Source organism: Hordeum vulgare, chromosome 3H (genome assembly GCF_904849725.1).
Source record: "Hordeum vulgare subsp. vulgare chromosome 3H, MorexV3_pseudomolecules_assembly, whole genome shotgun sequence".
Lineage (NCBI taxonomy): Eukaryota > Viridiplantae > Streptophyta > Magnoliopsida > Poales > Poaceae > Hordeum > Hordeum vulgare.
The window spans coordinates 611,640,051-611,761,946 of record NC_058520.1 but is presented as its reverse complement, the minus strand read 5'-3'; the positions used below and the strand labels follow the sequence as shown (position 1 = coordinate 611,761,946).

The following is a 121,896-nucleotide window of genomic DNA, read 5'->3' as shown; positions in this document are numbered from 1 at the left end:
AATTTGTTTTGATGAACCGTGTTGGAGGGGTCCTAAGTCTTCTCCCCATCCTGCAAAAAAGTACATGTACAAGATCAGTGTAATCTGACTCCAGAGAGTTCCCATCGTCTGTGTTTCTCCATTGAGGAAAAAAATCTAGGTAATCGTTCAATCAGTAGAAAAAGAAGAGAAGTAAATTGATAATGGTCTTTTAATCAATAGATTTTCTTTAGCATGATAAGGAAGTATTGATAAAATCCATTGCACAATCAAAATTTACTTACATTATGAGTTTTTTCGAGGTTTTCCTGGGTGTATGTGATGATCTCAACCGCATGATCAATAATCATTATTGGGGTGCTTAGGAAGGAAAAAACAAAAACACATTGGTATGCGTGGAATAAATGACAAGGCCAAAACCTTGGGGCGGACTTGGATTAGGGACTTCCGTCTGTCAACCAAGCTTTGCTGGCCACACAAGTGTGGCCTTAATAGTTTTTCCTAACAGTTTGTGTGCTCGACTCTTGAAGGCCAAATATTACCCGAGTGGTAGATTGGAGGACACTATATTCTCTACTAACCCATCTCCTACGTTACAATTTATTAGTTTGGTCTGGACTTGCTGAAAAAAGGATCTGTATGATGGATTGCCAATGGACAAAGTGTGCATATTTGGCATGACCGTTGGTTAGTACGGGAACCTACTGGCGGCCTTATCACCCAGAAAGGGCGTTGTAGATACAAGTGGGTTTCTGAACTTTTGGATCACAATGGTGCATGGGACCTCACCAAACTTCAAGAGTTCTTTCTTTGATATTTGTGAGATAACAAAAAAATTCTATGACCTAGGCTGGAAAAATACTTTATTGCTTGGGCTTGGAAGAAGGCATGTGTGTTTACTGTAAAAAGCGCATACAAAATTGCTGCGGACGAATACCAAAATTTTTGATTGCTTCGACTAGTTCTCGGGTGGATGGATCACCGGATAGGTGGAATGTGGTGTCGTCTAGTCCTGCCTCGCTCAAAGTGCTGAACCTTGCTTGGCAATTGGCCACTAATTGTTTACCTACATGGTGCAACCAGCAGAGAAGAAACGTAGAGGTGGTGGCAACTTGTCATGTTTGTTGTTATGCTGATGAGGACACATCTTTCATGCGTTTTGCTCGTGTATTAATGCTTGAAGACTTTGGCATGCAATGGCGGAAACATGGGTTCTCCCTGACAATACTTTGATCCTCTCGTTCAGCGACGAATGGTTTATTCAGCTGGTCGACTATCTTGAGGAGTCTATGTGAGTCGGGCTCATGATGTCGTTCTGGCGTATTTGGTATGTTTGTAGCGAGATCATACATGCAAAACCAGCACCACATGTGGATGTTTCATGAAGATTCTTAGCTAGTTGTCCATCGCAATCTATCCTAATACAGACATGCACACAAGAAAGTACATGGTCTCAACTTGCTATCATTTAATGGCTACCACATGCAATAATATTATTCCAGTCAGTATTCCATGGTCCCACCCGCCGGCTGGCTATGTTAAGGTTGGATACTGATGGGTTCGTCCATAGTGGAATTGATGGAGCAGGGATCATGCTGGGGTTATTATAGTCAGTTCATGTCGGCATCTTTTTTCCTATGATAATGTTTTAGAAACTGAGATACTAGCTATTAAAGAAGGCTCAATGTTGGCGTCACAGTGGAGCAATCTACCAATTCAAGTTGAATCCGATAGTCTGGAATCCATAAGATCACGTCCGTTCTGCACTGAAAACAGCTTCTCCATCGCCATCTTGGACTTCCAGTTGTTGTTATGCATGTTAGGCTGGATGGAGATCATCAAATGGGTTACATGCGGCCCAAAATGAAAGGACAGACACGTTGTTTGTGTTTCCACGAAGAAAAACAGGAGAAGAAAGATGAAACGGAACATTTTTCTTCACTTGGGGGTGATAACCCTTGTAATTTTGGCCAACTCCATGCTTAAGTTGATTTGTGAAGCTGCAGTTCCCCAAATTCGCAAACTCCTTTAGATTTACACCAGGATCGACCATGGCTTCTCGAAGCTAGCTTAATGAGGCTTCGGATCGTCTCTGCACACGGAGGTTGTGAAACGTGGAGCTGGAGGACTTCATAATAGGCCCTAAATATGCTTTTTCTAGTTATAAGGAGATCAAGGATGATCTAGAGCAACGTGGTTCTTGTATAATTCATATTCGACGTATTCAAAATCTAGTTAGTCATTTTATGGCAAACTTTGGGAAGACACAAGTTCCTACTGCGTTATGGCTTGGGTCGAGACCCGAGGAAGTCCTTGACATTGTACATCATAATTTGTAGCTCGATTTCTGAGTAATACAATATATTATCACAAAAAAATGATTTGTAGCTCCTAATTTCTGAGTACTATAATATTTTTTCGCAAAAATAGGGGAAATTATTTCCTTCATCAGGTCGGTCTACGTGGGAGCATCCGTCGCCTCCAGGTTCATTACACGGGCTTTTAATCGGATGGCCGGGAGCCAATCTGTCCAACTTTTGTAATCGGTCCATTGTTTCAGAAAAGGTCATGCAACTAACCCCTTGTTACAAACCGACATGATGCCAATTTCTATAGTGGCCCATATTATAAAAATACATATTCTCAAAAAAAAAAATTATAACATGACTCATGTTGCAAAATTAAATCACGCAACACAACCTATGTTACAAAAAATACGCAACATAATTTGTGTTGCAAATGTTTCCGCAACAAGACCAATATTACAAAGTAGAAAAAACATCGAGCTGATCAATTATATTACATCCGACGACTGGCGAGGCGACCGATCTTTTAAAAAGATCCGCCGACGGCCACAAAGAATAGAAGGAACAAAAAGGAAAAAACGTAGAGTGCTGGCTGTGGGGTTCGAACCCACGCGCAGCTTGACTGCAGAAGATCTTAAGTCTTCCCCCTTAACCACTCGGGCAAACCAGCAACTGTTGATTGATTTCACATACCCAGGCTACATGTAACGTAATGTTTCAGCAGCATTCCAGCGCTGACACGCATATACCCGTGTTCCCTTTTCTTTTCCATAAAAGGGCATGGTTGTCGTCTACATACATGATGGCAAACCTTAGCTAACATGCTTCTAGGTCACGGTATCCGTAAAACACCGTGCCATTCACATTATTAGAACTTCAAAACATGTTTCGTTTAACAATGTCGTGCTGCATTTTCCCGGTTCCTCCGTCAAAAAAATTCGGTGATTCCATCCTCCTTGTATAACAAATTTGCAGACCACCTCTCTACCTGGACATTCCCCAGAAAAATAATGCAAAGGAAAAAAAATAAACTGTTACTCCTTCAAGACATGTTGCAGTTTTCCTCTCGAAACAAAGAAACAAGTTCAGCTACATGACTATATCCTTTCTTCCACGACGGTGGTCGTTAGTTGCCGGCTGCTCCACTCCAGCACGATGGTCTCCCTGTGCTGCACCGCCTTCGAGTTCGAGTTCGAGCTCGAGCTCGAGGGGGAAGCCTCTCCGAAGCACGACCTCGCCGCGGCCGACTTCTTGCACCTGCTCATCCTCACGCTCCGCATCATCTTCCCCTCTGGGTACTTCAAAAAATAACGACGGCAAAGTGTGTCAGCAGATAGAACCTAACCGAGAGCTTTCTTCGGGAAAGCATTTGGGGTGCAGTAGTGCTCACGTTCGGGGTGTCGAAGCCCCCCTCGGACGCGTCACAGAGGTCCAGCGCCAACTTCCTCAGGAGCGGTAACTGTGATGGGGGGCGAATTAACAGGGTTGTAGTTATGGGTTGCAATGGTGCAAAGGATGAATGTATTGTAGGTACCTCTCTGATAGCATCTGTTATGATGGTTCTTCCGATACCTCTACCCTGCAGTTTCCAAGATTCAGAAAAAAAAAACATATAACTCTTTCGAGACTGAATGAACTATATTAATTAAACTATTTGGGAGCAGGTGTGTATAATTGTTCATACTCACCGTGTGCCTTAGTAACACATCTTCCAAAGCTTTACAGTGTAAAATAGAAGAAATCCCATCAACTGTTATCTGACCACATTCCTGCATATCAAACAAACATGAGGTCCATAAGAGATGATGGGACTTGGATGATGTTTACAATTTCAGCCATACATTAGAATTCAAAATTCACAAAGTACACATTGCAGCATTGAAAAATTATAGTAAGAAAAGTAAGCTCCAATACTTATGCAACATAAGAAGGCTTTTTACATCACCACTAATAGCAAATCCTGCCATGTATAAACATTTTAGCACTGAATCCACAGTTTTGATTTTCAGATAAAATCTATAACTGCAACCCAAATACAAATATAAGTTTACCAACACATGCCATGGAATATTCACGGTTAGTTCGTGCATATACCTCAAGGTGTAAGCATGTCAAGTTTGGCCACCCAGACGAGATTATCTCTTGAGAGCCTGTGGGATAAGAATAACTCAGATAAACAAAACTACAAATGGATTCACATATTGGACTTGAAAGTAAACTTACTGGAGTCTAGGAGTTTGCAACCAGAGAGAGCAAGTTCAACTAAATTACAATTCCGTGTAAGAATGGTCATATCATCATTTGTCATCCATGGAGTAACCCACTGGAGCCGTAATATTCTTAATGCTGGTGCCATTGTTTGAAAGCTAAATGAAGTCAAACTGCCGAGGCAATAGTGCAGGCAGAGCACCTGAAGCTTTGTTGATGATTGCAATAGATTTCTTACAACCCCATCAGAGATTACCTGGATGCAGCTCATATAATCAATTATACAGTGAAAGGCACCGCTAGTTCTATATATTATTCAATACTCCCTCTGTAAACTAATATAAGAGTGTTTAGATTACTAAAGTAGTGTTCTAAATGCTCTTATATTTGTTTACGGAGAGAGTAGTATAGAGTAGGGACAGACCTGAAACCTAAGAACCAAAGACTCGAGAAATGGGCAAATCTCAGGAAGAGCTTGCAGAATATTCTCTGGTAATGTTGTGCCAAGTCCAACTGTCATCCTCCTTACTTTACTAAAAGAAGGAATAAGCTCATCTATTCGAATAGGGCAAAATGCCCAGCCCATTTCGACATCCTCCAAATAGAGAGTACTGGTTATCTCCTGAAGAAACCTGCCATACTTGTTACCACTCATGGATTGTACCTCACCCTGTTCAAAAAGCAGGTTACGACATCCAGCTGTTTTCAAGCAGCTCAAATTACAGTTTCTTCGTATAAGTGGTGCTAATGACACCATAGAAACCTGTAATTTTCGTGGCCAGGAAAAAAACCATAAGAATTAGATATAAATATGAGCACAGTGATGGTTCTGTTGTGGCATAACAATAACAGAACTGAATAATAATGAACTAGCACTGCACTTGAAAAGTTTGCATTGCAGCCACCGGACTAACAAACATTATATCCTCTCATTCAAATTATCAAATATAAAAGCAGAAAAGTTTAACATCAAAATCATACGTTCAAAGGGTCTACAGTTCATTATGTGTTCTTGGTAAAAAATTATTGGGAAAATCTGTCATATTGTTAATCGTAGTTCCAAGCTTCATACTTTTTGAAACAACTAAACATAGTGTTTCCTTCATAACTGAAGACTACAATATTAGGACAACGATATTCTTTCAAAAGAAGATTCCAGGAGAAGAGTAACATATATAGCATGACATGCACATTGAACATAAATATAATTGAAACAAATAATCATACCACAGTCTCCGAAATATCAAGACACTCGAGTGAAGAGCCAACAAAGTTGCACAGAGCGCCATCTCCAAGTGATGTCTCCCTTAAGCATAAGGACTTCACAATATTCATATTACTCACTAGCTGAGACATAGCAGCGCAAGTAATACCTGCAAATAGAAGAACTCACATTACCCAGATTAATCATGATAAGTTATTGCTCAGTTGCAACAGAACCTTGGATAAGGAACAAAAAGTACTATGATATCTAATTACCTCCGCAACCTTCCAGATGCAATTCTTGCAACCTAAATGCCATAACATGAGCATGTTCATCCTTATGGTAAGGAAAGCTATCTGAAGGATCCGATGAGCATAGTGCTTGAATTGAATGATTTCCAAACGATGTATAAGAAAGAACCATCGAGTGCATTTTTCTGCAATTCAACAGTAGTGCAGATATACCATCGTCTGTCAACTGGGTGCAATGTTTAATGTTTATATAACATAGAGAACGTTTAAGCATGGATATCTTCCACAAGTTCATATCTGTACACAAAGATAGACACAAAATAAGAAGAAAGCCAGTTACAAGGTCGCAAACAAAATATGCATACTTCTAAATCACAGAACGTTTTCCATACCGGTAATATCATTTCGGCCTTCCAGTATCAATTTTGATATATTTGAGAAAACTGGGTTTACTGGGGTCCCATATAATCCACTTTGCATGTAATAGCTAGACAGGTTTTGATTTACGTCACGCCGTGCTTCAGATCTAGAAGATATAATTGAGTGCTTGGATAGTATAACGCTCGTATCAATACTTAAATCGATTTCATTAATCCATGGACATCTCAGTAACAAATACTGCAAATCTTCAAACCGAACGAGTACACAATAGGAAGCTATGAACGTTCTCAATTCTGGAAATGCAAACTTCATCCATAAAGTTGCTGCATCAAAATGTACATTTGGACATTTGGAGAGATCCATGATGCGTACATTTCCAAATGACAAGGTTTTAGCCTTTGTCATCAGCCCATCACTCACTATAGTTCTCTTAAATGCAGCATCCAGATCAGCGGGGAGCGTCGATATGTATAGGAATTGGGTGGTTAATTGGGGGCATCCCGAAAGTACTATTTTCTGCAAAACAAAGCCCTCGTCTTTCAAAATTAGTGTATAATGTCTGGACAAGGGAGAACCAAAGTAAAATCAAAACAAACACCAGAAAAATTCAAAAAATTCCAAAAAAAATTTGGGTGATAGATAATTTGATGCATGAGGTCCACTCCAATTTTTGTATCATTTGAACATCTGAGAAGCTCTCAGAAAAAAAAATTGGTCAAAACAGTGCATGAACAGTAAACTTTTTTAGAGATCCTGAATTTGTCTTTTTTGCCGAGAGCTGCTCAGATGTCCAAATGATTCAAAAATTGGAGCGGACCTCACGCATCAAATTGTCTACCACCCAAAAAATATTTGGATTTTTTTTATTTTTTTATTATTTGTTTTGATTTTTGTATTCAGCACGGGTGCAGATGAGCTCGGGCTCAGAAATGGATTTTCGTCAGAATGAGTGCAGCGTTTCGGTGCCCAGGCTCATCTGTACCCGGTCAGAAAAAAAAATCTAAACAAATACTAGAAAATTTCAAAAAATTCTAAAAATATTTTGGGTGATAGATAATTTGATGCGCGAGGTACGCTCCAATTTTTGTATCATTTGAACATCTGAGCAGCTCTCAGCAGATTATTCCAACTGTCATATCGAATCAGATGAAGCATCTACGAAGATTTGTTCAACATAAAGCTTTTTAAAAGTGCCATGTGATGGATAATACATATAGAGCAGTCATTCAAAAATGGAAATTTATGAAGAGATCGTAGCCAGTTTTGTCGTAAAGAGAGATCTGAAGGAATGGAACATCACCAAAGATTTTGCCATGGACAGAGGTGCGTGGAAGGCAGCTATCCATGTGCCAGAACCTTGACTTGGTTTTTGATATCTTATCGGTTTCAACTCTAGCCTACCCCAATTTGTTTGGGACTGAAGGGCTTTGTTGGTGTTGTTGCTGTGTTATTGTAGCCACTTTGGGTATGGTTAATCAGTTTGGAAGGAAGTATTCCCTCCGATCCATATTAATTGTCGCTGATTTAGTACAAAGTTGTACTAAATCAGCGACAATTAATATGGATCGGAGGGAGTATTATAATTTTGCGAAGCAAGAAGAGGAAAAGAATCATTTTTAAAGACCACGCTTTCTAGATGTTTCAAATGTAAAACGGCAACAACACAGAAGTGGGTATGACGAAAACCTTGGAATATTCTGTTAATCGAATACGGTAACTATCCAAGTTGTCGTCGGTAACTGTATACAGTAGAGTTTGCAAACTGTCCTTGAGCAGATTAAGAATCGTACATACAGCATTGTTTCCAAATTCAAAGCAGTTTCTCTTTGTACCTAAAGTAGGATTGAAGAGTCAGGACATAATGCAAAAAAGAGAAGTGTGGGTAGTGTAATAGAGAAAGATAACATATGATAAATGCATAAAACAAATGCTCCAAACCAAGGAGGTATACCTGCCGCGAATCCTAAAGGTAAAAGGCATACCCTAACCTGCAAAAAAAAATGATATACGTCAATGAACATGGCCAGGCGTCTGCAAGCTAATTGTACTACAAATGTGTGTACATAGTCAATAAACATGCCAATGTGGTAGCAAGTTTTGATGCCACAAGTCAGGTAATACTCATGTTGCAGAAAGGTGTACCTTGCTAAGAAGGAATAGTTGGTTATCTGCTGAGTTGGAGACTGATTCTTCACAGGGTTGCCTGATTGCGGAACCCCAAGATAAAATTGCTTCACACAATTGTTTTTCACTGGAAATGGTCAGGGAATCCATTTTTCAGCACATAGAGGAAAGCATAGCAATCTGGCCACAGAAAACATTGAAAATACATAAAAAACAGACCTATCCACAGTCAGGTGTGGGGATTCAATGGTGGAGCACAGCAGATCATAAGGTATATGAGCAAATGATCTACTGGAGATAACCTGTACCTGCATGAGATTCGCACAACAGTTAATAACAAATGAGTGACATCTGATGCCAGAGCGATAACCATTGAACAACATGATGGGTCTATTTTGACAAAGAATTCCCATATGCACTTCTAATCAACTATTAATCTACACTTATAATCAATACTCCCTCCGGTCTGGTGTATAGGGCTTATTAGGAATCGCAGCAGGATCAAGGTGGATTTTTACTGGCTACGGTCCATCTCCTCTTCACGTACATCTCCACCTATCAGCAATGTTTCAGTCAATTCCTGCTGTTATGCATGCACGTACTTCTCCCTCCTAATTAAGTTTGCATGCAACCCAAGAGAAAAGGAGCTGCGTGCAGCCAATAAAAAGGAGCTGCGAGCACGCGGTACGGCCAAGAGTAATTCTTGCAGTGGGAGAGAGAGAGCCAGCTATTGCGATTAATTAGCCTAATTAATTCTAGCAGGCCTTATTCCTGTGGTGTTTCGGAGCGAATAGAAATTGCTAGTGAGCCCTATACACCGGACCGGAGGGGGTAAGTAAGTTGGCCTCTCATTAATTAAGCAACATAATTTCTGACAAACTGGAAAGTCTTGAAAAAACATAATCGAATAAAACAAGACATGGTAGGTCAAGTAAAACAAATGCTAGATGTTAACAACGAATAGCTTATTTTTTTCCGACAAGAGGAGTGTATGGCTTATTTAACTATGCATAATGCAAAGGATGTTTTATTTATGTCAAAATCATGTAGAATCATAAGCACAGATGCAATGCTACAATTAAGAAAGACGCCATCAAGTGTGACCTAAAGAATCCCTTGCCCAGCTGCCCCCTGCCTAAAAGTAGATGGAACTGCATATAGACAGATATGTGCATCTTATCCATAACTGGTTCAATTTGGTGAGCTTTAGCATCTAAAAAACGGGACAATCTTTTCTTCAGAACTCAACTAGAAATAATGAGTCATCAACACTGAAACCCACAACGGTTCATCAATCTTCAACAGCTAGCGGAAGCAATAATGTATGAGCACGTAAAACCGGAAAAACACTGAAAACAGAAAGACCGAGCAAAATTGAAAACAGAGTATAGTTGTACCTACAAAATTCTGAGCTAGATATCCTGGACATACGTCTTCAACAAAAGTAACCCCTGCAGCCACATGGAAAGTAGAAAATCCTATGAGAACAAAATAGATGTCCGAGAAAACAATTCCGAAAACAGTACACTCACCGTGCCGTCGAGCGAAGCACCAGGCCTCGATTATGAAATCCAAAGGTACCACCATGGAGGAATTCCGAGATCTCACGGTTCTGAACCACCTCTTGCAGTCCACTAGAAGGCTCTCGACAGAGAGAAACAGAGCTCCCTGAGAGGACAAAACGCCATCGCACTCCCACATTAGAAGCCGAGCAGCACAGCAGGACCATACCATACATAACTGAAGCCGAAACTAGGCAAAATGCATCTCATCTTCCAAATGACTGCAGAGCTCAAGCGCCCCAGCTAATTGGTAACATTGGTACATGAAAAAACTGTATTCAAGGCTCAAAGATAATAATTTTGAACATGCTGATTTCACTAGGATAAGTTGCTGATTTCACTAGGATTAGACGGCGCCCACGCAGAAGAGGATGGAGGGATACCTCCAGCAGCGGCAGGAAGCTGTGGTGGGAGATCGCGAAGCTGGCGGGGGGCTCGAAGAGGTACCGCAGGACCTGCACGGCGGCGGCGAGGTCGCAGCTGATCCGCACGTAGCCGCGACCCGATTCGCTGCAGCCACCATTAATTCAGGGAAGTCGAGCTCGGTTAGCCGCTTCCTTGCTTGACTCGTTAGCGCAGGAGGCTGGGTGTTCGCTGACCTGAAGCTTCCGCCGAGGAGGGCGCGGAAGTAGGAGGAGCTCTCGATGAGCCTGCTCCGGTCGGCGCGGACCGCGAGGACGGTCGGGGACGGGAGGGGGCCGGCGAGGGCGGATACGGGGATGGGGGGAGGCGGGGGCGCGGAGGATGGGGATGCTGCTGCGTCGGCGATCTCCAGGACCACCGTGTCGTCGGCGGCGGCGGCGGCATCGCCGGCGGCGGACATGCGTGGCTGGATACGGGCCGCTTGTTTCGAGTACGGCGGATTTCAGTGGTGAGAGAAAAGTCCCCACACACATACGACGCACCTTGGTAAATACGGGCCGGGCCGCAATGAGGCCCAAACCCAAGTACGATCAATGATTGCCAAAGGTCCCTGTTTTCATCTTCTTCTTACTAGCAAAATGGCCTGTGCGTTGCCACGGAAGATAAAAACATAATCTTCAATGATGGTAATCACATTATGTTCATATATCATCGTTTGATTTTAAAATTTTATGCACAAATGCAAGAAATGTTTCTTATTTTAAATTTATTCACAAGTTGAAGCAATCTTTACATTTTCAAAAAATATATATCATGGTTGTTAAAAATTATGGTAACTCAAAGATTTATTCTGAATTTCAATATTTTTTTAAAACATAAAATAATAATTTGATCCATCCAACAGTTAATTCTTCAAAATTCACATAGGTATATTGTCACAAAGACTTAGAAGTATTAATGTTTAACTACATACATTAGATCTTTCTTGAAGAGTTTTAAAAATATGGAAACAATTTTAAAATCGAGAACATTTTTTACAATTTACAAACATTTACTAAAAATCGTGAATATTTTTTATATTTCGAACGGGTTTAAATATTTTCTTTTGAATTGGCGACCAGTTCAAGAAAAGACGAACATAATTTTTTATGTTGGAGGATTTTATTTTAAATTCAAAAACATTTTTTGAAACACATGAAGTTTTTCTGAATACACAAACATTTTTATAAATCAGTAATATATTTATTAAATTCATGGACATTGTTTTGGAATTTGCAAAAAAAATATAAAAATCCGGAGCTTTTTTCGAATCCACAAACATTTCATGTTTTCGTCAGCATTTAATTCAAAATTCCTCTTTTTTAATATGCAAAAGTTTTTGTAATTCTAAAATATTTAAATTAGAAATAAACAAAAATGGAACGGAAAATTTTAAATAAAAAAAAGAAACTACCAAAACAGGCACTATCTATTTTTAAAATTTTAGGACATTTTTTAAATGCATTAACATATTTTGAATTAGAAAGCATTTTGTTAAATGCCTTTAATAATTTTTAATACATGGAATTTTATTTGAAATCATGGACTTTTCTTATTGTACAAACATTTTATTGTATATGCGATAATTTTTTACAAAACTCCGAGCAGTTTTTGAAGTCACAAACATTTTATTTTTAAAATATGTTGATTAATAATTTTCAGTTTATTTAATTTTTAAAGATTATTTGAAGTTCTAAATTATTTAAAATAAAATAAATAAAACGGAACTGAAAATAAATAAATAAACGGAACTAAAAGCAGGCGCTTGTGCATGGGCCGGCCCATACGGTGTGCTGGATATTCTCCCAACGTGCAGAGCGTAATATAGGAGGTTTTACATGGGCGGCCCAGTCCAAGATTTTTTTGCTTTCTGAAACATTTTTTATTACTTATCGGTGGCATGGTGGGTAATAAATGCAAACTTTAAGGATAATCTCCACGACGGATGACCAGAAACTGAATTTGCTTTATTATTAGGGATAGATATTGTCTCTCAAATTAAAAAAGCGTTTTTCATCTGTAGATTCAACTCAACACTTCCTGTAAACCAGTCTGTGGTTGGATGGTTAGAGGGACCGTGGTATCTTCAGTCCATCAGGATTCAAGTCCTGGTGCTTACATTATTTCTGGATTTCCGGGGATACGTTTTCAGTGGGAGGGGACATTTTCGTCGACGACGAGGCGCCTAAGATGACTTCACAAATTTCAAGATGATATGCCGTCTAAGTTTCTCGAGGGTGCTAATAGAAATAGGGTGTGCGTATGTGCGTTCATAGAAGTGAGTGTATGCGCGTGTATATGAACACTTGTATCTGTATTGTGTTAAAGAAAACTCAATATTTCCCTGATTAGTATAGGCAACCTCCTCTTATTCACTTGTGACCCGAGTTACATCCAGAGGAAGCAAAGCATAATAAGTGCTGGAGAAATTCTAATTTAGTCTATTGTAGACAATGGTGGTGTCAAGTGACATCACGCCATCACAAAGATATTATTGTCACATCTTTACGGAACATCACACCATCACAAAGATAATGACATCTTTCATGTGCCGAGTGGTTGACTCAGACAACATTTATGAAGAATCTTTACCTATTAATAAAGCAATTAATGTTTCTGTCGTCCGTCATTAACATTGCCCATAAAGTTGATGAAAATTAACCACAATTGCCACTTATAAGTCATAGAAAACGTTTCAAACAAAAAAATCTCCGGACTGGGCCGGCCCATGAAGGCACCTCCTATATTACGCTCTGGGCATTGAAAAAAGATGTAGCACACCTATTTGGGTCGGCCCATGCGTGGCCGCCTGTCTTTTAGTTTAGTTTTTTTATTTTACTTTTCAGTTTCATTTTTTTCTACTTTAAATAATTTAGAACTTCAAATAACTTTTCTTAAATTTAATAAATTGAGAGTTTTGAAATAAAATATTCAAAAAAACATATTTTTTTTGAGAATTCAAAAACTACTCAGTTTTGAAAAATGTTTGCATATACAAAAAAATGTTTACATTTTTAGAAAATGTCAGTAAAATGAAAAAAGTCAATAATTTTAAACAAAAGTCCGTCTAAAAATCTTAAAAACAGTTCGTGCCTCTGTTTTGGTCTCATTTTTTATTTTCATTTTCTGTTCCATTTTTTTTAAATTTAAATAATATCGACTTTTGAAAAAAAATGCAACTTATAAAACTGAGAATTTTGAAATAAAAATTTCAAGAAAACATAAAATGTTTGTGAATTCAAAAAATGCTCGGGATATTTGTAAAAGTATTCGCATATTGAGAAAAGTGTTCATAATTTTGAGAACAATGTTGGTGAAAACAATAAAAGTCCATGATTTTGAGAACAAGGTTTGTGTATTATTTTTTAAGTGCAATTGAAAGAAATGTTTGTTAATTCAAAAAATGTTCATGCATTTTAAGAAATGTCCTAAAATTTTAAGGACGTAATATGATCAGCATCCTTGAAGATTATAATTATTTTTCACCCATTGTAACACACGGACCCTTTTGCTAGTTTTAATTTAAGCGTAGAAAAGAGGATATTGTATTTTCTCATAGGCTACTCTCCCCCCATTCCTAAATAGGTGTCATTGATCTAGTATAAAATTTATATTAACTTGATATAAAATCTACGACATTTATTTTGAAACGGAGGGAGCAATATATACTAAGATCCAAAACCTTATTCCTTGAGAACTAGTCAATTACTCAAACATGTATGTGAAGAACATAGAGCGGAGAGATAAGTTATAAGCCAACATGAAGTTGGGGAAGGAGGAGAATATGAAGGCGCTGGTGAAGATGGCACCGACCCTCCAGTCGATGGGAAGGCATTGATGGAGCCTTCGCCCTCCTTATTTTGTATGTTCAGGCATACAATTTTAACCTTCAGGAATCGACTGCAGCATTTTTCAAGCATGGAATCAAAGAGAAAAAGAAGAAGAAGAAGAAAAGGAGCACAAGGTAATACATGATGAATGGATGTTAAGAGACAAGAAAGATGGGCAGTTGAATGAGTAGATGCCAGCTACGTATACATCTTCAAAACGGGCTTGCTCTCATTCTTCGCGAGCTCGCCTCGTAAATACTCCACGAACTCGGTATAGCGCCAGTCCAAACTATTCAGCCGAAATTCCTTGAGGCTTGGAAGGTGATGTAACCCAGAGAACATCCCAACCCTGGGACTTTCCCAAACGTAATACTGCAGCAACTCAAGCTTAGGGGCTGCAGCTTCCTCAAACCCCACCATCCTGAGCACGAACTCGATGTCCCTCATCATTACAACGATGCCCTCCGTGACTTTATACCCGAGCCAGCGGGCACGCACCCACGCCTGCACTCGCTCGCGCTGGATCCGCCCGTCTCGCGCGTCCAGGACGCGCTCTCGCGCGCGCACGAAGTCCCGGATCAGCCCGCGATCACCGCGCCCGCTCGCCAACAGCTTCTTCCTACATTCACGCCTACGGTGCGCGTGTGCCCGGTCATTCCCGTGCAACATACACGCCTGCACACGCACACCTACACCGTCAACCCGATGCACCCGACGTGCCCGGCGTGCGCCCACACACGAGCCTGACGCGCCAGGTTCATCGACACGGTTTATTGCCTAACATTCACCCCCAAAACCGTGGCCTAGAGAAGCCCGGCGTCCTCGACGTCGATCTCCCCCAGCAGAGCTTGCTCCGGCACCGCTGCTTTCCTCCGCCTCGGACACTCCCTCTTGAAGTGGCCGCGTTCGTTGCAGTGGTAGCAATGCCCACGTCGATTCCCTCGAGCGCTCGACGCCACGCTCCTGTCGTCGTCATCGTCCCTCCCACCGCCGCGCGTCCGCCGCTCCTGCGCTCGCCATTGTTTCGCCGTGAGCAGCAACTGGCCATCCTCCATCGTACCGCCTGCCTGACTGCTGTTAGAATAAATCCGAGGCTCTCCATCGATCATCCGAGGACCAAGCAATCACACGAGCACGACACGAGATTTGTTAACGAGGTTCACCAATATGGCTACATCCCCGGGGCATGACTACGGGCACTCCTTTCCGTGACACCGTCACAATACCGCACCCTGGCCGCCTTAGGCGCCGGCACACGCCGCCGGCTCTTCCTGCACACCTGTGCTATTATGTTGGCATAGGTTACATCGTGTGTCTACCCCCGCTATATATGAGAGGCCTAGGATACAAGTGTCCTGCTTGGACACGACTCCATATCCTATCTAAACATAATACAACTACAAGTCCAACTGTAACCTACCTTGTACACAATATTCGACACAACTCTAACAAACTCCACCTTGGCGAATATTCTCCACCACCTTGAATTCGTCCATGCATCAAACTTCCATGTACATTGAACTTGAGCTTATCCCATGAGCACCACTGCCAATCCAAAGACTCCATGTGACTCCACCTGCAACTTGTAGTTCTTTCTTTTTCTGACCATAGTCAACGCTCGAATGAAATTAAGCTCCACATTACTCTAGTTGAGCTTCCAACTTCCAGAGTATCCAACACCATCACACACCGATCACTGACCTGCGTGAAAGTGAACAACTCATATTGGGTGTCGCACATAAGAGTTACCTGAACTCAACATCATCGCTCTTCCTTGACCGTCCGTCTGAAACTTGAAGGAATTTCGCCGTCGCCTTGTGTCACCCTGAGTCAAATTCGCAGTTATCTCACCACATGTATGACCACCAAAGCCCTAGTCCGTCTCCATGCCCGTGCATACCGCACGCCTCGTCGCAATTATTGCATCGAGCCTCCGCTGTCCCGGTCAAGCCTCAAGGGTCGCGAACCCACACCACTCAAACCCCACTGCAGAGTACGACCGATTATCATCCGACCGATGACGAGTTTCACGCTTCCATCGGACCACTGGGCTCCGGTCTGAATTGCGTGTCACTCGCTTTTTCCCCGCTGAATAGGCTGCGATTCTCCGGATCCTTACACCGTAGCCCCTCAATACAGCTCCACTCTCAACATGACTCCATGGTAGATGACCAGTCCACCCCACGCCCCGTTGACTTCAAGCTCCGTGTGTACACCACCTTGAATCAACCCCGTGCTATAGTCTTGTCAAACCCACACAAGCCCTAGAGCCTGTGCCGCGTGTTTCCACACCCAGAAGTCGGTCACCATCAGCATCACGCTCCGATGTCGTCGTCGCCGATCTTACCACCGTCTTCTGTACCAACCGACTCGCGTCGATCCATCAAACTAACTAGTCTGACCAAGCCGACCTTGTCCGGCTAAACGACCCGCTCCAGGCTTCCAGATCATATTCCACGAATTTTCACCCATCACATGATAATTCCATCTTAGCTGACATGACTTTCCGCAGCACCTTCAAGCATCCCTATTGTGCCACTTGAACTTCTCACGATGCAATAGTACATGAAGCAAACCGCGTGGTCACCTCCTAGTACTAATAGCAATTTAACCAAACAATTTTTGCTTTCACGTGGTGCAACTTCTAGGCTCAACTCACCGATGCTCGTTAGTATTTGCCTTGTCCCGTCCCTGCCTTCCAACGAATGTACATCAATCGATGGATTTGTTTTCTTCTGCTGAATCGATCTGCTGCCTGTCCCACATCGATTGTGGGAGGAGACATAACACGATTTATAAGGGTGAGGGTGTCCCCTCCTAACAGGCTAGTCTTTTGGGGGGAGAGGGCCCAAGGCCTGTCATAAGTCGGTGTTGCTCTCCGGTTGGGCCTGTTGACGCATGTGGGTCGGAAACGCTGGTGTTAGCGGACCGGGGATTGCGTAACATCCGCGTCGACGCATTCGTTCGTTGAAGGCCTTCAGACGCCCCAGCGCTTCCTCGAAGCCCATGGCGGAGACGTCGCAGAACCGTTCGATTCCGGCCACCGCCGCGTACAGGTGGTCCGGCACAGAATCAAGCAGCTTCTTCACCAGCACGTCGTCCTCTAGCGTTGAACCGAGCCCTGCGAACCACGCCGTCATGCCATCGAGCTTTCCCACGAACTGATCCAGCGTCTCGCCCTCCTCCATGCGCAAGAGCTTGAATTCTCCCCGGAGAGTGCCTAGCCGCGCCGTCCGGACTCGATCTGCACCCACAAATCGAGCCTTCAGGCTAGCCCAGACCTCCGCCGCCATTTTCTTGGACGAGACCTGCAACAAGAGATCCTCCGCCAGCGCCCCGAGCAGATACGCCCGCGCCGGCTTGTCCTATTTTGCGATCACCGCCGCTGTCGCGTCCTCCGGCAGCACGATCGCCTCCCACAGCCCAGCCGCGTCGAGGTTTTCCTCGACCTTTATCGCCCAGGTGGTGTAGTTCCCACCGGTGAGCATTGAGACCGGCGTTGACAGCGAAGAACCCGACCCACCGCCGTAGGGGACGAGCGCCATCGTCGGCAAGCTCCACGCGCTCCTCCCGAACCTGTCGCTCTGATACCAATTGTAGGTGCCTACCCTAGCCGGCTCAAGCTCTCGTGCACACTCGCCCTCTCTATCGCTCGAACCAGCAAGCAAAAGAAGGAAGAAGGGGGGTAGACGGGGTAGACCTAGGGTTTCCGGCGCACGAACGCCTCTTTGTCTATTCCCTCGAGCACGAACTCGATGTCCCTCACCATTACAACGATGCCCTCCGCGGCTTTATACCCAAGCCAGCGCACTGGGCACGCACCCATGCCTCCACTCGCTCGCACTGGATCCGCCCGTCTCGCGCGCCCAGGACGCGCTCTCGCGCCCCCAGTCCACGCACGAAGTCCCGGATCAGCCTGCGATCACCGCGCCCGCTCGCCAACAGCTTCTTCCTACATTCATGCCTACGGTGCGCGCGTGCCCGGTCACCCCGTGCAACACACACGCCTGCACACGCACAACTACACCGTGAACCCGATGCACCCGACGTGCCCGGCGCGCGCCCACACACGAGCTCGACGCGCCAGGTTCATCGACACGGTTTATTGCCTAACAGTGGCCAGGTTTGGTAGGTTCCCGAGGACCCGTATCGCCTCATCATGCTCCGATATCCTTGACCCCACTAGCTCCATCTTCACGAGATTTTTCAGGCCTTTGATCCACCCTGGCACTTTAACTAGGTTCCCATGCAACTTGAGGCTCTGCAGGTTTTCTGGAGGCGATGACAGGCCATCCAAGCAGCCTGATAAACCTGCATCACTATCTGAGCACAGGGATAATGACTCCAGGCTGCTGAGACGAGCAATTGCTGAACACAACTCTTGATCGTTTCTCTTGCTGATGCCTATCAATCCTAACCTGCGCAGCCTGGTCAACCTTTTCATGTCTTCCAGAGCAGTACACCCACCTGCGATTTCCACGACGCGTAGTGCGTGAAGGGCCTTCAGTTTCCACATCCCTCTTGGAACTTCAACACCACCTCGATTTCGTCCTGCCGCATAATGAGGTAATATGCTGCAACAGAACGCGGTGTATACATCACGTCTGTTAAATTGTGCACCATCGTCAAGCGCAAGAGCTTTTACCAGACAACTGGGTGCGCAACATGACACACAACAAACTGCTGACAATAAGGGCAAAGCTATTGCTGAAGGCTCCCTTGAATATATATATATTGTGTACTTCCTATGTTGCTAGCAAGAATGCGTTGCATTTTCACAAGCTTGATGATGGTCCTTGGTAGCTTTATTATGTTTGTACCTGAAATATCTAGCGTCTGGAGTTCTCTCAGGTTCCCCAACGAATTTGGCAGGTGAAATATTAGTACCATGTCCCTTCAGAGAAAGATATCTAAGATGTACGAGCTTCCCTATGTGCCGAAGGTGATGATCAACTAGACCACTTGTGCCTTCCAAATCCAGCACTCGCACCAACCTCATCTTGTCAGATATGAAAAATGGCTTCCACTTACCAAGAACTGTCAGTGACCGTACACGGGACAAGTCTACTATATTCTCAAACTCACATCGATCCCCCTTCCAATTGCTGCTTACAGCAAGATGACGCACTGTGCCTTGGTTGCTTAAACTGCACCCTTCCTCTAACGTGAAAACAAGACTTTCCTCCATAGACTTTGTGATGGCAATTTCACGAATGAGATCATGGACATGGCAGGAGTCAATTCCTTTCCTACTATAAGTTGGCAGTTGAGATGGCAGGATCATGCTCCTGCTTAGGAATTCCATGAAGTAACAATCCAATACTTCCTCCACAGACTTGCCACGCATCTCCCTTGAGTAACCCTCCGCAATCCACCTAAGTACTAAGCGTCTCCGTGCAATCTGCTGGTCTTCAGGAAAGATGGCCAGATACAAGAAACAAGCCTTGAGGTGATAGAGTAAACCATCATAGCTTTTCATAATGACTGCTTTTATAGTCTCCAGTTCTGGATTCGTCTCCAACTCAGCACTGATATGATCATTCAATTTTCTCCATTCAGAAGCAGTTTTTGGTTGGTTTGCCAAGAAGCCACCTATGGTGACTAATGCAAGAGGAAGCCCTCTGCACTTCTTCATTATCAAATTTGCTTGTTCAAACAACTCTGGATATTGCTCTTCCAAATTTACATTCTTGTTAAATACCTGAAATCCATATCAATCAAGTCATTTAGTACTTCAAGAATCATATATGCAGTATTGTCCATTAGATTTTTTTACCTTACACCATTGAATATTTAGGAAAGTAAAACTGAACCACTTCCCAGCCCTCTCACGTCATGTACGTTTTTGGTCGTTGATTTCTGTTCTTGACCGTCCTTGGCCGTTAGATCTAAGCTGCAGTCCCGCCTGGGCCACCACTGCGGTTTCATGGACCGAATGTCCTAAAGGGCCGCTACTCCCAAGGAAAAATCGGAGCCCTGTGATTAATTGGGCCGCAACCAGTCCATTTAGTTCCACCGCTCTCTGCTCGGTCCGGTGAGCAGCATCGAAAAGAAAAGAAAACACAAAAGGCGACCTATCCTCTTCCCACCTCTCCTCTCTCGCGACGGCGATCGGCGAACGATGATGCCAGCCTCCCCCAGCAGCTCCTTTTGCCCATCGCCATCCTCTATGCCGGTTGGATCCTGCATCTCCCCATAAACCAGCCACGGCCCTTCACTTTGCGGCCTCGGTTCACCTTACTGTGCCGCCAGAACACCAGTCGCCTCCAGGTTGCCGCCTCTCTGGACCAGATCCTCCTACACACGCTCAGGTGATCATATTGTTAGCCCAGCGACCAGTTCGTCGGTGCCAACACACGCGCTACTTATTTCTGGTTCTCAATTGTCAACCAATACATCGGTGGTTCCTCAATAATCTGGCTCCCTTTCAATACATCCATAGATCCTTAATCATCAATCTGACTCCCTTTCTCCTGCACCGAGGTCTATGTTCAAGTCCTAATTACTACACTGAGGTGCTTCCAGATTTTAATTTCTAAATCCATGCTTCTTATAGTTGTTATTTCTAGACTGTACCAGCCGGCGTTGAACTGCATACCACGTCAATAGTTGTGCATTCACAGGATGTCAATGGTGCCAGGCTACCAGCGAGGTTTACTTCATATGATTCAATCAATTTCTTTTGTTCTAAAGATCTGGTTGACTAACTTAAGCGTAATGATGATCTGTGCGTTATGCAGACAGTTGATGAGGTATGTGCTCACAATGTCAACCATGGTTGTTTTTTGTTTACTGCTTTGCCCACCATTTTATTCCAGGTTGGAAGTAACATAACGTAAATTAATGAAAGAATACACACTGTCATCTGGCCTTTTACATCCACTATTAATGGCAGCCGATCGAGACGCACCACTTGCTGGTGCCTGATAATGGAAGGTGTGCTACCAATTAATTCATGCGTCTATTTATGCTTCCTTATGTCCTGCTGTCTCCTCTCTTCTTTCTGTAGCAATACTACTTCTCTGATCAACTAGATTGCCCCTCCTCCATCTTTAACCTAGCTGCAGATGTTTCCTCCCCATCACATAATCCCTACTCTACCCAATGGTTCAACTCAGGCTCAGTACAATTTCGTGACGCTGTTTTTATCTTTGTAGTTGCAGGCCATGTCAGTCTATGTGCTTGGTGTTTGTTCTGCTATATTGGTTTGGGGAAATTTTCAGCTCACGAGTGGCAATGGCTATCCGCCCTGCTCTACCGATGCCGGCGAACAACATGCGATAGAAAATCAGCATGCCGTAAACTCAGATCAGATGGATTATATCAACCATTTAATTCTCCCTTGACTTCATGATGAATAATTGCCCGTACATGTCCACTTTATGCAGAAGCAGATGGAATGGAATTGTTCAGTTCATGTTCAATCCCTGAATTAATGCACATGAATGGCACCGTTCGATTGATTCGGTCATCAGGTAATTATTCTGATCATTTGACACTTTGAATATCAATTTTAGCAAATATTTTTTATGCAAGAGCATGGATTTATTGCAGTTTATGGCGCTTGTCAATCGTTCTATAGCTTATATATGTGACTAGATCCAACGACCTCCGATGGAGCCTACACCATCTCATTTTTTGATACCTTCCTCGGTGATATATCATATTTCTCTCACTTTCTTCGCAAATCCAAGGGTGTCAAAATATTTTGTATCGGTGGTTGTAAAATCTATGTACAAGTATGTCACTGATCTCTAGATATAGGTATGTTATCTTGATTCTGAATGTTAATCATTTTTGTTCCTCCCTAAATATGCATCGGTCAGTCTATGAAATTAGATATAAACTTTGACCAAGTAGAAGTTTGATAAAATATATATTGAGGGACAATTCAATTTTTCTCATGTTTGTACCGTTAGAGTTTACAGATATTTATATATATAGTTTCCAATAGATGGGCGCCGCAACGCGCGCCATCAACGATATAGTATGGGAGTATATGTACTACAGACATGTGGAAGTTGGACATTACTACTTATTAATTGTTGGCTGATAAATTTCTCAATTTGATGTCAATTTGCTAACAACTTAATAATAAAAAGTATAGGGAATAGCTATCCGAGGAATTTAATCAACAACCCGGGCCAGTGCTCCTCATGAGTGTTGGTTCAAAACGGGCAGACTATGGGGCCACCATGGGGAAACTTGAGGTTTGGTTTAACTCGTAGCGTGACTCATCCGTCGTGTCCTGAGAGTGAGATACGCGGCTCTTATCGGGTTCATCGACACATCGGGCGGTCTTGCTGGACTTGTCTTACCTTAACGATATATCTTGCGCATCGGGATTCCGTTGAGACTTTGGGTCTTCTCAAAGTTGAGGTTTTCCACTAAGGGATCCGACGAGATCGCTAATTTTGTGATAGAGGATTTCTATACAGCATGTGGTAATTTGTGATGGATTAGTTGGAGCACCCCTGCAAGGTTAAATCTTTCGGAAATCCGTGCCTGCGGTTATGTGGCAAACTTGGATACTTTGTTAACATCCGGTTCTAGACAACTTAAAGTAATTTAATTAATAACCCGCCAACTGTGTGCGTAACCGTGACTGTTTCTTTCAGAGCTCCTTCTCTGATCGGGAACACGGTGGGGTTATGAATGACGTAAGTAGGTGTTCAGGATCACTTAGTGATCATTCTAGACTTTGACCGTCTTACGTAGTCCACATATGTTAATTTTGTTCTTCGTAAGATAGCCATCATATATGCTTAGGTTGCTGCAAACTCAAACACTTATCCCTACCTTACCTAATAACTTAATTAGACTCGAAACCAAGGTCATGAGATTGCTGGGTCCTTGTGACTCACCAGATACTACAACCACCCACAGGTACAGGTGATGTAGAGACAGCTCAGATCGATCCTTATGAGCTCAAGTGGGAGTTCGATGAGGACAGTGGTAGGGTGTATGTGACCTATCCGGAGGACTAGAGGCCGTAGTCGTGATCGTGGGACTAGCATGCGGGATATCATAGCTTTTGCCGTTTATCTTGTCCGTAGTTGGACCCTTCCATGTTCTGAATAATGTATGACTGTATGACTATGTACTTTATCAGATGGCAAGTACTGGACGGACGACACCTCCGCGATCCGCCTCGATGAAGTACCGAACGGACGACACCTCCGCGTTCAGCACACGTACAGCTCGATGACGATCTCCACCTTCTTGATCCAGCAAGAGAGACGGGGAAGTAGATGAGTTCTTCGGCAGCGTGACGGCGCGCCGGTGGTGGTGGTGATCTGTTCCTGCAGGGCTTCTCCTAAGCACCGCAGAAATCCGATATAGAGGAAGAACTACAAACTAGAGGAGAGGGTTTCACGTGGCTAAAATTGTGTCTCAAAAACCCTCAAACCTCTAGTATATATAGGAGGAAGGAGGGCCTAGCCTTGAGCACCAAGGAGAACCTCCTTGGGCTCGGCCGAAGCTAGAGAGGAGGAGTCCTCCTCCAATCCTACATGGAGTAGGACTCCTCCCCAAGTTGTCCACCTCTTTTGTTTTTTTCCACTTTTACCTCATGCACTTTCTTTGGTTGACTAGACAGCCCACTAAGAGCTATTGCACCACCATCAAGTCCATGTTTCCCTCTTGGGGAGTGGTGGGCCCACTAGGTGGGCCCCCGGAACCCATTCGTCACTCCCGGTACACTGCCGGTAATGCCCGAAAATCTTCTGGAATCCAAATACCAACTTCCTATGTGTCAATCTTCGTCTTCGGACCATTCCGGAACTCCTCGTGATGTCCGGGATCTCATCCGGGACTCTGAAAAAACTTCGGTCACCAGCACACATAACTCAACTATACAAAAACGTCACCGAACCTTAAGTGTGCAGACCATGCGGGTTCGAGAACTATGTAGACATGACCTGAGACACTCTCTGGTCAATATCCAATAGCGGGATCTGGATGCCCTTATTGGATCCTACATATTCTACGATAATCTTATCGGTTGAACCTCTATGTCAAGGATTCATATAATCCCGTATACCATTCCCTTTGTCCTTCGGTATGTTTCTTGTCCGAGATTCGATTGTCGGTATCCAATACCTATTTTAATCTCGTTACCAGCAAGTCTCTTTACTCATTCCGTAATACAAGATCCCGCGGCTAACTCTTTAGTCACATTGCTTGCAAGGCTTGTTTATGATGTTGTATTACCGAGTGGGCCCGGAGATACCTCTCCATCATACGGAGTGACAAATCCCAGTCTTGATCCATGCTAACTCAACGGACACTTTCGGAGATACTTGTAGAGCACCTTTGTTGTCGCCCAGTAACGTTGCGACGTTTGATACACACAAGGCATTCCTCCGGTGTCAGTGAGTTACATGATCTCATTGTCATAGGAATATATACTTGACATACAGAAAACAATAGCAACAAAATGACACGATCTCATGTTACGTTTATAGTTTGAGTTTAGTCCGTCACATCATTCTTCTAATGATGTGATCCTCTTATCAAGTGACAACACTTGCCCATGGCTAGGAAACCTTGGCCATCCTTGATCAACGAGCTAGTCAACTAGAGGCTCACTAGGGACATTGTTTTGTCTATACATCCACACATGCATTTATGTTTACATTCAATACAATTATAGCATGGATAATAAACGATTATCTTGTAACAGGAAATATAATAATAACTATTTTATTATTACCTCTAGGGCATATTTCCAACAAAAACAACATACAAACTCTTTAGCTAAAGTATTTAAATGCAACAACAAATGTGATCAAGATCGCAACCAAGGTAACAATTGATCCAACAGCATTATGATACGAAGCCTCATTATCAGTGACATATTTTCTAATCTTTCTGATCTTCAAGCGCAGTTTCTCCATCTTGATCTTGTGATCATCGACGACATCGGCAACATACAACATCAGTTTCATCTTCTCTTCTTCAATTCTTTTCAATTTTTCTTTCAAATACTTGTTTTTTTTTCAACTAAATTTAACCTCTCGATAAGAGGGTCGGTTGGAATTTCCGGTTCACATACCTCCTAGATAAAAATATATATGCCAACTTGATGAGCATAATTTGTCATAAACACAAAATGCAACAAATAGTTATAAAAGAGAATATACCACGTCCGAATCATAAACCGGACAAGGGCCGACGGTGACAAATTATACAAGTACACAAACCATGCCACTATGTATAACAAACCATGCCACTATGTATAACAAACAACGTACGAGTAAGAAAATTATACAAGTAACTATATATCTAAATCACACAAACATGACTTTTTATATAAAAACATAATAAGAACAAGAGGCTCATCAAGGTGATGGACGGTGCGGGCGATCGACGGTGGGACGGAAAAGTACTAAGTAAACCACACCTACATATGCAAACTAAGAGTTAATTTAAGCTCAAATTGCATATGAATCAAATAAACTACCACATATAATTACTCCCAAAGTAAAACCCACAAATCGCTATACTTATAGAGCATTGCAAGAGCTAATCTAGCAATGAGAGATAAAAGGACAAAGTTGCTAACCTTTACGATCACTTAAATGGATGGGGGGGGGGTCTTCAAATCTTGATAAATTTTGGGCAAAATGAAGGATGACCTCGAGCTTTGGGGAAGAACAGAGAGGAGAGGAAATGGAAAGAACAGAGAGCTCGACAGCGGGCTGGACGAAGGGTTTATATAGGGAAACCTTTAGTCACGGTTCATGACACAAACCGATACTAAATGTGAGCTTCTAGTACCGGTTCGTGCCACGAACCGGGACTAAAGGTGCTAGTGGGGCCCCAGCTTGACACTAACCTGCCACTACCCCTTTAGTCCCGGTTCGTGTCATGAACCCGTACTAGAGGTTCAACACGAACCGGGATTAATGATGCCCCCCCCAGCCGTTGGACCATCGGTGCCGGTCCGTTTACAAACCGGGACTAAAGTATCTCACGCAAAGTAGTTTTTCTACTAGTGTATGTAGTTACATGAGATTGTATGAATTTAAGATATGCTAATTGAGATGTCTGAGAAGAAATTTAAGGCATGATCAGTCGTAATTGTAAGGGTTAGATGATGAAGTAAGAGACCGGGAATGCACCCGGTGCACCCGCACTTGTTATGCTACCGGTGCACCGGGTGTCATAGAATTTATTAAAAAATCTGAAAAAAATCTAGCATGTTAGCGCAACATCAATGTATGATGTCACAAAATTTTGAAATAATTTTTAAGATATAAAAATTATAAATTTGACATCAGTGTGATAATGAACCAAATCTAAAGTCCGAGTTATGTTGTGTACTATTCAGTGTTGAATTTGTCATTTTTGTTTGTCAAGTTATGTTACGAATTTTGATTCGAAATTTTATGACAACCTACATTAATTTTCTGTGAGTGTGCTAGTTTTTTTTTTAATTTTTTGAAACATTTTAAAAATACAATGTAAGTTCGGTGCAACGGTAGCACCACAAGCTTGCATTTTCCTGTACGAATATCTCTTTGGTGTGGTTGCAAATCTTTGACTACCCACTCAGTACACTGCTGTCTGGAGGATGGCTGGGATTTAATAGGATCAATGACAGCAACATCTCTCTTGTTTGGAAACATCGCTTTGTCTTGAAGATAGAGGGTTTACTGTGCAGGATACCTGCCCCTCCAATGTAAATTATTCTGATGCTTTTCCCAGCTGGATGGACATTCGTGCGGTTCTTTTTCCGTTGTTCAATTATGCACATTTGTTGATACAATTGCATGATGATGGCACTGTCAGTGCTACTAAGCTAGGGGACTGTGTTCCAAAACTGAGGGCTCACACTGCAATCTGTAATAACGTGTTGGAAAACCGTAATGCCTGAGAGCTAAACTGCTTAACTGCAATGTCTAGGTGGCCTGATTGCCAAATATCCTAAACAAGAGCGCTATAACGAAATTTACGTCGATTTATCGGCATTTGCGTAGAACCCGAGGGCTGAATGAACAAATGCGAGAGGATAAGGTTTCTTTTTGAGGGTGAAACGATAAGGTTCCTCCAATTCTTATCCCGTGCGTGCGTGGTGCGCCGCTGTTTCCTGCTTAGCTTAGCGACAACGCTCGCCGCCGTGTTGCCGTGCTCTCCTGCCGCCGCCGGGGAAGGAGAGCCACCGCGACACCTTGGGCATCGCTAGCGGAAGGCTGAAGGCCGCCGTTATTTCTGCCGCGGAAGGGGGCGGCGTCAGGAGGACGCCGTGGCCGGGCTGCGCGGCGGCTGTGCTCTCCGAGTGGTGGAGGACGCCGTCGTCGCCAAACGCCGAGGTACGAGACGACGGTTGGGTTGGACCATTGAAAAAAATAGTGCCCTATAGCGCTGTTAATAGCACGCCATAACGCGTAAGAAGTTATCTCGTCAAATAATCAGTATATAATGTCTTGTTAATATAGCAATTTTTTTGGATTGGACACACCCATTGGCATAATAATGACTGTTCACTAATGATGGTTTGTAATTAGTGTAAAATTACATGTCATAATTCTAATCCTAACAGATTAATCTTCCCACGTAATAATGGACTTCTTAATTGTTTTGAGGATGCTCTGGAACATATATCCAGATGCATGTTTCATCGTGGCAGCTCTATTCTTACTGAATTTTTTCTAACAACTTGTTATATGGTTGATCTGTTTTTAGTACTCCTTCAGATAGTGTTGAATAATTAGAGCATAGTTACGGATGTTTCTTTCTTACCGAAATGAAGTATTCTATACGATATTTGTGGAGTATCATACAAGGTACATACTATTGCTAGAGTTGTTTTCAAAAATAAAATATAATTGGTAGACTTGTCTTCAAAACTTATTATTTTATTTATCCAGCACCTACCTGAGAACGAGGAGAGAAGAGGAAACGTTTGCCTTAGGGTATATGCAGAGATTGTATGTACATGCTACCACCGGAGGCCTTGGCAGAGCCTATTTGACACATCAACACGACCAATAACGTGTACTCGCAGTGGCGAATCTTGAAAGAAAATGAAGGGGGTGTATGTATAAAAAAGTCAAAAACTCTCAATTCTTTGGTCCAAATAAGGTCATTTTTTATAGAATAGCAGTAATTTTTCTTCTCCAATTTTTGAGAGGGGGCTCAAGCCTATCGAAGCCCCCTGCTAGATTTGCCACTGTGTACTTGTGCTTACCGCTGTTAGCTATGGCGGTAGCCCGCTGTCAGGAAAGATGATGGTAGCAAAAGGGTTAGATTCTAATATTTTTAAAACGGGGTTAAATCATGCTAAACTTTGATCAAAGAGTCAAAACCGTGAATTTGGTTGTGTGGTGGCTGTGGTGTGCCGTGCATGGAGGCACTATGGTGTGCATGCCTATGGCTGACTGCAGCGATGGATAGCTCGGTAACTAGTGAAAGAAATAGGTTGCCACTGCCAGAATGACAAGTGGATCCCACGCGAGAAGGAAAGCGATTCTGACTTTGCCTACTAGCTTTCGAGACTCGATCTTTTTTTGGGAGTGCATTCCATATAGGTTTTGAATACTCAAAATTTGGCAACTCTGCTAAAGTGGCCCTCACATATATACAACTGCTTTTATTTCTTATTTATCTCCTGTCACTAGTATATCATAATGTGCTGAGTTGGCATGAGCTATTCGATGATGTTATGTATTTATTGAGGATTCCTTATGTAGGGGTTACTGAAAAGTGATGTCTCTTCTAATTTCCTCCTGAATAAATAATGTGCCTGCTCTCTTTCTCAAGCGGATTGTGGTGCGATAATTGCAAATGGATATTCAGATGATTCCTTCTACAGTTGAGGACTTGGAGTCCATGGTCATCGATGAAAGTGCAGAACCGAAGGCACTACCATTATCACTTTTGGATGAAATCACATGTGGTTTCTCTGAAAAGCAGGAAATTGGCCGCGGTGGATTTGCGGTAGTTTATGAGGTACGACGACTCTCAATAGCTAATTGGCAGCTTAGCTGAAAATTCAAGTTGATGTTTTCTTTTTTACTTGAAAGTTTTTTTTGAAAAGAACTTCAAGTTGATGTTAAGGACACACATTTTGACGACAGGGAAGCCTTCTGAATGTGACGGTGGCGGTGAAGAAGTTGACCAACCTGCATATGCGTGATGCGCCTGAGGTGGAGTACAACCGAGAGGTTGAATGCTTGATGAGGGTGAAGCACAAAAATATAGTGCGATTTCTTGGATATTGTGCTGACACACAAGGGAGTATTGCAAGGTTTAATGAAAGAATAGTCATGGCAGATGTACAAAACCGTTTGCTCTGTTTCGAGTATGTACCAAATAGAAGCCTCCGTGATTATATAACCGGTAAGACTAAAATTTCCTTCACTAAAGTTCATTTCACACAAATTACTTTGACGTATACACATCCTATGTACAATTTGAATATTAATGTCCTGCTTGGATGATGGATATTTTTTTGGATAAACTTTGTAGTTACTGAATACAAAAAGCACACCAAAAAAATACCCATCATCAAAATAGACCCTAGGATCTTCAAATATACAAAATGCTAAGCCCTTTTTTCTCTTGTTATCTTTAAAGATGCATCTCATGGACTCGAATGGAGAAGGCGTTACCTAATAATTAAAGGGGTTTGTGACGGTTTAAATTATCTACATGAAAATAATATTGTTCACCTGGATCTTAAGCCGGAGAACATACTGATGGATGAAAATATGAATCCAAAAATAACCGACTTTGGACTTTCAAGGTGTTTTGATGTAGATCAAAGCAAGGCTCCAGCTACAAAAGTAGTTGGAACAATGTAAGCTAGTTTAACCTCTAGAAATGATTCTTGTTTTTCAACTCCCATTGTGCATTAATTGATCAAACTGTATATTTTCACGCAGGGGATACATGCCACCGGAGTTCTACAGCAGCCGCGTGATCACACGCACACATGACATATATAGTCTCGGTATAATTATCAGCGAGATACTAACTGGCGAGAAGGGGTATCATCAAACGGAGGATGTATGGGCAATTTATGTCATGTTTGAAGATAAAAATGCATGATTGATGGAAAAATTATCTTATACTTTCGTTGACACTATCATTTTTCTGGATGCACGATATATTTTGTGCACGAACTTTAGTAGTGCAAAGTAGAGATTATTAGTCCCTTAAAAATATAACCTAGAAGCAGTACACAAATGCCCAAGTGATGGAGGATCAGGAATGAATGTAGTCCATCACGAAGCCTAACAATACTTTAAAATGCACACAAACAGCAATAATAGATGCAAAAAAGTATATATAGCCATATAACTTGCCATATTCAGCATGTAGTTTACCTTTTCATTTCTGCTTTGCTTTTATCAAATGTCAAAGTGAATTTTACTAGATCTGATTAATTATGCAAGCGTACTTGAACTTTTGGAGAATTTTCCTTTTTAGTTTGAGACTCATGAGTTGAAATGGGTTTTCATATAGCCCCCCCTCCTAATCCATGTAAAAATCCTTACAATATGTAGCATAGCTCTTAAAATTTTTGTGCATGTGTCTACTATGGATGAAAATACCGTGAAATCACTGTCCTTTATTTCTTTTGTAAATTGTATATTTTATTTCTATATCTCAACGTCATCATTAATTTATTTATTGCTTTTTCCGAGAAACACAATACAAACGCATAGTCGCCCCTATGAACACAAGTACACACACCCTGCCTCAATGAGCACTTCTAGAGCTTGAAATTAATCCAGAAAAATGCGGGCACCTTTGCCAAGTCTATGATTTGAACACAGGTGTGCTATTTTCACAACCAGGAACCTAACCATTCTATGCTTAATTTTGCTTCTCTAAATGGTGTTTTTCTTTTCTTTAGATGATGCAAGATAGAACTCTCCTGGTCTCTACCACGTAAAAATGTAAAATGCAACCAATATTTTATACATCAATGTGCTCTATGACACTTGAAGAAAATAACCATAAGGCTAGTAGGATCTCAAAGTTAAATTTGAGATAATGCATTGAATATCTCTAAGTCTAGTGCGCGGAAGCCACATCTGATTGGCTCGTTGGTGTATAACTCCCTGATAACATCTTCCAGCAATATGCACGACAACACAAAAAGGTGTTGCTAGTTTATCTGTTTCATCCATTATGGCTTTGATTAACATTTTTGCAGGTAGTTGATAGTTGGAGGAAAAGGTTGGAGGTATCAAACGAAGCTTGCGTGTTGGAACAGATACGGTTGTGCGCTAACATAGGGATAGAGTGCACCGAATATAACCCAGCGAAGAGACCATGTAGTGTACAAGATATAATAGACAGGCTTGAGGAAACGGAAAGTGCGGACGAGTCATCAGCCGAACAGGTATGTTAATAGCAAGATCAAGTAAGTTTATGTTTGTTTTAAAAAAACAAGTTTATGTTTTTTTTTACGGAAGATAAGGTGACTTACAATTGGTTGTTCAAACGAATAAATCTTGTGTGCTCAAATCTGTTACGTGGCTAACCATATCCAATATAAGGTTGTATCCTAAAAATGACCACAAACAAATTAATGTTAATTTTATGCACATGGACACAAGAGGTACTGCCTTGCCACAAAATTTCTGAATTCTGTTTATTCTAAAACAAAAATACAAGGTAATATATAAAAACTCAAAAGAAGATTTTTCCGGTGTCTCTGTCCTGCAATATAAAGCTTGTTTTACAATTTGTTGTGAAATGTATGCTTGATTCCCTGCAAAAAAGAAAAGAAATGCATGGTTAATAATCTGGTGCCTTTATCTAACCAGATTATTAAATAATTTTTTTGCGGGTGCGATTATTTAAGAATTTTTAAACACTATCTGGTGATCTTTGGATGAGGATAATGATGTAGGGGCACCTAGAATAGTATGGGATACACTGGATGAACAACTTCACACACCTGAGTTATGTAGTTATGCTTTGCTAACACCAGTTAATTTACCATGTTGGTTCTTCCTGCATGCAGATGAGTTCACCCATGCCCACTGTGCGCGGGTTGCTGCATGTCCCTCAGGACCAGCTTCGCTTCCCCTTGTTCGATCCAGACAAGGATGTCTTCTCCCCAATGCGCCTAACTAACAATACAAATGATCATATTGCCTTTAGGTGTTTTCCAAAATTCCCGGGGAGTTTCATCGGCAAACTCTCGAAGCTTTCTGGCATTGTGCCTCCAAGGTCCACTCGCACTTTCCTTGTATGGATGGAAAAGCAGCCGCCAGAGAACATAGAAAAAATTGACATGGTCCTAGAGAGTTGTGTAGCGCACAAGGCCATAGAGAACATGGAGGACAACTTTTTGCAGGAAATCAGAGAACAAGTTGGAGGTAAGGTGCATCAGGTACCTCTAGTGGCAGTTTGCAACCCAGCGGGAGAGGTCAGTAGTTTATGATTATAATATTTTAGGTTATGTATCATTTGGATGTCACAACCTTGAAGTTGGTCTTGTTCGGTATTTATTCCCTGTTTTAACATTTTGTTTTTGATTTGATGATGTGTGTTTGTTATCGGGCAGACGATCCAGTCACAAATAAAGGTGATTTAAAAACTTCATCTTTCCGTATTATATATTATCATTTGGGATGACTACATTGTCTTACCAAGTATGATTTCTTCAGATCATATGCCGCATGGATTTCTTGGTTGCAATGGATGTACACCCTACAGAACCATGGTAAGTCGTTGCTTCTAGTGATATCATGTATAGTATGAAATATAGTAAATGCCCCTAAAATTATTGTTGTTACACTAGTTACCAATTTAAAAATCTTGTCACACTTTATCTCTTTCTTTGATCTCATTTGTGACAATACTAGTTATCCCCTTTTTGGATTATTCCCCAAAATTTGTTGCCACCCAGCCACGGATGCAGTGCCTATGACATTTTTTGGTAAAGATTAGTAGCTTTAGTTGTTGAAGGCGTGGTAGGATTTTTTGGTTTGTTTTACTAAGCACCTCCCCTAAACACCTTAAATTGTACAACACATTAGGTGCTATCGGTGGTCTTCTACACATTGGCTTCTATTTCCAGCCACTCTGCTGCAGCCAATGTGGTGTTGTGCATGTGCTGGTGGTCCAGTGTGGTCCTTGGGCATGGTGGATGTGCTGGTTGCTGCACCCCGTACGGCTTCACCTTCCTCTATGATAGGGGGCATCGACGGACCTCTAGTCAGGACATTGTAGACTTGGATGACATCTAGAGGCAAGGACAACCTCCCAGCAGAATAGGGAGGAGTGCTACTGCCAGCGTTTGTAGAAACTAGGAGAGGGAGAGGGAGAGGGAGAGAGAGTATTGTTTTATATTCGCCGGACAACCTCCCTCTTATCCCCTATTTTTACACGTGAGGTAAGAAGGTAAGAGTTAATCAGGCCACTAATTAATGAAATCAACGATTAAGATCTATTACATACTCTTACCTCTCATGTGAAAAGTGGGGGTAAGAAGGAGCATGTTAGAACTGCTCTATTCGCCGAGGATCGACCGCATTGGCAACAGCAAATACCTCAACAATTTCATGCCTGAGGCCGACTCCCATAGTTTATAAAATTAGCTAAGGCCGATTTTACAAGTTTTATGGCCACCCTTGATTTGTTTCTACGTTAGAGACGCCCTTATGCTACATGAGAGCTGAAAACCAATAAAACAAAATAATGGGTATTGTATATGTGAAGTATCACTAATAAGAGCTGAAAATCATGAAATATTCTCCTACATTATTTAATTAACTATCTTGTGTCACCCAGGGTTTTGGTGGGTCAGTACGATGGGCTTGTCTCCATATGGAACTATGAAACCCAGGTAGGTATGCATATAGTGGTGGCCGCTTCCCACTTGCATCGTGTATGCACTAAATTGAACACATGTTGTAGTATATTTGCTGATCTATTTTTTGGATGATAGAAAAAACTGACGGAGGTGAAGATCGTTGAAGGTCCCCTTGTTCGTTCGTCCATATTCATAGCGCGAGAGGACTGGATTGTGGCCGGTGATGGTCATGGGGTCATCCACGTGCGATCGTGCAAGACACTGGGGTTGGAGGAGGTCAAGAAATTCAAAGCTCACGATGGTTGGATCCAAGCACTGGCGGTTCACCCCAGCCTCCCACTTATGGTGTCAGGAGGATGCTATGAAGGCTTGGTCAAGCTTTGGGACTGGGGGAAAGACTGGACGTGCCTTCGAACGTTCAAAGCGCACAGAGACAAAGTTGAGGCACTCCAGTTTAACCCACAGAATGATACCCCTGACTGCGTCACTTTTGCCAGTGGCGCCCCGGATGGCAAAGCAATGGTTGGTATACACTCCTTTCCTTTTTTAAATATAAGTCTTTTTAAAGATTCCACTACGAACTACATACGAATGTATATAGACATATTTTAGAGTGTATTCACTCATTTTACTTCTTATATAGTCTCTAACAAAATCTTTAAAAAGTCATATATTTAAGAACAGCGGGAGTAAATATTTATATTGTACTCCCTCCGTAAACTAATATAAAAACGTTTAGCTTACTAGTTTAGTGTTCTTAACGCTTTTATATTAGTTTACAGAGAAAGTATATAGCAACACAAATTTCTTCTCTGTCCGTTTATTTCATTTTCGGACTGGGGGCTTTAGTTAATGCGTGAACTTTGCAGATCTGGGATATCAAATTAACCCCTCCAATCGCCATGTTAGACTGCCAGATGGAACAAGTGATGGATCTCGATTATTTCCTTCCGGGTGGTAATGAGCAATACATTATTACAGGATGTATAGCTGGGAATACTCGGGTACGTGCGACGAGGTTACTAGCTAGCTACTTCCTCCCGTAAAGAAATATAAGACTTTTTAGATCACTACAGAGGAACTACTCTACTTCAATCATAATATAATGCACTGCTTGGAGCACACCGTAAATTAAGTGGTTTCTCACTTTTTTCTTACAGATCTGGGATTTGCGGACACACAAATGTGTTCGAGTAATCAAAGGAACCAGCATAGGTTCTGCCGGCTGCCGTGCTCGTGTGGTATATCGTCACCCGGACCCTCAACTGCTGATTAGAACTTTCCAGGACGAGAGCCTTGGTTTGTGCAACACCACTACCTTTAGGTATGGAAGTACTTAAATTACCATGATTTTACGATTTTCATACGATATGAAAATGACATAATCTTCTTAATTAGTTCTAGCCCAACATGCATGATGTGTTTTGATGTAATGTAGTATCATCCCACAAAAAAACTACTATATAGTATCACGGTGTCGTACCGAAAAAAGTCGCATATCAAAAAGCGATCGTACAACATTGATCATACCCTTTCCTCAGCTGAAATCAATTCTCACACCTCCTACTTTGCATTGCTCCTAAAACTTCACTTAACTTTGGGTTCATGAGCCACCAGCTTACGACCGGCCCATCATAACGAACGAAGCAAACTGCCTCTGACTAGAAAAACAAGACATACACATATGGGAAGATTCAAACCATGAACTAAAAAACTAAAATGTGTGTTATGTGTCACAAACATTATGCCGTTAAATTCATATCCGAAATAAATCTGGGTTATGACTTATTGGCCTAACCGATGGTGAAAATTAAATCTCAAAAAACTTGCACACACTTTTTATGTAGTTAGAGGGAGTAACGAACGAAGCAAACTGCCTGTCCAAGATTTCCAACATCACATTTGAGAACCCCCCCCCCCCTGCGTGTGCGTTAAATATATACTCTCTCCGTTCCTAAATATAAGTCTTTAAAGAGGTTTCACTAGTGGACCACATACAGATGTATATAGACATACTTTAGAGTGTAGATTCATTCATTTTGTTTCATATGTAGACCCTTAATGAAATCTCTTAAAAGACTTATATTTAGAAACGGAGGGAGTAGAAAAGAAAAATAAGACGGCCATTACGAATGGATGCCCTTGATTGCATGATATGAAGAACAAATGGTCAAGACTGCTCTGCACAGTGAGGCTATGAGACCTCACAGATGGCTAGAAGTTCTTAGGGCATGTACTTATTTTAGGAGTGCCACATAGGATAAATGATGAGGTGGAGGAGAGAGAACTTGAAAAAAAGTCTTTGTCTTCTCTTAAGCACAATATGTCTCACCATATTTTTAGGTATAACTAATTATAGAAGATAAGACTATGAGATGACCTATTGTAGACTTTCTTTTTTATCATCTCTAAATTACATGCAAGATTTAAGATAAAACTATCTTATCAATCATTGTACATTGCCCTTAGAGATTTGACGGATCCCAAAATCACTAATACAAGGTATTATGGTAGCTTTTCTTTGATTAACAACTAGCACACTACGTACCTATTTTTGCAAACAATAGATGCACTTGGAAATAGCAAAAGGATGTACGTGCGTCAAAAGGAAATACCATCAGCTAAGAGTTTGAAATAACTGATTCATTCCAAATAAAAAAGAAATGCACAAATTACACTATGAGGAGGATTGTAGGTGTTAGCTAGTACTGTGTACATGTTAGTACATGACTCAGTCATTGCTTCGGTATTGTCATTGAAGAGGGCAGCGATGAAAAGTTCGCCTACGAACTGGTCAAAATATAGATGTTTACAAAAATGGCAGCCATCCAGTCCATCTTCCGCATCCTATTTGTAGATTTTGTGTCTTGGAGTCACCGTTGTGAATTTGACACGGCTAATCTCTATAGTAAATGGAAGTAAATTATTTTATAAGACGCTCTTGTATTACTCATATATTGGGTTCTCAAAATAATGCTAGAGATAGGTTGGCAAATTATGCTAGAGTTGAGAACATGACCATGACTTGGCTTGGCTCAGGTCCCCTGAAGTCTTAGAGATTGCGAAGCAAGATTGGAATGAACCTATGATTGAATAATACAAGGTCGTTTATTGCAAAGAAAAAAAGAGAGGAGGAAGACGAAGGAAAAATACCAGTACTACCATTAATAGAATTGTAGAGGTGAGCTGCTTTGAAAATTGTAAACTTTTCTAAGGTGGGTCTACCAAGAAGAGGAGTAATATTTCTATTGGGTCTTATAAAATAATTGAAGAACCAAACCTTTCAACACTTTGTTTCCTTCTGTTTGACATTCCCTTTCCTCCTAGTAAGTAGTTGGAAAACTCTTATCGAAAAAATGGTAACAACCATCTAAACATACTTTTGTTGGTTTTTTCAAACAGAATTAATCCCATGTTTTACCCCCAAAGTTTGCCAAATTGACAAGTTACCTTTTTGAGTCAATTCTCAATTTATACCCCTAATTTAGACATTTGTACCACATTTACACCCCGCCAACATAGCATAGCCCCCTCCCCCCCCCAAATTGGTGCTGATTTGGCACGCCACACGGGTGTTATCATCATTATCATCATCATTATTATTAGTATTATTCTTTTATTTATTTCTTTCTCTTAGTTTTCGTGAGATCTAGTTTGCTCGGAATGAACCAAACCATGTCCGCGCCACACCGATGGGACACGACCGACCTGGTCGAACCATGTCACACCCACGCCCGACTCATTCAAATGAACGAAGATGCTATTTGGTAGCATGACTACGAGCTGCTTGGGCGCACTCTCCTTCGAGGTCGTCTGCTCGTCAAGGCAGAAACGGGTATCTCGTTAGCGATGAGTCCACTTGTCACCGAGCAGCATGAGGCGGCACACAATGTCGCTATTGGTCATGCTGTGCTCGACATTCTTTCGGTGGAGGATGACAAACTCGTTGACGGTCGGGAAAGGACTCACGCCCTCGACGATAGCATGTCGGGCTAAGGCGGCGAGGGGCATCTCGTGCTGCAGCGGTGGTACAGGGATGAGAAGGCGTTGCGGTGCGTCTCAACCATCGGGTCAGGTATGGTGTGATCGTGTCCAGTGCGATCGATCGATCAGGCAGCGGCAGCAACACCAACATTTAGGCCTCCTTTGATTTATAGGATAGAAATTTCATAGGAATAGAAAAAACACAGGAAGTGAGATGACATGCATCTCAATTCCCATAGAAAAAGAAATGTCATTTGATGCATAGGATAGGAAATTTTCTATTGACTCTAGGGTCATGCTTTTTCTTTTCTTTGAAATGTGAAGGATCGATTCCTATCCTACATAGGAATAGGAATAGGAATAGGAATAGATTCCTATCCTACATATGAATAGGAATCCATTCCTACAAACCAAAGAGATCCACAGGAATTTTTCCTTTACAAATCATATCCTTTTACATTCCTACACATCAAAGGAGGCCTTACTGTTTTTGTTCTTAGAGCAACTCCAATGTGCCGACCCATTTCGTCCGCGCTTGTCCGGTTGGGTCGTGGCAGACAGAAAAGTCGACCCAACGCGCCGACCCAAACGGACGCGCGTTCGCTTGTTGTCCGCCTGCCGACCCATTGCCGGCCCATTTTTTAGCCTGATTTGTGCCGACACCGACACGAGACGGACGCGCGGCGGTCGCCTACTCCTCCCCTAGCCCGCGAGTCGGTGGCGCATTGGTTATCCTCTCACACCCATATCGAGAGCAAATCCTCGCCCGCCAAAACCGCGTCATCGTCCCCACCCATTTGTCAGTGCCGGCACACCTCCCCCAAATGTCGCCACCTCATCGCCAGCACGGTCGCGCGGCCGGGACTTCTCCAGGCCAGCCACCTCGTCCAAGGGAGGCACGCGTCTCTTCGTCGGCCAGCTCATTCGACGTCGCCTGCAAGTTGTTCGACAGTTTGTGAAGGTACAAAATGGACTCCGTCGACGAGTTCTTTTCCACAGTTTTCTTTGCGACTCTGATGATTCCTCGTCCGATGATGAGGAGGAGATCTTAGCTGCCGTGTTGGTCCATCACCACCTTAATAGCCAGCTGCCATTGTTCCATTGATTGAGAGAGCGATAATTTCCTTCTTTGGAAGCACTACTTTGACACAACCAATCCGTTGTTCAAACATCAGAAATTCCGGCGGCGTTTTCGTATGGCTAGGCATGTTTTCAACCGTATTAAAGAGGGGGTGATCGGATACGATAACTATTTCGAGTGCAAAGGGGACGCCCTTGGAAAGATTGGCTTCTCATCTTTTCAGAAATGCCCTGCACCATTGAGATGCTAGCATACGGCGTGCCCGGTGATCTCGTTGATGAGTATGTCCGTATGAGCGAGTCTACATGCCTAGAGTCCATATACAGGTTTCACAAGGCTGTGACTACTGTGTTTGGTCCTGAGTACTTGAGAGAGCCTACTCCTCAAGGTACATCCCACTTGTTGGCGATGAATGCCATCAGGGGCTTCCTAGGGATGTTTGACAGCATAGACTGCATGCACTGGGTGTAGAAGAACTGCCCAAGGGCAGTATAAGGGCTATGTCAGGGCTTGCACTGTCATACTTGAGGCCGTGGCCTCACAAGATCTTTGGATTTGCCACTCTTTTTTCGGCATGGCCAGATCACATAATGATATCAACGTGCTTCAACGCTCGTCGGTGTTTGCAAGGCTTGCGGAAGGCAACAACCCACCGGTGAATGTTATCTTCAACGATCACAATTACGACAAAGGATACTACCTGGGTGACAGTATCTATCCTCAGTGGACCACTATTGTGAAGACAATCTCCGACCCTGTTGGAGAGAAGAGGAAAATTTTTGTCCAAGAACAAGAGAGTGCTAGGAAGGACGTCGAGCATGCCTTTGTTATTTTGCAATCTCGATGGGGCATCGTTCGGTACCCTGCTAGGACTTGGAGCACCAAGAAGCTGTGGGAGGTGATAACAACTTGTGTGATTATGCACAATATGATCGTAGAAGATGAGCGCCGGAATGTATCTACGATTAAGGTTTTCAATTTTAGGATGAGAATGTTGTGCCTGAGCATGAAGGAGCGGCGAAGCGACAATGTTTGAACAGTTCGTTCAATTTCATTATGAAATGCGTGATTGGGAAACTCACATGCTGCTGCAAAATAATTTATTCTATTTTTCAAATTCAAATTCAAATTCCTAAAAGATTCATGTACAATGGATGTAATTATTCTATTTTTCTGTCCATTTGCAAATCTAGCCCGTGCAGCTGCACGGGTTAATGACTAGTATCCTGTAATTAGGTTGCTTCTCTACTAAAACTATATGTGATGAACCCTCTTATATTAGATTTTACATAGTAATGAACATACTCTTATCCAAGTAATAAGATAACAATTGCCATTATATTGAGTCATAAACATATAAAAAAATCATCGTCTCCAATTTTGCAACTTACTGTATCATCAGCATTAAGAACAACATCACGGGCTTCACTTGAGGACATAGGTTTTTAGTCTATCAAATGCTTTTTAGAAGTTACAACTGACTTCATAACTTTGCAGGTATGCAGAATCAATTAATTTTGGACTGGAGAAGTGTCGGAATATAGTATATGTTAAGAGCATAAGAAGGTAAATGAAAAATACAATTTCCTCTAGTGTTTTCGACATTCATTTTAATTTGTACCACATTTATCATGTGGGAATGAACATGGAACACATATAAGATTAAGGGACTATATACAATGTATATAAGTGTGTGTGTGTGTGCGCGCGCGCACGTGCGCGCTTGTGCGTGTGGGTGTATGTGTGCCCCAAAAAAAAGGTAAGGTTCTGTTTTACGTTTCTTTTTTCATCCACCCTTTCCCTCCTCCACTCCACGTCCTCCATTTCTATTTTACTGATTTTCTCAATCAATTATCCTTCAGAACTGTCTCACCTACACTACGTTTGTTTGGCTTATAACAAACAAAGTCATATTTTGTTTGGTATGCCAATAAGTACATATTCGACCATTCACTAAAGTTTAATTTTTATATGTAACAATATTATTAATAAAATGGTAGGTAAATCATAATGATTGCGCATACAGAGGTAGTGGTACAGATCACAACATTCTATTTACCATATATGATATATAAGATAAGAGGAAGATTAAATTGATGGTACCAAAGCATGATTTGATTAATTAATTATTGTGTATTCTTTGGAATATAAATTGAGAACTAGGTAAAAATATAATAACGTGATTGTATCGTTATTGTGGTTCCCAAACACATTATAAAACCAGTTTTGCACATATTATATTTTAAGTGGAACATCAACTAGTAAATTAGTAAAAGCTGGTTGGGCAGTCGGGATTATGATAATCCACCGTGAGGCCAAACAAACGACTTTTGCTCCTTGCAGACGTGCCTTTCGTTTACGTGTTGATGCAATTGTGATGTGAAAGCAATCTAGTGACAAATATTGTATAACGAACGATAGGTAGAATCTTTAGGATATTTGAACTGAATACATGCTTTTATCACTTACCTTTGAAATCAAGCACAGTTAAATTCTTTGGTGATCAATAGCTTCTTTGGCACTGCAAAAGAAGCATCATCTATCCATGCTAGTCCCCATATGCTTGTGGACAACATTAGTCTCCGTACCTTGAATGACATCTTTAAAAAGTTTTCTGCAAGCCCTCAAAACATTTGTAACGTTGTATATTTGTACCATATTTTTTTGTTACATCAATCTGTAGCAAGCAGACAAGAGTGGTTGTTTTTTTTGCCTAACAATATATATGCCTTGTAGTGGAATTCAGAAAATATATGTGGTGTCATTTTCAATCCTTCGAACTTTTGAGCAATTCTTTATATCTTGTAGTGTTGTGATTGGATTTACAAAGGGGCTGGCAATCTTGGAAATCAACTAAATTTCCATGTTGGGGCAAAGAGGATGGGAGTATCGAACTGCAAGTGGAAACAACTGATATCTACTCACTTGCTTCATAAACTATTGTCTTCAATAATTTCAAACCTTTCTATCACGTTGGTTGATGCTGAACAGTTGGTGATGCTTTTGGTACAATTCAGACTGATGTAATGCACATATGAAACCTTTCTGTCATGTTGTTGATGTACTGCTGGCATTGTTGCTATGCTGATATCGTGTTTTTAGGACGATGAAGATGTTGTGTTCTTATATATGGCGCTATCAACATGGATATGATGTTGTTATGATTGATATGATGCTATGAAAATTGATGATATGATGTCTACATATGATGTTGATTGATATGATGCTTTTACGATTGTTAATACACTACTACATAAAACGTTAGCGGTGGCGTGCCAAAAACCACCAATATGGTACCACTATTACCAAAATACCGATGGCGTGTGGGGCCCTTACTTTATCGGTGTTTGACATACTCGTGGTGTGACACTATTCACTCACCATCAATATGCAAAATAGCAATGGCATACATGCCACATCACCATTATTCACTAGTAGTAGCAATGTTAACATAGCCTCCCACGACACCACTAATTATTTATTTAAAAATAATCATTTATATAGTTCATCCATGCATCCAAATATTTATGCATTCATCCATATATTCAAATCAGTTGTACAATTCATACATTGATTCATATTTGTTAGATCTAAAATTTGGCTATCATTGTCGTTACCATAGCCACATGTTGATGTCATGTGATGTGATCATTCCTATGAGAGTGTAACATAAGCACACCCAGATGTACAACTTCGTATATAACCATCAAAACGAGGAAAGAGAGAATCATACATAACCTATATTTTAGAAGAAAATCTATACCTAATGTACACTCCCTCCTTTTTGGTTTAAAGGGCTCGTATCAAAATTTTCAGATTTCTATTATATTAGGCTCACTTTAGCCCAGTTGAGTTCAAAATCTTTGAGTCTCACACCATATTTAATGAGAGTGAGGGAATTAGTAGTCATGCATGCATCTTATTGTACATGCAAAATGCATGCGAATCCAATGAGAGGGAGGGTGCTCCACTTATTGGCTCGAGAGTTGACTACGCGGGGAATATTTTATTGGACAGTTTTGTATCCACAAAACTCATGCCATCCACTAATAATCTATCTTAGTTGATGAGATTTTAAATTTGAGCCCTCTAAATCGAAGGACAGGAAGATTTCTGATTTGAGCAACTCACGGCCGTTTGAGGAACCTAGTTGTCCAGGCTCCTTGTCTTTCGATCACTAGATTGCATTTAGATGTATGCAGTCATAATGGGTATGTTTGTTAATGGGTTATTCAATTATAAACCCCTAATTAAAATAACGATGACATACTCACTAATTGAATGTCATAAATATGCCCCCCACACCATGCATGGCAACGTTCCATGTTGATAGATATAATACTCCCCTAGTTCCTAAATATAAGGTGTATTATTTTTTATGAAGTCAAAGTTCTCTAGCTTTGATCAAGTTTATAGAGAAAAATATCAATGTGTAGAATACCAAATCATTATCACTAGATTCACAATGCAATACATTTATACTAGTAGAGTGCCCGTACATTGTCACTAGCTTTTAAAATATTTTGTTGGAGTTATATAAACATGATGCATGTTAAATTTCACATAAAGAAAAGATAATACATGCATAATTGATTAATAATTGAAGCCTACTTCACTTGGAGTGTAAATTGATTAAAAAATGTCAATTTGATCATGTAAACATATAGAGTGACGATCTAGCTAAAATTTGTTACAAATTAAAATCTATTTCACGCGCTTAAAAAATTCTCGCACAATATAAAAATGTTCTTAAACTACATCAACATGAAATTTGAGTATGTATAATAAAAATTTCTTCCTTAACTCATATACTTATCGTACACAAGCCATATATGTATTTAGTATGAATACTTTATTGGAAGGTCTTAAGTTGTGTAACACCCATGTGTTGACATGGACAAAAAACATATAAAAATTGATTAGTGAGCAAAGAGGATTTGCTCAAAGGATCGTTAGTTCTACTTCACATATTGCGACCATGATACATTTCAAATTTCATATATTTTTTGTTCAAAGAATGTTCAGCTAAGTCGAACATGGATAAAATACCGACACCTTCATCTCTATTGTTAAAGCATGGTCGTATGGTACCCACGTCTCCACCCCTTTCATAACATCCCCACCCCATCAATTGTTTTCCAACCAAACCCATCTTTCGACGCATGAACAAGAAGTCATAGAAAACTGACCACCCATCATGTCGTTGCTTCTCCCTGGTTCGACACCCACACAGACAATTGCTCCTCCAGCGTCGCTCTTGACCACACCTCCCATATGATGATGCCTCATCTCGCTCCCTCTACCATCGAGACGAATTGACCCACCATGTCTTGGTCTCAAGGTCCATCACTAGTAGAAAAGAATCCATTTGTCCCGGTTTCAGATGCCCATTAACCCCGGTTCTTGAACCGGGACTGAAGGATCGGGACTAAAACTTCAAATCTTTAGTACCGATCTGCTTACCAACCGAGACCGAAGGGTCTCCATGTGGCCGCTGCGGGTAGCCCGGGCAGGAGGTCCTTTAGTCCCGGTTGGTCACATCAACCGGGACAACATGACATCCACGCGTTAGCATCTGGCCGGAGCTGGGGTTGGTGGGTTAATTTAGTGGTTTAACTTTTAGTGTATTTATACGCCGTTATACAAATTTTGATACAGTACCAATTAAGAGGTTGTTATATCATTATGTTCATAATAAATTATTATATCATTGTGAGGAAGAAACATGGATTTTGTTCATCCAAATGAATCAAAAGTGATCAAAAGTTGAATTAGTAGGAGGACGATCCTACTAATTCAACTTTTGGTCACTTTTGATCCATCCACATGAATCTAATACACTTTCCTTCCCCCAATGATATAATAACCAATCATGATCATAATAACAAATCATCATGATAATCATGATCAACATCATCATCATATTAATATAAAAACTCTTGCATCATATCATCACCAACAACACTATAGCTAATAATATCATAGTTATTATCATCAACACTATTTAATCATCATTTTCTTCAATGAGACATCAGATAACAAGTTGGTCACTAGTCATAATCACAACTCCTCCTCCTCATCATCATCAACTATAACACATTGTAGCACATAATAACACATTGTATCTAGGACCTACTCCTCTCTCATAGGACCTACTCTACCCTCTCTTAGGTAGAATATCATAAAACAAGATAGGCCCTGGCTGTCCATTATGGAGAATGGAGACCATCGTGTCTCCAATTCTTGACATACGCACAATGTTGCTTCCAAGTAGCTCTCTACGATTGACCATACATTTTTTCCAATCTTTGATTGTCATTTCATCGGTTTTAGAAATCCGATATGGACATGAGTGATGCAAATACATAGGTTGACCTGACCGTGCTGGCCGTACGTTCATAACATCAAAGCGACCTTTTGGAAACATTAGATTAGGCACACAATCATTCGGCATTTTCTGTTGAAAAACATAGTAATAACTTTATAGTTAGCAATGTAGTTTAGTTTTACAAGAATTTATGCAAAAGATGCACGGATGTCGCAATAGTAGAAAATCTTACCATGCAATCTCCATGCATGTTACCGTAGTTCACCACGTGCACTAGTGGCACGTATTAACCATAATGTGGAGGAGTTTGATTATAGCTATTGTAATTGTCAAGATCATCAATAAATGCGACAAGAAGATTTTTCTCCTTATAAGTTAATTCTGCTTCATCATTGTAGTAGTAGGTTCTGTCTACCATCTCCCGTACATTTTTTGAAGAATGAAAATAAGCTCTCAATGGAAATAAGTTGTCAACTATTTTTAAATAAACAATATAAATTACTTAATAAATATGGTTGAGAAACTCACATAATGGTAGAACTGGAGGCGTCTGCACATCGACCCAGATGTCGATATTACCTTTAATTTCATCTTCCGAAAGAATATCAAAGGTGATAAGCATATTAGGCTCAAATGCATAAGCCTTGCATAGTGCTACCCAATTTTTGCATTTAAAAAAGGAGTAGGTGTCTGCATTGTAAAACTTTACGGCAAAAGTATAACCATGCTCGGTCCTCAAGTGAACTCTCTTTACCTCCATAGTTTTTTCAGTACTGAAACCAAGCTTATCCAAGACATAAATTCTTGCATGGCAGGGGATACGCTAGTAGAATAGAAAAAAATAAAAATTATAAGTTGAAGGAAAATAAGTTATGCTTAATTCCGAAAAAAGACTTGTCGTTGTGGCTTACTGTATCCACTTCGAAGTCCTCATCCAGGATGATGCTGAAGCGCCTATCAACAACTAGGTGAGGCGTGTCGCACAGGCCACGCTCGTCTTGGCAGTATTCACACATAGCGAATTTCCTTCTGTCGTCATACATTTCCTATGTTCATAGTCGAAACATTTAAAATTGATCGAGCACTAGGAGGTGTTCCGTGCAATAACATACACACATCAAATAAATGACATATAACTCATTATCATCTTACTCATTTAACAACTCATGAAAGTCATACAAGGAGCAACGACAAACCGAAAGATAACCGACATTATCACTAATAGATCTCGAATATTATCATACAATATCACAAATAAAAATCCAGTTGACGTCTCACGGTGCAGGCGGTGGCAACCCAAAGATAAGGAACCATCACCATCACTTAATTTGTAACTTAATCTAATCTAAATATTCTTATAATTTCTATAACTTTATTTTCTATTGTAACTTAATCTAATCTAAATACTTTTATAATTTTTATAACTTGTGTCACATTTGGGAGTTCAAAAATGTACCCAACATATTCTAATAAGACTGAAATACACACATGTATTCGCAATTAGACTACGTCTCCTCACACATGGATTCGCAAATAGGGAGATGGAGATGGACGTGCTACCGGTGCGTCGACGGGAGGCGACGGTGGGCTTCGGAATGACGACGGGCGACGGGCGACAACGATGACGACAATGGGCTCGGGGGCTACGGCGACGACGGCGACGGCGACGACGGGCGGTAACGGGCGACGACGACGACAGTGATGGCCTCGGGGGCGATGACGACGACGATGAGCTCAGGGACGACGACACGCGATGGGCTCGGTGCGACGACGGGCTCGGGGACGACGGCGCGCGATGGGCTCGGGAGCGACGGCGACGATGATGGGATCGGGGCGACCACGGGCTCGGGAGCGACGTCGACGGCAATGACGGGCTCGTGGAGGAGGCGCGGGCCGGCGGCGACGGGCTCGGGTGTGACGACGACGACGAAGAGAGAACGAGGGGAAGTGGAAGTTGGTGGAAATTTCGACAACTCCCGCAATATACGAATACCTTTGTTTCCGGTTGGTGGCTCAAATCGGGACCAAAGCAACACTTTAGTCCCGGTTTGGTACATGAACCGGGACTAAAGGTCAATTTCGACAACTCCCGCAATATATACGAAAACCTTTGGTTCAGGTTGGTGGCACCAACCGGGACCAAAGCCACACTTTCGTCGGCCCAAAAGGGCAGGAAGAAGAGACCTTTCGTAACGGTTGGTGGCTACAACCGGGACCAAAGGTCCGTATTGGTCCCGGTTGGAGCCACCAACCGGGACCAAAGTGTGGTGCTGCCCGGGGCCAAACGTTTAGTCCCACATCGCTAGCCGAGAGAGGTAGTGATGACCCACAAGTATAGGAGATTTATCTTAGTCCTTTCGATAAGTAAGAGTGTCGAACCCAACGAGGAGCAGAAGGATCTCACAAGTGGTTTTCAGCAAGGTAATATCTGCAAGCACTGAAATTATCGGTAACAAGTAGTTGTGTGACAAGATGATTCGTAGCAAGTAGCAAGTAACAATAGTAACAAAGGTGTAGCAAAGTGGCCCAATCCCTTTTGTAGCAAGGGACAAGCCTGGACAAACTCTTATAGGAGGTAAAACGCTCCCAAGGACACATGCGAATTTCTGTCAAGCTACTTTTCATCATGTTCATATGATTCGCGTTCGTTACTTTGATAGTTTGATATGTGGGTGGACCGGCGCTTGGGTACTGCCCTTACTTGGACAAGCATCCCACTTATGATTAACCCCTCTCGCAAGCATCCGCAACTACGAAAGAAGAATTAAGACAAAGTCTAACCATAGCATTAAACTAGTGGATCCAAATCAGCCCCTTACGAAGCAATGCATAAACTAGGGTTTAAGCTTCTGTCACTCTAGCAACCCATCATCTACTTACTACTTCCCAATGCCTTCCTCTAGGCCCAAATAATGGTGAAGTGTTATGTAGTCAACGTTCACATAACACCACTAGAGGAAAAACAAGATACAACACATCAAATTATCGAACGAATACCAAATTCACATGACTACTTATAGCATGACTTATCCCATGTCCTCAGGAACAAAAGTAACTACTCACAAAGCATAATCATGTTCATGACCAGAGAGGTAATGAGTAGAATCAAAGATCTGAACATAAACTCTTCCACCAAGTAATCCAACTAGCATCAACTGCGAAGAGTAATTAACACTACTAGCAACCTTAGAAGTACCAATCGGAGTCGCAAGACGGAGATTGGTTACAAGAGATGAACTAGGGTTTGGAGATGAGATGGTGCCGATGAAGTTGTTGATGGTGACGAGACCCCTCCGATGAGAGGAGTGTTGGTGATGACGATGGCGACGATTTCCCCCTCCGGGAGGGAAGTTTCCCCAGCAGGATCGTCCTGCCGGTGCTCTAGATTGGTTCTGCTCAAGTTCCGCCTCGTGGCGGCGGAGAATCCTCCAAAAATCCTCCTCTTGATTTTTCCAGACCAAAACCCTTCTTGTAGAAAAAGGGGGGAGCCAGAGGGCCAAGTGGGAGCCCACAAGCCCCCTAGGCGCGACCACGGGGGGCCCGCGCCTAGCAGGCTTGTGGCCTCCTGCTGGCGCCCCTCTGGTGCTTCTCCAGCCCAGTATTTTTTATAACTCCCAAAAAAATCCTCGTTGATTTTCACGGCTTTTGGAGTTGCGCAGAATAGGCATCTCAAACTTGCTCCTTTTTCAGGCCCGAATTCCAGCTGCCGGCATTCTCCCTCTTCATGTAAACCTTGCAAAATAAGAGAGAAAAGGCATAAGTATTGTACTGTGAAGTGTAATAATGGCCCAAAAAGCGATAAATATGAACATGAAAGCATGATGCAAAATGGACGTATCAACTCCCCCAAGCTTAGACCTCGCTTGTCGTCAAGCGAAAGCTGAGCTCAATATGCCCACATGTTTAGAGAGAGAGAGGTGTCGACAAAACAAGATACGAACATGCATGCATCATGATCATGATCAAAACAACAATACCATCATATCATCTCTTATGCTAAAGTGACAATTCCTTCACAAAGTAAAGCATGGATCAAGAACCTTACCGAGAATTAACAACCGATAGCTTTTAGTCATTGAAGCAATTGCAATTTATCACAACATCACAAAGAGTCAAATAAGAGCTTGTAAAGCAAATCCACATACTCAATCATCTTTTCGTTCTCTACAATTGCTACAACTCACGTGGTACTCATGAGATCAAAGTTTCAGCTGGACACAGAGAAAGATAGGGGCTTATAGTTTCGCCTCCCAACCATTTACCCCAAGGGTAATGTCAACAATAATAATTCATGAATACTTACTTCCAAGTTGACATATGAATATAGATCTTTCCCAAGCATATGACATTAGCCAAGATAAAGGCGAAACAAGGAATTGGTGAAGATCACCATGACTCTTTCAAGGGAAAAAAGTAAAGGTACAAGAAAGGCCCTTCGCAGAGGGAAGCAGAGGTTGTCATGCGCTTTTGAGGTTTGGATGTGTGTCCTCTTAGTGTGGAGGAACGTCACTTTATATTGCCTCCTGTGATAAAGAACTTTATTATGCAGTCTGTCGCTTTTATGTCTTCCTCATCACAGGTTCATACAAAGCTTATTTTCCACACACTAATAGATCATACATATTAGGGAGCAATTTTCATTGCTTGCACCGATGACAACTTACTTGAGGGGTCTTATTCAATCCATAGGTAGGTATGGTGGACTCTCATGGCAAAATTGGGTTGAAGGTTTATGGATGCACAAGTAGTATCTCTAGTTGGTGTGGGAGTTTTGGCTAATATGAGGTGGAAGCAATCGTCACATGCTAAGGGATCTCTAGTCATATAACATTGTTCGGAACCAAGCAAACACAATTCATTATGTTGTCTTCCTTGTCCAACATCTACTTCTAAGCATGTAATAGTTTAGTGAGTGTTCACAATCATAGATGGTGTCAAAGATGATATATTTATATGTGAACCTCTCCTTCTTTATCACTTCCTATTAATTGCAACAATGACCAAGGTCTACGTTTGTCTACCCTCAACAAGTTTCAATCATCATCCTTTTTATATGTGAAGCCATCGCTTCCCATAAGATCATTGCATGTTCTTTTCATGCTTTTGTTCTTTTCTTATTCTTTTGATCATGGCATGAGGCAAGGCCCTTAACTAAGACACTCTTTATTATATGGCTCACGAGCTCGAATACATCAAGGGTGGCACAAAGCAAAACTCAAGCCTAAAACACTAAGACCTTTAATCTACTAGAGAAAGAGAAAACTGAAAAGGAACAAACTAAAACAAAGGTAAAGGCAAAAGATGTGATGGTGATACGATACGGGGGCAACTCCCCCAAGCTTGGCACAAGCCAAGGGGATTGCCCATACCCATGCTCAGTTGTCTTTCCTTGAAGGTGATGGTGGTGGAGTTGTTGCAACATGGGTTTGATCCTCCGTCTTCCAAGGCATAGGTGCTCCATCATGGAAAGATGACTGAGTCTCCGGAATCCTCAAATCTGCAGCCAACCGTATTGATATAAATCTATACTCATACTCACAATTTTGGTTTTGCAGGTCATAGATCTGGGCTTGGAGGTGATCAATTCTATCATAGAGCTTGGAGAAGTGCTTCCCGATGTCATTAGCATCGATCTTGTGCTTGTTGGTGAACTCCGTGATCATCATGTGGTTGGCGTTGAGTCCACGCTCCACCATCCCTTGGCACTTGAAGACCTGTTGCTCCATTGCTTCGAGCCTCACCTCCACGCTTCCGGTCTTCTTGGGCCCCTGAACGTAACGGATGTGCAACATCCCCTCATCCATCTCGATAGATTGAGGGTGTTGTAGCACTCCCGCGAGGTAGGGATTGATGACCTTCTCGAAGATCTTGCCCTTAGGAGCTTTTGGGGAAGCCATAGCAATCTAGATCTGCAGCAAAAACAGGCTCGAAACGAAAACAGAGGAAATTTGCGTGATACGAGGGTCAGACCTTTTGGGAGAATATATAATGATTTTTTCCGACCAGAAGGAGTACTCCGCAAGAAAACGGAGTCCGGGAGGCACACGAGGTGGCCACAAGCCCCCCAGGCGTGGCTAGGGGGGTGGCCCGCGCCTCGTAGGCTTGTCACCTCCTCGTGCGCTTTCCGGACTACTTCAAGTTTTTCTATTTTTTCAAAAATTGCAAAACGGAGGAAAAATCCTACTGGAAAAGTTTTGGAGTCTGTTTACTTACCGAATCACATACCTCTTCGTTTTTGGAGTCTGAAACAAGCTGATAAATATCCCTTAGGTAGTCCTCCGGAGTTATGGTATTGATAATATTGCTTTCAATATTTATGGGAGTACCTGAGATATAATGCTTGATTCTCTGCCCATTTACAACTCTCGGACAATTACCTTCCATGTTGTTGATCTTGATAGCATCAGAACGATATACTTCCTCAACAATATAGGGACCTTCCCATTTAGAGAGAAGCTTGCCTGCAAAAAATCTTAAACGAGAATTATATAGCAAGACATAATCACCTACACTGAACTCACGCTTTTGTATCCTTTTATCATGCCACCTCTTAACCTTTTCTTTGAACAACTTGGCATTCTCATATGCCTGAGTTCTCCATTCATCAAGTGAGCTAATATCCAATAACCTCTTCTCACCAGCAAGTTTGAAATCAAAGTTGAGCTCTTTGGTTTCCCAATAAGCTTATGCTCTAGCTGAAGAGGTAAATGACATGCTTTACCGTATACCATTTTGTACGGAGACGTGCCCATGGGATTCTTATAGGCAGTTCGATAAGCCCACAGTGCATCATCGAGCTTCTTAGACCAATTTTTTCTAGACCTATTGACAATCTTTTGCAGAATTAGTTTAATCTCTCTATTGCTTAGCTCTACTTGACCACTGGACTAAGGGTGATAGGGAGACGCAATTCTATTGTTGACATCATACTTAGCAAGCGTTTTACGGAAAGCACCATGAATGAAATGTGAACCACCGTCGGTCGTTAGATATCTAGGGACTCCAAATCTAGGGAAAATAACTTCTTTAAGCATCCTGATAGAGGTGTTGTGATCAGCACTACTAGTGGGGATAGCCTCTACCCACTTAGTGACGTAATCAACAACAACTAGGATATGAGTATACCCGTTGGATTTTGGAAAAGGTCGTATATAATCAAAGCCCCGGACATCAAATGGTTCAATGAAAAGTGAATAGTTCATAGGCATTTCCTGACGTTTACCGATATTACCTATTATTTGACATTCGTCACAAGACAAGACAAACTTAGGGGCATCCTTGAAGAGAGTGGGCCAATAGAAACCTGATTGCAATACCTTGTGTGCAGTTCTATCTCCGGCATGGTGTCCTCCATAGGCCTCGGAGTGACACTTCTGTAGGATCTGTCCCTGTTCATGTTCAGGTACACAATGTCTAATAACACCATCTAGTCCTTTTCTATAAAGGTGAGGATCATCCCAGAAGTAATGTCTCAAATCAAAGAAGAATTTCTTCTTTTGCGGGTATGTGAAACTAGGTGGTATATATTTGGCAACGATATAGTTTGCATAATCAGCATACCACGATGCACTACATGAAGTATTGATGACATTCAATTGCTCATCAGGAAAGCTATCATCAATAGGTTGTGGGTCATCAAGAACATTCTCCAACCTAGACAAGTCGCTACTAGGAAAAGACCTGTTAGTGGCGCACCTATTTTGGCTACTAATGGCGCACTATAGGTGCGCCACTAGCATCACACCATTAGATTTTTTACTAATGGCGCACCACATGTGCGCCATTAGTATCTGGTATACTAATGGCGCACCAGGCAGTGCGCCATTAGTATAGCTCATGGTGCGCCATTAGTATCTGGTATACTAATGGCGCACCAGGAAGTGCTCCATTAGTATAGCTCATGGTGCGCCATTAGTATCTGGTATACTAATGGCGCACCAGGAAGTGCTCCATTAGTATAGCTCATGGTGCGCCATTAGTATGCCTCCCAGGGCCATATTTACCCATGTGCTCTGGCTTACTAATGGCGCACTAGTTGACGATGCGCCACTAGTGTGCTTTTGAAGTGCGCCACTAAAGTGCTGAGTGGTGCGCCACTAGTATGAATATTAGGTATTTTTTTCCTGATAATTGCATAGATTACAAAACATATTATTGCACAGAATATAGAGAGCACAACATATAAACAACAGATTTATCGAATACAATAGAAGATTAGTCTCCGAATACAATTCATCATATTAGTCTCCGAATTTAAAATACCGAACAAAGTTAGAACATTACAAGTCTCGAGACCGCGAGTAGCAAGTTTTGTCTTCACATTACAAGTCGATATCGACCACCTAAACTACCATCACATATAAGAGAGCTGCGGTCATCACGAGAAAGACATACAAAATTATCTAAATTACAACATCATCGACACCAAGCATGTTACTAAAGCCGTGCCTGGAGAATCACATTCGCGTCCTTTGCCTGCTACCCCTGTCCTCGTCTTCTTCCACCTGTTGCAGAAAGGTGAGGAACAAATTATGCTCCAGCAGGAATTTGTGCTAGTTCAAATCAGCGTAAGGCACGATGAAATCACTTTGAAAGAAAAACTAACATTGTGAAACAAATGCATATTTTGGGAGAACCTCTACAATAAAGAAATCATCCAAAGAGCTTTCATAAAGAGAAAAGCATAATTACTGATCCCCCCAAGCCACTACTACTTTATGTGTTGGACATCAAATCGTACGTGACAACTGACAAGACAGTAAGATGTGTTCGATTTTATCAATGTTTATAGGCGACATGGTGTATGATCCCCCCTAGGCCACTACTGCAATCATTTTGTATTTCGTATGGAGGTCAAATTTGCAGTTGACACTACTATGCCAAATAACCATTTTGTCCAAATAAATATTTCTACGCCGCATACTTAATTAAACAAGTTAGAATGGAATTTCAAGGCCCATAATTCAGAAAATGTAAAGTTTCTTTACATTATCTAGTGAACACACAAAAATGAGAAGTATCTTCGCAAATCAGAGCACTCTATAACATGCAAAATTAAAATCAGTAGAAACAAGGGAAATGTTTACCATCTTCATCACCAAAGCCTTCAAAATCTTCCATATCATCCATGTCACCCATCTCGATATCATCACCTTCAACATACTCTATCTCGCCTTCCTGTATTGGCAAGTGAATCCACAATATATGGGAAAGATTGTGAGCAGTGAGAACATAACAGAATTAGCTTGATTCTCAGAGTCGGTACTGTCTTATTTCTTCCTCTTCTATCTCAGGAGCCAACTCATCTTTTTTCCATGTCAAGGATAGTATCAAACTGATCCACGTCCGAAAGCACAAGATGGGTAGGAACTGAGAGTACTTGAGAAATAAAGAACCATTTTTGTATGTAAGTGTAAATATACACGGTGTAGGAGGAACATATTACAAAACTGAATAACAAAGCAAACTAGATCTATATAGGTCTGGTACAATCCCTCGTTTCATGCACTCAAGCTCAATGAAGTAATTGACATAAAAAAATTCATAACTACATAGGACAGCATAGCATCGAAGTATCAAACAACACCATCAGCCTCTCCTAGGGGCTCAACCATTTTAACAATCTTCGCACTACTAATATTTTTTTATACATCACCATAAAATTAGCATCATATCTGCTATACTTTATTCGTTTAATAAACAAATAGCAGAGATTTGTAACATATCCATATGAAGATAACATGGCAATGTGACAGGCATAAGGTCAGTTACTCCCTCCGTTCACTATTACAAGATGTTCCAACTTTTTTCTAAAATAAATGTATGTAGACACGTTTAAGTGTGTTTGTTCACTCATTTCAGCCCGTATGTGGTCCATATTAAAATATGCAAAACATCATATAATAGGGAGTGATAATTGACCTAATGGAACTCCATCATTATATCAATAGTTTGACAATCAGACATACAGGACCATCCATTTACTATGGGAAGTGACAAAAAATTAACAAAACAAACAACATGATAATACATCTGTTTCTAAATGAAAGACGTTTTAGCAGTTTTAGGAACAGAGGGTGTACTAAACAGATAAGCAGATATTGATATGGCACATGAAAGATGCAGAAACTGAAACGATTATGCAGCCCCCAAAATAGTATCGGCTTTGTGAACCTTCAGACGAGCAAAGAGGACAGTGGTGTACACTGAGGATAACCAAGTTTAAAGGGCATGAACACAGAAACTGACCTCTTTCTTTCGCTGTGATGGCATAAGCATGCCAAATCGACTGTGTGCGAGTTGCCCTTCAGCTTGCTCTAGTTTATCAGCTGTGTAGCACAAAAGTAGTTATCACTCTCTCTATTTATTGCAAGGCCAAACTAGACATAACCAGAAAACAATTTCCCAGAAATATTTCTACAAGGGGAATGCTTACCTAAATCAAAGATTTGTCCAGCAACATAATCCCTGTTACCCAGAAGTGGTGACGAAGACAATGTGTTGACCCAGTACTTGTTCCAGAGTAGATCAAGGAGGTGAGAGTCCAGTGATGACTTGAAATAGGTTATATCCAAAGAATAGTACTACATGAAAATAGAGTTAGAACAGAACTAAAACACAAGCTTGCAAAAATATAAATTAAAGAATTGATCGCATTACCTGTTTGAAGTGAACAGTAGCCACCTGTCGGTCTTTGCAGGTTAGGGTGGCGCAAGCAAAAGCCAAAACTATGCTATGTTCCTTCAGTTAAGTTTGGAATGCACATGGATGTGAGTGTGTCATATTGTGTCTGGTCCTTCTGATTTTTCAGAGTGGATAAGTTTTTCGAAGTTGTAATGAAGGTGCACGACTATGAACTCGACCAGTACGGAGTTGTCAACAATGCTATCTATGCTAGCTACTGCCAACATGGTGAGCTCAGACCAAATTCCAGCTGAATCTCTCATTGTTGCACACTTGGTCAGTAAACATGATTCAGATGCCGTCTTAAGAACTCGTACTCATTCTAGAATGAAATGTATATAAATTATTCTAGAATGAAACGTATATAAATTCTTATCACATTAGATAACATTCCATACCATCAGAACAAAGCATGGTTGTAGTTTATATAGCATATCGACATCTCTCATTGGGTCCTATGCTTCCAAATTGAGTAGGTCGTCATGAGCTGCTTGAGAGCGTAGGAATAAGTGCAGATGCAGTAGCTCGCAGCGGTGAGTCACTGGCCCTCTTTGAGATGCACCTCAAGTACTTTGCGCCTTTGAGAGTAATGCCCTCCTTTCCTATGTTGAGCAAAAAATAAAAGAAGTTAAGATACTTGTTGCAGTACGGTGAAACCAGTAACATTACTAGTTCAGACTTCAACATATACTGTCATGGATTATCTTCAGATATGAATTCCATTCTGTATTTTCTTGTGTTGTCAGAGTGGTGATAAATTTGTCGCCAAGGGGAGGTCTGATACTAAAACACCCAAATCTTCTATCTTGTTGAGTGGTATGGTCTGATACTCAGACACAGGCTCATTCGGTGGCTTGTAATCTTTTGGATATGTCCTAAAAGCTCCAATGTCCACTTTACCAGCAAAAACAGTCCTTGTAGGGTCTATCACAACAACCAAGAATGGTTCTTGAAACTGCTGATTAAGCATCTGAGTTGAAACATCAATACCTGACAGCCAGCATCCATAACAAGTTGATGCACCTAACCGCAAGACGCATATATACACCAAATTAGCAGCATTTCCTGGTAATCCACCCACCCAAAACTTTTCATACAGGCTACATGTGACAAGGTAACACCCTAACAGTAGCAATTACTGGTGGTAACTATTAGCAATTTTGATGCGCGACAAAGGAAATAGACAGTCTATTCAGAGCAGCATTGCAACATTTGGTCAGATCGGGAGCTCCAAAAATAATCAGGGACGGTGGTGGCGGAAGGGTTTGGGGGCGGGCACTGTACCTGCTTGTTGATGGTGGAGTACTCGACCATGTACTCGTAGGCGTCGGCCTGGGCGTTGACCCTGGTCTCGGTGCCCTCGACGGGGAGCGCGAAGGCGTCCATGACGATGATGGAGTCGCCCTGGAACTTGCCCTGCATGAGGCTCATGATCTCGATGGTGCCGCCGGCGCGGGCGTGGACGACCATCTTGAGGAGCGCGAGGGCGGAGATCCTGGCGCGGCGGAAGTGGTGCGGGTCGGTGGCCCAGGGCTTCTCCTGGTGGGCCCGCGCGTTGGCCGCCTCGTCGTAGCGGTAGATCGCGTCCATGGCGTCCGGTTCAGAGGCGGCCGCCGGGATGTTGTTCTCCAGCTCCCACGTCTGCCGCGCCACCGCCGACGACGAGGTGGGCTCCGTCGCGCTATCTATGCCGGGCGAGCGGGCGGGCGGTAGGCAAAACCCTAGCTAGGAGCGGAAGGGGAGGATGAAGAAGGGGAAGATGGTGATGCGGGTGGGGAGGCAGGGCGCTGCTGAGATCTGGGGAGGCTGCGGGAGGGAGAGGGCAGGGGATAGCGCGCGATCGATTTGGGAAAAAAATCACTGGCGCGCGGTCGATTTGGGGAAAGCCCGCCTGATATTTCGGCTATGTCCTGCGTTTTCTTTTGCAAAACTACTAATGGCGCACCACCAGCTGGTGCGCCATTAGTAGTTTTGCAAAAAAAAATATAGTAGTGGCGCACTGGGTTCCCCGCCGCGCCCTCCGGGATGGTGGCCCCGGGCAGCAGCATCCGCCGCAGGATCTCCTCCCAGGTCGCCGTCTCCGCCTTGCTGGCCATCTCCCCCTCCCCTTCCTCCGGCGCAAAGGCGCAATCCGCCGAACACCCGCCGGGCAAGGGCGCAATCCAGCAAGACTCGGAAAAGCTCTAACCTATGGTGGGGAATTCCTCGGCTTTGCAGTCGTGGTCGCCGCCGCCGCCGCCTATCCGTCCTGGCTTGCACGGACGGCGGTCAAGGCCCTGCGCTCCCTGCCCAGCCAACCACCACCACACATCGCCAAGCGGGACCCACGCCGGTCAACCGGAGACGCGGGGGAGGGAGGGGAGGAAAGAGCGAGAGAAATCCGGGGCGTGGACGAGCGGGATCTCTCTGGGGCATGGACGAGCGAGGCGGGATCTCGGTTGGATTTGGGAGAGGAGAGGCAAGGGCAGAGGCAGAGAGCAGTGCGGGTTAGCAATGGCGCACCCCCGAGTGGTGCGCCATTAGAATTTTTTTGATAGCAATGGCGCATCCCCATGCAGTGCGCCATTAGTAATCTTTTTTTTATATAGCAATGGCGCATCCCAGAGAGGTACGCCATTAGTAATCTTTTTTTTTGGATAGCAATGGCACACCCCAGAGAGGTGCGCCATTAGTAATATATATTTTTTGGATAGCAATGGCGCTCGGGGGAGGGAGGGGGTGGGTGGTGCGCTCGACCGATTACTAGGCATCTACACACTTAGAGAATAGTTTAGCATTGCACATCCTACTAGAATGAAAATATCACCTGCTTTGTGTTCCACGTGAAAAGTGATTCCAAATTTGCAGATAGACTGAAGGTCAAGGTCACCTGTCACATTTGTTTTCAGAAATTTGTCAGTGATGCTACAATAGAAGTACTCCCTCCGTTCGTTTTGAATCAGGGCGGCGTAAAAGCACAAACCTTGTCGTTCCCATTGATATGTTTGTGGAATTGATTTATCTTCGTTACCTACGGGAGCACAAGAGAGTCAATAATCAGGCTTTACTACATGTATAAAACATGAACAAGCAGGGGGCTTTACTACATGTATACAACTCATAAGAGCCTAAACACTTGTACTCGTATAGAATACTAGGTAAACGAATATCCTGGTACAATGAACCTGTCCTGCCAAGATGCATCCGGGCAGATCGGCGAATTCACGGACAGAGAACCGGCCAGATCCCCAAAAGCTCACCCCACCGGCGACGTCGAGCCCCGAACCCTACTACTGGGCTCCTCACAGGATCGCGAAATTCCGGCGTTACTACTGGCGACACCACCTCCGCGAATCGCGTGACAGATTCAGGCGAGCGCTCTCGGTTCAGAGGGCTCAACTACAGAAGACCGCTCTAGAGAGAGGCCAGTAGAGGGGAGGGGAGGACGGCATACGTACGTGGGCTTGGGCCTCGACGGAGGGGACGTGGAAGGCATCGAGCGCGGAGGCGGCGGCGCAGGCAGCGACAAGGAGGAGCGGCGTCTCCGTGGACGAGGGCGAGGGCAGAGGATAGGCGAGGGTGGGGGAGGGGGTGGGCGGCGTCTCCGTGGACGAGGGTGGGGGAGGGGGAGGGCGGCGGCGGCGGCAGCGTGGGCGGCGTCTCCGTGGACGAGGGTGGGGGAGGGGGTGGGCGACGTCTCCGTGGACGAGGGCGAGGGCACAAGAGAGGCGAGGGCATAGGGGTTAGGAATGGCGCACCCCGAGCGGTGCACCATTAGAATGTTTTTTTTGATAGCAGTTGCGCATCCTCATGGAGTGCGTCATTAGTAAAAAAAATTATATAGAAATGGCGCATCCCAGAGAGGTGCGCCATTAGTAATCTTTTTTTTGGATAGCAATGGCGCACCCTAGAGAGGTGCGCCATTAGTAAAATTTTTTGGATAGCAATGGCTCTTGAGTGGGAGGGAGGGGTGGGTGGTGCGCTCGTCCGATTCCGTTCGGGGGAACCGAGCGAGGAGACACGGGAGGGTGCGGGGGGTCGGCGGCGGTGATGGAGCGGGGGAGGGTGCGGGGGGTCATCGGCAGCGGTGGAGCGGGGGAGGGTGCGGGGGGTCGTCAGCGTCGGTGGAGCGGGGAAGGGTGCGGGGGGGGGGGGGGTCGGCGGCGGCGGTGTAGCAAGGGAGGGTGCGAGGGGTCGGCGGGGCGGTGGAGCGGGCCGGGGAGGGTGCGGGGGGTCGGCGGCGGCGGTGGAGCGTGGGAGGGTGCGAGGGGTCGGTGGCGGCGGTGGAGCGGGGGAGGGTGCGGTGGGTGCTCGGCGGTGGTGGAGCGGGGCAGGGTGCGGGGGGACACTGTTGGGACACTATGATGCAAATGAGGTCAGGAGGAGGAGGCACCCTAGACAAGCTTGGAGGAGGAGGTGCAGAGAATGAAAGTGGGGGTAAGTGAGTGTGGTAGGTGGCTGTCCAAAATATCTAGCTGGTCCCAGGTTACTAATGGCGCACCACCTACATATGCGCCATTAGTAACCCTGGTTACTAATGGCGCACGAGCTGGTGGTGCGCCATTAGTAGTTTTGCAAAAAATAATAATATAGTAGTGGCGCACCACCTACAGATGCGCCATTTGTAACCCTGATTACTAATGGCGCACCAGCTGGTGGTGCGCCATTAGTAGTTTTGCAAAAAAAAAATATAGTAGTGGCGCACCACCTACAGATGCGCCATTAGTAACCCTGGTTACTAATGGCCACCAGCTTGTGGTGCGCCATTAGTAGTTTTGCAAAAAATATATATATATATATAGTAGTGGCGCACCGAGTGTGTGGTGCGCCATTAGTGTCCATCACACTAATGGCACACCTGCACATGGTGCGCCACTACTATATAGTAGTGGCGCACTACTTGTCTGGTGCGCCATTAGTGTCTATATCATCTATAGCGCTTTTCCTAGTAGTGAGTTATCTGTTACTGGGTTATCAACACCCTTCCCGTCGACAACATGCAAATCAAATTCCTGTAGCAAGAGTACCCATCTGATAAGTCTAGGTTTAGCGTCTTTCTTCTCCATGAGGTACTTAATAGCAGCGTGATCAGTGTGAATAGTGACTTTGGAATCAACTATGTAAGATCTGAACTTTTCACATGCAAACACGACTGCTAAAAATTCCTTTTCTGTAGTAGCATAGTTTCTTTGGGCACTGTCTAGAGTTTTACTAGCATAGTGAATAACATTCAACTTCTTATCAACTCTTTGCCCTAGAACAACGCTAACAGCATAATCACTAGCATCACACATGATGTCAAAAGGTAAGTTCCAATCAGGTGGTTGAACAATAGGTGCCGTTATCAAAGCCTTCTTAAGTATTTTGAAGGCTTCCTCACAATCATCATTAAAAACAAAAGGAATATCCTTTTGCAAGAGATTGGTAAGAGGCCTAGAAATCTTAGAGAAGTTAATGAACCTCCTATAGAAACCAACATGACCAAGGAAACATCTTATACCTTTGATATCTGTGAGGTATGGCATTTTCTCGATCGCATCAACCTTAGCCTTATCGACTTCAATACCTCTTTCAGAAATTTTATGTCCTAAGACGATGCCTTCATTAACCATAAAGTGGCACTTCTCCCAATTCAAGACAAGATTGGTATCTTTACATCTCTACAAGACTCGATCAAGGTTGCTGAGGCAATCAACAAAAGAAGACCCGTAAATGGAGAAGTCATCCATGAAAACCTCAACAATCTTTTCACAAAAGTCACAGAATATAGCCATCATGCATCTTTGAAAGGTGGCAGGTGCATTAAATAAGCCAAAAGGCATACGTCTATAAGCAAAGGTACCGAAAGGGCAGGTGAAAGTGGTTTTCTCCTGATCAGATTGTGCAACTGGTATTTGGGAGAAACCAGAATAACCGTCTAGAAAGCAGAAGTGTGTGTGTTTAGACAGTCTTTCTAGCATTTGGTCGATAAAAGGCAAAGGGTAATGATCTTTCCTAGTGGCCTTATTCAATTCCCTAAAATCGATCACCATCCTATAGCCAGTAATAATCCTTTGTGGGATCAATTCATCCTTATCATTAGGGACAACGGTAATACCTCCCTTCTTAGGGACACAATGCACCAGACTCACCCAATCACTATGAGCAACATGATAGATAATACCTGCTTCCAGGAGCTTTAGTATTTCTTTTCTTACTACCTCTTTCATCTTAGGATTTAATCTCCTTTGATGATCAACAACTGGTTTGGAATCAGGATCGGTTTTAATCTTGTGCTGGCATAGATTGGTACTAATGCCCTTAAGATCATCAAGAGTATATCCAATAGGAGCACGGTGCTTCCTCAGAGTTTTTAGTAACTTCTTTTGTTCATGCTCTGAGAGGCTAGCACTAATAATAACATGATATATCTCTTTTTCAGCAAGATAAGCATACTTAAGAGTATCAGGCAACTGTTTAAGCTCGAACACAGGATCAACCTTTGGTGGGGGTGGATCCCCAAGTAGTTCAACAGACAGATTATTCTTAAGGATAGGATATTGTTCTAAGACAACTCTATCTATCTCATCCCTTTCATCCATATGCATATCATTTTCATGCTCAAGCAAATATTGCTCTAAGGGATCAGTAGGAGGCACGGCAATAGAAGCTAAGGCAATAGTTTCATCCTTACTAGGCAACTCTTTTTCATGAGGTTGTCTGCCAAACTTGGAAAAATTGAACTCGTGTGACACACCTTCAAAGTCAACAGTGACAGTTTGCTTCTCACAGTCAATATGAGCATTGACAGTATTGAGAAAAGGTCTGCCAAATATGATGGGACAAAAGCTATCTTGGGTGGTAGCAAGAACGAGGAAATCAACAAGATACTTCGTTTTACCACACAAGACTTCAACATCCCTAACAACTCCCACAGGGCAGATAGTATCTCTATTGGCAAGCTGAATAGTGACATCAGTAGGCTCTATCTCAATAGGTGCAATCTCGTCTTTGATTTCATCATATAAGGATTGAGGTATTGCACTAACACTAGCACCCACGTCACATAAACCATGATAACAATGATCTCCTCTCTTAATAGAAATAATAGGCGTGCCAACAACATGCCTATGTTTGTCTCTAGCGTGTGGTTTAGCAATTCTAGCAGCATCTTCACAGAAGTGAATATCATGCCCATCAACATTATCGGACAGGATATCTTTGATAATAGCAATGCTAGGTTCAACTCTAATTTGCTCACGGGGTGTAGGTGTTCTAATGTAGCGCCTACGTATCGCAGTTGAAGCTTTAGAATGATCCTTTCACTACTGAAGTTCAGAAATTTGCCGTCTGCCACGGTGGACGGCAAAGGGGGGAACCACTGACGGCAAAGTCTTTACCCTCGGTCAGCAGACGGCAAACTAGACGGTAAAAAAAAAATCCGGTGAAGAGGTTCTTTGCCGTTTCCTTTTGGAAATCGGACGGCAAAGAATCTTTGCCATGAGGGGGCAAGCGGCAAATTAACTGGGACGGCATATACTGCAATGGCCCCGTTAAGTGTTAACGGCATGCCTCCTCTCTTTGCCGTCTACCATCCCCCCTTTGCCATGTGGGGGCAGACGACAAAGAAGGGAGAGAGAGGGGTCTGATTCACCTCTTTGCCGTCTGCCCACCACCCTTTGCCATGTGGGGGCAGACGGCAAAGAGGGGAGAGAGAGGGGGCAGATTCCCCCCTTTGCCGTCTGCCTACACCCCTTTGCCATGTGGGGGCAGACGGCAAAGAGGGAAGAGAGAGGTGGCAAATTCCCCCCTTTGCCGTGTGCCATCACCCCTTTGCCATGTGGGGGCAGACGGCAAAGGGGGGAACCAGCCCCTTTTTAATTTATTTTTTATTATATCCAGCATTTTTAACAACAATCAAGATATATATATATATATATATATATATATATATATATATATATATATATATTTGACATAAATAAATTTCTTTCCGTACTCATGACCATATTAAAATAACTCTCATCCATAGTGCATACATATTATGCAAGTTGCATCCGTACCAAACCATATATTACACCAGTTTCATCCACATGCATACAAAGTTTCATATATATCCATATACTACAATAGTTTCAATACAAGCCATGGTACAAGAAATCATCTTCAAGCATTCCATCAATATAATCCAAGCTGCCCGTGAAGTGAAGGTAATCTGCAAAATGACAAATAAGAAAGTTAGAAGAATAATACTAGATGAAGAAGTGTATATATAGGTTATTTCGGAGAGCAATTAGATAAGTATAGACCATTTAGGAGCTAACTAAGCTAATTATGTCATTTAGGTGGAACCCTAGCTAACTATAGGTCGTTTGGGAGCTAACTTGGGTAAACTAGGTCATTCCGGAGCAAACTATGCTTATTAAGCCATTTTGGATCTAGGTAGGCTAATTATAGGCCATTTAATACCTAAGTTAGGGGGAATAGGTCATGTTGCAGCTACTTAAGCCTTATTATGTCATTTAGGAGAGAACTTAGCTAATTGTAGGTCATTTTTTATTAAATAGGTCATTTTGGAGCTAACTAAGCTAATTATGTCATTTCGTAGGATAATTAGCCAATATAGCCTTTCTTGCATGAGTCTAAGCTACGTACAAGAAGAGAAAGAGAAGAAGAAGTAAAATAAGGAGGAGGAGGATGAGGAGGAGAAGGAGAAGGAAGAGGAGAAGAAGAAGAAAAGAAGAAGGAGAAGGAGAACGAGGAAGAAGGAGGAAGAAGAAGGAGAAGGAGGAGCTCCTTCTCCTTCTTCTCCTCCTTCTTCTCCTTCTTCTTATCCTCCTCCTCCTCCTCCTCCTTCTTCTCTTCTTCTTCTTCTTCCTTCCTTTCATTTTTCCTCTTTCTTCTCCTCTTGTCCCCTTCTTCGGGCTAAGTTCGCTAAGAATGCCTTTTTGGAGCTAATTATGTCATTTCGAGGATAATTAGCTAAGTATAGGTCATGTTTTACTAAATAGACCATTTAGGAGCTAACTAAGCTAATTATGTCATCTAGGTGGAACCCTAGCTAACTATAGGTCGTTCCGGAGCTAACTTGGGTAAAATAAGTCATTCCGGAGCAAACTATGCTTATTAAGCCATTTTGGATCTAGCTAGGCTAATTATAGCCATTTAATACCTAAGTTAGGGGGAGTATGTCATCTTGCAGCTACGTAAGCCTTATTATGTCATTTAGGAGAGAACTTAGCTAACTGTAAGTCCTTTTTTATTAAATAGGTCATTTTGGAGCTAACTAAGCTAATTATGTCATTTCGTAGGATAATTAGCCAATTTAGCCTTTCTTAGATGAGTCTAAGCTACGTAGAAGAAGAGAAGATAAGAAGAAGAAGTAAAAGAAGGAGGACGGGGAGGAGGAGGAGGATGAGGAGAAGGAGAAGTAAGAGGAGAAGAAGAAGAAAAGAAGAAAGAGAAGGAGAAGGAGGAAGAAGTAGGAAGAAGAAGGAGAAGGAGGAGCTCCTTCTCCTTCTTCTTCTCCTTCTTCTTATCCTCCTCCTTCTCCTTCTTCTTCTTCTCTTCTTCTTCTTCTTCTTCCTTCCTTTCATTTTTCCTCTTTCTTCTCCACTTGTCCCCTTCTTCGGGCTAAATCGGCTAAGAATGCCTTTTTGGAGCTAATTATGTCATTTCGAGGATAATTAGCTAAGTATAGGTCATGTTTTATTAAATAGACCATTTAGGAGCTAACTAAGCTAATTATGTCATTTAGGTGGAACCCTAGCTAACTATGGGTCGTTTCGGAGCTAACTTGGGTAAAATTGGTCATTCCGGAGCAAACTATGCTTATTAAGCCATTTTGGATCTAGCTAGGCTAATTATAGGCTATTTAATACCTAAGTTAGGGGGAATAGGTCATCTTGCAGCTACGTAAGCCTTATTATGTCATTTAGGAGAGAACTTAGCTAACTGTAGGTCATTTTGGAGCTAACTAAGCTAATTATGTCATTTCGTAGGATAATTAGCCAATTTAGCCTTTCTTGGATGAGTCTACCCTACGTAGAAGAAGAGAAAGAGAAGAAGAAGTAAAAGAAGGAGGAGGAGGAGGAGGAGGAGGAGGAGGAGAAGGAGAAGGAAGAGGAGAAGAAGAAGAAAAGAAGAAGGAGAAGGAGAAGGAGGAAGAAGGAGGAAGAAGAAGGAGAAGGAGGAGCTCCTTCTCCTTCTTCTCCTCCTTCTTCTCCTTCTTCTTATCCTCCTCCTTCTCCTTCTTCTTCTTCTCTTCTTCTTCTTCTTCCTTCCTTTCATTTTTCTTCTTTCTTCTCCTCTTGTCCCCTTCTTCGGGATAAGTTGGCTAAGAATGCCTTTTTGTAGCTAATTATTCAATTTCAAGGATAATTAGCTAAGTATAGGTCATGTTTTATTAAATAGACCATTTAGGAGCTAACTAAGCTAATTATGTCATCTAGGTGGAACCCTAGCTAACTATAGGTTGTTTCGGAGCTAACTTGGGTAAAATAGTTCATTCCGGAGCAAACTATGCTTATTAAGCCATTTTGGATCTAGCTAGGCTAATTATAGGCCATTTAATACCTAAGTTAGGGGGAGTGGGTCATCTTGCAGCTACGTAAGCCTTATTATGTCATTTAGGAGAGAACTTAGCTAACTGTAGGTCATTTTTTATTAAATAGGTCATTTTGGAGCTAACTAAGCTAATTATGTCATTTCCTAGGATAATTAGCCAATTTGGCCTTTCTTGGATGAGTCCAAGCTACGTAGAAGAAGAGAAAGAGAAGAAGAAGTAAAAGAAGGAGGAGGAGGTGGAGGATGAGGAGGAGAAGGAGAAGGAAGAGGAAAAGAAGAAGAAAAGGAGAAGGAGAAGGGGAACGAGGAAGAAGGAGGAAGAAGAAGGAGAAAGAGGAGCTCCTTCTCCTTCTTCTCCTCCTCCTTCTCCTTCTTCTTATCCTCCTCATTCTCCTTCTTTTTCTTCTCTTCTTCTTCTTCTTCCTTCCTTTCATTTTTCCTCTTTCTTCTCCTCTTGTCCCCTTCTTCGGGCTAAGTTGGCTACGAATGCCTTTTTGGAGCTAATTATGTCATTTCGAGGATAATTAGCTAAGTATAGGTCATGTTTTATTAAATAGAGCATTTAGGAGCTAACTAAGCTAATTATGTCATCTAGGTGGAACCCTAGCTAACTGTAGGTCGTTTCGGAGCTAACTTGGGTAAAATAGGTCATTCCGGAGCAAACTATGCTTATTAAGCCATTTTGGATCTAGCTAGGCTAATTATAGGCCATTTAATACCTAAATTAGGGGGAATATGTCATCTTGTAGCTACGTAAGCCTTATTATGTCATTTAGGAGAGAACTTAGCTAACTATAGGTCATTTTTTATTAAATAGGTCATTTTGGAGCTAACTAAGCTAATTATGTCATTTCGTAGGATAATTAGCCAATTTAGCCTTTCTTGGATGAGTCTAAGCTACGTAGAAGAAGAGAAAGAGAAGAAGAAGTAAAAGAAGGAGGAGGAGGAGGAGGAGGAGGAGGAGGAGGAGAAGGAGAAGGAATGGGAGAAGAAGAAGAAAAGAAGACGGAGAAGGAGAAGGACGAAGAAGGACGAAGAAGAAGGAGAAGGAGGAGCTCCTTCTCCTTCTTCTCCTCCTTCTTCTCCTTCTTCTTATCCTCCTCCCTCTCCTTCTTCTTCTTCTCCTCTTCTTCTTCTTCATTCCTTTCATTTTTCCTCTTTCTTCTCCTCTTGTCCCCTTCTTCGGGCTAAATTGGCTTAGAATGCCTTTTTGGAGCTAATTATGTCATTTCGAGGATAATTAGCTAAGTATAGGTCATGTTTTATTAAATAGACCATTTAGGAGCTAACTAAGCTAATTATGTCATCTAGGTGGAACCCTAGCTAACTATACGTTATTTTGGAGCTAACTTGGGTAAAATAGGTCATTCCGGAGAAAACTATGCTTATTAAGCCATTTTGGATCTAGCTAGGCTAATTATAGGCTATTTAATACCTAAGTTAGGGGGAATAGGTCATCTTGCAGCTACGTAAGCCTTATTATGTCATTTAGGAGAGAACTTTGCTAACTATAGGTCATTTTTTATTAAATAGGTCATTTTGGAGCTAACTAAGCTAATTATGTCATTTCGTAGGATAATTAGCCAATTTAGCCTTTCTTGGAGCTAACTAAGCTAATTATGTCATTTAGGTGGAAGTCTAGCTATTTTTTATTAAAACACTAGAAATAACATACCATTATCGTCATCACAGCAGTGAAGCACGGTGGCTCTGGCTTGTTTCACCTGGAGAAGGCTGCCCTGGAGAAGGCTCGACTGTAGATGGGTCGTGCGATGCGTTTCGGGAGATATTTTGCACCAAACATCGTTTGCAATGTGTAGTTAGCATGAGGACACTCTTAAGATCACTGCACTGAAATGAAACTCACCGTCCCCGCCACGTTAATGACTCGCATCGGCGGAGGGACTTGGCCGTTCTTCTCGCACATAGACTGTACATTTGGTTTCGACAAGTCAAACTTTTTATTTATTAATGAAACGGACATTCAAATGCAATATTTGAAATAATATGAAGAAGAAACTTACCACGAAGAGCTCGTATATGTCCCTGTTAGATGCATCATTCCGTGCCCTCTCCGCCTCCACCATTGCAGTCGTCCTCTCCTCCAGCTCCCTAATTTCCTTATCCTTCTCCGCCATAGCCGCCTGCATTGCCTCTCTCTCTTTCTGAATAGCAGCCTGCAACACAACTCATTGTTAGCAATGTAATCATATTGGTTCCAACGCACAACATAATGAGGAAATATAGTTGAGTCCATTAAACTAACCTCGATGGCGAGCTCGACTGGCCATGGATGACGTGTTATCTCCGGACAAGAGCTCGTTTGGCGTGCCTTTATCTGCTGGAGAGTGCTAGGACAACGTATAAGGCCGTCTCCAATGGCGATCGAGCCATGGGGCCTCCCGTTGCCAGCTATCATCACCAGCTCTGGATCAATAGGCCCCTCGCTCGGGTTAAAGTCCTCCCCTTTCCTCGCCTTCCCGTGATCTCTGTACTTCACGAGCTTGTGGTGGGAGGAGATGTTGGTGAAGTTTTCTGGATGCTCGAGGTCAGACTCAGAGAATGCCTTGACCTTCTTGTACGAGGCAGTATGGGCCATCGCATACAGGTCGTACATTTGTGGTGTCTCCGTCTTATTGTGACGCGCCTAAAAGAGAGAGAGAGGAAAATTGTATTAGTAAAGGGCTCAAGATAGCATTAAGAATGAATTGCATGAGGCACGAAGCAAACCACATATCCAGTTCTCGCCAAATTGGATTAAGTTGACGCTCCCTTGATGGTGTGGCACGCCAACCATTTTGCCACGCCTCTCCTTGGCGTTGTTGTGGCTGGCCTCCCACGTTTCGGAGCACCACTCATCCACCAAGGCCTCCCAACAATCCATCTTATCCACACACCATCTCGGGGGCACCTAAGTTAATAAAGAGATATTTGAGAGCGTAAGAACCAAATCAAGGAAACTAACTACAAAGCCTTAATAATATGTAATTACCTTCATGTAATGCTCCTTCTCCATCTTAGCATCACGGCACTTCGCCTTGTCAATCCTAATACGCCGCGTGGCATAGTAGTCTCGAACAGCCTGCACCCGACCCTCGTGCCGAAAGTTTTGAAGTAGGCGGCGACATTCGGTTTCGATAACCTTTGCCGCGTCCTCCTCGGATCCCTCCTCACACCTGTAGTAGGTCTGCAAACGAGACAACACCGATTAGTACAATAAATAGCTATGGTTGATTTATAATTGTGTGAAGGAGAAATTACCCAGAACTTTCGGATCACCATGTCCGCCTCGTGTCGCACAAAACACCGTCGATCTCCACCTCCGGCGGGGCCGGGGCACCCAAGTAGTGCTCCCAGGTCATTCCTACCTCTCGCTCCCAACCGGGCAACGTAACAAACCCAGGTCATTCCATTAGTAGTTTTGCAACAAAAAAAATATAGTAGTGGCGCACCGAGTGTGTGGTGCGCCATTAGTGTCCATCACACTAATGGCACACCTGCACATGGTGCGCCACTACTATATAGTAGTGGCGCACTACTTGTCTGGTGCGCCATTAGTGTTTATATCATCTATAGCGCTTTTCCTAGTAGTGAGTTATCTGTTACTGGGTTATCAACACCCTTCCCGTCGACAACATGCAAATCAAATTCCTGTAGCAAGAGAACCCATCTGATAAGTCTAGGTTTAGCGTCTTTCTTCTCCATGAGGTACTTAATAGCAGCGTGATCAGTGTGAATAGTGACTTTGGAATCAACTATGTAAGGTCTGAACTTTTCACATGCAAACACGACTGCTAAAAATTCCTTTTCCATAGTAGCATAGTTTCTTTGAGCGCTGTCTAAAGTTTTACTACCATAGTGAATAACATTCAACTTCTTATCAACTCTTTGCCCTAGAACAACACTAACAGCATAATCACTAGCATCACACATGATTTCAAAAGGTAAGTTCCAATCAGGTGGTTGAACAATAGGTGCTGTTATCAAAGCCTTCTTAAGTATTTCGAAGGCTTCCTCACAATCATCATTAAAAACAAAAGGAATATCCTTTTGCAAGAGATTGGTAAGAGGCCTAGAAATCTTAGAGAAGTTAATGAACCTCCTATAGAAACCAGCATGACCAAGGATACTTCTTATACCTTTGATATCGGTGGGGTATGGCATTTTTTCGATCACATCAACCTTAGCCTTATCGACTTCAATACCTCTTTCAGAAATTTAATGTCCTAAGACGATGCCTTCATTAACCATAAAGTGGCACTTCTCCCAATTCAAGACAAGATTGGTATCTTTACATCTCTACAAGACTCGATCAAGGTTGCTGAGGCAATCAACAAAAGAAGACCCATAAATGGAGAAGTCATCCATGAAAACCTCAACAATCTTTTCACAAAAGTCACAGAATATAGCCATCATGCATCTTTGAAAGGTGGCAGGTGCATTACATAAGCCAAAATGCATACGTCTATAAGCAAAGGTACCGAAAGGGCAGGTGAAAGTGGTTTTCTCCTGATAAGATTGTGCAACTCGTATTTGGGAGAAACCAGAATAACCGTCTAGAAAGCAGAAGTGTGTGTGTTTAGACAGTCTTTCTAGCATTTGGTCGATAAAAGGCAAAGGGTAATGATCTTTCCTAGTGGCCTTATTCAATTCCCTAAAATCGATCACCATCCTATAGCCACTAATAATCCTTTGTGGGATCAATTCATACTTATCATTAGGGACAACGGTAATACCTCCCTTCTTAGGGACGCAATGCACCGGACTCACCCAATCACTATGAGCAACATGATAGATAATACCTGCTTCCAGGAGCTTTAGTATTTCTTTTCTTACTACCTCTTTCATCTTAGGATTTAATCTCCTTTGATGATCAACAACTGGTTTGGAATCAGGATCGGTTTTAATCTTGTGCTGGCATAGATTGGTACTAATGCCCTTAAGATCATCAAGAGTATATCCAATAGGAGCACGATGCTTCCTCAGAGTTTTTAGTAACTTCTTTTGTTCATGCTCTGAGAGGCTAGCACTAATAATAACATGATATATCTCTTTTTCAGCAAGATAAGCATACTTAAGAGTATCAGGCAACTGTTTAAGCTCGAACACAGGATCAACCTTTGGTGGGGGTGGATCCCCAAGTAGTTCAACAGACAGATTATTCTTAAGGATAGGATATTGTTCTAAGACAACTCTATCTATCTCATCCCTTTCATCCATATGCATATCATTTTCATGCTCAAGCAAGTATTGCTCTAAGGGATCAGTAGGAGGCACGGCAATAGAAGCTAAGGCAATAGTTTCATCCTTACTAGGCAACTCTTTTTCATGAGGTTGTCTGCCAAACTTGGAAAAATTGAACTCGTGTGACACACCTTCAAAGTCAACAGTGACAGTTTGCTTCTCACAGTCAATATGAGCATTGACAGTATTGAGAAAAGGTCTGCCAAATATGATGGGACAAAAGCTATCTTGGGTGGTAGCAAAAACGAGGAAATCAGCAGGATACTTCGTTTTACCACACAAGACTTCAACATCCCTAACAATTCCCACAGGGCAGATAGTATCTCTATTGGCAAGCTGAATAGTGACATCAGTAGGCTCTATCTCAATAGGTGCAATCTCGTCTTTGATTTCATCATATAAGGATTGAGGTATTGCACTAACACTAGCACCCACGTCACATAAACCATGATAACAATGATCTCCTATCTTAACAGAAACAATAGGCGTGCCAACAACATGCCTATGTTTGTCTCTTGCGTGTGGTTTAGCAATTCTAGCAGCATCTTCACAGAAGTGAATATCATGCCCATCAACATTATCGGACAGGATATCTTTGATAATAGCAATGCTAGGTTCAACTCTAATTTGCTCACGGGGTGTAGGTGTTCTAATGTAGCCCCTACGTATCGCAGTTGAAGCTTTAGAATGATCCTTTCACTACTGAAATTCAGAAATTTGCCGTCTGCCACGGCGGACGGCAAAGGGGGGAACCACTGACGGCAAAGGCTTTGCCGTCGGTCAGCAGACGGCAAACTAGACGGTAAAAAAAAATCCGGTGAAGAGGTTCTTTGCCGTCTGCTTTTGGAAATTGGACGGCAAAGAATCTTTGCCATGAGGGGGCAGGCGGCAAATTAACTGGGACGGCATATACTGCAATGGCCCCGTTAAGTGTTAACGGCATGCCTCCTCTCTTTGCCGTCTGTCATCCCCCCTTTGCCATGTGGGGGCAGACGGCAAAGAGGGGAGAGAGAGGGGGCTGATTCACCTCTTTGCCGTCTGCCCACCCCCCTTTGCCATGTGGGGGCAGACGGCAAAGAGGGGGAGAGAGAGGGGGCTGATTACCCCCTTTGCCATCTGCCTACACCCCTTTGCCATGTGGGGGCAGACGGCAAAGACGGGAGAGAGAGGTGGCAGATTCCCCCCTTTGCCGTCTGCCATCCCCCCTTTGCCATGTGGGGGCAGACGGCAAAGGGGGGAACCAGCCCCTTCTTAATTTATTTTTTATTATATCCAGCATTTTTAACAACAATTAGGATATATATATATATATATATATATATTTGACATAAATAAATTTCTTTCAGTAATAATAACCATATTAAAATAACTCTCATCCATAGTGCATACATATTATGCAAGTTGCATCCGTACTGTCGTGGTTTTGTCACGGCAGATGTCCTCGTGAAAGGACTTAGTACGGGAACCATCACACCTTGGTGGCGACTCAAAGGGGTTAAACGGGAGGAACACGGCGGGTTACCCAGGTTCGGCCCCTCGAGATGAGGTAATAGCCTACGTCCGGCTTTGTGTGTATTGATGTGGATTCGATTACAAGGGAGGCGTAACTAGCCTAACCTAGCACTCGATGATTTTCTAACCTAACTCCTTCTTCCGACTCGCCCTTATATATAGGTCGAGGCTTTAGGGTTTACAAGAGTCCCTTCCTCCTTACAAATCGTGACCACCGCGGTCTCTAAGTCGCCGTCTTGCAAAACCCAAAAGACCTTCCATAAATCATAACCGTCCCGCGGCCTTGAACCGCCCAGGCTAAGGCCCAAACAGCCCATAGGATGAATCGCCTTACTAGTAACCCGGCCCGTATTGGGCGGGTCACTTAATAAGCAATATCCCCAACATTAGGCCCCAAATTGACCTGAATTTTCATGCCAATGCTTCCGCTTTAGTTGAAGGTGATTCACTCCTTCGTTTTCCTCCATACGTCAGAAATTTTAACTCGCCATCCGGTACCGGAAAAATCTTTGAGTCGCCAATCCATTTCCCGTCGGCACCTTCCTTATCCCTCGATCTTCGAGAAATTTAACATAATCCCAACGGATCTTTTAGTGCATCATTATCCCAAAATTCTCGGATGTCATCATGGCAAATCTTTTATTCCCCAACGGTTCCCGCTCACGGCGCCTCGATTCCAGCGTCCGTCCTAATAAATAGGCGGAAGGGACAGGGCTGGCGCTGGCCACCTACCAGTCTCGTCAGTCCCCCCCCCCATTATCGCAGCAAAAGACCGCATCGCTTCCCGAGGGCTCCGCCGCCGGCCGCAACTTCCGTCCCCATTCGAGGAGCATCAGTGCCGCCCGCAAGCCGTCGCCGCCATCAAGCTTCGCACCTCGGACGAGGAGCATCAGTGCCGCCCGCAAGCCGTCGCCGTCGTCAAGCTTCGCACCTCGGTCGATCCGTCCGCCACCGAAGGCCTCTTCGTTCGTCGGGACCCCCGCGCTTCTCCAGCGATCTCCGTCACCGCCGGTCTTCTTTGATCGAGAGCATCAGGTTAGGCCCTCATTCCCCCTCTTAGGCGTAGGTTTATTCCTTGCTTGTATTTCCGCCATTGCCGTAGCTTTGAAGCCTTCCGTTCGTAGTCATTCATTTCCCTCGAATCGATTAGTCCGAGCGCCGCTAGGGTAGCCAGTGCCTTGAATAATTTTAACCATTCGCTGTACTTGCGAATTTCTGAATACAATGTCTTCTCCAAACGAGGGGCGTCTCCTGATAATACATTGTTCATGCTTAGCCATATTCGTAGGTTCTATATCTGTTCGGCAGATCCATTCCTCATTCACTGTTTGTAAAAAACCGTTTGTAACCTTCATCCCCCCTTAGTGCTTCGGAACGAATAGATTTTACCATCCACAGTAATGTAGCCTTTGGAAATAGCCCTGCTTCCATAAATCGCCATATCAACCCAACCCGGCCTCTTAGTCTGGCGGGGTAACATGAACTGATCCCGATTCACATAGTAGATGTTCAAGACATGTAATACCACACTTCTACCTATTTGTAGCATGGGTGCCGTTTTCAAGAGCGATTGGCTTCCTACCAAAGTTGATGATGCTGTCTTAGCTAATTACGTGAAAGTGGGCTGTTTGGATCCTCAAGATGTCATTGGATGGCGCACCGGGTTGGGAGAAGATCTCCCCAACCCCAAAGAAGGGGAAATAGTAGTCTTTGTGGAACACTTGGAACGGGGTTTTAAGCCGCCCGGATCCAAATTTCTTAGGGACGCTTTGACCTTCATGAACGTCCGACTCCAGGATTTGGGACCCAATTCCATAAGCAACTTGAGCCAGTTCCAAGTCCTTTGCGAAGCTTATCTGCGGATCGAGCCTTCCGTTCCTCTGTTCTGGCACTTTTTCCATCTGAATCGCCAGACGGAATTCCACAACGGCCCCAGTTTGGAACTCGGCGGTGTCAACGTCCAGCGTCGTAGGGATAGTCCGTTTCCTTCACTCACCATGCCTAGCCATCCCAAAGGCTGGGGTGAATCTTGGTTTTATTGTCAAGAAACGTCCCCTGCTGGTGAGAACAAGCTTCTGGGCTACAGGCCAACCCGCCTTCCGGTTAACTTCAAGCTCCCCGACAAGCTCACCGAGGAAGAAGAGTCGGAGTTCATCCCAATATTGTCTGAACTGAGATCCCTGACGAACAATGGTCTTACCGGGGTTGACCTGATCCGCTGCTGGGTCGAATGGCGGATTCTTCCTCTGAGCCGCCGAGACGGTCTAATGTGTGAATTTGACGGCACTCTGGATCATCCCGAATGCTACTTTCACACAGCATTAACAGAGAAAGACATTGTTGTCATCATCAAAAAGCTGACCGGCGAGCCCGCAGGAAAGTGCGGCCAAATCGGCCTTAAGCCCTTCTGCAAGATTAACCCGGCGCCCAAGGTAACCAAAGCTGACCCGCCCTTGATTTTTATTCCTTCTGTTTTATTGCCATCATGACTTCATACCATATATCTTTCCAGAAAGGCGACAAGTTCTGGTCCAGGAGACCTAAAAAGCAAGCCATGAAGACTGCTAAACCGCCCTCTAAGAAAAACAAGGGCAAAGGTAAATCTGCTGCGGCTGAGCCATCTGAAGTCGATGAATCTCAAGTCGGCGACGCACTTTCAGATGTACCAATCCGTCCTCTTTTCACTCGCCACCTATTACTTTTGACCTTTTATTTATATCTCTCACTCCTCTTGTAATAGAATGAAGATAACGAAAGCCAAGAAGACTCTGTTGAGGTAATTTCTGTTTCCTCCGATTCATCTCCTTCTCCACCTAAGCCGGCCCGGCGAATATGTGGGAAAGTCCCCTTCTCACATCCAAATGCCCATTTGGACCCAAATTTCTTACTGAAGAAAACACAGCACGCCTCAAACCGGAAGACACGAAGTCACTCTGGCGATCTGATATCTGGCTTGCGAGCAACAAACAAAAGAAAACCAAGCGAGGTACCCCTTTTTTTTATATGAGCAACCATTGTTCGTGCTGCTTTGGATTACATCTGCGACCCGCCTGTATTATTGATGTATAATTCCTGCAGAATTCTCCCCCCACTTCCGGCGACTCAGTGATGTCAACACTTCCACCAATGATTCGAGTTCCGGGGTAAGTATTTTGCCTTGACCTTTGAGAATAACGATCTTTTCAATTCCTTAACACGCTTATCTCCTTTTGTTAGGGCACAAGCCAAAAAAAGGAAAACCAGTGGATCCATCCCTGATGCAACTTCCGAACTTCCAGGTTTCGTCGCGACAGGGGGAGGCGAGTCAGAAAGGTCGTGCACCCACCCTAAATGCAAGTTTCGTCGGCTCATACGGTCGCGACAGGGGGAGGCGAGTCAGAAAGCTCGTGCACCCACCCTAAATGCAAGTTTCGTCGGCTCATACGGTCGCGACAGGGGGAGGCGAGTCAGAAAGCTCGTGCACCCATCCTAAATGCAGGTTTCGTCGGCTCATACGGTCGCGACAGGGGGAGGCGAGTCAGAAAGCTCGTGCACCCACCCTAAATGCAAGTTTCGTCGGCTCATACGGTCGCGACAGGGGGAGGCGAGTCAGAAAGCTCGTGCACCCACCCTAAATGCAAGTTTCGTCGGCTCATACGGTCGCGACAGGGGGAGGCGAGTCAGAAAACTCGTGCACCCACCCTAAATGCAGGTTTCGTCGGCTCATACGGTCGCGACAGGGGGAGGCGAGTCAGAAAGCTCGTGCACCCACCCTAAATGCAAGTTTTGTCGGCTCATACGATCGCGATAGGGGGAGGCGAGTCAGAAAGCTCGTGCACCCACCCTAAATGCAAGTTTCGTCGGCTCATACGGTCGCGACAGGGGGAGGCGAGTCAGAAAGCTCGTGCACCCACCCTAAATGCAAGTTTCGTCGGCTCATACGGTCGCGACAGGGGGAGGCGAGTCAGAAAGCTCGTCCACCCACCCTAAATGCAGGTTCTGTCGGCTCGTAAGGTCGCAACAGGATGACACAAATCACGTTCTTTTTAAAGAAAAAGCCCCCAAGTCGGAGAATATTTTATTACTTCATAATGAAACTGAAAAACTTACAAAGCATGGAGCTTCTAAGAGCTCAAGTGTAGTAAGGTCGCAAATGAGCAATATTCCAGGGGCGAGTTAACTCAGCCTGTGTAGTCGGTCGGTCAGGCCGAAGATCCATCAAATAATAAGAGCCATTACGGAGGTTCTTGCTGACGACGAAAGGCCCTTCCCAAGGGGGCGAGAGCTTATGCATCCCTGCCGATCCTGTATCAGACGAAGTACCAAGTCGCCCTCCTGAAAGGTCCGGCTCTTAACCCGGCGACTATGATAACGCCGCAGATCTTGCTGATAGATAGCCGAACGAGCCGCCGCTAGGTCATGCACCTCTTCCAAGGCATCCAAGGAATCCTGATGCGCCAACTCATTATCTTGCTCCACATATGCGGCGACTCTAAGAGAATCATGTCTTATGTCAGTAGGAAGGACAACTTCTGCTCCATAGACCAAAAAGAAAGGGGTGAACCCCGTGGATCGATTCGGGGTGGTCCGGATGCTCCACAATACCGAAGGTAGTTCCTCAACCCAACACCCTGGAGTTCTTTCCAGGGGAACCATCAGCCGAGGTTTAATCCCTTGCAAGACTTCTTGATTCGCCCGTTCTGCCTGCCCGTTGGACTGCGGGTGAGCAACTGCAGAAACATCAAGCCGGATATGCTCTCGACGACAAAAATCCAGCATCGCTCCTTGGGACAAGTTAGTACCATTGTCCGTGATAATACTGTGCGGATATCCAAAACGGAAAATTAGGTTTTTCAGAAATTTGACCGCGGTTTCCGCATCGCAAGCTCCAACAGGTTCCGCTTCAACCCATTTAGTGAACTTATCAACCGCCACCAATAAGTGAGTTTTCTTGTTAGAAGACATTTTAAAGGGACCGACCATGTCCAGCCCCCAGACCGCGAAAGGCCAAGTAATGGGAATCATCCTCAATTCTTGAGCCGGCACATGAGCCTGTCTCCCATATCGTTGGCACCCCTCACACCGCCGTACTATATCTTCTGCATCTGCATGAGCCGTCAACCAGAAGAAACCATGTCGAAAAGCTTTTGATACCAAAGAACGTGACCTGGCGTGATGCCCGCAGTCTCCAGAATGGATGTCATTTAGGATTACGCATCCTTCCTCGGAAGAAACGCACCGCTGAAAGACCCCTGAAGCACTTTGTTTATATAACTCACCATTAATGATGACCAGGGATTTGCTACGTCGAACGATCTGGCGAGCCAAAACTTCGTCGGTGGGTAACTCGCCACGAGCGAGATAAGCCAGATAAGGATGAGCCCAATCCGGAGTGGCATGGAGAGCCGCCACAAGCTGAGACTCGGGATCTGGTATCGCCAATTCCTCCTCCGTGGGTATAGTCACAGACGGTTTATGCAAGATATCCAAAAAAACAATAGGGGGGACCGGCTTTCTCTGTGAGCCGAGTCGCGGGAGGGCATCAGCTGCTTCGTTGAGTCGCCGATCAATATGATCAACCTGGTACCCATGAAAATAACCCGCCACGTCAGATACAGCTCTCCTGTAAGCCGCCATCATAGGATCCCGAGAGTCCCAGGTACGCGAAACCTGTTGCGCCACCAAATCTGAATCCCCAAAGCATCTGACTCGGGTTAGGTTCATCTGTTTTGCCAGTCGCAAACCGTGAAGCAGAGCTTCATATTCCGCCGCATTATTTGTGCAGGGAAACATGAGCCGGAGAACGTAGCAGAACTTATCTCCTTGAGGGGATACCAACACCACACCAGCCCCCGAGCCCTCCAACTGCCTGGATCCATCAAAGTAAATAGTCCAATAGGTAAGGTCAGGTCGATCTTCCGGAGCCTGAAGTTCTGTCCAATCGTTAACGAAATCAACTAGTGCCTGGGACTTGATGGCCGTGCGGGGGGTATATTGAATGTGATGAGACCCAAGCTCTATTGCCCATTTGGCGATTCGCCCTGTTGCCTCCCGATTTTGGATGACGTCACCCAGGGGGGCGGAACTGAGCACAGTGATCGGGTGCTCCTGGAAATAATGTTTAAGCTTTCGACTCGCCATGAACACCCCATAGACCAGTTTCTGCCAATGTGGGTATCACTGTTTAGAAAGAGTTAACACCTCACTGATAAAGTATACCGGGCGTTGCACCGGGTATTCCTTTCCTTCCTCCTTTCTTTCGACGACCACAGCCACGCTGACCGCTTTGGAATTCGCGGCGATGTACAGGAGCATAGGCTCCTTTTCAGTTGGGGCTGCCAGGACCGGCGGGTTAACCAATTGATGCTTCAAGGCCTGAAGCGCCTCGTCTGCCTCCTCTGTCCATACAAATCGGTCGGATTTTCTCAACAATTGATAAAGAGGAATCGCCTTTTCCCCGAGGCGGCTCACGAAACGACTTAGAGCCGCAATGCGACCCGCCAATCGCTGGACTTGATTAACATTCGTCGACTTGCCGAGGGAAGTAACCGCATCAATTTTGTCCGGGTTAGCCTCGATGCCGCGCTCTGATACCAAGAAACCCAGTAGTTTTCCCGCAGGTACGCTAAAAACGCACTTGGTAGGATTTAGCTTCATCTGATATACCCGTAAATTATTAAAGGTTTCCTTAAGGTCTTCCAGAAGTGTCTCCTCCCGGCGGGTCTTGATCACAATGTCGTCAACATAAGCATGGACGTTGCGGCCAATTTGGTTATGAAGACAATTCTGGATGCAGCGTTGATAAGTCGCTCCTACGCTCTTGAGCCCGAACGGCATGGACACATAGCAAAAGGCCCCGAAGGGGGTTATGAAGGCCGTCTTCTCCTGATCTTCCACGGCCATTTTGACCTGATGATAACCTGAATAGGCGTCCAAAAAGCACAATCGTTCGCATCCCGCCACCGAGTCAATGATTTGGTCGACGCGGGGAAGAGCGAAAGGATCCTTGGGACAAGCTCTGTTGAGGTCCGTATAGTCAATACACATACGGAAAGTGCCATTCTTCTTGAGTACTAACACCGGGTTAGCCAGCCATTTCGGGTGAAAGACTTCCACGATGAAACCGGCGGCTAAAAGACGGGCGACTTCCTCTCCAATCGCCTTCCGTCGCTCCTCGTTAAACATGCGTAGGTATTGTTGGACAGGTTTGCATTTTGGGTCAATATTAAGATGGTGCTCAGCGAATTCTCTCGGTACACCCGGCATATTAGAGGGCTTCCATGCGAAGATGTCCCGATTCTCACGGATGAATTTGATGAGCGCGCTTTCCTATTTGGGATCCACACCCGTCCCAATGGTGAACTGCTTGGATGAGTCGCCAGGAACGAAATCGATTGTCTTAGTATCATTCGTCGGTTTGAATTTCAGGAGCGACTCAGAATCTGTAGTCGGCTTCTTGAGTGGTGACATGTTTGCCGGGTCAACATTGGCCCGATGGTGTTTGAGCTCTTCCGCCGCACAGGCGACCTCCGCATAAGCCGCGTCCCCTTCCTCGCACTCCTTTGCGATTCTTCTATCTCCATCGATCGTGATGGGTCCTTTGGGACCCGACATTTTTAGTTTGAGGTAGACGTAGCACGGGCGGGCCATGAAGCGGGCGTAAGCCGGTCGTCCGAACAGCGCGTGGTATGGGCTTTTCAGTTTGACCACCTCGAAGATTAGGGACTCCGACCTGTAATTCTGCGCAGTCCCAAATGCTACTGAGAGCCTGACCCGGCCAATGGGATAAGCCGACTTGCCCGGGACAATGCCATGGAAAACCGTGGTTGAAGGCATCAAGTCTTTTTCCGATAGATTCATCCTCCGAAAGGTGTCGAAGTATAGGATATTAATGCTGCTTCCACCATCCATTAATACCTTTGACAAGGTGTAAGCCCCCACTTGGGGAGCCACGAGTAATGCCAGGTAGCCCGGGTTATCTATTCTTGGCGGGTGATCCTCTCTACTCCACGTTATGGTCTGCTCGGACCAATGGAGATACCTGGGAATCGTCGGCTCAGTTACGTTGTACGCCCGGTGATTCACCTTTTTATCACGCCTGCAAGCATTAGTGGTGAAAACGTGGTACTGCCCATTACTTAGCTGTTTGGGATTGTTGCGGAAGCCCCGTTGTCATCCTGGTCCTGTGGAGCCCCCTGTGGGGGTGGCTACTGGAAAACTCCCGGCGGGTTGTACCGCCGCTGGTGGTGCACCGGGTACTGGCCGCCGCCTGGTTGCGGGCCTCCCTGAGCCTCCTGTTCGGGAAAACCGCCGAAGGGGTTGTGCCTTTGGTTGGGCGCGGCGAGTTGGTCCTGGCGACGGTTCGGATCTTCGCTTTGGCTCTTCTTGATTGCCTCGGCCCGAAATTCTCGCATCACGAAACAGTTCTCCCAAGAGTGGCCCGCCGGGCCATCGGCCGTGGCGTGGTGCGGGCAAGGGCCTTTGAGTAGCTCTTCGTAATTACGTGGCCTTTTCCCACTGAAACCTCGATTCTTCTTTTTGCCGTCATTGGCATTGGTGTTGGCAACCAAATCCGAGGGCTCCTCCTGTGGCCTACGCTTGCCATTGGTCCCCTGGTTGTGACGGTTGCGGCCTCGGAAGCGGGTGTGGTTTTTGGTCGAATCGACCTTCTTGGGCGAGTTACCCTTACCATCCTCGACGGGATCCTTGGTATCATCGGCCTCGGCGTACCTCGTGAGGGTGTCCATCAGCTCGCCCATATCCTGAACTTTCCGTTTGAGTCGCCCCAATTTCTGGACCAGCTGTTCATAGTGGCAGCTGTGCTCGAGGATAAGCACAGCTTGCGCTGCCGTGATGCCATCTGATGAATGGATAATTTCCGCGACTCGCCGTGACCAATGGTGCGCCGACTCATCCGGGCGTTGTACGCAGTGTTGTAAGTCGACGATCGTCATCGGCCGTTTACAGGTTCCCCGGAAGTTTTTGATGAAACGCTCTTTCAGCTCGACCCAGGACTGGATAGAATTGGGGGGTAAGTTTTTCAACCAAGTGCGCGCCGATCCCTCGAGCATCATGGTGAAGTATCTGGCGCAAACTGCCTCGTTTACGTCGAGCATGTCCATGGCGATCTCATAGCCCTCGATCCTTGATGTCGGTTCGAGATCTGGTGTGTAATTAGGCACCTTTCTTGGTCCTTTGAAATCCTTGGGCATTCTTTCGTTCCGAAGGGCTAGGGACAAGCAGGGCACCCCAACTCGCCCTCCGGTCCCCGCGAGGGGAGTCTGGGCCTCTTGGATGTTGGGGGGATCTCTGCCCGGCGGGTTTCGTTCGGGCGGGTTGTCCTGCGGGAAGTGTCGCGGGGCACTGTTTACGTCCTCCGGCCTACTCCTGGTGTAGCTCGCCTGAGGGGTGGAGTGCAATCTCTCAGGGCTGTGCGAGAACTGCGCGTTTTGAACCACCGCCGTTTTCAACATCTCGATGGCGTTCCTTGCTTCAATCTCAGCTGGGGTGTTGCCGTGTATCGGAAGAGACTCCAGATGGCGAGTTGCGGCAAGCACGTTATCCATCAGGTTGGAGAAGTGGCCTCGAGGGGTACGGAAACGAGGAATTTGACCCTCAGTCGGCTGAATCGGCGGGTTAGGCGGGCGGCCCGGTCCTCCTGCTGGGGCGGCTCCCATCCCGGGTGTTTGGGGAGTGTCGAACAGGCGAGTCAGGTTGAGGTCATGGGGCAGGCAACCCTGGTGTCTCTGCTGATGGACGGCGTCGGACGCGCGCTGCTGTCTTTCGAGCCGCCAGTTGTCGGTGTTCAATCGCATCCTTTCGGCCGTAATTTGGGCTCGTCGAGTCTCAATCCTGGCGGACTCCATCTCAGCATCCTGATGGGCCTTCGCCATCGCCTCTCTCAGCTTTGCCAGCTCTGCGTTTATCTCCCCTTGGTTCTCTGGCGTGAGCGGAGTTGACATTAGCCTCGTGATTTTCGCCGCCAAGTCCACCAGGACCGCAGACGCACTTCTGGACGTTCCGCCGGTCCCATCACCTCCGGTGGGGTTCTGTGCGGGTTGGGTTGCCCCGGCCATGTAGATGGCAATCTGGCGGCGGGTTCGATCAAGGATTTCCGGATCCATGGCCAGCGACAAGCCTCCGAGACCGTCTCCATGGAGGGACTGGATGGAATCTGAATCGCCCATGGATGACTCATCGTCGGAGTTGAGCGGGGTGACCTCCTGAACCGCCATGTGTTCCGGCTCCTCCGACCCCTGCCCGGGCGAGTCAGATGCTGTGTTATGACTGGGCGGACATACCTGGCCGGCTCGACGATGTCGGTGGAGATGTCCGGCTCAGGAATGGATGATCCGATCATGCCGATGAAGACGTTTATCTTGCCGAAGGGGACCCTGTAGCCTGATTCGAGAGAATTCGCTTCAGGTCCCCATCGTTGGTTGTCGATGTAGGTTATCCCGCGGCGGCTCCGAGTCATGAGCGCCATCGCATAGCTCCCAAACCCTGGTAAGGCTCCCTTTGAGAACTCAACTCCACCGTGCATAGGCCCCACGGTGGGCGCCAACTGTCGTGGTTTTGTCACGGCAGATGTCCTCGTGAAAGGACTTAGTACGGGAACCATCGCACCTTGGTGGCGACTCAAAGGGGTTAAACGGGAGGAACACGGCGGGTTACCCAGGTTCGGCCCCTCGAGATGAGGTAATAGCCTACGTCCTGCTTTGTGTGTATTGATGTGGATTCGATTACAAGGGAGGCGTAACTTGCCTAACCTAGCACTCGATGATTTTCTAACCTAACTCCTTCTTCCGACTCGCCCTTATATATAGGTCGATGCTTTAGGGTTTACAAGAGTCCCTTCCTCCTTACAAATCGTGACCACCGCGGCCTCTAAGTCGCCGTCTTGCAAAACCCAAAAGACCTTCCATAAATCATAACCGTCCCGCGGCCTTGAACCGCCCAGGCTAAGGCCCAAACAGCCCAAAGGATGAATCGCCTTACTAGTAACCCGGCCCGTATTGGGCGGGTCACTTAATAAGCAATATCCCCAACACATACCAAACCATATATTACACCAGTTCCATCCACATGCATACAAAGTTTCAAATATATCCATCACTACTGGAATCTGCTGGTTTGCCGACAGCCAGAGCTGACGGCAAAGGACAGTTTAACTGATGGCAAAGGCTTTGCCGTCAGTGAGCTGTCGGCAAAGGTGTCGGCCAAGATTTTATCGGCAATCACCTTCTTTGCCGACAGCCGGAGCTCCACCGACGGCAAAGACTTTGCCATCAGCCTTGTGGCACGGGCTGACGGCAAAGAGAAGTGGCGGCAACGGCGCAGGCCGAGCTCCGTTAGAAGGTCAACGGTAGGCTTTGCCCACAGCCGTAGCAAAGCTGACGGCAAAGCCTCCCCTCTTTGCCCACAGCCGCAGCAGAGCTGACGGCAAAGCCCAAACACCTGGGTCCCCTTGGCCGCCTCTTTGCCGACAGCTTTGTCCCAGCTGACGGCAAAGCCTACCCCTGAGTCCCCTTGGTCGCCTCTTTGCCGACAGCTTTGTCCCAGCTGACGGCAAAGCCGAAAAATTGTGATGCCCAGAGTTGCCAGAATGCACAGGCTGCCGCCACGTGTCCTCTTTGCCGACAGCCCACCGATGGCAAAGGCGTTGCCGTCAGTGAGCTGTCGGCAAAGACCCTCTTTGCTTTTTTTCCATATTTGTTTTCTGTTAATTCCCTGCATTTGCAAAACATAGATACAAACAGCAACATATATATATTGAATCTGCCCCTAAACAGCACCACAAGTGCATCACAAAGTACGGACAACACAACACAAGTGCAAGCAACATGAATATATGTCATTAAAGTGCAAACAAGATCACAAAGTATTACAAAGCATCACAAGTGCATCCACAAATACAATTGCATTACAAAGTTCATCTAGGACTACACAAGTGCATTAAAAAGTCTCGAGCATCCATCCATATGCCATGCTGCTTTATCAAAATCTGCATAATGAGAAAGAATTTAGAAGAAGAATACAATAAGAAAGAATTTACCTAAATTAAGATAAGCAATTAGAAGAAGAAGGGGAAGAAGAAGAAGAAGAACAAGAAGAAGAAGTGGAAGAAGTGGAAGAAGAAGAAGAAGAAGATAGAGAAAAAGAAAGAAGAGAAGTTATCTTTTTCTCCTCTTTCTTCTTCTCTTATTTCTTCATCTCTTGTTTGTTCTTCTCTTCTGGTTTCTTTTAAAACTTTCTAAACTAATTATGTCATTTTTGAGCTCTAATATCAACTAGAATTTACTAAGCTAACTAAACCATGGCTAATATCAACTAGAATTTACTAAGCTAATTAAAGCCTGGCATAATCTAAGTTGATCTAAACAATAAGAAGAATAAGAAGGAGAGGAATAACTTACCAAATGCCAGGAAACGAAGGAGAAGCTGCATCTCCGTTGGTCGCTGGATTGCTAGGGCTCTCACCAGGAGAAGCAAAGGGATCGTGGGATTCAACTCTTGAATGATGTTGCAACAAGGCAAGAGTTAAAATATGTGGTTAGCACGGCAACAGACAATGGTATAAGACCGTGCAAGGTCGGTCATTGAAAGGGAACTCACCGTTCCCACCGGAGAAGGCATCGGCGGAGGGGGCGGCAAACCTTGCTTCTCACACATAGCCTGCAAATTAGTTTTCGAGGAGTCAAAGAAATAGCCTTGTTGCATCTCACACATGGCCTTGCTTCTCACACAACTGACTTACCGCAACGAAGTTGTGCATGGCCTTCGCATGGGCATTATTGCGTGCCCTCTCCTCGTCAAGCAACCTCTGCGTATTCCGGTCCCTCTCCTCCAAAAAGAGCCTGGTGGCCTCCCTCTCCTTCATAAGTGCGGCCTGCAACCACTCCTCAAAAGGAATTTTCATCATCCATCTAGGGACAAAAGAACGAAAGAACTAATGAAGAAAACTAACCTCGATGGCAAGATCAACTGGCCTCGCGCATTGCCGTATTGCAGGAGCCGAGCTCGTTTGCCTCGACTTGATCTGAGATAGAGTCTCAGTGATAGGGACGAAGCCATCACACATGGCCAGCGTGCCATGACTCTTACCGCCACCAGAGATCATTAACGCCTTTGGATCGATAGGATTCTGGCTCGGGTCAAAGTCAGGCCCGCGCAGCTGTTTGACCACCTCAGAATAAGACGTCATCTTGCTGTAGGCGGACAGGCTTGTGTACGCCGACGGCCCGTCCCCCTCAGAATATGCCTTCGCCGTCTTGTACGAGCCCTTATGGGCCATGCTAAACGTGGCGTATCCCTCAGGCTCGGGCTGGTTATTGTGTTTGGCCTACACGAAAAGACAGAATTAGTACAACAAAAATCATGAACGAACGAATTATTGATGAAACAAAACAAGGCACACATACCCATTTTTTGGCGTATTGCTTGATGTTGGCATTGCCTTGGTGGTGTGGCACACCAGCCAGTTGGGCACGACGGTCCTTGGCCATAGTGTGGGTGCTCAACCAAGCCTCTGTGCACCACCTGTCCGCTATCATCTCCCAACAATCCATCTTATCGGCCAACCATCTCGGGGGCACCTATGAATGTAAGTTAATGAAGAATGAAACTAAGTATTATAACTAAATAGACCTAACTAGCCCTAAGAATTGATCTTTGGAATGTACATACCTCCATGTACTCAGTCTTATCAAGGAAAATCTTTCGACATTCAGTATTTGTCTTCGGCTCCCCTTGCTTGGCGTACCAATCTCGAACAGCCTGAACACGCATTTCGTGCCTCGTGTTATTCAATAAACTCCTGCACTCTTTCACGAGGTTCTTCTTGGCCGCCTCCTCCTCGACCCTAAAGTGACTCTGCAATTATGCCAAATAGATGCATAGATGAATAGTGAATGGATTCTTTCTCGATTGCAACACCATTCGAGAATTGTTCGACGTATCGACTGTATCAATTGATAATAGTTGTTAGACACAAAACTTGTTAAAAGTTGCGAAACAATGTACAGAGCGCTTACTCGATGTATGGCCGAACTTCTGTTAAATTGTTCAATATATACATCGTTAGTGTGCGCCACTCCTCGACGCACAGCAACTTTGGTTTTCCTACACCAGAAGGTGCGAGCTTCCCTTTGAAAAGGCTCAGATTGGATTCACGTCGTTTGGGGTCGCCCAGATTGTACTGAGGCTTTGGATTATGCAAGCTGTGCATAGTGGCATCATAGTGTGCTGTTACGAAATTTGCCGCCTCCTCGGTAATGAACGCCTCGGCCATCGATGCTTCAATTCTACGTTTATTTTTACATTTTCCTCGAAGTGTCTTCTGCATTCTTTCAGTTGCGTAGCACCAACGATTTTGCACAGGGCCACCCAATCTTGCCTCGGTTGGGAGATGCAAAATCATGTGTTGCATCGGATTAAAGAAGCCCGGTGGAAAAATCTTCTCTAACTTGCAGAGAAACTCAGGCGCCAACTCTTCCATGTCCTCTATCAAGGCACGCGACAACTCTTTAGCACAAAGAACACAGAAGAAATAGCTCAACTCGGCCAATACTAGCCATTCAGCCTCGGGGATATAGCCACGCAACATCACCGGCATTATCCGCTCAAGCCATATGTGCCAATCATGACTCTTGAGCCCAAAAATTTTCATTTTTTCAATGCTCTCTCCCCTCGCTTGATTCGCAGCATACCCATCGGGGAACAACAACTTTTTTTGCACCCACAAGAGGATTTCCCTTATTGCTCCCTTCTCAAGATTGTACCAGGCAGGTGGTTTGGACCAATTTTTTCTTCCTTTCGGTTCTCGCATGTTTAGTGATGGCCTATCACAAAGAGTCTCCTCGTCAACTCTAGCCTTTGTATTATCTTTGCCCTTATCAGTGCCAAAAAATGTGCCAAGAAGGGCCTCGGCGATATTCTTTTTAGTGTGCATCATGTCAATGTTGTGTGGAAGTAAGAGGTCTTCGAAGTAGGGGAGATCCCAGATGCATGGCTTGTGGGTCCAGGCGTGTTCCTCATTATAACCCAAGAAATACCCTAGACGGTTTGGATCAGGCTCCATAGATTTTAACTGTTCATTAATTTGTGCCCCCGTCAACGCAGGTGGTGCAGAGTGTTTGACAACTTTACCTTTCATGAAATTCTTCTTGTCTTTTCTGAATGGATGGTCCATAGGCAAGAACTGTCTATGCAAGTCAAAGCAGGAATACTTCCCACCCGCCGGCAACCAATGAAACTTAAGAGCTACCTTGCATTGTAGGCATGGGAACCTTCCATGCACACACCAGGCAACGAAAAGCGCAAATGCTGGCAGATCATGCAACGAGTATTGGTACCAAACATACATTTGAAAGTTCTCTTTCTTAGCTGCGCCGTATGTGTTGACCCCATTCACCCAAGCTTCTTTCAAGTCATCCATCAGCGGTTGCATGTACACACTCATATTCTTCCCCGGGTATTTTGGCCCTGGAACTATCAACATCAGAAATATGTGCTTTCTTTGCATAATGGATGATGGTGGAAGATTGAGGGGAATGACAAATACAGGCCAGCAACTATATTGGGTAGCCGTCATACCAAAAGGATTGAACCCATCGAGGTTGATGGCGATTCGACAATTCCTTGGTTCTTTAGCTTTTTCCTTATGTATACTATCGAATGCCTTCCATGCGTCACCATCTGAAGGGTGTACCAACATCGGAACTCCGTGTTCATCTAATTCTTTCCTAATTCCATGTTTGTGCCATGTCATCTGTTTTGCTGTTTCTTCGAGCATGTAAAGTCGTTGAAGTCTTGGTAGGATCGGCAGATACCGTAGGACACTCACGGTGATTTTGCTCTGCTTCTTCTCACCTTCACCGTTTTCTACCTCAACATATCTGGAGGACTTGCAAAATGGACAATATGTTTCCTCCGCATACTCTTTCCTAAATAAGGCACATCCCTTCTCACAAGCATGTATCTGCTCATACGGCATCTTGAGTGCACTAAGGATTTTGTTTGACTCATATAGGTTTGAAGGCATAATATGACCTTCTGGTAGAAAGCGCCCAAATAGGGTCATCACTGAGTCAAACAGATCTCTTCCAATGTTGAACTGGGCTTTCAGAGCCATTACTTGTGCGATGGCATCTAGCTGAGAAATCTTAGTGTGCTCGTGAAGAGGACGTTTTGAAGACTCCAACATGGCATAGAAGGCTTTCGCGGATTCCTCCATCTCTTCGTCCTTGTTCCGAGCATCATCAAAGTCATTCACCATGTCTTCAATCCCTGTACCATGATCATCGGTGCGCCGACGCAACACCTCGTCTCCGTTACGTTGGGCCGACTCACCATGAAATGTCCACAAGATATAGCCTGGAGTAAAACCACGCATCTGCAGGTGTTTACCCATTACATCCTTTGTCTGTCGCGAATAATTCTTGCACTTAGTGCAAGGGCACCATGTTTTTGGCTGGCCTTTAGAAAACACCGTTTCCACGAATTCATAGGTTTTGCTCAACCATTCATCGGTCATATCTCTCTGACTATGGTGACCGGTGTACATCCATTCACGATCAGTCATTCTGGCAAGCTAGCTACATAGTATCCACATATAAAACAATATAAAATATCAATTCATCAAGTATGTTAAATTAATTATGGCCATTTTTAATCATGGTTAATACATTGGGATGCACGGCATGCACACCTACCAGCTACTAGGTAAAGATGGGTCCTAATCCCACCCGAGTATGTGTAGATTGGGTCATTTTCCACTGCTCTGCTCCCGACCCAACGCAAAATTTCGGCAGCACCTCCCCGCTGTTCTCCTGATACACGTCTCAGCAACTAACCGAGAGGATGTGTACCCGGAGAACAACAAGGAGGAGCTGTCGAAACTCTGCATGGGATCCGGAGCAAAGCGTGGGAAACGACCCAATCTACACATACCCGGGCTGTCCATGGATAACGTTGGACAATTCGAAAGAATCGCCGTTATAAATATGCAAATGCATGCATATTTATGACAGGAACCCTTTCGAACGGGAGACGCATATTGGTTACGCAACACCTTTGCATTTTAATACTAAAAATACCTAGCTAGATAGTGTCATCAGCACGAAGGCCGGAACAGAGCAAAATAAAGGGGGTGGAGGAGGAGTTAACAAATGTGCTCACTTTCGAATGCAGGGGAGGTCGTCGAAAACCAATCCCTCGCGGAGAAGCTACTGCACATTTAAATGCACTCAATGAACACAAGAAATTCCTACATTAATTAGAAATTAGGAGCCGTTAATCTGGTGGGACCAAGTTATTCCGGTGTAGATTACTCTATATAATATGAAGTTTGCAATATATATTATGTTATTTTTATACTATGGAAATACCAGATATTTCCAATTCAATCTCTCACATATCCGTTTTTGTCAGTTACGCATCCCTCACGTATCTCTATCTCAAAAAATAATATCTCTAACGTATCTCTCTCTCTTAACATATAGTCCAAGTTTTGATCTATCCTAGGCCGGCTGTCACCTTGGGATCCTTTGTACTTGAGCAAAGGCGGTGCAGGCATACCTGAAATCCTTTGTACTTGATAGTGTCTTTCAAACGGCCCACTATGTACAAGTACCCATCTGAATCAATTATTTTGTAGTACTAGTATAATTAGATATTTGCATCAGACTCAAGTAAAGGCCAGTGCATATGTCAGCCATCAAACTCAAGTAAAGGCCAGCCATCAAACTCAGAAAATGCAGACAATGCATATGTCAAAGTGTTCATAGGGTCTTCAATAACCACCTCACCAGCGATTTAAGTAAAGGCCAGTCAATGTCTTTTTAAGGAAAACTCAAGTGACTTGAAATGATCTTTTTAACTAGAAATCGATTTGCATCAGACTACAAATGCCCAAAATTCAAGGTGTGTTTTTCGTTTGGAGTGGCTGAGTTGGGCTCATGAAATGTTACCTCGAGCTGCTGGCGGGCCGCGGGAGGAGGGGGCTGCGGCGGCGGGGCGAGCTCGAGGCGGCGGGGCGACGAGCGCGGCCGGGCGAGGCGAGGCGACGGGCGCGGCTGGGCGAGGCGAGGCGACGGGCGCGGCGACAGGCGCGGCGGGGCGAGCTCGAGGCGGCGGCGGGGGGGCGATCTCGAGGCTGCGGCGGCGGGGCGAGAGAGACGCGGTGAGACAGAGACGCGCGCGGTGAGAGAGAGGTCACGGGGGGATAAGGCAGGTTATGGGGTTAGCCTCTTTGCCCTCAGCTAGCTGTCGGCAAAGACAGCCGTTAGTCTTTGCCCTCAGCTGGCTGTCGGCAAAGAAGGCCCCCCGATTTTTTTTTTCTGGCCGAGGCGGCGACAGGGGTTAGCCCCTATGCCGTCAGCCTTCCTATGCCGACCGCTTTTTTGTCCTTTGCCGTCAGCTGGCTACCGGCTTAGATAAAGCGGACGGCATAGATTTTATTTGCCGTCAGCCACTCCTATGCCGTCAGCTTGTATTTTGGCTGAGGGCAAAGTCTCTTTGCCGTCAGCCCCGTAAAATTGCTGACGGCAAAGCTTATAGCTGTCGGCAAACTAGCAGATTCCAGTAGTGCATATACTACAATAGTTTCAATACAAGCCATGGTACAAGAAATCATCTTCAAGCATTCCATCAATATAATCCAAGCTTCCCGTGAAGTGAAGGTAATCTGCAAAATGACAAATAAGAAAGTTAGAAGAATAATACTAGATGAAGAAGTGTATATATAGGTTATTTCGGAGAGAAATTAGCTAAGTATAGACCATTTAGGAGCTAACTAAGCTAATTATGTCATTTAGGTGGAACCCTAGCTAACTATAGGTCGTTTCGGAGCTAACTTGGTTAAAATAGGTCATTCCGGAGCAAACTATGCTTATTAAGCCATTTTGGATCTAGCTAGGCTAATTGTTGGCCATTTAATACCTAAGTTAGGGGGAATATGTCATCTTGGAGCTACGTAAGCCTTATTATGTCATTTAGGAGAGAACTTAGCTAACCGCGGGTCATTTTTTATTAAATAGGTCATTTTGGAGCTAACTAAGCTAATTATGTCATTTCGTAGGATAATTAGCCAATTTAGCCTTTCTTGGATGAGTCTAAGCTACGTAGAAGAAGAGAAAGAGAAGAAGAAGTAAGAGGAGGAGGAGAAGGAGGAGGAGGAGAAGGAGAAGGAAGAGGAGAAGAAGAAGAAAAGAAGACGGTGAAGGAGAAGGAGGAAGAAGGAGGAAAAAGAAGGATAAGGAGGAGCTCCTTCTCCTTCTTCTCCTCCTTATTCTCCTTCTTCTTATCCTCCTCCCTCTCCTTCTTCTTATTCTCCTCTTCTTCTTCTTCCTTCCTTTCATTTTTCCTCTTTCTTATCCTCTTGTTCCCTTCTTCGGGCTAAATTGGCTTAGAATGCCTTTTTGGAGCTAATTATGTCATTTCGAGGATAATTAGCTAAGTATAGGTCATGTTTTATTAAATAGACCATTTAGGAGCTAACTAAGCTAATTATGTCATCTAGGTGGATCCCTAGCTAACTATACATTGTTTTGGAGCTAACTTCGGTAAAATAGGTCATTCCGAAGCAAACTATGCTTATTAAGCCATTTTGGATCTAGCTAGGCTAATTATAGGCTATTTAATACCTAAGTTAGGGGGAATAGGTCATCTTGCAGCTACGTAAGCCTTATTATGTCATTTAGGAGAGAACTTAGCTAACTATAGGTCATTTTGGAGCTAACTAAGCTAATTATGTCATTTCGTAGGATAATTAGCCAATTTAGCCTTTCTTGGAGCTAACTAAGCTAATTATGTCATTTAGATGGAAGTCTAGCTATTTTTTTTATTAAAACACTAGAAATAACATACTATTATCGTCATCACAGCAGTGAAGCACGGTGGCTCTGGCTTGTTTCATCTGGAGAAGGCTGCCCTGGAGAAGGCTCGACTGTAGAAGGGTCGTGCGATGTGTTTCGGGAGATATTCTGCACCAAACATCGTTTGCAATGTGTAGTTAGCATGAGGACACTCTTAAAATCACTGCACTGAAATGAAACTCACCGTCCCCGCCACGTTAATGACTGGCATCGGCGGAGGGACTTGGCCTTTCTTCTCGCACATAGACTATACATTTGGTTTCGACAAGTCAAACTTTTTATTTATTAATGAAACGGACATTCAAATGCAATATTTGAAATAACATGAAGAAGAAACTTACCACGAAGAGCTCGTATATGGCCCTGTTAGACGCATCATTCCGTGCCCTCTCCGCCTCCACCAATGCAGTCGTCCTCTCCTCCAGCTCCCTAATTTCCTTATACTTCTCCGCCATAGCCACCTGCATTGCTTCTCTCTCTTTCTGAATAGCAGCCTGCAACACAACTCATTGTTAGCAATGTAATCATATTGGTTCCAATGCACAACATAATGCGGAAAGATAGTTGAGTCCATTAAACTAACCTCGGTGGCGAGCTCGACTGGCCGTGGACGACGTGTTATCTCTGGACAAGAGCTCGTTTGGCGTGCCTTTATCTGCTGGAGAGTGCTAGGACAACGTATAAGGCCGTCTCCAATGGCGATCGAGCCATGGGGCCTCCCGTTGCCAGCTATCATCACCCGCTCTGGATCAATAGGCCCCTCGCTCGGGCTAAAGTCCTCCCCTTTCCTCGCCTTCCCGTGATCTCTGTACTTCACGAGCTTGTGGTGGGAGGAGATGTTGGTGAAGTTTTCTGGATGCTCGAGGTCAGACTCAGAGAATGCCTTGACCTTCTTGTACGAGGCAGTATGGGCCATCGCATACAGGTCATACATCTGTGGCGTCTCCGTCTTATTGTGACGCGCCTAAAATAGTTGTATTAGTAAAGGGCTCAAGATAGCATTAAGAATGAATTGCATGAGGCATGAAGCAGACCACATACCCATTTCTCGCCAAATTGGATTAAGTTGACGCTCCCTTGATGGTGTGGCACGCCAACCATTTTGCCACGCCTCTCCTTGGCGTTGTTGTGGCTGGCCTCCCACGTTTCGGAGCACCACTGATCCACCAAGGCCTCCCAACAATCCATCTTATCCACACACCATCTCGGGGGCACCTAAGTTAATAAAGAGAAATTTGAGCGCGTAAGAACCAAATCAAGGAAACTAACTACAAAGCCTTAATAATATGTGATTACCTTCATGTAATGCTCCTTCTCCATCTTAGCATCACGACACTTCGCCTTGTCAATCCTAATACGCCGCGTGGCATAGTAGTCTCGAACAGCCTGCACCCGACCCTCGTGCCGAAAGTTTTGAAGTAGGCGGCGACATTCGGTTTCGATAACCTTTGCCGTGTCCTCCTCGTATCCCTCCTCACACCTGTAGTAGGTCTGCAAACGAGACAACACCGATTAGTACAGTAAATAGCTATGGTTGATTTATAATTGTGTGAAGGAGAAATTACCCAGAACTTTTGGATCACCATGTCCGCCTCGTGTCGCACAAAACACCGTCGATCTCCACCTCCGGCGGGGCCGGGGCACCCAAGTAGTGCTCCCAGGTCATTCCTGCCTCTCGCTCCCGACGAGGCAACGTAACAAACCCAGGTCATTCCATTAGTAGTTTTGCAACATAAAATATATAGTAGTGGCGCACCGAGTGTGTGGTGCGCCATTAGTGTCCATCACACTAATGGCACACCTGCACATGGTGCACCACTACTATATAGTAGTGGCGCACTACTTGTCTGGTGCGCCATTAGTGTCTATATCATCTAAGTCAGAAAATATAGCCATCATACATCTTTGAAAAGTGGCAGGTGCATTGCATAAGCCAAAAGGCATACGTCTATAAGCAAAGGTACCGAAGGGGCAGGTGAAAGTGGTTTTCTCCTGTTCAGATTGTGCAATAGGTATTTGCGAGAAACCTGAATAACCGTCTAGAAAGCAGAAGTGTGTGTTTTGATAGCCTTTCTAGCATTTGGTCGATAAACGGCAAAGGATAATGATCTTTCCTTGTTGCCTTGTTCAGTTTCCGGAAGTCTATCACCATACTATAGCCAGTAATAATCCTTTGTGGGATTAGTTCATCCTTATCATTAGGAACGACGGTGATACCTCCCTTCTTAGGTACGCAATGTACTGGACTTACCCAATCACTATGAGCGACATGATAAATGATTCCTGCTTCCAGAAGCTTTAATATTTCTTTTCTAACGACCTCTTTCATCTTAGGATTCAATCTCCTTTGATGATCAGCAACTGGTTTGAAGTCAGGATTAGTTTTAATCTTGTGCTGACATAGAGTGGGACTAATACCCTTAAGATCATCAAGAGTATATCCGATAGCAGCACGGTGCTTCCTGAGAGTTTTTAGTAACTTCTTTTCTTCATGCTCTAAGAGGAGAGCACTAATAATGACAGGATATATCTCCTTCTCGTCAAGATAGGCATACTTAAGAGTATCACACAACTGCTTAAGCTCGAACACAGGATCACCCTTTGGTGGGGGAGGATCCCCAAGCAGTTCAACAGGCAGATTATTCTTGAGAATAGGATATTGTTCTAAGACAATTTTATCTATCTCATCTCTCTCCTCCATATGCATATCATTTTCATGCTCAAGCAGATATTGCTCTAAAGGATCCGTAGCAGGTACGGCAATAGAGGCAAGAGCAATGATTTCATCCCTACCAGACGACTCTCTTTCATGGGGTTGTCTTCCAAACTTGGAGAAGTTAAATTCATGAGACACACCCTCGAAACTAACAGTGACGATCTGCTTAGTGCAATCAATGTGAGCATTGACAGTGGTGAGAAAGGGTCTACCAAATATGATGGGACAAAAGTTATCTTGTGCAGTACCAAGGACGAGGAAATCAGTAGGATACTTCGTCTTACCACACAGGACTTCTACGTCTCTCACAATTCCCAGAGGGCAGATAGTGTCTCTATTAGCTAGCGTAATAGTGACATTAATGGGTTCTAACTCAGCAGGTGCAATCTCATCTTTGATTTCATCATATAGAGAACGGGGTATTGCATTAAAACTAGCTCCCATATCACATAAACCATGGTAACAGTGATCTCCTATCTTAACAGAAACAACGGGCAGGCCAACTACAGGTCCGTATTTGTCTTTCGCGTGAGGTTTAGCAATTCTAGCGGAGTCCTCACAAAATTTGATAACATGCCCATCTATGTCTTCGGCTAAGAGATCTTTGATAATAGCAACACTAGGTTCAACTCTAATCTCCTCAGGGGGTGCAAGTGGTCTAATGTAACCCCTACGTATCACAGTTGGAGCTTTAGAATAATCCTTTATCCTAGCAGGGTATGGTGGTTTCTCAGTGTAAGCACAAGGAACAACAGGATCACTAAAAGCAATGACTTTCTCCTCAACTAGATTGGTTTTGGATATGTTGCTTTCTACAGGAGGATGATATTTAAACCACTTCTCTTTGGGAAGATCAACATGAGCAGCAAAAGATTCACATAGAGAAGCTACTATCTCAGAGTCAAGTCCATACTTAGCGCTAAAATCTCTAAAAGTGTTTGTCTCAACAAAAGATTTAACGCAATCAAACTGGAAATTCATACCTGACTCCTTACCTTCCTCCAACTCCCAATATTCAGAGTTGCGTTTGATTCTTTCCAATAAATTCCACTTGTGATCAATATCCTTCTTCATAAAAGAACCGGTACAAGAAGTGTCAAGCATGGTACGATCTTCATGAGAAAGCCGAGCATAAAAGTTTTGAGTGATGATTTCTCTCGAGAGCTCATGATTGGGGCATGAATATAGCATTGATTTAAGCCTCCCCAAGCTTGAGCTATGCTTTCCCTGTCACGAGGCCAAAAGTTATAAATAAAGTTCTGATCACGATGTACTAAATTCATAGGATAAAACTTTTGATGAAATTCCAATTTCAACCGATTGTAGCCCCATGATCCAGTATCATCACATAACCTATACCATGTCAACGCCTTATCCTTCAAAGATAAAGGAAATACTTTCTTCTTTACCTCATCCTCGGGCAAACCTGCAAGCTTAAATAAACCACAAACTTCATCTACATAGATCAGATGCAAGTCTGGATGTGAAGATCCATCTCAGGATTAGCCAGCAGTTTCTCAAGCATACCCGAAAGAATTTCATAAAAGATAATTTCAGTAAGTACCTCAAGTTGAGGAACAACTCCTCGTTCTTCCGTTCGTGGTGAAGATACCCCGAACAAACTCCTCAAAGGAACAGTTTCCATAGTGACAAGTGACAATAAATTTCAGCACAGTATATACATGTTTCCTTACCAATTTCCACTTACCAAAGGTGCTTCACTCCCCGGCAACGGCGCCAAAAAAGAGTCTTGATGACCCACAAGTATAGGGGATCAATCGTAGTCCTTTCGATAAGTAAGAGTGTCGAACCCAACGAGGAGCAGAAGGCTCTGATAAACGAATTTCGGCAAGGTAACAACTGCAAGCACTGAAAGTAGCGGTAACAAGTGATGGTGTAGCGAGGTGAAACGTAGCAAGCAAAAAGTAACAAGTAACAAGTAGCAGAAATGGTGCAGAAAGTGGCCCAATCCCTTTTGTAGCAAGAGACAAGCCTGAACAAAGTCTTATAGGAGGAAAAACGCTCCCGAGGACACACGGGAATTTCTGTCATGCTAGTTTCATCATGTTCATATGATTCGCGTTCGTTACTTTGATAGTTTGATATGTGGCTGGACCGACGCTTGGGTACTGCCCTTACTTGGACAAGCATCCCACTTATGATTAACCTCTCTCGCAAGCATCCGCAACTACAAAAGAAGAATTAAGACAAAGTCTAACCATAGCATTAAACTAGTGGATCCAAATCAGCCCCTCACGAAGCAACGCATAGACTGGGGTTTAAGCTTCTGTCACTCCAGCAACCCATCATCTACTTACTACTCCCCAATGCCTTCCTCTAGGCCCAAATATGGTGAAGTGTCATGTAGTCGACATTCACATAACACCACTAGAGAAAAAGACAACATACATCATATCAAAATACCGAACGAATATCAAATTCACATGACTATTATCAGCATGACTTATCCCATGTCCTCAGGAACAAAAGTAACTACTCACAAAGCATAATCATAATCATGATCAGAGGTGTAATGAATAGCATCAAGGATCTGAACATAAACTCTTCCACCAAGTAATCCAACTAGCATCAACTACAAAGAGTAATCAACACTACTAGCAACCTTACAAGTACCAATCGGAGTCGTGAGACGGAGATTGATTACAAGAGATGAACTAGGGATTGGAGAGGAGATGGTGCTGATGAAGATGTTGATGACGATTCCTCCCCTCCGACGACAGGAGTGTTGGTGATGACGATGGCGACGGTCTCCCCCTCCGGGATGGAAGTTTCCCCGGCAGGATCGTCCTGCCGGAGCTCTAGATTGGATCTGCTCAAGTTCCGCCTCGTGGCGGCGGCGAAACCATGAAAAAGCTCCCCAATGAGTTTTCCTGAAACGAAACCCTTCATATAGCAAAAGAGGGGACTAGTGGGCCGTCAGGGAGCCCACAAGCTTGCCCTCCGCCACCAGGGGGGTAGGGGGCGGTGTCAGGGCTTGTGGCGCCCTGGTGGCCCCCCTCTGGTACTTCTTTCGCCCAATATTTTTTATATAATACCAAAAAAATCCACGTAACTTTTCAGGGCATTTGGAGAATTGCAGAATAGTGGACTAAGATTTGCTCCTTTTGCAGTCCAGAATTCCAGCTGCCTGAATTCTCCCTCTTCAAATAAACCTTGCAAAATAAGAGAGAAAAGGCATACATATGGTACCACAAAGAAATATAACAGCCCATAAAGAAATAAATATCAACATGAAAGCATGATGCAAAATGGACGTATCACGACTCAGTGCATCATTCTGCGCCTGTCCAGGGGAAGAAACACACCTAGATCAGTAAGGGTATGGAAATAAATTGGGTATGCAACTCAGGAACTCAAAAAAAGGCATGGCAACTAATCAACCATAGCATACAAGAGTATACAGATCTTCATAATCAAGGCACCGCTAGCACAAACCTGTAAAGAAATGAATTAGTAGACTAATTCACACACTGCTTTCCTCAGCTCTTTCCCGTCGCCCCTCGTTTCCCATCACATCCAGATCGCCCCTCGGCTCCCATCACATCCAGATCCAACAAAAGAGGTAACTGTCATCATACAACATCGGACTGAAGCGCAGTTTAAAACCATGGACAAATCCATGTGTACAGGAAGCCTTGCATTAGGCTACGTAGTTTTGTACGTGAGTGCGTAGTTTTGCCATCTATGAACCGGCGAGGACAATGTTTGCCATCTATGAACCGGCGAGGACAACGTCGGAGAGGCAGAGCCTATGGGCAGAGGTGTGGACGTCCATGATAAGGTTGAAACCGGCAGCCACATATACATCTGGTACACAACGGCGGCGGTGTCGACGGCAGCGGATATGACTCGAGATCGATGGCGGCGGCGGCGACTCGAGTAGTCGAGAATCAGGGAAATGGAGGCAACTCAAATCTGGAAGCCTAAAGGGCGGAGGGAAAGTGCCTCCCAGAAGCCGGAGCTCCGGCCGATGGCCTGGTCGGCAACGGCGGTTGTGTTTCCCGAGTAGACATCCCCTGCGTGGAGGGGTTACATCAGGATGGGAAGGGAATGGATCCAGGGGTGGGAGCTCATTCGGTGGAGACCTGAAGCGCTAAAGGGCCCCGCACGATCCATATGGCCCAATCAAGCAAGTTGCTCGGAAACGGTCACGGGAGCAGCCTCCCCAAGTGACGTTGGCCCGCGCGCCAGTGCTGGTTCGGACGGCCAGCGACGTGCAGATCAGAAAACAGACGGCCAAAAATGCAGAATGCGTGAGAGGACTGGGATTAGGCTTGGTTTTACTATTCTTAATAAATTAATCCTCTGCTATATGTATACATATATTAACTATCTTTCTTTTAGCCCTCCGGATCGAGCAAAACTTCAGTACGTATGAAACAAGGCCCAACCAAGAAGCTGGATGATGGTCAGAGGTACAAGATCGAAACAGTCTCACATGCCGAGGAACCAATTGCTCCCACAGATGTAAAGCAGAAGTTTGTGAAGGCATGCGGAGTTGTTGTTAGGGACCACATCCCTATCACCATTCGAGAATGGATTAAGCCAAGGGATCAGGAAGGAGTCTCATATGTCGACAGAGCAGCCAAAGTAAACCTTTGGAGAAAGCTCATGCTTAATTTCACCCTGCCGGCGCGAGAGGTGGATCCAGATGAGGAGGAGCCAAATGAGGAGGAAATGAATAGGATAAAAGAGGCCCTAGAGAAAAAAGTCAAGGAGTGGGCTCTTAAGAAAAAGGCCGATCTATTCAGGGGCTGGAAAAAAAGATTGCACAGCGAATTTATCTTGAAAGAGAAGACTCCATATTTCGATCATGGCTATGAGAAGATAAAAGACTACTGGGCTCAATTTGTGATGTACAAGAAACCGGAGGACGCCTTGAAAAAGTCTGAAAAAAATAAGGCGAATGCAGGCAAGAAGAAGTACCACCACATTATGGGGCCTGGTGGCTATGACGGTAAGATGGCTAAGTGGGAAGCACTTGAGGCATCATATCTGGAAAAAAACATTCCAGAGCCCTTAAGATGGCTCCCACGAGGAAGAAACTGGTTTTACGGGCATGGGGTACGTTGGACGAAGAAGGAAAGGCAGTATATAACCAAAGATACACAGATAACCCCCTACCCATCGAGGAGATTAGACGTGCAGTACAAGATGTTGAAGAGGGAGTGTTCATTCCCGGTAGAGAGAACGACGATCTCACACGCGCCCTTGGGAATAAGGAACACAAAGGGCGAGCACGTGGCTTACCAGGCTCCCCGCCATGGACGCTTGCGTTTTCCGAGGAAAGAAAGAGATTTTCCGATAGAAGCCATCAGAGGAGAAAGGAAAAGGAGGCAACTGAGGAAGCGACTGCTGCAGACCGGCTGCGTAATGTAGAAGAAGTAGTAAAGCGGCTGCTGGAGGATCAAATCGAGAGACAGCAAGGTAGCGACCAATCTCGGCGGCACATGATAGAAGTTGCATCGAATCAGAAAAGCAGTGTCGCTTCCACGCAGCTCCAGGATGATGGTGATGATGCATCGACGACAAGTCCTCCTCGTCACTACCCAGTGGATGATATCACTGAGAGCACACATTGTGAGCTAAAGGTGAAAGTTGCTAACTTAAGGTTGACGGTGGCGGTCGGCATGGCCTTACCAATTGGACCACATCCAACTTGGCATTGCTCTCCGGTTCCACAAGGGTACGCTGTCGTCGCGGTGGATAAAGTGATGAAACATTATGCGGAGCTGAAGCTCGACCACCCTGCAGGTGAAGATAGGGATTTGACTCAACTTGGAGAAGTCAAATCCCAAACCGTTGTATGGCCAAAGGAGGACATCTTCCTTCCAAATTGGACGCCAAGGCCACTGACTCCTCATAGCAGCAATCCTTCTTCGCCTCCACCTGACCAGTCTCCAGCGCAACCGTCATCTTCGCCGCCTCACCAATCTCCAGCGCAGCTGTCGTCTTTGCTGCCTCACCAGTCTCAAGTGCAGCTGTCTCCACCCCCAGCGCAACCGTCGTCTTCGCCGCCTCACCAGTCTCCAGCGCAGCCGTCTCCACCGCCCCGTCAGCCATCTCCATCCACTCAGGATCAGAGCAAAAAGCGGAAACAGACCACCGCTAGTAGTGGGCGGCAGAAAGATGATTCGATCACCAAAACGTAAGATGTCGCCCCTCCCAACAGTACCTCATTAGAATATGCTGAAGAGACCTTGGGACTATACTGGAGAGGAAAATATTAAGAGGGCAGACGCCCATCATGAACAGTGGAAAGCTAAAGTGGCTAACAAGAATAAACCGAAAGAGCCAAAGTACCCGGCCACCCTAGGAGAGCACGCCGCGGTAGTGAAATGCTGAAAAACCTTGAAGATCCCCCGCCACCGTTGCCAGCAGACTATGAACGCTCTATTATCAAGTCGGTTCAGGCAAAAAAGCAGCGGTTGAAGAGTAGTACGTCCAGCGGGAAATTAGTTGCCCAGCTCGGACAACAGAAAAACCGATCGTGCCCCCCGCTCAAAGTGTATTCCGATACAAACGTGTGCTCGAGCGGAGCTGTAGTACAACAGAGGAATGATAAAACAGATGTCATCGATCCGGAATTTCTTGCACACTACGGAGAAGCGGCCAAGGGTCGAGGCATGTCTATTGATGAGTACTTAACCCATTTGGATGGGTTCACTGACTTAGAATACACGTACCAGTACGGCGTCCTCTGGACAAACCTGAGTCAGTCAAAGAGCTACCAACAAAAATGCGAATAGTGCATGACTAGTACATGCAAGCATGTGATCAATCGAAAAACTGGCTCTACTTAGCATATGAAGACAAGCATTTCGGGACTGGATGAGGCGTGATGATGATTGACTTCGAAGAATTATTTCAGTTATACAAACAAGACGCCCTCGACAAAACTATCATCAGTGCCTATTGTTTGTAAGCATTATTAATTTATGTCATTATGTCTTACTCAGCTCGTTCTTGCATGTATAATCTTACTTATCACTATATTAATTTGGCAGAATGAAGATTCTCGAATGCAAAAGAGGACAAATCAATGACACTGGGTTCATTGACCCAAATTACAATCATCACCAAAATATCGAAAAGAATGCCCGCGAGATAGAGAATAACTTGGTAAAAGGGTTAAGGTTTTGCAGTACCAAAAGGGAAATACTATTTCCTTACAACTTCAAGTGAGTGTTATACTATACACACATTCTATTTTCGCTTACTCGATGTTATTATAAGTGTACGTATAATTGACTCGTTATGTGCGCGCACGTTCCACTTTATTTTTTTAATCATTATACCTAACAAAGGACAAGTAATATTCATGAACCCGAAACGCACAACCTTCACTGCATGGACGAACATGCATGAATGCCTCCAGAAGTAATTTTAATCATTATGGCACTACATCGACAACTTCTCATTCATTTCCTGATAGCAACAGGAATTAATATAGAACTCCTTTATTCATTTCCTTTTCTTGGTAGGGCTTGGAAATGGTTCACCGCCAAGACTCCGGGTGATTGGAAGTCAGAGCTTACATTTAAACAAATAAATGTAAGTAACTACTAGCTAGATCCGCCCATCTCTTTATTCTAGTTTCAGTACCATTACAATTCTTGATTATGTTTTTGATTGAACTTTGTTCTCGTAAAGTGTTTGAGGCAGGAACATGGGAACAATTTATGTGGATACTATGTTTGCGAGTTCATTCGCTAGACGACCCATGCGAAGGGCAAAAATCGAGACCTCAAAAAATCGAAGTACGATAAACAATACTCACAGCTTTATTTTATTACCATGAATTGTGTTGGGTTTCATTGATATATATATATTGACCCATTCTTTAAATTAGATTTAACGGTTGCGGGACGGTCTTCTACCACAGGAACGTATACGAGCAATTCAAGAGGAAATTGCCGGATTCTTTGATGCAGAGGTCCTAGATCCCACGGGAGAATACTATTGTCATTCGATGGAAAATATATGAAATTATATAGTGTAAAAAAAGATGCATATGTGCATGTAACTCGTGTCTACATTTTGTAAGTACGTTCGAGAAAGCACGACGGGTGAGATGCATGGTGTAATATATTCGTGACGATGTGCAATGTAGTTGTTCCTTTATTGGTGTGTATGTGCAATCCAATTTAGTGCAAAACAAAAATTAAAAAAAGTCCGAAACAAATAAATGGAAAAATAGGGGACAACAAAATAGCCCCATCCAATTTAGTGCAAACCCTAAACCCAAAAATTGCTCAAAAAAACAGCAAAGAAATAGCCCCGGTTCGTAATACGAACCGAGACTAATACCCCTCCCCCCATCGCTCCCAGCCTCGCCACGTGGAAGGCCATTAGCCCCGGTTCGGGGCCGAACCGGGGCTAGCATTAGTCCCGGTTGATTAGTCTCGGTTCGCGAACGAGGACTAATGGCCCAACCGAACCGAGGGTAAATGCCCTTTTTCTACTAGTGGATACATCACAAATACGTAGCAAAAAAAGAGAAAATATAGTAGTAGCGCTCTTTACCGCTGGACAGGAAAACGCTGCTGCTAAAGTAACAGTAGAGAGTGTCAAAACACGCTATTGATACACTTAGAAGTAGCGCGGGTACGGAAAGCGCTACTACTAAGTAGGGATAGCAGTAGCGTGCGTGAAGACGAGCTACTGTTAAACATTAGCTGTAGCGCCGTAGCGGTCAAATACCCGCGCTACTGCTAGGGTTTTCCCTAGTAATGTACTGCTAACAGGTTAGCTATAGCGCGTTAGCAGTAGCGCTGGCCCCAGCGCTACTAGTAAGGCTAAAACCAGCGCTACTGGTAGCCTTTCTCCTACTAGTGTGATATCATGCCAAGTTTCAGCCTTTTCAGAATTGTTTGTAGCGTTTTCAATTTGAAGGTCATTTAGCTCAAAAAAGTTATTAAATGCATGAAAAATAGCAAATGAGGTGAGAAAAGATTGAAAATTGAGGACGTGGCTTTGAATGATGCATATTGAGCGCACAAAAAGTCTGAATTGGAAATAAGTATGAAAAAAATGAAATGCCTTTGTAAGGGATGATTATTCATTTGAAACCCTCATACTTCAAAAGTGATTGTCTTGTTTGTACACGAAGTTCATTCAGTTTTTGTCGTAACCCTCCCAACTTTTCAGCACATGCTATGTGGGTGAAATTATGATCCCATGCCAAGTTTCAGCCTTTTCAGAGTTTATTTGTAGCGCTTTTCAATTTTAGGGTCGTTTAGCTCAAAAAATTATTAAATGCATGAAAAATAGCAAATGAGGTGAGAAAGGGTTGAAAATTGATGACGTGGTTTTGAATGATGCATGTTGAGCGCATAAAAAGTCTGAAGTGAAAATAAGTTTGAAAAAACCAAATACTTTTGTAAGAGATGAGTATTCGTCCGAAACCCTGATACTTCGAAAGAGATTGTCCAGATTGTACACGAAGTGCATCCAGTTTTTGCCGTAACCCTCCCAACTTTTAAGCACATGCTATGTGGGTGAAATGATGATATGCCATGCCAAGTTTTAGCCTTTTCAGAGTTCATTTGTAGCGCTTTTCAATTTCAGGGTCATTTAGCTCAAAAAAGTCATTAAATGCATGAAAAATAGCAAATGAGGTGAGAAAGGGTTGAAAAATGATGACATGGCTTTGAATGATTCATATTGAGAGCACAAAAAGTCTGGAGTTGAAACCCTGATACTTCGAAAGAGATTGTCCTGTTTGTACACGAACAAGATCATCAGCGGGCTCATCTGGAGCCTCTACTTCACCTTCTTTCCGTTGTAGTACCATCGTATTCAGGGAAACCCTGATACTTCGAAAGATATTGTCCTGTTTGTACACGAACAAGATCATCAGCGGGCTCATCTGGAGCCTCTACTTCACCTTCTTTCCGTTGTAGTACCATCGTATTCAGGGAACAAACGATAACCGTCATCATCCTCTTCTTCTTCATTCTGTTCTATTAGAACCCCTCTTTCTCCGTGCTTGGTCGTGAACATGAAACCAGACGTAAACAAGTGGACATGAATGACTCTTGACTTAGAGTAAGTTTTATCATTCTTACAGAAAACACATGGAAATGGACAAGACATAAAACCATCCAATGTCGGTTCATCTTCATTACACAAGACCGAAAATACCAAATTAATACAAGTTCATACATAAAGTTCATACACGCTTATTCTCATAAAACAACGTACAAAAGTACCTAGCTAAAGAATTTAAATGCAACAACAAATGCAATCAAGATCGCAATTAAGGTAACAATTGATCCAATAGCATAGTGATACCAAACCTCTTTATTAGCGGCATATTTTTTAATCTTCCTAATCTTCAAGCGCATTGCATCCATCTTGATCTTGTGATCATCAACGACATACAACTCCAATTTCATCTTCTCTTCTTCAATTCTTTCCAATTTTTGTTTTAAATACTCGTTTTCTTTTTCAACTATATTTCACTTCTCGACAAGAGGGTCGGTTGCATTTTTTGGTTCACATACCTCCTAAATAAAAAAAAATATGTCAACTTGATGGGCACAATTTTTATAAACGATAAATGCAACAAATAATTTTGAAAAAGAATATACCATATCTGAATCATAAACCAGACGAGGGCCGACGGGGACGGATATCAAGACCATAGCATTATGTATTACAAACAATCATACAGGTAAGAAAACTATCTAAATCATACAAATAAGATTTTTTTTGTATAAAAAGTACAAGAAGAAGAGGATCACCAAGGTGGTGTCGGCGACGGGATGGTGCGGGCGATCGATGGTGGTTAGGACGGGGACGGTAAGACACTAAGTAAACCACACCTACCCGTACATATGCAAATAAGAAGTTAATTTGAGCTAACCTAACAATGAGAGATGAAAGGACAAAGTTGCTAACCTTTGTAAACACTTGGAGAGATAGTGTGCCTCAAATCTTGATAAATTTCCGCAAAAAATGGAGGATGAGCTCGAGCTAAGGGGAAGAACAAAGAGGGAAATGAAGAAAACAAATAAATGTGCTCGGTCAGGATGAAGGGCTTATATAGGGAGATCTTTAGTCCCGGTTTGTATAACTAATCGGGAGTAAATGGCACCCTCTAGTTTCGGTTGGTGTCACAAACCGAGACTAAAGGGGTTCTCAGGGGCCCAGCCTCACATCAGCCCGCCACCACACATTTAGTCCCGGTTTGTGATGCAAGATAAACAGGGACTAAAGGTACCGATGCCACCGAGCGCTCCTAGCCATCATTAGTGATGAAGGGAGAAAGATTATGGGATTCAACACACATCGATTAGCTCTCTGGCTGTTTCTATATACATGTTACAGAGGAGGATCGTGTGGCACTACCACAACAGATCGTGGGAAGCCTGCATGCCCACTACTCGCGTACATGTACTGACCAAGTCTACAAGGTGCATACAGAGTCTATACAGGTGTATACTACGTATACTCTAACACCCACCCGCAGTCGTGTCGTCGGCTGGAGCGACGCAAAGACTGGCTCGAAACTGAAGAAAGGCATCCGTGGGCAGGCCCTTGGTCATCACATCAGCGAGCTGCTGCTTGGTGGGGATGTGGAGGACCCAGAACTCGCCCAGCTCCACGCGTTCACGTATGAAATGGATGTCCAACTCCACATGCTTCGTGCGTCGGTGATGTACTGGGTTGGCGGAGAGGTAGCAGGCCGAAACATTGTCGCAGTACACGACAGTCGCCATGCGCACCGGGAGGAGCAGTTTGCCGAGGAGCTATCGAAGCCAAACGCATTCAGCGACAGCGTTAGCAACGACACGATACTCAGCTTCAGCACTTGAGCGGGACACGGTGGCCTGCCGCTTGGAGGACCAGGAGACGAGTGCGCCGCCGAGGTAGATACAGAAGTCGGACGTCGAGCGACGAGTGTCGGGGCATCCGGCCCAATCGGCATCGGTGAAGGCACGAAGATCCAGCTGCGGCGAGGCGCGCAAGTGCAGACCGTGAGAGGGCGAGCAACGCACGTAGCGCAGAATGCGCTTGAGGAGGACGTGGTGACACTCTCGCGGATCATGCATGTGAAAGCAGATCTGCTGGACCGCATACGCCAGCTCGGGACGCGTGATGGTGAGGTACTGCAGCGCGCCGGCAAGGCTGCGGTACGACGAGGGATCGGAGACGCGCGGTCCGTCGGCCTGAGGAAGCTTGCCGTTCGTGTCGATTGGAGTCGGCGAGGGCTTGCATGTGTCCATACCCGCGCGGTCGAGGATGTCCTCGGCGTACTGCTGCTGGCACAAGAAGAAACCAGCGGCCGTGCGCGTGACCTGGATGCCGAGGAAGAAGCAGAGCGCGCCCATGTCCTTCATGGCGAACGCCCCGGTGAGCTAGAGAATGATCCGATGGAGTAGAGCCGTCGTCGAAGCAGTGAGTACAATGTCGTCGACGTAGAGAAGAAGGAACGCCGCGTCCATGCCATTGGTGTAGATGAACAACGAAGAGTCGGAGCGCGTCGCCGAGAACCCGATCGTCTTCAGGAACCCCGCAAAGGTCTGGAACCAGGCACGGGGGGCTTGTTTGAGCCCGTAGAGCGACTTGTTCAGGCGACAGACATGTTGCGGCCGGTGCTCGTCGACGAAACCGGCAGGCTGGAGGCAATACACCTCCTCCGCGAGCGTCCCATGAAGGAATGCATTCTTCACATCCAGTTGATGGACCGGCCAGTGGCGGGAGGCTGCAACGGTGAGGACAGTGCGGATGGTGGCCGGCTTGACGACTGGCGAAAATGTCTCTCCGTAATCCACACTGGCACGCTGACGGAACCCGCGGACCACCCATCGCGCCTTATAGCGCTCGAGCGAGCCATTGGGTCTGAATATATGTTTGAAGACCCACTTGCCGGTGATTAGATTAGCATCCGGCAGGCGAGGAACCAGGTCCCACGTATTGTTGGCGACGAGGGCAGCAAATTCCTCTCGCATGGCGGCAAGCCAGTGTGAATCGCGCACGGCGACACGGATCGAGCTCGGTAGTGGGGAGAGGCCAGAAGTAGACGAGGCAGTGGCTGCATCGTAGTACTTCGGATTAGGCCGAAAGACACCGGACTGGGCGCGTGTCACCATGCGACGTGGGGCAGGGGGATCAGCAGGCACAGTAGGTGTGGGAGAGTCGCCGGAGAGCGCACGCGGCAAGGACGAACTGACACTACTGGATGAAGAGGGGGCGATGGTTGTTGGCTTTTCGTCCTCAGATCGAACACACGATCACCCTGCAGCTCGACTAGTCGTGTACGTGCAACTCGGCTCAACGTATACGAACTAGTTGTAGCACTCGATATCTCACCGGCGCTTACGCAAACACCGAGACCAGAACACACGCACGCGAACGCAGCAACACGAAGATGGCCAGAGGCACGTGTCGTGCCTCGTAATAATCTCTTTATTGCTTTTCTCGTTTTTCTAGTGCTTACAAACGATGCTAGGTAATGCATATATATAGGCGGAAGGCCCTGACTTCTAAACCTGATCGTGCTAAGGACGTTACAACTTTACTAGGAAATAATGAACCGACTAGAACACTTAACTTATTTGAGCTCGGACCCTTGCTGGAATCGGACCCGAACATACGTGTATGGAAAGGTAAACTGACTCAAGCTAAACCTTCCACTACTACTACTGCTAATGACCCGGCAACGTTGATCACATTACTAATCCTAACCGGACTCAACGAAGCTAGCTCACGTTTGGATTATTCTACATTCACCCCCTAATTCAAACTTTCGACTTGTTGACTTGAAACCAACATATCACCTGGATTACCAGCCCACGCCGTCACATCTTAGCGTACTACATGCAGACTAAACACATAGCCTTTCATGCAGGAACTCAACTTAACTGGTGCGCATCCATCTTCACGTTGGCCTTCGTCTTCCCACCGAGACACGCTAACGACTCAGACACAAACAAAAAACTAAAGACACGACTCTTTTTTTTCCGCTGCAGCTTCTTCATCAAAGCAACCCTGGGCCGTCATCCACGTCAACTTTAGCTAGTTGCAGAATCTCGTGCTCCTTCTTTGCCTCCTTCCGCGGATTAGGACACTCTCGAGAATAGTGTCCATAGTCCTGACAATTGTAGCAACGAACTTTAGATTTGTCGAACTTCCGGTACTTCTGCTTATTACGCAAGAACATCAACTGTTCCTCTTCTTGGTCGCGTTCACGTCCCTTCAACGTCAACTCATAGGTCTTTAGCCGCCCGATCACCTCCATCACCGACATCTTCGTCACATCGCCCCACTGCTCGATGGTGCCAACGATCGGTAAAAACTTGTCGGGAACAGCTCGTAGTAATTTCTCCACAACCACAATGTCCTCCATCTTTGATCCGAGAGCTCGCATCTCATTAACCAGGGAGGTTAGTTTTAACGCAAATTCACCAACCCCTTCTGACGCCTTCATGCTCATCCTCTCGAACTCCCTCCTTAGAGCTTGAACACGTGCCTTCTTGACACGATCATCTCCAGCATGCATCTCCTTGAGCGCTTGCCAAGCTTCCTTTGCCGTCTCTTTCTCCGATATGGACATGAAAACAGCATCAGACACACCTTGGGCTATGATGGCGAAAGCCTCTTGGTCCTTTGTCTCTTCGACCGTGCCTTCACCTTCCACCGCTGCCCAAACACCACGCGCACGCATGAAGATCTTCATATTCGCAGCCCACACCCCATAATTGTCACCATCAAGCATGGGATACTGGATGGTCACACCACCACCACTCGCCTTCGAAGTCGACATGATCCTCTTCTTCGATTTTCCGTCGTCCGTGACACAACTTGACGGCGACGACAACTCCACCGTGACGCAACTTGACGGCGAAGCCTCCACACCTTGCTCTAGATACCAATTGTTGGCTTTTCGTCCTCAGATCGAACACACGATCACCCTGCAGCTCGACTAGTCGTGTACGTGCAACTCGGCTCAACGTATACGAACTAGTCGAGCTGCAGGTACCAATTGTTGGCTTTTCGTTCTCAGATCGAACACACGATCACCCTGCAGCTCGACTAGTCGTGTACGTGCAACTCGGCTCAACGTATACGAACTAGTTGTAGCACTCGATATCTCACCGGCGCTTACGCAAACACCGAGACCAGAACACACGCACGCGAACGCAGCAACACGAAGATGGCCAGAGGCACGTGTCGTGCCTCGTAATAATCTCTTTATTGCTTTTCTCGTTTTTCTGGTGCTTACAAACGATGCTAGGTAATGCATATATATAGGCGGAAGGCCCTGACTTCTAAACCTGATCGTGCTAAGCACGTTACAACTTTACTAGGAAATAATGAACCGACTAGAACACTTAACTTATTTGAGCTCGGACCCTTGCTGGAATCGGACCCGAACATACGTGTATGGAAAGGTAAACTGACTCAAGCTAAACCTTCCACTACTACTACTGCTAATGACCCGGCAACGTTGATCACATTACTAATCCTAACCGGACTCAACGAAGCTAGCTCACGTTTGGATTATTCTACAATGGTGTCGGAGCTGACGAGTTGGTGGAATGGAGGTTGTGCAACACGGAACCAGCGGTGGCAGTGGAACTCAAAGACGGAGCCCGATGTGGACGAGCACGCGGTGCGGCACGCCGACTAGACGCGGAGCGACAGACTTGGAGAACCGGCGAGGAGCAAAGTTGCGGTGGTGCTGGTGGCGCGGTGGGAGCGGAATGCGCGAAGGGAAAGACGTCCTCATGGAAGTAAACGTGTCGTGATGTAATAACACGCCGGGAGACAGGATCGAAACAACGATACCCACAGTGATCAAACGGATAGCCCAGGAATACACACGCCACCGAGCGGCAATCAAGTTTGTTGCGTGCAGTGGATGAAGTATTAGGATAGCAGAGACAGCCGAAGACGCGAACCAGACTGTAGTCGGGAGAAACACCCAAGAGGAGTTCGTGTGGTGTGTGCGGCGAGCTGTGACGGCAGGAGCGGCGGTTGAGCACATAGGTGGCGGTGTTTAGTGCTTCGGCCCAGAAGCACGGAGGCATTGAAGCGTGAAAGAGAAGAGCACGCACACTATCATTTAGAGTGCGGAGTGTGCGCTCAGCTTTGCCATTCTGCTGGCTGGTGCAAGGACACGACAGGCGGAGCACGGTGCCATGGAGTGCAAGCAGTTTACGCGCGGCATGACTGTCAAACTCACGCGCGTTGTCAGCTTGGACGGAAAGAACCAGCAGCTGAAACTGAGTGCGAACGTAAGCATAAAAATCGCGCAAGATGGGAAGAACGTCAGACTTGTGTTTAAGAGGGAAGGTCCAGACGTAGTGAGTGTAATCATCAAGTATTACTAAGTAAAACTGATAACCAGAAATACTAACAACGGGCGAGGTCCATACATCTAGATGAAGCAGTTGAAAGGGAAAATATGTACAGCTGCTAGAAGCAGAGAATGGGAGGCGCACATGCTTGCCAATGCGACATGCATGACAGGAGTGTGGCGTTGTTTTACTGAAGCTAAAAGGAAACTGAACTGCTAGGGTCTGAAGGTGGGTGGAGCCGGGGTGACCAAGGCGTTGGTGAAGCCGAGCGACAGTGACGACGCCAGCAAAGTGGTGCGGGATGGTTGTTTTGGCCGCCGTCACGGAGTAAAGGTCGCCGGTGGAATCACAGCGGAGAATCACCGTCCGGGTTCGCAGATCCTTGACAGAAAAGCCAAACAAGTCAAACTCTACTGAAACAGGATTGTCACAACAAATTTGACGAACAGAGAGGAGATTTTTTATGAGGGAAGGTGAGACCAGTATGTTGCGCAATTGGATGGGGGAGGTGCCGGAAATAAGAGAGCCGCAACCAGTGTGCGTGATGGGAAGATGCTCACCACTGCCAACGATAATGTGCGAATGAGGGGTGGATGGGAGAAGGGACTGAAGAGTACCGGGGTTGTTGGTCATGTGAGATGCAGCGCCTGAGTCCATGTACCACTCACTGGAGCTGCCGGAGGAGGAGGGCCCAGCGGTGGTGCTGTGGAGCGCAGCCTGAAGCAAGGCCATGTCCAGAGGCGGCTGAGGCGGCACCATGCCCGGGGGAGCGGCGGTGTAGAACGATGGAGAGCCGTAGGCACCGTAAGGAGAGGAGCCGTACACACCGGGCGCAGGCGGCGACGGTGCAGCGTACATCGCCTGCTGGTGAGGAGGCCTCGGCCGCGGGCCAAGGACACCAGAGCCGGGAGCGCGCCAGGGCATGGGCCACGCCTGGACGAGTCCGGTCCAGGAGTTGGCGCCCGGCGCCGGAGCAGGGAGACCAGGTGCGCGCAGGGGCGTCTGCCGGGGCGCACCACCATTGGGATGGCCAGCACCGGTGCCACGGCCGCGGCGACGACCACGCCCACCACGACCGCCACGGGTGTTGGCGCCGTCTGGCACGCCGTGCGGTGTTGGAGAAGGCACGGCGTTTGGTGGTGGGGACGACACGGCGACCCCACGCCCTGCGACGAGCGCGTGCGCGCTCTGAATGCGCGCGGTCTGGTCGGCCCGATGTTCCTCGAGCAGCAAAAAGGAACGGGTCTGAAGGAACGAGGGGAGCGGGCTGCGCGAGGTGATGTGAGGGATCGCACCGTGGTACTGGCGCCCAAGCCCCCGCAGGAGATGAAATACCTGCTGCGTCTCACCCACCGGCTGGCCGAGGTCCCGGAGTTGGTCAGCATATGTCTTCAACTTGGTGCAGTATTGCATGATCGACATGTCTCCCTACACCAGAGCGTGGTACTCGGCGTCGATGTAGACAGCCCGGGCAAGCTGGTTGTCCCGGAAGATGCCATCGATCGACGTCCACACGGTGAGCGCGGTGTCCTCGTGCTGCATGACCGCATCCAGGAGATCAGGCTAGACGGTGGTGTTGAGCCAGTGGACGACGGCGTGGTCCGCCATCAGCCACTCAGGGTCGTGGGGGCGTTGTACAGCGTCGGCGTCGACGTGGTCGCGAAGGCCGAACATGCCGATCGCCGTATCGAAATGGCGGCGCCACTGGGCGTAGTTGCCGGCGAGGAGGTCGAGGGTGACCGGGACATGACGACGGATGTCGATCGTCTGCAGAACCGGCGAGGGGAGTGGGGACACAAGTGGCGCAGGAGCAGCGACAGCGACAGTGCCAGCAGGGAGAAAGGCAGGTGGTGGTTGGGCGGTGGCGACAGGAGCGCCAGAGCCGCCAGCAGCAGGGGTGGGAGGAGGGCTAGAGGTGTCGCCCATAGCAGCGGAAGCGGGATCGGCGACCGGAGCAAAAGGATTGGCCTGGTCGACGGTATCTGATACCATGATGAAGGGAGAAAGATTATGGGATTCAACACACATCGATTAGCTCTCTGGCTGTGTCTATATACAGGTTACAGAAGAGGATCGTGTGCCACTACCACAACAGATCGTGGGAAGCCTGCGTGCCCACTACTCACGTACATGTACTGACCAAGTCTACAAGGTGCATACAGAGTCTATACAGGTGTATACTGCGTATACTCTAACAATTAGTCCCGGGCCGAAATCAAACTAGGACTAAAGATGAGGACGAAAGGCCTGTTTTCTACTAGTGTTTCTTGTTGCCTGGGAAACATGTTCTAATGCAATCCCACTCTTCAATGGTATGTATGTCACTGAGTACAATTAGGTAACTCTTGTTATCCAAATATCTTCTGAACTCATAAGCCAAACCATCATCTTTCAGCGTTGCCATCACCTTCCAAACTTGGGCTCCAATGGTTGTAGTTCCTTCTTCTCCTGTTTCTTGAAGAAAATCAGAATAGATTTGCCTAACAATGCTTCGAATGAAATCTGTTTGATTGAAAGGACACATCAATGTGATCCTAGCACGATAATCAAAATTCTTGTGTATCGTGGGATCTTCATATGCACTTTTGTGCCGGGGTAGATCAGCAATGCCCCACAACGCTATCACTCGAAGTGCATCATCGTCCTTGCGATTGATCAACTCGATGAGACACATTTTTGCTCTTCTTCGCAGCAGCCTTGCTTCATCGGCGGCAGACATCATCACACTGGTGATGGTAGGCTGGCCAACAGAAGAGATAGGCTTGTAGCTAGAGCCCCTGATGAGATGGTACCGTTGGTTCCTCTGGCCGACCTCCTCCACCTTGGCTCTGAGCTCCTTCATCTGCTTCGCCACATGAAGCCGGTCTAGCCCGGCACGAGAGAGGCACCACCAAGATTGCTTCTCGAAACGGACAGCAAAATCCACGAGGCAGTCCTCGACAACATAGGACACATCGCGGACTTGCTTCACCCAGATCTTCACCACCTTGTGTCATCCTGCTCATCACGTGCGGCCATCAAGAAACCTTGCATCATCTCAAGCTCGTCTGTAATGAAGGAGTGGTCACGCTGGACACCAAGCTGCAGAGCCACTTCCTCGGCCACAGCTGATTGGGCATAGTTCAGCGCCCCACGCAAGGCGAACCTTCCAATGCTGATTGCCGTCAACTCCATTTACTGGATGTTTGTGCGAACCAATTGGTTGTGGCAGATAGTCTTTACTGCAAACTAATGCTTGGTGTTAATGAATGCGATTTAGTTAAATACTAAGAGCAATAAAAAGAGAGAAAACAGTGCATACGTATGTTGTCAATGGAGACCAGGATGAAGACTGTAGGGGTGACAGCAGACCCGTGATGGACCAGAAACGGCGGTGAAACCCAAGACAGCAAACGTAACCTCAACACCAGCAGCGTTCTCCCAAGCTACCAAACTTCAGAGATCTGTTGGGCGAAAGAAAGATAATTTACTGTTTACAAACTAAAAATAGCAAATGGAGAAACGTTCCAATTACCAGGACAAAGATAATTTATTGATCGGATCAGAGGATGTGCGAGATCCACCACAACAGACTAAGAGCATCTCCAACAGCCGCGCTATATAAGCGCCGCGCTGGAAAAGTTGCGTTTTTTGCGTGCGCGCAACTGCTTCGGGTACTCCAGCTAAGGCGTAAGGGTCGCGTAAGTAGTTCAGCGTACGGGACGAAACGACATCACACACTGTTTATTTCGTGCGCCCACTCGCGCGCGCCGCACGCTCGCCGACTGCGCCACTTTCGCCCCACCCGCGACCCCGCCGGCGAATTCACCTGATGGACGGCCGGCCGCGCCGACATCCCCCTCACCCTTCCCTGCGCCCGCGAGCCCGCCGCCGCCTCCGCCGCCAGTGCAAACCCTAACGCAGGGAGCTCTGGCTTCGCCTCCGTCGGTGCTCCTCCAACCACCGGTCTCGCGCTCGGCTTTTTCATGACGCCACGGACGACCTCGGCTGCGGGTGGCGTCGCGCCGGCGCCCGACGTGAAGCCTTGTGCCCCCTTCTCGAAGCCACCAAATGCGGCGGTGGCGAAGAAGGGCAAGGTGTTCGGAAGGAAGAAAAAGGCAGCGGATGGCTCCTCTAGAAGGCCGAAGAAGAGACTTGCAGGGCGTGCGAAGGATGCGGTAGCGACCGAAGCACCAGCGAGCTCGCTTGCTGTGTTGGCGGCCGATGCGCACAAGGTGGTCGATGAAATGCCCCAAGGTAAAATTTCGCTCACTTTTTTTCGTTGTTGTTTTTTGAATGGATATATATGGATAGCTTATTTGTTTTATTGTATATACTTTGTAGTTTCAATGATGAGACATATATGTCAACTATGGGTGTTGGCTCCAACAATGCTCATTGGTCTCAAACCAACGTCGATGATCATGAGATTGAGGTGGACGAGGATGGTGAGGGTATCGTCGGTGCACCGAAAGGAAGAGCGGGCAACTACAACATGGACGAAGACGTCTTGCTATGCAATACATGCATGGTTGGATGATTTTAAACAATGCCATGTCTTGTTTTGATGTTTGAAATATCACCATATTGTTAAAAATGAATATATTGCAAGCGCCGGCTGCTAGCGCGCGCTATAGTTCAGAGCGCCTGCTGGAACCGCTCGCATGTGCTATTTTGTGTGGCGGTCGTTGGAGATAGCGCTCTCCAACGCTAAAAATCGCTATTTCAACGATGCAAAATGTTTTTAGCGCGCGGCTGTTGGAGATGCTCTAAGTAAATCTGAAGAGCTAAATAACAAGAGAGGAAGCAGAGCATACCTGTTGTTGTCGACGGCGAAAGCAGCCTAGTGAGCGACCAAAACGACGACGAAACTGTGAACCTGTCAGGGTCGAGCTCCCCTGTTACCGTGTGCCGGATGCGTGGTGAGTGGTCGATGGAGCATCCAAGGGTGGAGAAGCAAAGATACCGTTTCAAGTTATGAAGGCTGGCGAACCGTCGTTCGGAGATCCAACGATAACGCAAGCTGCCCGCGTCGCTGTTACCTTTCCGACAACTCCACTATCGGCAGCTCCTTTACATTTACTCTTTTAGGCTTGATGGCTTATATAAGCCCCCATTTCCGGCCCTCTGAGGCATGTAATAGATGATTATCTTCCAACCCTAGCCGCCTGTGGCGTGCAGAACCTATTTTCCTCGAAACCCAAGCAATGCAATCGCTCTTCGATCTACGTTTTGCTTGAGAATTCGGTTGTCGATACATGTTCCGCTGTTCGTCAGTAACCAGTTCCTGACAATTGGTATAAGAGACCAGTCGATTCTCGGCTGGTGTGGTTGAGGGAAGAAGAGGAGGAGAAGAGGCGAGATCCAGATTGGGAATAGTTGTGAGCAAGGGAAGGCTTGGATCCAAGGTTGAAGGTACGGAAATCGAAACCCACCACCCAACTCTGTTTCTGTAGCGTTTTGGCAGAGCAAGAAGCTTCACTGGTAACGGCTGATATGCAGCTAGCTTCCTTAGAGTTGGATATTAAGGCCATCCAGATCAATAAAGAGGAAGATAGGAAAGAATTTCAAGAATTCCGCACCATGGTGAACAAGAACTTTGCCACTATGCAAAGTAATTTTGATAAGATACATGGAAACTTCAGAAGGCTGCTGGTAGAGCCTGGATCTGATGAGGGCCAAGTGGAGCGCTCTGAGCAGGGAAGTGCTCAAATGAAGGGTCATGAGGCACAATCTCCTGTGACTCCAGCAGGTAGGCCCAAGCAGTTGGTTCATAGTACTCCACCATCTGTGCAGGGACAGGACAAAGAGGCACCTGTGATTGTTGGTTCAGCTGTATTAAGAGATCATACTGGAAAAGAGATCAATTTGGATGGTACTAGCAAGCTGCCTTATAGACACCCCAATTTCACCAACAACAGGAATGAAGGTACTAATCAAATAGGTCATCACCAACAAGTGCAAATTCCTCCAGTAGAGATGGGAACCATGGAAGATTGACCTGATGGTCAAAGGCAGAAATTTTATTCTCCTATGGATGGCAGAAGGCCTGTGCTTACAGTGAAGCCTGCTAAGTTAAATATATCTGAATTTGATGGACAGGATCCTCAGGCTTGGATTCAGAATCTGGATCAGTATTTTGCTGCTGCTATAACTTCTATTGAGCATAGAACTGAATTGGCAGTATATTATTTGCATGGACCAGCTGTTCAATGGTGGAGAGGTGCTGGGTATGCTCCTGCTAATGTGCCTTGGCACAAATTCTGTTCTTATTTGTCAGAAAGATTTGCTGTGGATTCTTCTTGTGATATAGTTAGTTCCTTTCATGCAGTCCATCAGACTACTACATTGTCAGCTTATGTGGAGCACTTTGAGCAGTTAATGAATGTCATGAGGAGAGAAAATCCCGGTATTCCTGACAGTTACTATGTAACTAGTTTTGTTTCTGGGCTAAACACTTATATCAAGAGCCATGTGGAATGCTTTAAGCCTAAAGATATGCAAACTGCAATCTGGCATGCAAGAAGAATGGAGAAGGCTAAACCACCAGTAGTTGTGGGACACACTAAGAATTATGTACCACAGCCCAGGAGACAAGTTACTTTTGATAAACCTAAGGTGGAAGGCAACAGTGCAGTGGAGAACAGAAATACTATAATTCAGCAAGCCAAGCAAAATCAAGTTTGTTATAAATGCAGAGAACCTTGGGTTCCTGGACATAGGCAGGTTTGTAAAATGAGTCAAAAAGCTCAGGTTCAGGCCTTGCAAGCAGTTGAGGAAGGAATTTCTGGAACTATTTTTGTTACTAACTTTGCTGACCCTGATCTGGAAAACATGGAACAGCATCCTGAGGATGCAATTCTTCAAGTTTCTATGCATGCTGCTATGGGGATTGGAGCAGTTAAGAACACTTTTATCTTCATAGTAAAGGTGGGCAACATTTCTGCCACAACCTTAGTGGATAGTGGTAGTACCTATATCTTTGTGTCTCCTGAGATGGCAGCCAAAATGCACGTTAAGCTCAGACCCACTACTGAAGTAAGAGTGGTTGTAGCAAGTGGAGAGGTGCTGTGGAGTGAGTTTATATTGCCAAACTGCCCTTATGAGATACAGGATCAGAAGTCCAGTGACAGTTTCAAAGTTCTCCAGCTCAAGGGATATGACATGATACTAGGGGTGGACTGGCTAAAGAAATACAACCCTATACACATGGACTTCATTAAAATGGAAATGAAGGTGTGTGTGGGAAGGGATCAAATAATCACCTTTCAAGATGAAACAGTTCCAAGGGCTCAGCCTGAAGAAACTAAGGATAAAGCTAATACATTGATGGAGCAAGCAGTGTGTGGATTTGTTCTATTTACTGCTTGTGTTGTGGACACACCAAGTGTTGCTAAGGAATTACCAGTGGAATTACAGGACCTGCTGCAAGACTATGAACAACTGTTTCAGGAACCTACTTATCTTCCTCCAAGTAGGCCTTGTGATCATAGGATTCCATTAGTGGAAGGAGATAAAGTAGTAAACCAGAGGCCTTACAGAATGCCCCATCACCAGAAGGAGATATTGGAGAAAATCATTAAGGAATTGTTAAAATCTGGGGTGATCAGGCCTAGCACTAGCCCATTTTCATCTCCTATGCTACTGGTGAAAAAGAAGGATGGATCTTGGAGGTTATGAACTGACTACAGGAAATTGAATGCAATCACTATTAAGAACAAGTATCCCATCCCAAGAATTGAAGATTTGTTGGATCAGTTAAAAGGAGCTAAGTTCTTTTCCAAGATAGATCTCAGAAATGGATATCACCAGATAAGAATGGCAGAGGAGGACATGCACAAAACAGCTTTTGTTACTCATATGGGCTTATTTGAGTATCTAGTGATGTCATTTGGTTTAATGGGCCTCCCAGTTTTCAAGCATTGATGAACTTGCTCTTTGGTATGTTGAAGTTTGTAGTTACATTCTTTGATGACATCTTAGTGTTTAGCTCCTCATTGAAAGAGCATAAAGAACATCTCAGTCAAGTGTTCAAAATTTTGCAAGAGAACAAATTATATGCTAGATTGGAGAAGTGCTCTTTTGGCCAAACTTAAGTGGAATACTTGGGCCACATCATTAACCAGGAAGGGGTAGCCACTGACCCAGCTAAGATCAATGCCATAAGAGATTGGCCAGCACCTAGCAACATCACTGAATTAAGAAGCTTTCTGGGTTTGAGTGGATACTACAGAAGATTCATCCAAGGGTATGGGATTATGTGTAGACCATTGTTTGAATGCTTGAAGAAAGATGCTTTTCAGTGGGGTCCTACTCAAGATTAAGCTTTTGCTGTGGTTAAGGACAAGCTAACTCACTCTCCAGTCCTAATATTGCCTGATTTTTCCAAACCATTTATTCTGGAAGCTGATGCTGCTGGATATGGATTAGGAGCTGTCCTGATGCAAGAGGGAAGGCCAATCTCTTATTTTAGCAAGACCATTGGCCCTAGAGCAGCTGCATTCTCTACCTATGAGACAAGGAGGCCATGGCAATTATTGAAGCTGTTAAGAAATGGAAACATTACTTCTTGGCTACTGCTCTTGTTATCAGAACTGATCAAGAGAGTTTGAAATACATCCAAGAGAAAAAGCTTACTGAAGGAGTGCAACACAAGCTTCTTCTTAAGTTGTTGGGATACAATTTTACTATTGAATACAAGAAGGGAAAGGAAAACAGAGCAGCTGATGCACTGTCCAGAGTCAAACACTTGGTATCTATGTTGGTGGCCAGCAGCACTACTCCTACTTGGGTAGTAGAAGTGATCAAGAGTTATAGTCAAGATGATAAGATTAAGGAACTAATTACCCAGTGCACTATGACAAAAGATTCAGCAAGTTCTTATTCTTTCAAAAATGGAATCATCAGGTTCAAAAACAAGGTAGTAGTGGGCAAAGCAATTGTGCTGAGACAAGAATTATTACACACATTTCATACCTCTGAATAAGGTGGTCACTCTAGGGAAAGAGCTACATATCAGAGAATTAAGCTAGTGTTTCATTGGCCAGGGCTTAAGCAAGATGTAATTGCATTTGTCAAAGCTTGCCCAGTTTGCCAAATTAACAAGGCTGAGCATTGTCCTTTTCCTGGCCTGTTGGAGCCACTCCCTGTTCCAGATTTTGCTTGGGCTCATGTAAGCATGAACTTTGTGGAGGGTTTACCTATGTCAGAAAACAAAGACCTTATCTTGGTGGTTGTGGGCAGATTTACCAAGTATTCTCACTTCATTGGTTTGAAGCACCCTATTAAAGTGGAATCTGTGGCTAGAGCTTTTTCTGAAAATGTGTTCAAGTTACATGGAATGCCAGTGGTGATTGTGACTGATAGAGACAGGGTCTTTACTAGCAATCTGTGGCAGCAACTCTTTAAGTCATTAAAGATCAAGTTACATATGAGAACTAGCTACCATCCTCAATCTGATGGCCAAACTGAGAGGGTCAATCAGTGCTTAGAGAACTATTTGAGGTGCATGTGCTTTCAGCAGCCCAAGAAGTGGCATGGGTGGTTGGCCTTGGCTGAATGGAGGTATAATACCAGCTTTCACACTGCATTACAGATGACTCCCTTCCAAGCCTTGTATGGTTTTCCTCCC

The 121,896-nt window shown here is 44.8% G+C and overlaps 3 protein-coding genes, 1 non-coding gene and 2 pseudogenes across 5 annotated transcripts; 1 reads left to right on the top strand and 5 right to left on the bottom strand.

The window, feature by feature from the left end:
- Positions 1 to 2,871: 2,871 nt before the first annotated feature.
- Positions 2,872 to 2,955, bottom strand: TRNAL-UAA. Its single transcript has one exon. It is a non-coding gene; the product is annotated as a tRNA-Leu (tRNA).
- A 198-nt stretch (positions 2,956 to 3,153) lies between these two features.
- Positions 3,154 to 10,870, bottom strand: LOC123445652 (BTB/POZ domain-containing protein FBL11). Its single transcript, XM_045122667.1, has 18 exons — positions 10,615 to 10,870; positions 10,399 to 10,525; positions 9,986 to 10,121; positions 9,855 to 9,904; positions 8,673 to 8,761; positions 8,472 to 8,580; positions 8,281 to 8,317; positions 8,016 to 8,161; positions 6,341 to 6,845; positions 5,973 to 6,245; positions 5,721 to 5,866; positions 4,918 to 5,256; positions 4,509 to 4,749; positions 4,380 to 4,435; positions 3,974 to 4,054; positions 3,820 to 3,864; positions 3,676 to 3,744; positions 3,154 to 3,583 (listed from the first exon to the last, which is right to left on the bottom strand). The coding sequence occupies exons 1-18, from the start codon at positions 10,836 to 10,838 to the stop codon at positions 3,383 to 3,385; spliced, it is 2,874 nt and encodes a 957-aa protein (XP_044978602.1). The 5' UTR covers positions 10,839 to 10,870; the 3' UTR covers positions 3,154 to 3,382.
- A 7,479-nt stretch (positions 10,871 to 18,349) lies between these two features.
- LOC123442279 lies at positions 18,350 to 20,436 on the bottom strand (annotated as a pseudogene).
- Positions 20,437 to 27,492: 7,056 nt separating this feature from the next.
- On the top strand, positions 27,493 to 42,286 carry LOC123445649. 2 transcript variants are annotated; one of them, XM_045122663.1, is made up of 15 exons: positions 27,493 to 27,563; positions 29,014 to 29,202; positions 29,331 to 29,592; positions 29,830 to 30,052; positions 30,138 to 30,261; positions 31,418 to 31,606; positions 32,234 to 32,641; positions 32,780 to 32,800; positions 32,883 to 32,938; positions 34,009 to 34,063; positions 34,166 to 34,552; positions 34,900 to 35,034; positions 35,191 to 35,354; positions 40,593 to 40,661; positions 41,904 to 42,286. In XM_045122663.1, exons 2-15 carry the CDS (start codon positions 29,038 to 29,040, stop codon positions 41,950 to 41,952), a joined length of 2,307 nt encoding a protein of 768 aa, XP_044978598.1. In that variant the 5' UTR covers positions 27,493 to 27,563; positions 29,014 to 29,037; the 3' UTR covers positions 41,953 to 42,286. The 2 variants fall into 2 exon arrangements, 1 of the variants encoding a protein (XP_044978598.1); XR_006631131.1 differs by lacking the exon at positions 27,493 to 27,563 and adding an exon at positions 37,070 to 37,211 and having other exon boundaries at positions 28,944 to 29,202; positions 41,904 to 41,989.
- Positions 42,287 to 55,615: 13,329 nt separating this feature from the next.
- LOC123445651 (COP9 signalosome complex subunit 5-like) lies at positions 55,616 to 57,724 on the bottom strand. Its single transcript, XM_045122665.1, has 4 exons — positions 57,391 to 57,724; positions 56,891 to 57,193; positions 55,859 to 56,006; positions 55,616 to 55,751 (listed from the first exon to the last, which is right to left on the bottom strand). Exons 1-4 carry the CDS (start codon positions 57,694 to 57,696, stop codon positions 55,645 to 55,647), a joined length of 864 nt encoding a protein of 287 aa, XP_044978600.1. The 5' UTR covers positions 57,697 to 57,724; the 3' UTR covers positions 55,616 to 55,644.
- Positions 57,725 to 114,543: 56,819 nt separating this feature from the next.
- Positions 114,544 to 115,460, bottom strand: LOC123442277 (annotated as a pseudogene).
- Positions 115,461 to 121,896: the final 6,436 nt, after the last annotated feature.

Coding starts and splice junctions, on each gene's coding strand:
- LOC123445651 (XM_045122665.1), bottom strand. CDS start 57,696: ATGGACGCGATCTACCGCTACGACGAGGCGGCCAACGCGCGGGCCCAC. Junction 57,194..57,390: donor ACTCCACCATCAACAAGCAG/GTACAGTGCCCG, acceptor CTGTATGAAAAG/TTTTGGGTGGGTGGATTACC. Junction 55,752..55,858: donor TGGACAAATCTTTGATTTAG/GTAAGCATTCCC, acceptor TGTGCTACACAG/CTGATAAACTAGAGCAAGCT.
- LOC123445649 (XM_045122663.1), top strand. CDS start 29,038: ATGGATATTCAGATGATTCCTTCTACAGTTGAGGACTTGGAGTCCATG. Junction 30,053..30,137: donor ACAAAAGTAGTTGGAACAAT/GTAAGCTAGTTT, acceptor ATTTTCACGCAG/GGGATACATGCCACCGGAGT. Junction 34,553..34,899: donor CCCCGGATGGCAAAGCAATG/GTTGGTATACAC, acceptor TGAACTTTGCAG/ATCTGGGATATCAAATTAAC.
- LOC123445652 (XM_045122667.1), bottom strand. CDS start 10,838: ATGTCCGCCGCCGGCGATGCCGCCGCCGCCGCCGACGACACGGTGGTC. Junction 9,905..9,985: donor GTGCTTCGCTCGACGGCACG/GTGAGTGTACTG, acceptor ATGTGGCTGCAG/GGGTTACTTTTGTTGAAGAC. Junction 6,246..6,340: donor AGGCCGAAATGATATTACCG/GTATGGAAAACG, acceptor CTTTGTGTACAG/ATATGAACTTGTGGAAGATA.